This window comes from Pimephales promelas, chromosome 14, assembly GCF_988280905.1.
Source record: "Pimephales promelas chromosome 14, fPimPro1.hap1.1, whole genome shotgun sequence".
In the NCBI taxonomy this organism is placed as follows: domain Eukaryota; kingdom Metazoa; phylum Chordata; class Actinopteri; order Cypriniformes; family Leuciscidae; genus Pimephales; species Pimephales promelas.
In genome coordinates this window covers 3,617,104-3,739,305 of record NC_142782.1, presented here as the reverse complement: position 1 = coordinate 3,739,305, position 122,202 = coordinate 3,617,104, and the positions used below count along the sequence as shown (strand labels likewise).

At 37.6% G+C, this 122,202-nt stretch overlaps 2 protein-coding genes across 4 annotated transcripts; both read left to right on the top strand.

The window, feature by feature from the left end:
• The first annotated feature begins 3,413 nt into the window (after positions 1-3,413).
• Positions 3,414-6,904, top strand: LOC120481351 (uncharacterized). The gene is made up of 3 exons (XM_089119178.1): positions 3,414-5,079; positions 5,721-5,791; positions 6,309-6,904. Exon 1 carries the CDS (start codon positions 3,860-3,862, stop codon positions 4,838-4,840), a length of 981 nt encoding a protein of 326 aa, XP_088975304.1. The 5' UTR covers positions 3,414-3,859; the 3' UTR covers positions 4,841-5,079; positions 5,721-5,791; positions 6,309-6,904.
• A 33,518-nt stretch (positions 6,905-40,422) lies between these two features.
• LOC120481189 (fibroblast growth factor receptor 1-A) lies at positions 40,423-119,905 on the top strand. 3 transcript variants are annotated; one of them, XM_089119290.1, is made up of 18 exons: positions 40,423-41,087; positions 54,289-54,453; positions 70,397-70,654; positions 70,735-70,818; positions 71,226-71,398; positions 79,115-79,238; positions 83,221-83,411; positions 86,047-86,194; positions 100,050-100,240; positions 101,544-101,689; positions 107,757-107,878; positions 110,908-111,018; positions 111,249-111,439; positions 111,530-111,652; positions 115,277-115,347; positions 115,436-115,573; positions 115,649-115,754; positions 117,021-119,905. In XM_089119290.1, the coding sequence occupies exons 2-18, from the start codon at positions 54,357-54,359 to the stop codon at positions 117,198-117,200; spliced, it is 2,454 nt and encodes an 817-aa protein (XP_088975416.1). In that variant the 5' UTR covers positions 40,423-41,087; positions 54,289-54,356; the 3' UTR covers positions 117,201-119,905. The 3 variants fall into 3 exon arrangements, with proteins under 3 accessions (XP_088975416.1, XP_088975415.1, XP_088975417.1); XM_089119289.1 differs by having other exon boundaries at positions 100,050-100,247; positions 101,545-101,689; XM_089119291.1 differs by lacking the exon at positions 86,047-86,194 and adding an exon at positions 91,933-92,077 and having other exon boundaries at positions 40,425-41,087.
• Positions 119,906-122,202: the final 2,297 nt, after the last annotated feature.

Here is a 122,202-nt window from a genome sequence, read left to right as displayed (position 1 = left end):
TGTTGGTAGCTAGCCTACTACATAGGCTGCTTCACATTGAAATGCGATGATGATAAACCCAAAAAAGTTCTCAAAAAACATTTTTTTTTAATTTATATATTATTATAAATATCTTGAATAAAGCGTGAACCTACAAATCAATAACCTACCGGATAGATTGTACAAAATACTTAGATAAGCTCCAAAAACCTAATTTTAGATAAAATTGGAGAATTGGATTTAAATGTAACAAAATCATTAGATACAAATACAATCCTTAACGATCATCGACTTTACGAGGAGACAATAAAGCACCATTCGCGCTCATATTCATGCATATTTCATGCAGTTTGGTCCTTGTTTGATAGAATCAAAATTTAGGAGCATTTTTTGTAAATCAATCAACAGTTTAAAATTATATAATCCATAGCCTACTAATGTAGGCCTATACTTATCTTTCTTTTATCAAGAAATTGGTTACTTTCTGCATGCATATTTGAGGACTTTTAAACACAGAATTAGCGTTCACTAAACGTTTAGATTTCTATCCCACACTGCCCCCTGCAGGCCTCAGATGACTGTCCCATGGCGCAGATGGTCAGTCACTGTTGGCACATGGATGGAGATAGACAGATGAAGCAGGAAAGAAAAACCCCTTCATCTTTGGAGGCTATGGACAAAAAAAGACTGAGAGAGGGTGAAAGGATCAATGGTAAGTATTTTCCACTATACATTTAATTTTGATTGTTTTTGAGCTAAATTATGACCCATTTACCTCATCACAGCACACTTATAATCAGACAGTGTGATAAAGACATGGTAACAACCAGAGAGCCTGCATTCAATAATAATAATAATATTCATATGCAAGATATTTCAACTTTATTTTGTCGCGTCATAAATTACATTTCCACCACAGTCAGTTATTGCAATACATGCTGATGACAGCAGATGTTTTATAATGACATGCCAATTAGTAATTCAGCGTATTGTTCCCAAGTAGTCAATATTTTCAGAGAATAATCTGCATAGAAAAGCAAAGCCTTAACAGTCAAGCTCAACTGAGTGATGAAAATGTTATTTTCTTGGTAACACATTATATTCTAAAAGTACCTACAGACATTTTCGTGTTATGATGATCATGAATCAGGGAGTCATCCGTCTAAAAATATAATTTCACTTTTTTTATATATATATATGAAAGTGCTGAACAATGTACATCCTATTAGAGTAACATACAACATATTCATTGCAATGCATACGGTAAATGTTCATTTAGTTTTGAAGGCCCAAATGGGTAATCGGTAGTAGTAGTTTTTATTAGTAGTAGTGTATATTAACATGTTGTTTTTTTGTTGTTAAAGGGGTAGTTTACCCAAAAATGAAATTAGCCCATGATTTACTCACCCTCAAGGTGTATATGACTTTGCTCTTTCAGACGAATACAAACGGAGCTACATATATATTTATATAAAAAAAAGCTTTCTGCCAAACGGCCATATGCAGTCTAAAGTTTTGTTCCTAAAGCGCAAATTCGCAAATTGTGACGTCAGAAGTATTGCAGTGCATCATGGCGTAGCGTAAATATCGGCAGTTTTACTATTACTATATTACTAGCATAAGTTGCGCTTTAGACATGGTAGTGTCTAAGTGGAATCCGTATGTCCGGTTGGCAGCTAGAATTTGACTTTGTAACTTGTTAAATAAGACGTTTTTTTCTTAAACTCATTGCTTCACTTCCAAAGGCCTTTATTAACCCTCGGAGCCGTATGGAGCACTTTTATGATGGATGGATGCACTTTTATGGACTTCGAAACAGAAACAGCCATTCACTCCCGCTATAAAGTTTAGAAGAGCCAGGGCATTTTTTAATATAACTCTGATTATATACGCCTGAAAGAGGCATGACATGCCTCTTTCAGACGTATATAATCAGAGTTATATTAAAAAATGCCCTTGCTCTTCTAAACTTTATAGAGGGAGTGAATGGCTGTTGCTGTTTCTTTATAATTGCCATTATAAAGCTTTTTTTTATAAATATATATGTAACTCCGATTGTATTCGTCTGAAAGAGCAAAGTCATATACACCTTGAGGATGAGTAAATCATGGGCTAATTTTCATTTTTGGGTAAACTACCCTTTTAACAAAAAAAAACAACAACATGTTAATATACACTAATAAAAACTACTACTACCGATTACCCATTTGGGCCTTCAAAGCTAAATGAACATTTACCATATGCATTGCAATGAATATGTTGTATGTTCAGCACTTTCATATATATATATATATATATAAAAAGTGAAATTATATTTTTAGACGGATGACTCCCTGATCCATGATCATCATAACACGAAAATGTCTGTAGGTACTTTTAGAATATAATGTGTTACCAAGAAAAATAACATTTTCATCACTCAGTTGAGCTTGACTGTTAAGGCTTTGCTTTTCTATGCAGATTATTCTCTGAAAATATTGACTACTTGGGAACAATACGCTGAATTACTAATTGGCATGTCATTATAAAACATCTGCTGTCATCAGCATGTATTGCAATAACTGACTGTGGTGGAAATGTAATTTATGACGCGACAAAATAAAGTTGAAATATCTTGCATATGAATATTATTATTATTATTGAATGCAGGCTCTCTGGTTGTTACCATGTCTTTATCACACTGTCTGATTATAAGTGTGCTGTGATGAGGTAAATGGGTCATAATTTAGCTCAAAAACAATCAAAATTAAATGTATAGTGGAAAATACTTACCATTGATCCTTTCACCCTCTCTCAGTCTTTTTTTGTCCATAGCCTCCAAAGATGAAGGGGTTTTTCTTTCCTGCTTCATCTGTCTATCTCCATCCATGTGCCAACAGTGACTGACCATCTGCGCCATGGGACAGTCATCTGAGGCCTGCAGGGGGCAGTGTGGGATAGAAATCTAAACGTTTAGTGAACGCTAATTCTGTGTTTAAAAGTCCTCAAATATGCATGCAGAAAGTAACCAATTTCTTGATAAAAGAAAGATAAGTATAGGCCTAGATTAGTAGGCTATGGATTATATAATTTTAAACTGTTGATTGATTTACAAAAAATGCTCCTAAATTTTGATTCTATCAAACAAGGACCAAACTGCATGAAATATGCATGAATATGAGCGCGAATGGTGCTTTATTGTCTCCTCGTGAAGTTGATGATCGTTAAGGATTGTATTTGTATCTAATGATTTTGTTACATTTAAATCTAATTCTCCAATTTTATCTAAAATTAGGTTTTTGGAGCTTATCTAAGTATTTTGTACAATCTATCCGGTAGGTTGATTGATTTGTAGGTTCACGCTTTATTCAAGATATTTATAATAATATATAAATTTTAAAAAAAAAAATGTTTTTTGAGAACTTTTTTGGGTTTATCATCATCGCATTTCAATGTGCAGCCTATGTAGTAGGCTAGCTACCAACACGTCGATTTTGACAGCATCAGTAATCACATTATTTCTGTGTACTAACAGCAATAACAGTAGGCCTATCAGTATTATTAATACAATAAATAAAAATACATTTTAGACAACTTATTTGGCAGTTGAGAATGCCGATCCGGTCCGATATTCCGGCTTACAGAGTCTCAAAACAGGTTGCTCATTCGACGTTATGTATATCAAGTCATTTTAATATGGTATTGTGTGCTCAAAATTGTTATTTTGTTTTGAACGTGTTGTTTACTTTTAAAGATAGCTTACGCTCTTCAAACAAGCACGTGCCTGGAATGTTTGACGTCAGAGCGAAGACGTCAAAGGAGTAGGCAACAGGCATGTTCGGGCGATTCCTCACAGACTGTTTTACAGCGTGATTGTTCGTTTGTGGTCACTTTACTCACGATGCTACCAACCAAACTGGCGGATAAAATCGGTAAGCAGGGGAATCTCCCCGACCAAAAAATAATCTGGCCCATTGCTCCTGATGGTTATATCCCCAACTCTGTCGTCAGGAGTTTGGCGCCTTTTCCTAAATTCAGCAGATATTATTGTGCCGAAAGGGAGATCTATGTAAAGGCACAAGTAGAGGAAGACAGAACTCGGATCTTGGAAAAGTTCAAGAATTTTACTCTCGGCGAAACGAAGCAGAGTGTACCTGAGGAGACGACCGCTTCAACGAGCTTTGAACCATTTCAAAGTAAAAGGTCTTGGGAGACAAAGACAGGGGTCAAGGTTACACCACCTCGAAGAGCTGTAGCCCAGAGACAACAACATATGCTTCAGGATAGACAAAACTTCCTACAGGAAAATGGTTCTTCTAAAGAGACACTCCAGGCGAACGCTTCTTCTGTTGAGGAACTTCAGACAAATGTTTCCTCAGTAGATGAGCTAAAGAACGAAGAAGATGTTGACTTAACTCATCCTCCAGAAACTGTGCCTCAGAGCCTCAGTCCGGAGAGCAATGCTTTCCCCACAAAGCAGGCAAAGAAAGTGAAGAAAGGTCGAAAAGCCAGATTTAATCTCCCAGAAGGTTCGTCTCCAAGCCCAATGCTGCAGCGGGTGAACAAAGATGAGGTTCAGCGGGTGAAAGATGGGTTGAAGCAGGAGATAGCTTCTTCCATTAAGGAGCCAAAGAAAAGCCTTCAAGACAGTATGGAAAAAAGACATGTGGCAGAAATTGGAGATCTGATCCAAAACGTACGTCAGAAGACTAATAATTTCACCCTGAAGAAATTGAAGTCATTTGTGACACCCCATCTCCCGATGGGTGACAGAAGGCCTCCTTCACTCCTCATGTACATTTATAAAAAGTCAAAAGCAGAATCTTCGCCTTCTGATGGGGTGAAGAGTGGTCCAAAAGAGGCTTGGACCTCAAGAAACTAAAATGTGAATGTTATCACTCGACTGAATGGGCGTCATCAGTGGTTATCAGCCAGATATGCTGACTCAGAAGGTTATCATCCATCTCAGGGCTCTTTCTAGACATCAGGAGGCCCTAGGCCATCCATCGTTCGCGAGCTACAGGACCAGTGCCACCCCTCATAAACCCACTGACAAGAGTGGAAGACTGCAGGATGCACCGTCTTTGCTAATTGGCAAGTGCATTGTACAAGTATAATTTAGTAAGTAAAGTTACATTATAAAAGTAAACTGGTGTTGATGTCATGTTAGTCTGCTACATATACTAAAAATATGAGTTTATAAACGTTTGTACGACGTGTCAGATAAGCTGGTAGTATGCCGTATGTTCTTTTAAACATCCACAACTAATGTGAACATATAGGCTTTAAGGCTGAATTGGTGATATTTGCTTATTATTCACAAAAATTGCTGAATAACGTGACCAAATTGTGTTTTAGCTGCAAAATCGTATAACGTTAGCCATTGCGCTACCCACCAAAGTTACTAGCGGTGACCGCGGCTAGCTAGCTAGCTACTAAAACAATAACAAATGAATGTCTTACCAAATTCGTCCAAATACATTAAACTAGTTGGACGTCAGTACCATAGCAATTCTCTCAGTATTAAACCGGCTGTACAGTACGACATCAACATATATGATCTATTAGCTATCAAACTACCTGCCTCTTTTATTAATTTTTTAAACAAGCTGTTTGTGAAATTATGTTAGTTGGAGAAATAATTACAGAGCTATTTATGGATATCTACTTTTATTATCCTGTAAATCAGAATATACTGTCTATGAATATCTTGCTCATACCTTTGCTCATTTTCTTACTAATTTAGTGTTTTGTTTCCACAGGTTTGAATGCTGGCCTCCATTGGTGGAAGAGATACCAAAAACATTGTAACCAGCCAAAGGCCATTTTGGCTGTAAGTATTATATATAGATGCCTTTCACGTTACCTAATCACCACTCTCTCATTCATTCATTCATTCATTCATTCACTAGTCCATGAAGGTAAAATTAAAATCTAAAGTTGAATGTTAAAATTTGCACTCGCAGACAAAAGTCACTAACCTGTATTCAGAATTTGAAGCTGCAGACAAGTAGTCTAGTCACAAATGTGTAAAATGCCATTCACAGAAATACAATGACAGACACAAACTTGTAATATATAATTGCATTTTTTAACATTCAATTTTACAGGTTTGTGTAAATGTTCATGTACAAGTATGAATATTTATTGGGCAAATTCTCAAATTCACATCTACGTGCTCTCGAGTTTTGATACTCTTTTACCTTAATATTACTCACTCCACCCCACTTTAGTCACATGTATTATTATTTATTTGTGCTAGCATTTTACTAATGTCGTGTAATAAAGAATCTTTGAATATTGAATCTAATATTTAGTCTTTGTTTCTTTGCTTTGTGTGCTTTTTACAGGAGCAGTGAGGAAGAATCGCATGTCTGACAAAGCCACCGACACACACCGAGATAAACCATCAGGTGGTTTAATCTGGCGTGCGACCGCCGCCATGCCCGGTCACACCCAACTAATGAGCAATAAATGAGTTTAAAATAAAAAAAGTTTTTTGAAAATTACAAATTGTCTCATAGCCTAAATATGAATTACAGACCAGGGCCAGAATTTGACTATTAATAAAAAAAGATAAGCTAATATGCATTGTAAATGTCAGCATTTATCTTTTTTGACTCTTTTTTTTTTAAATTCTTTTAGTAGCTACAGAAATATGTGAGGTTTATCTTTTTATAAAACCTTTTTTTCTCAAAACTTTATGTTGCAAACACTCCTTTTAAATCTGGCCATCATTTTTAATGTTTATGTAAAATGTGCATATTGATGCTAATTTATTTGAACAGCATTCTGTGATAACCGTGATCATTTTGGTCACTATAATCATGAAATGGAATTTTCCAACTAAAATCAACTATAGTTATGTGTTTCTACAGTAAAATAGTACATTTTTCTGATTCTGTTCTTTTCTGTGACATTAAAGGATGACATATACAGGCCTACACAGACTCTTAGGTCTAAAACAGTTTTGGATGGTTGTTAATAGGATAGTTATGAGGCGTTATTTGAGAGATTTAAGTATTGTAGCTCTCGGGCACTTTACTTTTTTTAAAAGTAGCTCTCAAGTGAAAAAAGGTTGGAGACCCCTGCCCCAGGCAATATTCATGTTGGTAAACTAACCCAATAAAAAAAAAACTCTTGAAACAAATATGATTCCTAACCTTTTCATTTATACAACATTTCATTTTAAATGTTGTATATTTTTATTTACACACATTTGGACAGATGGAAACACTTTTTACGTGATCCTTCAGAAAACTTTATAATATTCTGAAGCACTTCTGGTTGCGAAAAGTGCTGTATCTCTGCCTCACGCGCTTCATTGGCGACTCGAAGATCCTGCGCTGGGACAACCAGCACTTCGTGGAGATCCAAACCCTGCCGTCACGCGGCTCGATGGCCTTCTGCTGAGGAGCGACTATTCCTTCTCTCGGATCTATCTGTGGGACGACCTCACTCAAGGTTCCTGCCCTTTCAGGAACTGAACATGCTGGCGCCTCGAGGGTTCAGTCTGGTGTCTATTGACAATAAGGATATTCTGTTAGCGGCCAGTTTTAAAGGAAAGACCATGGCGTACCAGCATCTCGTGGTGGACCTCAGTGCCAAATAGTAGACGTTTAACTGGGGCTTAAATGTCAAGAACTGCAACATTTCCACCCCTTTTCTCCATCTGCTTTCACACATGAATTGATTCTGTCATCATTGCTAAATACACTCACACATTAGTTACTATAAGAGGAAGCTATCCTAAAGTGATAGTTGATTTAACTCCCATGATTTACTCACCCTCAAGTCATCCTAGGTGTGTATTAGAGCCCGATCGATAAAGGATTTTGAAGGCAGATACTGATAGAAATATTTTTGGGTTTTAAAATCCGATATATCGGCCGATATTTTTTTTTTAAAATATTGTTGGATTTCACACACAAGCTAACTTTTCTGCACAAGATACGTTTGACACTTTTTCTCTATGTCTAAATGTTCACTCCTCGCAAGTATAATTTACATTTTACAATGCAGGCACTGTAACTAGAGATATGCGAGTTATAAATACAGTAATCATTACTTTATTTAGGCAGAAAAAGTTCGTTGTGGTTTCCAAGCTCATTAATGTTAACGTTAGCGGTCTTCCACTGATGATAGTGGCATTAGCTAGCTTTGTGGTTAGCTAGTCTATGATGAGCCATAATTTAGCAATAGATAACATCATACTGCAAATTGTAAAACATACATTTTCAATATAACAGGCCAAGGAGAGATGATTGAAGCGTGTTTCAATCGTCCGTTTTTATTTTATTTTTTAAATATTCATTTATCGGCCATTATAACTGCCGATACCGATATTTTGGAAAATGCCCAATATCGGCCGATAATATCGGTCTGACTCTACTGTATACATTGCATAGCGTTTCGTTTTAAATCTGCATCTTCTGTGCAGCGCGTGGCCTCACGCGTGTCAGAAAACACCGCGAGGCGTCAGTGACAGTTTGTGTTCCACCTCTAGAGGCCGCTCTCGTACTGTTTAAAGTCCCCATGATATCAAAATGGAAGTTTTCTGGCTTTAAGTATGAATATGTTAAGCCTTACTGTTATCTATAAGCTTGTGTGCTCCAAAATAATTACAATATTGGCATTTAAAAGATATAAGCCAAACCTACAGTCTCTCACTTCCACCAATTTGGATCCGTGATTGTGATGACATCACTCTGCAATTCAGCCTCTCGTCATGTTTTCTGTCCAATCAAATTCTCTCTAGAATCTGAAACTCCGCCCCCTACATTATAAACGGCCGCTGCCAGGTGTGCCTGAAAATCGATCATTTTCATACATGTATTACCTGGTAAATGATTCAGTGTGGGGTGAATGAAGTCTGATTAAAAAGTTTGTCGAGAAAGTTGTCTTGTGAAAGTTTGGACCAGAAAGTTTGAAGAAGTTTCAAATGAAATGGAGGTTTCAGGTCAGTGTCACACGAACCACGGCAGCTCTGGTCCAGAGACACGACACAGATCGGATCAAATGTGCAAAAATATGGATCAGACCCATTTGACGTCTGCACAGAATGCTGTATTTTACAACGATATGGAGAAGATTAGGAGGAGAAATGGTTAGAGATAAGGAGGAAACTACGGCTCTGGCCGAGCTGTGATATTGGCTAAAAAAGTCCTGTCTTCCTGTTTCAGTGGAAATTACAACAACACATTGAATATTGCTGTGCGTTTAAGGGCACTTTAGTGGGACTTTAAAGACAGAAGACCCTTCTCAGTCACTCCAGCAACTGACGCAATTAAGAAAAAACTATCGATATGGATTTTTGCATTGGTTTTTCGGTCAATCTCTAATTCAAATAACAAGAAATCACAATTGTGAGATATAAATTCGCAAACTTCGGGGTCAGTGCTTTGGGGCTTCTGTTAGCCTGTGGTGCCCTGACACTTGGAAACAAAATATGAAAAAAATGAAGAAAGTACCGCACCTGATGGTGTTCATTTTCGTAAATGTATGTCAATATTTCTCTTATTTGTGATAGAGCTTTATATCCAAAGAGGCTAATGCCCCGGGACCTCACAGGCCCCATAATCTGTCCTTGTTCGTAATACATAGCTTTGATGGCTATATTTTGTGGTACATTATTATCTCTTCTGCTAAGTGTTTAGAAGGCACTATTAATGCCCTGGGCCAGGAACAGATTACATTTCTTGTTTATTTCATATATTGTCCCAGCAGTCACTGACAGTTTCGCTTTCATGCACTGTTTGTCAATCTATAACAATTTTACAGCGGCCTTTCAGTTAGAGGCCCGGTCTATAATGTGAACTTAACACTTACACAACACCTTCATGTTATATTCCACAGTCCTCTTCCTCAGAATTGCTAGTTTGTATCTCACAGTTCTAAGAAGAAAATATCAGAATTGCGAAATAAAAAAGGAGCAATTATCTTTTTATTTATTTTTTTTTCTGTGGCAGAAACAAGCTTTCATACGTTCCATACAGATGACACATTCAAGTCATGTCGGAGAGATCGGATTTAGGAGTGATGGCGCACATGAACACCACCACAATGTCGTGGGAAGCCCGGGGGTTTATTTAAAGGAGAACTCCGGCGCAAAATGAACCTTTGGTCTAATTACACATTGTTACCTAGTCAACCGTTATCTGAGATTTGTTTTCATGATTGCCGAATTTAAATAGTTTTATCTCTAAAAACAGTTTAGCCTATAACGCTAGTATATAGGGCATAGAGTTGACAAATAAAAATCGCTTGTTATTACCAATAACAAGGCTCAAAATACCCCCACACTAACACGACAGCATAATAAGGGTCTCTACATTTAAACCGAAGCATTGAGAACTTTGTCAGTGTCTATACAGTTTAATAAGAAGATACTTTATACACACAGTCAACTTCGCGAATACAGGAAGAAGCCATCTTTGAAAAATAGTCTCTACCAGTCGATCTACGAACGCCGATCCATGTGCACCGGTGAGATGTGAATAAGGTGATAAAGTGAGCGCGAACAGTAGACTACATGTACATATTGAAGAGAAGAAAACGGTTTGTGTTTGTATTTCTTCCGAAAACAACGGACCATATGATATTCTGCACAGTTCAGCGCACTTTTGCGTTTTTACCCTTTACACGGGAATGTGATGGTTTAGCGTTTTTAAGATTTCCACTCTGGAGAGTGGTTTCACTTTTTTGCGTTTTTAAGCCCCCAAAACGCCGTCGCCGTGTAAACGAAAGGCACATCCGATAAAATATTTTTACGTTTTCACCCACTAGCGTTCTCGTGTAAACAGGGCCTTAGGCCCCGTCCACATTACAGCGTTTTCGTTTAAAAACGGAGACCTTTTGCTACATTTGCACCTCCCGTCCAGACTAAAACGGAAAAAATTAAGACCTAAAACGGAGAAGTTTAGAAACGCTGCAGCTCCGTTTTGCTTTTTGAATCTCCGGAGGGCGTTTTAGTGAAGACGGGGACTAAATTGAGGAGTTTAGAAGCGATGACGCAGAGGCTGACGCTCGGCTCTGTGATTTGGTGTCATCAGTCATGACGTGTCCTTCCCTGATTTGTCAGCCCCTGTTTACACCGGCACATTCACCAGTGTTGGTGAATGGTCGCGTGATCCACGTTTTCAGTCGTTTTAATGTGGACGGAGATCATTTCTAATATGCAGATAAAACGCTGGTGTGGACGGAGATCGTATTCGTTTTAATTCTCCGTTTTTAAACGAAAACGCAGTAGTGTGGACGGGGCCTATAAGGAGGACTTGTTTGCACTAAATGTGAATCCATTAGTGGTGGGGACTTTCCTGATTTGCTTCACCGTGCCAGTAGGTGGAGACAAATGTCCAGAGTGAGTCATGAATTATATTTGGCCAATACTTAACCGATTCAAAGGGATTCATTCAGAGTAAACTTTAGCTTCGTTTGGACCCGTTTTCGTTGGCGGAGACAAAAAGACAATATTGTGTCAAAAAATTGAGTTACTTAATATTAATTTTGATATTCAGTGCAGCACTCTTTCTCATGTAGCATGAAGTCCCCTGTAGTCAATAATTGTATCCCTTAAAAAAATCGTTTGAATGTAACTCTACACTCTTGCCTCATTTAGTTTAGTATACTGAATATGCAAATGAGCCCCGCCTCCACTCACTCACTCAGCTCAGAGATCCACTGGTTGACGATCTCACGTTGAAACCTACTTGGTTACAAGGTAGTTTGTGACGTCAGAAACACCAGCGATTTCAACCCGTGTTTTTGAGACTGTCTTTGGTTCACTGCAGTTTTAATTAGAAAATACTCAGCAATGCTGTCGACTTATGAATTTACACACCTTAAAGCACAATAAAAACAGCACATAGACATATAAACAGCATTAAAAACTTTATGGATATTTTCTTTGTATTCATATATTTACAGTTGTATTAGGGTTCCCTGTTGGCTGACTTCTTTCAGCGCTATTCTACTGGTTTGAATGTCAAGGTTTTTGTATGGATATTTCTTTTACATAATCTGTCGCTATTGTATCTTGTGTATATTTTGAAGCATATGTTGACTCAAATATTTTTTTCTTTGTATCTCGGGTTATTCACTCTTCAGTGTGACTGACCAGTTTTAATTATTTTTATTATGATTTATTATTTGTATTGTTATATAAAAAAAAAATTCACTGCTACTTTGTTTTTTTACTCAGTTGTCTTCGTCATTTTTTATGTTTAAATGATATCAAAATGACAATAAAAATGTGATTAAAAAAAAACTTGATTATCCCGAGTTATAACTTAATTATAGATGTGGTGCTTAGATGTGCTAAATTTGACCCAAAAAAATCCTTTTAAGTATAGGCTACTTCCTCTTTTATAAAAATTATATGAAGTTTAGCTAAGGTTAGGATTATTTATACCAAGCTGTGTAAAATCAATAGATGTCTATGGAATCTCCCCAATTAAATAGCTAAGTAAACGCGTATGTGTGTGCGCGAGACTCCAGAGGGGTCTGGTCTGGTTAGTCCACAGCTCCCGGCTGAATGAACACACACTGTTGGCCGATCTTCTGAAAGCAGAAGTTGGAAAGCAGAGATTCTGGCCATCGCATTTCGTAATAAGCAACAGGTTACGGGTTAATACATGTACACACATCTTAGCGTGATGTGTGTATCCTTCAAATGACACTTAGTCTTCTATTTCACAAGTAGAAGATTAATTAGAAGCCTCAACAGCCATATTAACGTGTAAAAAAAAAAAAAATAGGGGGAAAAAAACACATTGACATAGAATTTCTGGATCCAACTGTTTAATGGATGCAGGTTCTCTTTCAGGTTTGGACATATGTTATTGGTAAAACCATATGAATCACTCATATATGGGCTAAAAAAGGCTAAATAAAAGTGTCTTAAAATAGCATATTGTTAAAAGAGCAAAGCATTTCAGTGCAGACCACACTTACAACATTCAGAAGTGGTGTCACCACGAACCCAAAGCAGACGTCATCACCACGCATTAGGTTTGTTATTGGTCAATTACTGCCCTGGATTTGCAAAATAAGGATGTACTACATCTCTCTCTAACCGGTTCCACCCAAGACGGTGTTTATTTTAACACATAAACTAAAAATTCCAAGACAGCCCACAACACTGGTATTAAATTGCACTTTAAAATTAAACAGTGGGTGTTATGTCTATACAAAAGCCTAGAATTTTCTTTGCGCTTTGGCAGAAGTGTACATATAATCATTTTGGGTCATATGAGCTTTATGTATTTAAAGACCTTTATTGATGGACAAATGCAATTTTCCATTCTTTTTTGATTCTTCTCTTCTTATCCTATGGGAAAGAGGAGGATGAAGGCACACATTCCCTTCAGTTTTCCAGCACATTTCCTCCTTCTACTTCATTTGTTGAGTTAGATTAATAATATTTGTACACTGGGTCTGAATGTTGACACAGTGGCCGGAATCTCTTTGGAAATCATTGGACTGAACAGTACGTTCCCCCTTCTCTCTCAAGGCTTTCTGCCTGACGTATCAATTCAACCGGATCACACTAAATGCATCTCTATAGCACACAGTGTGTTTATCGTGCAATTTATACGCGAAAATGAGTTTTTACGTGCATTGTATATGCATGGGTTGGTTAGGATGGACAATAAAAAAGGTAATTACTGACTTAATATCTCGCAATTATCTCGCAATTCTGACTTTATATCTCGCAATTCAGACTTTAGCTATCTCGCAATTCTGACTTTATATCTCGCAAATTCAGACTATATCTCGCAATTCTGACTTTATATTTTGCAAATTCAGACTATATCTCGCAATTCTGACTTTATTTCTCAAAACTGTGAGATATAAAGTCAGAATTGAGTGATATAACGTCGCAATTGTGTGTTATAAAGTCAGAATTGTGAGATATAAAGTCAGAATTGTGAGATATAAAGTCAGAATTGCAAAATATAGTCTGAATTTGCGAGATATAAAGTCAGAATTGCAAGATATAAAGTCAGAATTGCAAGATATAAAGTCAGAATTGCGAGATATAAAGTCAGAATTGCGAGATATAAAGTCAGAATTGCGAGATATAAAGTCAGAATTGCGAGATATAGTCTGAATTGTGAGATATAAAGTCAGAATTGCGAGATATAAAGTCTGAATTGTGAGATATAAAGTCAGAATTGCGAGATATAGTCTGAATTGTGAGATATAAAGTCAGAATTGCGAGATATAAAGTCAGAATTGCGAGATATAAAGTCAGAATTGCGAGATATAAAGTCTGAATTGCGTAATATTGTCTGAATTTGCGAGATATAAAGTCTGAATTGCGAGATATAAAGTCAGAATTGCGAGATATAAAGTCAGAAATGAAAGATATAGTCTGAATTGCGAGATATTAAGTCAGAATTGCGAGATATAAAGTCAGAATTGCGAGATATAAAGTCAGAATTGAAAGATATAGTCTGAATTGCGAGATATTAAGTCAGAATTGCGAGATATAGTCTGAATTGTGAGATATAAAGTCAGAATTGCGAGATATAAAGTCAGAATTGCGAGATATAAAGTCAGAATTGCGAGATATAAAGTCTGAATTGCGAGATATTAAGTCAGAATTGCGAGATATAGTCTGAATTGCGAGATATAAAGTCGCAATTGCGTGTTATATAGTCTGAATTGTGAGATATAAAGTCAGAATTGCGAGATATAAAGTCAGAATTGCGAGATATAAAGTCAGAATTGCGAGATATAAAGTCAGAATTGCGAGATATAGTCAGAATTGCGAGATATAAAGTCAGAATTGCGAGATATAAAGTCAGAATTGCGAGATATAAAGTCAGAATTGCGAGATATAAAGTCAGAATTGCGAGATATAAAGTCAGAATTGCGAGATATAGTCTGAATTGCGAGATATAAAGTCAGAATTGCGAGATATAGTCTGAATTGTGAGATATAAAGTCAGAATTGCAAGATATAGTCTGAATTGTGAGATATAAAGTCAGAATTGCGTGATAAAAAGTCACAATTGCGAGATATAAAGTTAAAATTTTATATAATTTATATAGTATACATTTTTTTCCCCCTTAGAATTGGCCTGATAACTCGCCATTACGAGTTTATATCTCACAATTATGAGAAAAGATGCCAGAATTTCGATATAAACTCACAATTATGTGTTATACGTAAAGTAAGAATTGTGAAATAAAAAGTCTCAATTCTGTCTTTTTTCTCACAATTCTGACTTTATATCTTGTAATTGTGAGATAAAAAGTCACAATTTTTTTTTTTTATTCAGTGCTGGAAACAAGCTTCCATATGATAGTACACATCTCATTTTCATCTGTGATTATGTACAGTATGTGTAGGTTAGTGTGTGAACTTTGTGCGTTTCTTCATCACACCCCAGGTCTTGCCTGGACAAGGGCCAGCTTCCATCTGGAGCTTATTGCAGCAGACGCCACAGTTAAGAGCAGGGAAGTGCATTTATTGATGTGAATATTATTTTGTGTGTTCACTATGTATGTGTGTATTGCAGCTTAACCTTCCTCCAAGGAAAGTTAGCTACCTCTTATCCTAACAACGGCGATTAATACACCCTTAACCGGCTGATAATACATCTCCAAGGAACACACCTTTAACTAATGCTATTCAAGCTGGGTCATGGGAAAAGACAGAATCCAGACCTCCTTCACTAGAAAAGCCGCCTGTGCCTATGCATATGGCTGCAAACACTGCCATGGAAAATGCAGCCTAATGCACTACAGCAGTTGGACTGATTCATTGCAGATGGCAAGGGCAGCGCTAGAGCAGAAGCGCAGCCAAACGCCGGATTCAAGTCAATGCATGATACTGCGAGAATTGAAACAATCACTCTAAGAGGCTTTCCACTGGCCTGTGTTTGCCAAAGGCTTCTCGTAAAATAGAGAGAGAAAGAGAGTGAGGGAAAGCATGACCTTAAGGTGCAATAAGACAAGAACTAAGTTTTGCAGAACGTTTTGATGTGTGAAGTTGTGTGTGCGTATAAAGGAATATTTTAAACTTTGATGTGGTAAATAGTCTCTAAAGCCTGGAACTGATATCATCCATCTGAAGTCAAGAAGTCCTGGGGGTAAATTATTTGTAATTTTATCTTTGTACTCATGAATGCATGGATGAATGGATATATGAATATTTTAGACAGACAGAAAGACAGACAGATATAGATAGATAGATAGATAGATAGATAGATAGATAGATAGATAGATAGATAGATAGATAGATAGATAGATAGACTGTAAAAAATAAAACCGTAATTTTTACGGTAAAAAAACGGCAGCTGTGGTTGCCAGAACTTTACCGTCAATAATAAGGTAGGCAACGTTATTGGTTTTACAGACTTAATTTAAAATTTACAGTAATAAACTGTATTTCATTATCTGATACAATGTTAATTTATCTATTGAAGTATTGATATCTGTTTGGTACCATTACTGATAACCAACAATCATCACAATCAAACTATGAGGAACCATAGTTATTTCAACAAAAATACATAAAATGTTATCGGTGTCACATGCACAGGGAATTGTGGGAATGTCAATTTATGTTTTTTCACTGTAAATTACAATGAGTTGTTCTTTTCCACTTTCAAAAAAAGTAAATTTAACGGTATTCTACAGTAAAATTACATTAAATTTACCATGAGATCTATCACAGTTATTTACCGAATATATATGGAAACTTTGTGTTAACCAATTAACAGTTTTGCACTGTAGCACTTACAGTATTTTACCGTTAAAATCGTGATTTTTTTTTACAGTGAGATAGATAGATAGATAGATAGATAGATAGATAGATAGATAGATAGATAGATAGATAGATAGATAGATAGATAGATAGATAGATAGATAGACTGTAAAAAATAAAAACGTAATTTTTACGGTAAAACAACGACAGCTGTGGTTGCCAGAACTATACCGTCAAAAATACGGTAGTAACGTTATCGGTTTTACAGACTTAACTTAAAATTTACAGTAATAAACCATATTTCATTATCTGATATAATGTTAATTTATCTATTGAAGTATTGATATCTGTTTTGTACCATTATAATACTGACAACCAACAATCATCACAATCAAACTATGAGGAAACAGTTATTTCAACAAAAATACATAAAATGTGAAGTGTTACACAGGGAATTGTGAGAATGTCAATTTACGTTTTTTCACTGTGAATTACAATGAGTTGTTCTTTTTCACTTTCAAAAACTGCAAATTTACATTATTTTTTAATTTTTTAATTCTGTAATTACATTAAATTTATCATGAGATCTATTACAGTTATTTACCTTATATAGTACAGAAAATTTCTGTCAACCAATTAACAGTTTTGCACTGTAGCATTTTTACAGTCTTTTACCGTTAAAACCACTTTTTTTTTTACAGGATGGATGGATGGATAGATAGGGCCACATGAGATCTAATCTGTAGTCACTTTTTAAATAACATGTCAATTGCTTGATGAAACTGTGTTATGTTGATTTCAGGGTGAAACATCCACAGTTAAATGTACGGCATGAAGAGGCAACTGTATTTTACATAACAGCATTGGTTAAAGCTACACCATATTCCTTCTATTTTCTCTTCTTTCTTTTTTCAGGAAGCCAGAAGCAAATATAGAAAGACACCACAAAGGGAAAATCTGGATCCATTTGGGTTGAGTGAGATTTATTTGGAAAAGTAATGAAAGTTCCCGAAAATCCACTTCCTTCTGTTGCCACTCAGAAAGTACACTGCCAAAAAAAAAAAAAAAAAAAAAATTCATTCTCTCAAACGCATGAATGAATGGCTCTGGCTTTGGCATATTTGGCTCAACAAATATCCTGTTCTTTCTGTGGATTCTTTAAAGAAGATGTTTGCTTGGTCAAAAAGTGGATAAAATAGTTTCTTTCTTTTTTTCTTGGTCAGCATAATAAGAACATTTAAAAAAAAAAAAAGAAAAAAAAAGCATTCTGCTTCTCAAGTAACTGTATCTTGTTTAAAATATATATATACATTTTTCACAAAACAAATAAAGAAAATGCTGATTAAGGACATTTGTTTTAGTGTTGTGGACATTTTTATGGCAGGATGTTGATTTGTTTTTAGATGGGTTTGAATCATCTCTGATGTTCATTGAATCATCTCTGAGGTTCATGGGTGTTGGTAAGAAATCTTTATGGCTCTATATCACTGTTACACAATACAAAAAGACATGGCCCTGCATCTTAAACAATCCCATAAGGCAAAATAATACATATTCAAAGGGTTTCAAATCTAGCCACATGATTTAAAGTCATTAAATTTATCATATCATATCACAGATATGAAAATGGGGTGAGTTCTGCGTTTATGCTTAGGGTGGTTGTTCAAATCACTTCCCGTACATATGAGCAATATATGCATTAAAGCAACACCGAGTAACTTTTCCTCTGCGGTCGCCCTACAGGTTGGAAGCGGAATTGTCCATTACCGCTGTCGTAAATAATTTAGCCTTGCGCAGTTGTCTCGCATGCTCCCTGTTTATTCAGCACCGGCTTTGGAATCATGATGACAATTCAAAAGCTATCCGGTTGCAAGGTGTCTTTACATGTAGTTATAGTCTACTGTCGAGTACGCACCACCTGTCGGCAAATGTAACGCCAAATTTGTAGTTTTCTTATGTCTCATTCGGACTACAGGAACGCGACCAGGTCTGGAAATCTTACATAAGTATAGTGATGATCTTGCTCTGTTCTGATGTACGTTCGTGACTCTCCAACCCGATCTCACAACCAAGTCGTTCGAATTCGACGAATGATTAAAAAGTGGCTAATTCGTAACAATTCATACGACCTCACACGTACGAATTAATACGATTTTGCTAAATCGTACATATTTTACGAATTGGCCAATTCGTATGAATTCGTATGAATTACCTAAACCTAACCATCACGTGGGTTTAGACAAATCGTAGGAATTAGTACGAGTGAGGTCGTACGAATTAGTACGAATTAGACACTTTTTAATCATGCGTCAAATTCGTACGAATTGGTCGTGAGATAGTGTTGGACTCTCCTGTTCGAACTCGTTCATCAAAATGAACGAATCTTTTTCAGAGTCAATTCGTTCGTTTTGTTCGTTGAATGAACCAGATGACTCGGAAAAAGATTCATTCATTTTGATGAATGAGTTTGAACAGGAGAGTCACGAACGCACATCACAGAACAGAGCATGGCGAGCATTTGAGCTTATTAAACTTAAACTTTGTTATTTATTTATTTATTAAATGAGCGATCGTTTCGCTTGATAAGACCCTTATTCATCGTCTGGAATCGTTTAAAGCCCTTTGAACAGTTTGCAGTTTTTACTGAAAGTGTCTTTTTAGACCTTGAACCGTTTGGTTCCCAATCCCACTGAAGTCCATTATATGGAGAAAATCTTGGAATGTTTTCGTCAAAAACCTTAATTTCTTTTCAACTGAAAAAAGAAAGACATGGACATCTTGGATGACATGGGGGTGAGTAAATTATCAGCAAAAGATTTTTCAAAAGTGAACTACTCCTTTAAGCACCAGTAAATAACAATTATGCATTACATTGTTCTCTTTTTCCTCGTTTTCCATTTCTCTCTCACTCTCTCTCTCTGTATTCTTGGTAAAAGTGCATGTTATTCCTGCACTGGGTTTAATCAGGTAAGTGGCTGTGCATGGGCCGCCACTTCAAAGAGCGCCACATTTCCAGACAACACATCTCTACAGGTGGACAAGACCCACATTACCTAATGGAGCTGCGCTGAGGAGCCTGCGAGAGTGACAGTGGCTGGTAATCGAATCGATGGGCACAGAAAACTGGGTGGAGCGAGACGGAGGGAAAGGTAGAGTAATTGAATATCCTCAGCCTTCCTTGATTGAAAACATCTTGTCATTTGATGATTGTGCTCATTTACAGCCTCCAGCGGGGGAGGTGTCGGAGGGACAAGGTCAGGTCTAGGGGAGGGGTGTGTTAAACGGTCAGCGGGTGGAGCTGTGTTAAGTCATATTAAGAGGAAATACTGCCTCACCTTCTCGCTGACACACGGATCAGGGTCAAGACTCCTGGATATTTGTAGAGCAGTTGTAGTGCTGCACACTTAATCAGATTAGATATGAAAATATCCCGAATTCTGGGGGGGTTGTAGTTATGCATTAGGCAGCTAGCCTACATTAGCTATACACTTTTAATCAATGCATTCCCTGAGAACTGACCTTGTGAGCACTGTGATCTACCAGCAATGTTGCTAATTGAGCAGGATGATGTCTTAAACTTTATTTGCATGATGGGTAAATACCACATTCACAAAGCAAGATACCTTAAAGGGTTGGTTCACCCAAAAATGTAAATTCTGTCATCATTTACTCAGACCAAAGCCGTAAGACTTTTGTTCATTTTCAGACGTAGACGCTACGCAACTACCAATTTGACGCTTCAAAAGTTCATAAAGAGATCGTGAAACTAATCAATATGAATTGAGGGGTTTTCCAAATTGTCCAAAGAGACTCAATTGCTTTATATGATGAACAACAGATTGAATTTAGGCTTTTATTTACTTATAAACATCAGTTGTGTGAGTTTATTGTGCATAATATTAATAAATTGTGTAACTTGCATTGCAAAGTTACTTGGATAAAAGCATCTTGAAAATGCATAAATGTAAATGATCTTTGAAAGCTGTTGATCTGAGCTGATGTGAGAAGTCAACATATAGAGCTTCATAGCTGTGGGCCTGTTCTAACATGTGCGGTATGTATCTGAATGACATACATTCATTGACTGTAGACTACCCTGTTAACTAGACAAAACACTTCCTTTAGTCCTTTAACTTTGACGAATGAAGGAGGACAAAGAAAAGTGAGAAGTAAACAACAGATCATAATGTGTATGCTAATGCTTGTCTCATTCACATGCATTCCATTACCATTTTCTGTTGTTAACACACACACACACACAGCAAACTCTCACACATAAAGCATGTAGGCTAACAATCTCAACACAACCGTACTCGCGGGATCTTTACAGTATAGCCATTTTATTTAAAGGGATAGTTTCGCCCCCAAAAATGAAAATTGTGTTGTCATTTATTTATTCACTCGTTCCAAACCTGTATGAGTTTTTTCCTTCTGTTGAACACAAAAGAAGATTTTTGAACGAATTTTGCTAACCAAAATTGAGTGTAGCCTTTAGACTTCCATAGTATGCAAAATACTATGGAAGTCAAAGACTACCGTCAGCTGTCTAGTTACCAAAATTCGTTAAAAAAACTTCTTTTGTGTTCAACAGAAGGAAAAAACTCATACAGGTTTGGAACAACATGAGGGTGAGTAAATGATGACTGAACTATCCCTTTAACAATAATCCAAAACAATAAACATGCACAGGAGAAAAACTGGAACATAAGAGAAAAATAATCTACTAAAAAAAAATGACTCAAACTAAAGCCTTGTTCAGATTGTCAGTCCAAATCCAATATTTGAAGCATACCTGATTGGAATACGATAATTTTTTTAGCAAATGTGAACAGCCAACCCGATCTCACAGGAATTCGTACGAATTTTACGAGGTGGCTGATTCATAACAATTCGTATGACCTCACTCGTACGAATTAGTAAGATTTTTGCTAAATCGTACATATTTTACGAATTGGCGAATTCGTATGAATTCGTACGAATGACCTACCCCTCACCCCGCCCCTAAACCTACCCATCACGTGGGTTTAGACAAATCGTACGAATTCGTACAAGTGAGGTCGTATGAATTATACGAATTAGCCACTTTTTAATCACTCGTACGAATTCGTACGAATTGGTCGTGAGATAGCGTTAACAGCAAACAAACTTTTTTTAAAATGTGTTTTGAAATCCTATTCAAATCTAATTTCTGGAAATCCGTTTTATTCTGATCTCTCTAATCGGATTTTGCATGGTTTACATTGTTACAGGCAACATACAAAAAATGCTGCAGAAACAAAACTGCGTTGTTGCAAGAAAATTACAATAAATGGTGGGGCGGCTACAGATTGTAATGTTGTAAATAATACAAAAAATGTATTGCAAACCCCATCCACGTTACTTTTTGTTGTTGCTGTTGTTTTCGGTGTATGCCTATACTAACTCAACATCGTTGCCATAGAATCCAATGCAGATATTCCCAGAAACCCAAATCATAACAGTTTGGATAGTCAATCATTTAGATCAGACGCCAATCGGATACCCAGTCGGATTTGAACTGACAGTGTGAACATCACCTGAGGGCTATAAATACACAGAGAAACTAAAGGGTAAAAAAGAAACAGGTGAATCAAATCAATCAAACAATGAGTCGCTATGACAACACATGAGAACATTGTAAAAATCCTTTAAACCAAGGGGAAGTTTTTCCATTGCGTTTTCACATTCACTTCACAACGTTGTCAAGCCCCCATTAACACGGATCCGCAAATACAACTAAAAATGCTGTATTCTGCAACAAGGCCAGTAGTTGGCGATGTCACTTTGTAAAGAAACCCCATACTGAAAACATACTATGCATGCGCAAGATGATAATGGTATAATTTTAAAGACTTGCACTTTAAAACCTTCTATTGTTTTTAAAAGTTTCTATTTTCAGACCCCCTAAATGTTTTTTGCTGAAAACGGTGTTGTGTAAACGGCCCCTAAAAGTCCATGAAAACGAAAAAGAAACCAAACTGAAAGTTACAACCTTACAGTGAGTGATTTGAGGTGTGTTTAAGAGAGATCAAATGAGTCTGGAAAATGACAACACTTGAGTGTTTTTACAGTTGTACTATTTAAGAATCGGCATAAAGTTGCTACTACCACCCCGCCCTCGGTTGGTATTCTTTGTTAACAAAAGACAGTTGATCCTTTGGCACTAACAATTTACTGTCTGTTAAATATGAGCATAAATCTGTGCATATGTTCACACCCAGCGCCATATTGTTTGTTCAAATGTCAAAAGAAAAAGACAAGTGGGTCACAGAACAGAGAATTGCATTACAGAAGAGTAGAACGAGACAAAAGAAGAGACCAAACAACTTGACAATTTCCATTCATCCAGTCGTTGTCAGAACTTTAATGTTGAACACACTCCAATTCCAAAGACACAATCTCACATTAAGTAAAAATACAGTGCATATTGGCCTTTCTGGTAAATAAATAAATAATGCATTTTCTTTCTTTTTTTAAATCGTCACTTATAGGTAGGTTTCATTTGACAAAAGCAACATTTTGCACAAAATCTGAGATAATTTAGTTTTTGTCATAGACTCAACTGGATCAGGTGGATCCCTCAAAGCTTTATGGGTCAACATTTCATTCAGTAACATTAGGCAGTTTTGAAACTAAAGTCAGCGAATAAACACTGACACAATGATGAACAAGTAACAATAAAATTCGCAATAACACTTAATTTTACTGAATAATTAATGAACATAATTTCTTAATTTATCTTTATAAAAAGGAACCCCGATTAACGTGGGCATTAGCTATAAAAAGGTGATACACAAACACTCCAAAGGTTTTTGTTTTTATTTAAAAAAGCCGAATATCCGTTCATTCGTAAGCCACCGTTATTTATGTCTCAATGCATTCCGGGTAGTGATGTGTAAAGGTATTAGCCGGTACGTTGGAAAAATAATGAACGAAGTTGCGACTACAAAGGCTAGGCTACAACCGGCTACAACCTTTACACGTCACTACCCAGAATGCACATGTCACCTTGACCATCACCTTTCTATAGCTAATGCCCACGTTAATCTTATAAGGCCAACATGCCGCACTATCTGGGTTCCTTTTAAAGAAACCTCATTGCAAAACTGGTCATTCTCTGCTGTCTCAGACGATATTTTCCTGTCGGCCACTGTAACTTCTGTTGGTTGCAATCTACGCTATCTCATAATCGTACTAATTCTCAATGAGAGCTGTTTCAGTACTATAGTACGGTCTAAATCCTGAAAATAATCAAACAAATAACGAGTTGACAACAACACGATTCTATCTGGTCTAGAAACCATGTTTTGTCACGAAAAACCACGCATTAAAACGAACCAGAAATGACGCGAAACTGCAGAGAAGAACATAACACGCGAATATAGACGTCAGACAGAAACTAGTGCTGCACACTGTTTGCTCGACGATCTGCTCTGAGAAAAAAAATGCAAAAAAGAAAAAGTAAGATTTACCTGGTGTCCTCAACCCATGCGTTGCTATGATTGGCTGTACTCATGACATCACTGAGATTGAGTCGCGCGACTGCTCGAGATATCTAGCATGCTAGATATTTTTCTGAGCTCGGTGACCTGTCTGCGAGGTGTCTGCGAGCTGTCTTTGATGCGTTGTTGGCTCTTTCACACTATCGGATTGGCGAGCGTTAATCGTCCGCTAATCGCCCGCGATTTGCACGCGATAACACCCTGACTTGTCGGCGACTCAACGATTTGCAAATCGGGCTTAAATCGGGCTTAAAATCACGTAGTGTGAACTAGGCTTTAGCCACCTCGTAAAATTCGCACAAACTCCTGTGAGATCGGGTTGGTTGCAATTCGCAATCTCACCACTAGATGCTGCTAAAATGTACGCACTGCACCTTTAACATCAGCTTCTCTGAACTCATTTCAGATCACGAGAGGAGGGTCTCAGCAGAGGAAAACGTATACATGCCAGAGAAGATAACATCATTGCTTGGAGAGTAGAATTATAGCCTAGGCTAACATTGGGAAATCCCATCGGTACAGTTTTCATTTCTTGGTTCATGATATTGATGCATGTTTACTCCATATCTCCACCTCTTTGTTTGGAGAGCGAGGGAATAGTGTGCTTTTTGTCTGTATTTTTTTTTTTTGCGCATTTACTTATGTATGTTGTTTTTGATGAAAGTAATCTAATATGCATCTTAAAATGATTTGCATTACCCTGAGGAATTATTAAATGGGTCATAGGTAATGTGGACATTATAATCTGTTTTTTTTGTTTTGTTTTTTTTGTAAGACATTTTGTTTCTTAGCAAAAATGAAAAATCCATACACTGTATGTTTTACCGCCTCTGTTTTGTCAGACACTGCACTTTTTATCTAAACACTAGACATGCCACAGCACATTAAAGCCTATTCAACAGAAACTCACTGTTGCCAACTCTTTTATTCACACACACCGCACAACTGACTTTGCTGTATCCTGAGTGGTTCAGACATGGGTTGCTGCCAACTATGCTTGTTGAGAAACATCTAAAGCTTTTCATTTTTGTCATCCTCCCAGTTTTAAAAATATTCTGTTGGGGGAAATGGTGTAAAAGCTCCCCTGTCATTTTCCTCATGCTAAAACTGAAGCCAACAGCCCACACCCTGCATGCTAAAGTGTGATGTATATGGCCTGTCTAAAGTGTGAGATCACTGGTGTCATTACATCAAATTCTTGTGCGGTTATAAAAACTGCTTTCATTTGAAATAAACCAGTTTGTGTAAAATACATGATTTATGTTTTTCTTGTTCTATTTCACACAAAATCTTACTTAAAGGGTTAGTTCTCCCAAAAATGAAAATTAAGTCATTAATTACTCACCCCCATGCTGTACCAACCCCGTAAGACCTTCGTTCGTCTTCGGAACACAAATGAAGATATTTTTGATTAAATTTGAGAGCTGTATAACTACCACATTGGCTCCTAAAGGACTGCCTCTTGACGGCCCAGAAAGTCAATGAAGAAAATGTTTAAATATCCCAAGTGACTACCGTGGCTCAACTATATGTTTATCAAGCGACGCGAATACTTTTTGTGCGAAAAAACAAACAAAAATAACGAGTTTATTCGACTATTTCTTTTCTTCCTTGTAGGCCAGAACGAGACTTCCTTAGATTTCCACGACGCATGCGCGAGAATTGCGATCTGAAGTGGTGTAAGCTGATGTGAGCAGATCGCAAATCTCGCGCATGCGTCGTGGAAATCTAAGGAAGTCTCGTTCTGGCCTACAAGGAAGAAAAGAAATAGTCGAATAAACTCGTTATTTTTGTTTGTTTTTTCGCACAAAAAGTATTCGCGTCGCTTGATAAACATATAGTTGAGCCACGGTAGTCACTTGGGATATTTAAACATTTTCTTCATTGACTTTCTGGGCCGTCAAGAGGCAGTCCCTTAGGAGCCAATGTGGTAGTTATACAGCTCTCAAATTTAATCAAAAATATCTTTATTTGTGTTCCGAAGACGAACGAAGGTCTTACAGGGTTGGTACAGCATGGGGGTGAGTAATTAATGACTTAATTTTCATTTTTGGGTGAACTAACCCTTTAATGTGCACACACCATAAACATCTAATGTTGATTAATTAAAGGTAGGGTAGGTAATTTCAAAGAGGCTAGCAATAGCAAGCTAGTTTTGAAAGCATAAGATCCCACCCTCCCGCTGGTGTCATTACATCACATTCTTGTGCGGTTAGAAAGACTGTTTTCATTTGAAATCAATTTGTGTAAAATACATGATTTATGATGAGGCTAGAAATACCAAGCTAGTTTTGAAAGCATAAGATCCCACCCTCCCTTTATGGCTGTTTCAGATTACACGATTGGTTTTACTGTTGCGATAGTCACTGTGTCAGATTACGCGATTTTGACTCCGAAAAAATCTTGTCGTGTTGTGGACAAGACACAAATGTCAGACTACATGTTGCTTCCTGACCGGTCATCGCATGCCATCTTTAACAGCGCGCGTGATGTCATCGAGAAGGCGAAACTTAGTAGAGAGTGACTACCGGAAACGAACATGAACAAACAATGGATGAAGCGGTGAGTGTTGTATTGGCTGTCCTGTGTTCAGAAAAAAGTTTTAAAAAAAGAAAGAAAACCCAACAATGGACAAGTTCCTGGATTGCCCGAAGACGACAGGATGGGCTGGCAATCCTCCAAAGAGAACTTGAGGTAAAATATTGTTTTCTTATATATTTTTACTTTTAGTTTTAACGTTAGCACCATCGTCTCTCTTTCGTTTCGCCATTTTTGAAAGTTGTGTACGGAAAAGCTTCTGTACTCCTATTGGTCAACCTCATACATGTGACTGAACCGTCGTGGACGACCGTTAAAAAAATTAAACATGCTAAAAAATAAAAATGGGACCATTCGGGAACGTTAGGGGAACGTTGTGTGTTGGCTGCCCTTTAATCATAAATATCTCTTAACAAAACCTTAACCTTTGCCTTAAAGAACTTCATGCATTTTAGAATTTAAAATATCCAAATGATTACAATGCCAAAGATCCCCTTTGTAGCTCACTTTTGGTGACAAGTTTGTCCTCAAACATTAGCTGAAAGTAACCCCCAACACACACACACACACACACACACACACACACACATACTCACACTCATTGAGCTGCTTAATCTATCCCAAACAAAGACACAGACAAACATGCCGGAAAGACACAGAAAGGCTGACGGAATGCACAATGCGGCGTTGACAGGTGTGTGTGAGCTTTATCACAAGTGGAGGTGGTTCAATCCAACGTTACCTCATCCAAATCCCAACAACACCGCCCATGAACAAAACACATTTAACATTTATTATGTAACCCCCATTTTCTGTTCTTTATCCCTCTATCTATTGTATCATAAAATAATTATTATCTTTTAAAATATGTGATTTTCCAACAGTAAAATGTGGGGTCTCGCCCAAAGTCCATATGACTTTTGCACAATATGTGCCCAATACTGTATATCTTTTGAATTCACATGATAGCTTTGTGTGAAGAGCAGATTGAAACTGAAAGAATTGAATCCCATGAAAAGATTCACATCCCCTTGTGAAATAGTAGTTTAGAATACTAATAATAATTTCATAATTACATACTGTTGTCTTTGAAATGGTTGAATTGAATGACAAAAAATTACGGTAACTAATTTATTCAACCCTTTATTTCATTAATATTACATTATCTGCAAGTACAGTTTTTTAAATATACTTTTAAGATGTGAAGTACACTTTACAAGTGTACATTCAACACAATTAAGTGCACTTCTTTCTCTTTCGCTGTGCTTTTTATTATTTTGGACCACGCCTTTTTACGTTTATTAAATTGAAAAAAAAAACAGGATCTTCCTCAATAATTCACCGTTTGTATTCCACAGTCTTCTTTTTTATCATTTGACTATCTCTTCAAGCTTCAATTATGTTTTTTGAGATGTTGTTCAAGTCACCTTTATTTATATAGCGCTCGATACAATAGATATTGTTTCAAAACATCTTTACAATGATAACAGGAAAACAATGCAAGAAAATTTGTTGATCTGGAAGAAAATAGTGTCATAGTCCAGCTTAAGTAAATTCAGTGATGGTTCATTTGTGAAAAAGTTATTGATTTAGTTCATACACTCTAAAAATGCTGGGTTGTTTTAACCCAACTTTGGGTCAAATATGGAGAAACCCAAATGTTGGGTTAAAAATGTCATTAAAAAATGGAACCCAATGGCTGGGTTTGTCCATATTTGACCCAAAGTTGGGTTAAAACAACCCAGCAATTTTTAGAGCTCAGTTCAGATCAATCATATTGTTGAAAATTAAGTGGATAAACAGTGATATCCAGTATTTATATAATCCAGTATAATAGTGATATCCAGTATTTTCTCAGTTGTTCAGGAAAGGTGAGCGAGACCGTGGGAGCAGTTTGAGATTAAAAGCTAAGTATGAAAATCGGTATGCAAAGATGATCCCGCTGTCCCATTGTTCAGAGAGGGATCTTCTCCCTCTTAGCTCCGGCTTGTGACACTGTTTGGTTTTCTTTTTTTTCATCTCCACGGATGAGAGGTTTTCTGTCTTTACTGGTGCCTGCAGAATTTCCTTATGCTGATAAAGGAGGGAGTGGACGTATAGGCATGGAGCACGGAGGCTTTGTGAAGCAAAGCAGAAGTCAACAGCCTGTGTTTTAAAGGGAAATAAATGTATGGGTGTTTAGTGGCAGGTGTTTGTCCCTGAAGAGACAAAGACATCTGTCTTATTAGCCCTATGCAAAAATGTGTGATTGTCATCTGTCCATCATTGTGCGAGTGGGTGAGAGCTGTTACGTTGTGTTTCTAGTACTACCAGGATATGCTGAGAACGGTCAATCATTAAACGTCTGAGCAGAGTTTATATAAACCTCCAATAACACAAAGGCTTCTTTTTTTATTGCAGCTTTATGGGGGCTCGTGACTTGTGTGTGCTCGCTCTTTAAAGTTCCTTCTAGGGTGTGTGTTCAGCTCACTCCCCAGCTGTCTGTTCACCTATATGCCACACACACACACTGGACAGACCTCAACCACTCTGTTCCAAAACCCGTGAGCTCGCTATAGACATTTTTAAAGGGTTAGTTCACAATTAAGTCATTAATTACTCACCCCCATGCTGTTCCAACCCCGTAAGACCTTCGTTCATCTTCGGAACACAAATGAAGATATTTTTGATTAAATCTGAGAGCTGGATCAGTCCTACATAGACTTCCTAAGGGACTGGCACTTGACGGCCCAGAAAGTCATTAAAGAAAATGTTTAAATATTCCATGTGCCTACAGTTTATCAAGCGACGAGACTACTTTTTGTGCGAGAAAAAAAAATAACGACTTTATTCGACTATTCCATTACTTCCTGATGGGCCTTGAGACGAGAATTGAAAAGATTTCCAGAACGCATGCGCGAGAACTGAGACGAGGACGTTCTCATTCGTCTACTTCTTGTTACCGGCTGCTCACCGCTTAGGAGTATTACCGCCCCCTACCGTATAGACGCTTTCAGCAGTGACAACATAAACAAACGGTACTGCGCATGTGCATTAATCTGGCCCAAACTTAACTTCCGGCAGACTTGCGGAGACAATCCATAACAAGTAAATAACCTAGTAGCTGGTATTTCTTGCCAGTCAAAGAAAATAAATGTTACCTGGCCAAACTGAAATGTGACACTACCAGACCCGTTGAACAAAAATTGGAGACAAGATGTTTTTCTACCGACGTGTCTGATTTACCGCAGTGTTAAAAAAAACTGGGGAGCGCGACGGCGGGGTTTGATAAGGTTAATAACATAGAGCTAGGCTTCTTACATGCTTGCTAACCTTTTTGAAGGTGGGTCTCCACATTGACCACATGTTGGATGGATCTGTGCAGCGCTGTTTACGATACTAACCATTCAATACACAGACTGGTCCTCTGTCAATGTGTTTGCGAGAGAGAGAGAGAGAGAGAGAGAGAGAGAGAGAGAGCGTGCGAATATGCGCTGCACGCAACTGCAGTCAATTGCAACTTTTCCCATCTTAAATTGTTAAAAACACGGAAATCAATATGTGGCGGTCAGCGCTGATAATGTGATGGGCTGCCACTAATAAATGTATGGGAAACACTGTACCGGTTATCACTCAGATAAACATAGGCTATTTTAATACCGCCGTCTCCCTCATAGGAAACCTTGTCATTTTTGTTTTTAAAAATTGCGTTTGTTCCCTACTAGGTCAGGTTGCACCCCACAGCTCAACAACCTGCTCATCACCTTAACTTTCACTGCATTTGTAGTGAATGCCATATTATCCAGTAAACACTAATAAACGAACAGAACGGAAGTTAACTTTGGGCCAGCTCATCACCATGGCAACGCGTCTGATGAAAGCGTCTATAAGATGACGTGCTGATATAGCTGGAAGCGCAAAACTTTCTGTTTACAAGCAGAGGAAGATGCGCGCTGTACATACGCGTTTCAATTACCATATTTTCCGCACTATAAGGTGCACTTAAAAGCCTTTAATCTTCTCAAATACGACAGTGCTGTGCGCCTTACAATCCGGAGCGCCTTATATGGATCATCATCTTATACGGTAGGTGGCGGTAAAACTCCTAAGCGGTGAGCAGCCGGTAACAAGAAGAAGAACGTCCTCGTCTCAGTTCTCGCGCATGCGTTCTGGAAATCTCTTCAATTCTCGTCTCAAGGCCCACAAGGAAGTAATGGAATAGTCGAATAAAGTCGTTATTTATGTTTTTTTTCGCACAAAAAGTATTCTCGTCGCTTGATAAACTTATAATTGAGCTGCTGTAGGCACATGGAATATTTAAACATTTTCTTTAATGAAAATGACTTTATGGGCCGTCAAGTGTCATTCTCTTAGGAGCCAATGTGGTAGTTATACAGCTCTCAAATTTAACCAAAAATATCTTCATTTGTGTTTCGAAGATGAACAAAGGTCTTACGGGGTTGGTACAGCATGGGGGTGAGTAATTAATGACTTAATTTTCATTTTTGGGTGAACTAACACTTTAAGTGCTCATGTGTGTGTGTTTGAAATTGTTTTTCAAAGTAAACATGCTTTAGATGGACTGTTTTCTGGAGATTGGTGCAATGGCTATGGCAGCAAAGTCAACACATTCTCATCCCAAGATGTCATCTAACTGACGCTTTTGACCATACATCAACATCCGACGTTTTAGGGTACCCTTGACAATCCAAGGGCATCATCTAACTGACGCTTTACCTTTAGCGTCTGTTATATGACGCGGGTAGGTTTGGGTCTGGGGTAGGGTTAGGATTAGATTAGGATTAGCGTCATCTAACTGATGTTTGTCTCTGATTGATTGTAAGAGACTGATTGTCTCCACAATTGTCTCTTTCCGGCTAAGGCTCCATGTATACTCAAGTCCTCCAGATTTTTCTACATACAATGCCAGCTTATTGTACATGGCTACTTTCAGCCCCCACATAACACTGATACATCATTGTGTAGCTGTTAAAATGACAACCCTCCCAAAAAACCAACACAGTCTCATGAAGATGCGTATCTATACCACGAGTGTCATTTCTCGTGGCATTTATACGCCAAAAGTGTTTTTTTCGTGTATATGGTACGCACTAAAAAACCCTGGGTTAGGTTTAGGGGGGAGGGGGGTGGGGAGTTCGTGCGTATTATACGCAAAAAAGTGCGTATCATATGTACGCGAAAATCGCGTGCCAAATACACGCAAAAACTGTTTTTGGCGTATAAATGCCACGAGAAATGACATTCGTGCCATAGACACGAACTTTCATGAGATCGGGCTGCAAAAAACACTTGGAAGAGAGCAATTCATTTGAGGTGATTTTGACCAAAGAAGAACCATTGATGCATTTGAATTGGTGTTAAAGTTTTACCCTGTGGCCTCTTCACCTCTAAATCAAACCCAGGTCCTTACACAAAGGACAAATGATTGAGTTCAAAGACACTGAAACATCTCAGATGACAAACAGGCTAGTATGATTCACCCACACACTGCACTCAGATATGCATTGTATATTTCTTGAAGTTAACAAGACAAACCGTGTGTGAATGCTCAACTTAAGACCCGACCAGCAAATGTGTTCCATGTGCTTCTATAGAGTTCAACACATGCCGAATGGCGAGGATGTTCTGCGGTTTGGAAAAAAAATGTCTGTGGGCCGTTTGAAATGTTTTGTGGTGCTTGGCGCGTGATGATCCACTGCAGCTGCATGGTCACAGTATTTAGATTATGATTTTTTTAAATTATGTTTGCCAAGGCATGCTTCACTTTCATATTGTTCATACAGTACTTGGACAGCTTCAGCTCCATACCGACATGATGAATCCTTCATGCAAAAGGAACTGGATATTTGAACGCGACCGATCCCGACCTGAATTCTGACTTGTGATGCGGTCTGAATCATAATCACATCTCCGTTCGTTGGCCAGAGGAGAACTGTTCCCCCGACAGAGCCTGGATTCTCCCAAGGTTTTTTCTCCATTCCGTCACTGATGGAGTTTGGGTTCCTTGCCCCTGTCGCATCTGGCTTGTTTAGTTGGGGACATTTAATATTTGACAATATCATTGATCTCTGACTGTACTGACGCTGTTTTATGAGAACTGAACTGAGCTGGAAAATGACATTACTGACATTTTTTTTTTTTTTTTGCAGAGCTGCTTTATAAATTAAATGAACTTATTTACTAATTACATCAGAACTAAATCAACACTGGAAAATCATCTAAACTTTGTGTTTCATAAAATATGTGTGTGTATATTATTATATTTACACATATGAAGAGTTCAGATGCAAAAGCCTCTAAGTGCCATTTGAAATTCTCTTCTAGAACAATCATTTTTATCAAGCTTGTATATTTAAATTCAGTAATTTCACTTAAATGGTAATTCATAGGTAATCTTCATTGCCATTTAAGTGGAATTACTAAACTTATATATACAAGCTTGATAAAAATTAACATTCTTGAAGAAAATTTCAAATGGCATTTAGAGGCTTTTGCATCTGAACTCTTCATATTATACATGTGTGTGTGTGTGTGTGTGTGTGTATTAATTGACGTGTTTCCATTCGCCGTATTTTAAATTTGCGAAATTTGAAGGGTATGGAAACGCGGCTACTAACAGTGTCATTTTCAATTAGAATTACATCTTTATTTTCTACTATAAAGCAGCTCTCCATTGCATTCATGTTTATACTCACGGACATCTGACCTGAAGACCTGAAAAATGAACCGAAGAAGATTTCCACGACAAAGAAGACAGAGCCTCAAAGCCACACCTACCTATTACATCATTTCATCACCCATTACAAGTCTTTTTTTGTATCTTTGAGAATCTTTTAAATGGATTGTTTACATCTGTTTGACCAAAACCAATTGAGATTATTGATCACCAACAATTTAAACGTAAAACTTTATCGACTGAAATAACTCCGTTATAAACGGCCGTACACATCGATTTATGACGAAAGAGTGACTCTGACCTTGACACACAATGACGAACGCGGAAGTGCAGAGGATAGAGCAAAACACGAATTAGAAGTCTAAAAAGCTTGAGTCTAAGAGGCTAAGAAGCTTGAGTTTATTGCCCAGCCTTGTTTGTTTGAACCACGAATGGCGTCAAAGCTCACGATACTCCAACATCGTCAAGAGTCACTGTTTTGCCGTAGGTCGAATTGCGTACTAGTTATTTTAGTCGATAAAGTTTTAAACATGGATATTTTTCTAACACAAACACATCGCCTCTTTTCGGAAGGCCTTTATTAAAGGAGTAGTTCACCTTCAGTGCAGCTTCAAAGGCCTTTAACCCTTTATGACCTGCCATAGAACAGTTCCACCAAAGTATATCTTTCTATTTTTACATGCTGTGCTGTCATTCTTTTGAGCATTTTCACATGCCATACATCAAAATAATCCTTACTTTCTCTACTTGAAGGCTATGTTTGTAATAAATCAATAGTACCTAGATAAATATCTCAAAAATGCAATAAACAAAAAGAAAAACAATTTTTTTGAAAAAAAATCTCTATATTTTATTTAATACAAAAAAATGATAAATGTAAACCTCAAACTTGTCAATGAGAAAAATGTGCATAAAACAGTTTAAAACTATACAGAATTGATTTGAACTGTTTACATCAATTAGTTTTTAAGATACACTCATTTAAAAAGGGGGAGTAAAATGCCATATGTAAAATATTCAATTACATTTGTGGTCAAACAGATAACATTTTGCTTTTGAACATTGATTGAACATTGAATTGGTTAGAATATAAATTAAATAGACCCTGTCAGAACAATTAATAATAAAATAAATATAAAATAAATAAATAAAGGCGATGAGCAGAAGGAATTCGGTGCGTCCGTGTACTTTCATTTTGACATAACGTTGCGCGCATGCGCACACGTGTGTGTGTGTGTGTGTGGGGGGGGGGGGGTGCGTGTGTGTGTAAATGTGCTTGTATTTGCGAGTGTATAAACGAGAAAGAAATGATAGAATGAAGCAATGGTAAAAAGACAATAATGATAAGAAGGAACATATAGCAGATGGGAGTCAAGTGCGAGTCAAACCTATTATATATTCAGTCAAACGCATGGCCAAAAGACGCTGCTTCTGACGTCACTACATGCGACACAAGCTGGGGTCAAAGTGCACAGGAAGTGATGTCGTGATCAGTCCATGGATCCGTCATCGGAAGACGCAACTACCAATTGCGGATCTATAGCACATGTGTGCAAAGACGTGCAATGCATTTTTGTGTGTTTTTTTGGAAACGCGCATTATTACAGACTCATTAGAGGGTGGAAACCGCGCAACATGAGCATGTTGAGGCTTGATCTGCCATGTGCACCGAACGTGATACCTCAATGCGCCATCGGAAGGCGTTACTATCAATCGCAGATCTACAGATCATGTGTGCAAAGACGTGCAATGCATTTTTGTGATTTTTTTGAGAAACGCATTTTGCGCATTTTGTACAGACTCATTAGAGGGTGAAAACAACGCAACATGCGCATGTTGGAGGCTTGATCTGACAATTTTACATCTCTGGTTTTGTATGCAAAAAGAATGATTGAGCTAGCTACTTGGTTTCAGTTTCTATAGGCTGTTAAACAGACACACGCAAACCGGAGCGCCGACGCTCCCGTCGGTCTTAAAGGGTTAAACGACGCCAGATGATGAATAAGGGTCATATCTAGGATCCTTCGAGTCATGACTCGAAAAAAGATTCGTTCACTTTGATGAACGAGTTCAAACAGGAAAATCACGACCGCGAGCAAGGCGAGCATTTGTGCTTATAAAACTTCAACTTTTTTATTTTATTTTTTAAATGAGCGATCGTTTCGCTAGATAAGACCCTTATTCATCGTCTGGTGTCGTTTAAAGCCCTTTGAAGCTGCACTGAAAATGTCTTTTGGACGGTTTGGTTCCCATTGAAGTCCATTATATGGAGAAAAATCCTGGAATGTTTTCATCAAATACCTTAATTTCTTTTCGACTGAAGAAAGAAAGACATGGACATTTTTAAAAGTGAACTACTCCTTTAATCCCCTGCAGAGCCGTGAGGAGCACTTTTATCATGGATGGATGCGCTTTGATGGACTTATATGAAAATAAACATCCATTCACTGCCATTATAAAGCTTGGAAGAGTCAGGACATTTTTTCGTATTATTCGTCGAAAGAAGAATCTCATATACACCAAGGATGGCTTGAGGATGAGTAAATCATGGGCTAATTTTGATTTCTGCATGAGTTATCCCTTTAACACTCTCATTGACTTTGCTAAAACTCTTTGATTAAAAAGCATCAGTAATTATCACAGGGAAAAGCTGTGAGGTGAGGACAGACAAGCTTTTACTTTTAAATGGATTGCCTGGTGTTGGTGATCAATAATCTCAATTGGTTTTGGTCAAACAATCCATTTAAAAGGTTCTCAAAGATATATATACAAACACATTTTCTAAACAATGACTAGCTTCGTCTAGATGAAGAATTTACGCTGTAAAAACTGAACAATATGAGGGATCCCATTGTTCTTTACAGCATGTTTAGTTCAGAGAGAGGATTTGCATTCAAACACAGCATCTCTTTTTGACACTCAAGATGATTTGCAGACTCTATTGAAGAAACGCCAGCATAATTTAGCAGGCAAATGTTGAACACACATGCTTTATCAAAAGATGAAGCTGCACTTTGAGCATCAAAGACACACATGGGGGCATTATAAATAAATGACAGATATGAGAATTAGATCATTGTAATATGACTTCCAGATATATCTTCTGTCTTTGTGTGCGGCGTAAAAAGGTTCAACAGTTTTGAACCACTTGCTTTTGCCCTGTAAGTAAGATTTCTTTTACAACTAGAGTTTTGCATTTTTTTCTGAAGAAATTATGAATGTGGTTTCACTGTGGTCCGGGACACATTCAGGACAAATGAGCTTTTACACTGCACATGCAATATGTGTTCCTGAAAACCTTCACATGTGGTTTCATTGATCCAATCATAAAATGTTTAAGCATAGCCAGACCTTCAGACTGACAGTAGAAGGTCTGGACTCCATCACAGCCTCCATTGGCCAATGACTGCCCAAGAGGACATCTGAAAACATGTAAAGCAACCAATCACAGTTCGATTTGTTCCGCATCATGTTTAGGGGTGTAAAGTTGATGTCCCTGCAATAATAGACCAGCATCCGTCTAATACATTTTTCATTCAAGAACATTGTGCAAGCTTATGTGACAATGGCCCTGCAAACTTCACATAATTTTGAAAACCCAGCGTTATTTCTAGAAATAATAATAATTGTTGTGGATGCAATGCTTTTGAACACTTTTCCTCTGGCACGCTGTGTTTTAGTGTTTTAACTACAGAGATAACTGCTTTTTATAATAGAAAATTGTCTGAGAAAATTGTTTTGTGCAAATAATGAAAAACAAGGTCTATCTGGTTCCATTCAACATATAAATAAATTAGGGCTGTCAAATGCGTTGTAATATATGTGTGCACTGTGTAATTATTTTGTATATATATAAATACACACACACATGCATGTATATTTAAGAAAATAAATATAAAATATTTATATTTATATATAATATAAATTATATATAAATCTATGTACATGGAAATATTTCTTAAATATGTAAGCATGTATATGTATTTATATATATAAAATAATTATACACATATATTATGTAAACACAAACTTTTATTTTGGATGCGATTAATCACGATTAATCGTTTGACAGCCCTAAAATGAATTAAAAATACTATTTGGCCAGTGGAAAAAATTGAGAAAAACTTTCTCTGAAATGCATTTTACACTATTTGATTTATTTATTCAAAAACAATGCAAGGATAGGCTACTAAATTATATGTATTCATGTAATGTGACGGCACATCCTTATTTAATATTTTTCTGATGTCTTGTACCGTTAACGCGTTAACACGTGGATGAATAATCATATGCAAATGATATGCAGATGAGGATATGCATAGTAAAACAAGGCGTTGTAAGCTCCATATATGGTTATTTCGGGGGGGAGACGCACGTGCGCGAAATCTTCCGCTGACTGGGATTTATAAAGTGAATTCTGCGCAGGTTTGTCTGAATATTTTTTTTGCGGACGCCATGTTTGACTTTCAAACGCACGTACACTCTAAAAATGCTGGGTTGTTTTAACCCAAATTTGGGTCAAATATGGACAAACCCAAACGTTGGGTTAAAAATGTCATTAAAAAATGTAACCCAATGGCTGGGTTCGTCCATATTTGACCCAAAGTTGGGTTAAAACAACTAAGCAATTTTTAGAATGTATCTCATCCCAAGACGTCATATAACTGACGTCTTGGGGCGTCTTTTGACCATACGTCAACATGACGTTAGATGACGTTAGACCTAGACCCCAGACCTAAACCTACCCCGTCACCTAACTGACGTTGAAGGTAAAGCGTCAGTTGTATGACGGCCCGGGATCGTCACGTAACCGACGTTTTTGGGTACCCTAAAAAGGCGGATGTTGACGTATGGTCAAAAGACGTCCCAAGTTATATGACTTCTTGGGATGAGACTGAACGCACAGTTTTATAAATGGGGCCCCTGGTGAAAATCTGATCATTCAGAGTGCTAACATAGTTTTCCACACCAAGATGCATGATTGAAGGTGTCCTTCGTGTAGCCTACCACCAATGGGGCAGGACGAGTTATCCAAAGAAATAATATTACGTATGAGTGATTCTCGTATGAGGTTGTGCTTTTGACCACATTTCTCTCTCCATCTCTCTGTTTACGTCTGTCTTCACCCCTCCTCCACTCCTTTCCTGCAGTCTATCCCTCATTAGTCTCACTGAGACTGGTTCACACCTCATTGCCACCTCCATTCATTGCTGTATTTCGTGATAAGCCCCCTTTAGTAAGTCAATGGGACCCTTTCAGATTCAGCTGCCTGCTTGCTTGCCTGAAGAACGAGAGGGGGGCTAGCAGATTTATTCCTAGGCTTTGTGGACAATAACCTCTTCATTTCAGGAAATGTATCTTTTGGGTCTTACCAGCATCTGGTCTCATAAGTGAGGTTGTGGATGTCTAAACCACTTGATGGTCTAATGTAGAGTAGGCCTATACAGTCATTCCTCTGTCAGCAGGAAAACAATCATGTTAAAGTAACTAATGTTTCAATAAAACATTGCGTCAAAAGAAAAGAAAAACATCAGTCCCGAGGCCCTATTGGAACATGTGTTACACTCACACAGACGTCTGCTGTCTCTTTCTTGGACTTTGCTGTTATTTGGAGAGCAAATTGGGCCAATAAATGTTTTAGTAGAGAGAAAATTGTCACCTCAAGCCCTCTGGTGAAACCTTACAACTGAACAAAACACTGGCAAGCGAATAAACAATGTCTAAATTGAAATTTCAGTAGAAACCGTTTTGTTGTTTCTTAGAAAAGCAGATGTCACACTTGATCTCTATCTTTAGCTTTTAAAATGTTTACTTTTGTATTTTAATCATATCTTTTTAATACAGCTTGACAAATCTCTGCTAGCCAGGTCAATCACACACACACAAAAAAAACACACATCGATCCCCAACAATGGCTGCACTACTTAAGCAGATGCTTCCCCACGGATGTTTTCTATGCTAAAGTATCTTGAACTAATTGAAGTTTGAAATAAAAGAGGAGATGTTATCTGGGGCTTGATCGAACCTTTTCCTGCTGTTGAGATAATACGTTTACACACTCTTGACTTTGTTGTGGTCATCTTCACTATGCAAACACAAACCGTGTTAGGGGTGTGTGGACATTGTTGTCACACATGCATACACACATGAAGAATGAACGGAAAGCTTTATCTACGGAGGACAAAGAAAGGAGACTTATCAGTCACTTGTCTTTAAGCATTTAGAATATTATTGTATTCATTTCAATGGGTAGTTGATGCATAACATGGACATTATAAACCTTAAAGACCCACTAAAGTGCCTTGATATGCGCATCATTATTCAATAATGATAATTCAAATTGCCAATAGCATTTAGTTTACACCACAGTTCAGCCAGAGCCATTAAAGGCTGCAGTTTACTCCTAATCGCTAACCGTTTCTCCTCCTAATCTCCTTCATATCGTTTTAAAATACAAAATTCAAATCGGTTTCGATGCGTTTTCTGATCTGCGTTGACTCGATCATAAGATAAGCTCTGCGCTATCTGGACCGGAGCTAGTAGCCTATATTTATAATATAGCTAGGGGTGGTGCTTCAGATTCTAGAGAGCGTTTGATTGGTCAGAAAATCTGATGAGAAGCTGAAGTGCAGAGTGATGTCATCAAAATTATTGATCCATATTGACAAAAGTGAGAGACTGTAAGTTTTGAATGCGTATATCTTCTAAATGTGAATTTTGTCCTTGTTTTTGGAGCACACCAGCTTATAGACAACAGTATGGCTAACATATTCATACTAAAAGCCAAAAAACTTCCATTTTAATTGGGAATTTAACCAGTCTGTAACTTTGTGTCTCTATTTTTATAATGAACTGTATAATTTCAAAAGAAATGTAGCAATAATGTTATTGGGTTTTTTTTTCTATAACGCATTTTTTGAGGGGCTCAGTGTGACAGAAACTACAATCCCAGGATGCACTGGGCGAGCTGTTTGGTAGTCCTGAGGTGTTGGAGTGATGGAGGGGGAGTCAGGTCTTTCAGTGCTCACACACACACACACACACACTCCTCCATCCATGAGTGCGGAATCTCGCAGCTGTATCCTCTGTAGTGCTGGGGGAGGACGAAGATACGGACTATCTACAAACCAGTTCAAACATTCAAAAGTGAAGTTAGTTTCGAGAAGCTAGACCGCTTTATACAGAGGACTGCGACTCAAGTAAAAGCGCATTTGATCGTTTTGGTTAGTTTTGACTTTCGACCGAAGTAGCGACTGGGATAAAAGTTTTTCCCCTCTACCTCCTTGTCGCACGAGCGCAGACAAAACAAAATCCGCACGGGTGGGATTTTCAGAAGAAAAACGGGAGAACACGGTCAAAAATCAGTTTGTTGGTGTTATGAGCGAGTCTTAAACGTTATGATACTTGAGGAAATCATCTTCACGCGATCTTTAGCACGAGCACGCGCCTTGGCCGAATATTTTCACTGATTTCAAACGATTATCGCTCAGGCGAGTCGAACGAGTAGCTAGTTAACATCCGTGTGGTTTAATGAAAACTAAAAAAGGCTAAACTTACAACAGAGGAAGAAATGTGGAGTTTTGTCCATTGACTGTTTTTGGGAGCCTGTATTCTATAAACCTCTGAATCTGATCTGGGATCGACTCTTTTCAGAAAGGATTTGCTTCAGAAAGAAAAAGGTGAGTAACGCCTGTAAATGGACTCTAGCTAGTGTCTGTAATCAAATACACATGCTTTGCTGTTTTATTGATTTGAATAATACTAGAGTTTTGGAAGAGTTTGATGACAGTTGTTTCCAGAAAACCATTTTAGAAATAATTTTCAGGATCATTTTAATTTTTTTCGTCTGTCAGAAACCAAAAGTGGCCCTTATTTAAATCACTTTCAAATTTATTTTGACCGGGCAGTTTGTTTAAATGTTAATGTATTTTTATTCTAATTTATTTGTACAATTTGTTTTTCCTTACGATTTTCGAGTAGCCTACGCTAGCTTTCTTCATCAAATGGCCCCATATTCTGATGTTTTTATGAGAGCGAGTTGATGCGCGTGCCTGTAGCCTAGTGTCACGCGCGTTCTCGCACATCATCTCATATTTGAAGCCATCCAGAAGGACAGTACAACGAAGTAATGTTTGCAAAATCGTTAAATATTAAAATAGCTTAAGATATTGGACTTCTGTTTCACGTGGTTGCTTCTGGAAAAGGTGTTATTATGTTCAGTGTTACAACTCTAAGCTATTACGTTCCACCCTCGTTATTTGGGACCTTTAATTTTGCCCCTGCACTGTTTTAATTGTTATTATTATTTTGTAAATCAGTGTTTTCATACATTATTGGGCCTTCATCCTTGAGATAGCAGACTCCCTTTCTAAAAAAAAAAAGCCTGTTATCTTGATGTAAGGCAGGTTTATTCTTGCTGTTGTTTATCTTCCCACAGTAAAAAAAAAAGTGACAAACAACGTAACTATACTGAGGTATGAGCACTGTGGCAGAAGGATAATTCAGTAAAAAAAAAACACACACATTGTTAAAAGACACAAGACACAAGATTTCAAAGACAGAAATAACGTCTCTCTAGCTGAAAGTCACATTTATGTCTTTATTTGAGCAGACATGTATGTTTTCACAGAAGTTAAGTCACAAGTTTGAGTCGTGTTGTGCTCTAGGGCTTTTGGGCAGCTAAAGTAATGAATGTTTTTACAGAAATGAATTCAATAATCTTGAAACGTAGTTAAGTTGTGCTATAGGGCTTTTGTTCTGTTGCTTTGTACGTATAGCAAAATAATTCTGCTCCCACCTCACAGTGTCACTCCCTTTTTCTTCCTCATCACTCACTAGATAATTTCAGAGTAGTGCAAAATACATCCCACCCCTCCTTCAATCTTGGACTGTTCAGCAGTCTAGAACTTTCTAATCATTGAAGCTTTACATCAAAGTTGCATACACTTACGTCCTTTCTTCTAGTTGAGCTTTTAAATACTCTCCCTGCTGTTAAGTCACCATTGCAATTTCAAGTCAAGACGTTCACGGACAGTTTCCACCGGTGTGAAGAACATGATGGAAAGGCAGAGTGGTTTATGAATGGCGACGTGATGGCTGGCGACTGCATGCGCAGACTTGACCCAGAGTTGTTGCAAGTCGATGCAGAAATGTGAGCAAACTACAGTCAATTACATATGAACATATTCAGGCAGTTTGTACAAGAACCTTATTTAGATATATTTCTGGAATTTCAATTAAATTTCAATTAAATCAATTAAAAATATAGCTGCGAGCAGCGATGGCGGGCCCAAGCCGGTGGCACCGCAACCCCGGTTCCTTTAGTTACCTAAAGGCACCCGGGTAGCGGTGCCGAAGGCTTTGGCCCTTTTATGATTAAATGTTAAAACGGCTTGCCATACTCTGTCATTTCGACTAGTCACAATTATGTTACAGATGTCTTAAATGATAATACAAACTATCCAAAATGTAATTACGAATAGACAGAAAGACGTTGTTGATATCTACAATGTTAATTCCGGACAGGCAAACTTAGCTTTTAAATGTTAAAAGGGCTTGCCATACAGGGACGTAGGCTCAGAGAGAGGCTCACCATATTCAAACCAAAATATCTGACTTCCTCTTGGTCCGAGCTAATGACTATGTATTAGAAAGTTGTCCGGCTTGAGGAGTACAATGTATATACCGATTTTTGTAACTGTAGATAAAACTAACAACCCCACTTTTGTCAAAAGGTGGCGCTATTTAGTCCTTGCACATTGCCCGTTTCTGAAACTTTGCACGTCTACTGGCTAATAAATGTGATGTATCTGTTGAGTTTCAAGCAATTTCAATTTCAATTTGACTGTTGAAAAGAAGTGCGCCGATTAGATACTCAGGATCGGTATCGGCTCTGACACTGCCATCTTTGACGAGGCTGATTCAAATTCTATATTGTGCATATACTATTCTGTTAGGCACAAAGGCACAAAAACTTTCTAAAGTACCATAAAGTTTTTGTGTACTGTATTATTAGTGTTCTGAAGCTATTATGTGATATAGAAATTAATATTTAAGTCATTAAATTCAAGAACACAAACTTTTCCCTCTCTGCGCCTGTCAGTCATTCTCCATTCAGCATTCAAACAGCACGTCACATTCGGTTACAGTCAATGATGAAACGATCTTCAATGATTCAATGTTAATCCTATTATACTGGATCTTTAAGATAAAGGTCTAAAGGTCTATATTTTCGAATGAAGAAACTTTTTCTTGCTGGACTTTATTGCTGTAACTTAATCGTGTTACTTTCTACCGGGTGTCGGACGCTGTCGGTTAGATCACAACACTAGAGTCAGAGCACTATAATTGTTCTTCACGCACACAGTAACTGAAATTTAAAACCTTTAAAAGAAAAGGCTCAATAAACTATTGCATAGATAGATAATGTATAATACACTGTTCATAAATATGTATTTCCTTTGTGCTTTGAACTTTTCAATACGGACTCAATGCGCTGTAACTTCATGTGGCTTCAAGCACATCATTCTCCGCTCGGGATGCACATAAGTGCTTTGTGCTGCACCGTATTGGAGCCGTAATATCATAATGCAGTGACGTAATGACAGATTATTAATTGCCTTTCAATTATATGTTGCTTTATAGCAGCCATGGCTATATTTTTTTTTAATGATTTTTGTTATCTTGTTTTTCATGAATGTATTTTTCAAAAATAAGAGCAATGTGTATTATCTATTATTAATATGGTTTATAATAGCATTTTTGTCATAGATTATGACAAAGTAATCATATGATCCACCAGCGAGGAACCAGCAGAACAGAGTGAACATTCTTTCTGTTTAGTTCAATCCTACTTAATAGGAATTTATTTAAAATGCTCGCTCTACTCCACACCATTAATGTCTTGTGCGGACATCCGTATTTTGACTTTCGGTTTTAAGTAAGCGATTTAAAAGCTCCCAAGTCCCAGCGGAGTCACACGTTGATTAACCGGTGGGAATATACACAATAGGCCTACCTGATATTGAACACAAGAGGGCAGTATAGCACTACGTATGACTCAGATTATTATTTTTTTATGAATTTTACAACAATTCTGGCTGTTTTTGAACGTAAACACAATTCTTAAATGAAAAAAAAGGAAAAATTGGGGAAGTTATAATATTTGTATAATTTAATTTAGAAACAAATGATGTATAATTACATTTTTAGAAGATATGAGGCTTTTAGTGTTTACTTTTTTGACATTACTTTAATCTTTTGCCATAGTTGCACATGTCTATTGGCTAATAAATGTGATGTATCTGTTGAGTTTCAAGCAATTTCAAGCAAGCTAAGAGTCCCAAAAGCATCAAAAAATAATGTTAAAGTTTGTTTCGTTGCCACGGCATTTTGAAAGTGACACACTTCCTGCTGCCAGTTGGTGGCGCTATAACTTTGACTCACAATAGTCACATCCATGTGATCGGTCTCTTACAGCGAAAACACTGCTGAAGTTTCGTCAAGATCAGTTAATGTATGCTGAAGTTATAACACACATCCTGTTCCATGTTTCTCGCCATAATTTCGTTTCCTCGCCACGGCCAAACCGTTCGAGATATCAAAAATCCCGTGGCACTTTTTCATCCTTAATGTCTTGACTTCACGCTGATCGAGTTTCGTCGAATTTGGTTCAGTGCTCTAGGAGCAATAATTTAAATTACATTGCATGTGTTTTAAACACAACCCTAAATAGCCAACTTCCTGTTGGGCTGGGGTAAAAAGTAAGAGTGTGAAGTATATATGAAACGATGAGATCTATATGTGTACCAAGTTTCATATTATTACATGCAAGTGTGTTTGATTTATGGACCAAATTTTCAGACCAAGTTTATTGACCAAGTTAATCTGATTAATAAACTAATTATATAAAACTATTGTCAATTCACTACAATTAAACTAGTTATATGCCTTTACTTATAAAAAATAAAAATAAAAACTTATTTAAAAAATACCAGGCTTGAGAAATGTATTTTCTTTATGCAGGTCATACACACAGCAGTGAAATGGTTAAGCCCCCTCCCCCTGCACACACACACACACACAGACAGCCAGCCAGCCAGCCAAAGGCTCAGAGTGGCCATATTCAAACAAAAATATCTGAGTTTCTGTGGGTCCTAGCTAATAAGTGTCAATTAGAAAGTTGTCCGGCTCGAGGAGTACAATATACATACCAATTTTTGTAACTCTAGTTAAAACTAACCACCCCACTTTTGTCAAAAGGTGGCGCTACTGAGCCCTCACCACGCCCGTTTCTGCAACTTTGCACATGTCTACTGGCTAATAAATGTGATGTGTCTGTCGAGTTTCATGCAATTTGAAGCATGCTAAGGGTCTCAAAAGCATCCTAAAAGCATCCTAAAAGAAGGGCAAAGTTTGATGCGTCGCCACGGCAACAGTTTCAAAGATATCAAGAATCCATTCACAGGTCTACATCTGCCGTATGTTTACATTATACAGATGAAGTTTGAAGCAAATCGGGTAAAAATAAAAGGGTGATTTCAAAGCATTTTGAAAGTGACACACTTCCTGCTGCCAGTTGGTGGCGCTATAACTTTTACTCACAATAGTCACATCCATGTGATCGTCCTCTTACAGCGAGCACACTGCTGAAGTTTCATCAAGATCAGTTAATGTATGCTGAAGTTATAACACACTTCCTGTTTCACGTTTCTCGCCATGATTTCGTTTCCTCGCCACGGACAAACCGTTCGAGATATCAAAAATCCCCTCGCAAACTTTCATCCTCAATGTCTTGACTTCACGCTGACCGAGTTTCGTCGAATGTGGATCAAAGCTCTAGGAGGAGTATTTCAAATACCATTGCGAGCGTTTTACAAACAAACCTCAATAGCCGACTTCCTGTTGGGCTGGGGTAAAAAGTAAGAGCGCGAGGTATAGATGAAACGATGAGATCAACATGTGTACCGAGTTTCATATTATTACATGCAAGCGTGTTTGAGTTATGGACCGAGTGTTCGGACCCCGTTCCAGGGGGCGCTGACGAGCCCCCCTGCCACGCCCAGGTACCAGCTTCAGCCCGGCTCTGATGGCCGCGGGTTCTGACCCGTGTGCAAAGTTTCAAGAGTTTTCGAGCACGTTAAGGGCCCCAAAAGTGCCCAAAAGGTAGTAAAATAATAATTATTATAATAATAATAGAGAAGAAAAATAATCGCAAGGAAAACAATAGGGCCTTCGCCCTTTCAGGGCTTGGGCCCTAATAACATAAAGTTCACTGTCCTGTCCATGTATTTTAGTGCTTTCATTTGAAAGTTTTTTGTTGTTGTTGTTCTTAGTTTCCTTTCTAACTGTAACCGACCTTGTGAAAATGTAGTTGTTTAAGTCTATAATTACATTAATTACTTAAATTAGAGGGGAAATCATTATGGCTGCTCGTCCCTCAGGATCTGACCAGGGATTTTACTCTTAGCCGCTCCAGACAGGTCACTGGTTCATCTTGGTTGCAATGAGGAAAGAGTATTTTGCATCATCATTGGTATATGGCATTGACATATTGGTATATGAGAAAAGCATCATCATTGGTATATGGCATTGACAGATTTAGTTGCATTAATCCAAGTCAGAAAGCTAGTTTACTTTTTCATTTCTGGAAAATAATGGATGTATCTGAGTCAGAGTTTACAGAGCGCAATGATTTGAGCTAACCTTCGTGTTCTGCATACGGTCCTAAACACTCGTTTTGGTTTGTTGTGTTGATCTCGTAGTGACCGCTTTATAGTGAAACGAGAGGAAGCGAATGGATGAAGGAGAAAAGGCGCGCTGTGCTGTGGTTGTTCGTCCGGTGGAAGTATGCTGTTAAGAGTTTGGAGAGAAGAGGAATTCTTTGCCCTCTAATTTACTTGGCTGGCAGGGCTGGGCTGGCATAGTAAACCATCGCCCAGCACTTTTAAAAGGAAAGTTACTATTACATAACGGTCTGAGAAATTTAGCATGAAACTTTAGAAGGTCTCAAAATGGAGAGATGCGTTACAATGCCTTATTTTTGTTTACATCAACACATCTGTGACAAAGCAAAATGGCTGCCTTGGTTGTCTTAAATCAGATTTTTTTTTTTCCGTTAGGGTATAATACGATGTCCTTTTCAACACCAGATTCAGTTTCGTTGGGGGCTCGTCCGGGATCTAATTTTTTTCAAGAACAGTCCGGAAAGGAGACTGTGAGTTTAGAGGAGAGTTAGAGCTTTGGAAGAGAAGGGAACAGTAGGTGCGTTTCCACTACAGATTTGCACACAACTTTTGTGATATTTTCTAAATGTCGATAAAAAACTGTTGAAATGATGGCATTTCCATGAACCAATGTTATGTGACTAAAACAGGAGCCCAGATGACCAATAATTGTCTGATTCACAACTTCACCAGGCGTGAAAAAGCCTCAGAATCTGAATTGAAAACTATGTTTACAAGCAAACACATTTACAAAAACGAATGCCCATTACAGGTTCGAATATCATTATTTTTTTAATGGGCTATATGCACGCACAAGTTCCGCGTTTGACGCAAGGATGCTCGTCCATTTCCGGTTGTGGAGATTTAAGCGGAGGAGAACCGAGGAAAACGGGATTATGGCAGAGTTCAAAATTTACTGTCCTCCCGTCTTTGAAATAGGGCTGCACGATTATGACAAAAATCATAATTGTCGATTATTGCCTTGAAATTATAATTGCGATTATTAATTACGATTATCACAATTTACATTGAATGATGTTTTGAACTGCTTTATGCCATTGTTCGAAGTGACTGCATGCAAATTGTTATATCAAAATAAAACGGCTGAAAACTCCTGAAAAACTTTCAATACTTTTCTATGGTTTAAAGTAACACCAAGTAACTTTTCCTCTTCGGTCGCCCTACTGGTTGGAAACGAAATTGTCCATTACCGCTGTCGTAAATAATTAAGTCTTCCGTCGCACGCACGCTCGCTGTTTATCCAGCGCCGGCTTTAGAATGAACGATGTCCACAGACAAGGTATGAGTATGTTACATGATTTCATGAAAGGATGATGTATTGCGACATCAGAAATGAAAAAAAAAAACGACATAATGACTATTATAGCGCTTGATGTAAAGCAGTCGAATTTTGTAGTTCTTTTTGTGGTCGGCTTACTACTCGAACCCCGAAGTTACATAGTGCCAGTAAAAGAGATACAGACCCCGTCAGGCGATGGCAGAAGTGCCTTTCACCCTGTTACGACTTGATGAACCACTGATAAGATTTTGGAAACATTATTTTAAGTAAACAATGTTAGGTAGTGTTGCTTTAATGCTAATAGCATAGTTACACTAACTAAAATTAAAACAATGGGGGAAAACCCTTAAAATAAGCTGTAAATAAAAAACACATTTTAAGCACACAGAATAATATAAGTGGACTTTTTGTAATTGTGCCTTTGAACGATTACATAATTGTGGCATCCATAATTGTAATCGCGATTACAAATTCGATTAATTGTGCAGCCCTACTTTGAAACGAAATGAAGTTTTATTAACTAAGTTCGGGAGGAGCACGTTCCGATAATTGACACGAGTGGACAGCAATCAGCAGTCAATGATAAGAGGGTACAAATAGACTCAGCAGTCTTACCTCGATCCATTGACAGTTTGCAGCATCCCTCCTCCACACTCCTAGTTCTCCACACTCCTCTTTCTAAAAATCACTTGTATACGGGGGGAGTACTCTGGGTTCGGGCAGAATTCCGAGCTCGGAGCCCTCCCTCCGGACCGCACGCCAAATACGCATTGAATCTTACTCACTCAAAATTATATGTAAGTGTGAACTCGTGAAACGTACATACGTTTAGATGTAATTTTATATATAGTTATGTTTATTTAATATAATTTTAAAAAGAAGCATGAACACAACGAGGGGTGTCTGTTTTATCTGTTTTTGTGACTAACGTTTCTTTAGTATAACCATGGAGTATAAAATTCAATATAAATTCTCGGTATTGCATTGGACTCTACAATCGGCGCAAGTTATCGAGCATCCTTAATCCTTCACCGGAAATACCGCCGTGCATAGAGTCCATTCTATTCGACTAACGAAGTTCGAATTCGATGGGTATTGGAAATGCGGCTAGGAAAGAGTTTGCAGGTGAAGTTCACCAGCCTGGCCCTAATAGCCTCCCTATGGAGTGGCAGTCTGGTTTGGTGGGCCGGCTATGGGCCTGGCTCCCACCGGCACTGGAATGAGTGAGGTCAGGCGTCCCGTCTCCGACACAAACCAATGCTGTTCTCTGGAATGTTCCGCTCTAGTAGTAATGAGCTATACGCTCTCGCCATGTTCCCCTCCAATGATCAGAGAGAGAGAAACATGCCGGGGTTCATTAATTAGGGTACTAACTTCTCTTTCCACTTGACTTGGCCTATTTCGTTTTATTCCATGCTCTCTCTCTCTCTCTCTCTCTCTCTCTCTCTTGACTGTCTGTGAGTCTTTCCCTCTCAAAATGAACACCGTGGAAAAGACTTTAAATATAATCAGCTGAATGTTTGTTCTGCTGTTTGTTTTACTTAGGAATAGTTCACGTAAACAGAGGAACTTGTTTCAAAAAAAATGTTCAAACATTTACATCAGCGCAATCTCAGCCAAGTAATTTAGTCATAAACTAAGCCTTCTGGTTTGTGATTTTTCTTAAACTACCATTTTTCTTTCCTCAAAAGCATGTTAATTAAATGTGTTTAACAGTCAAAACTAGTTTAGTCAAAACTTGTAAACTTGACCTGTTGCGTCAGTAAAAAGACTAGACTGAGAAAACAAGATGCTAAAGAGATAAAATGAGCACAGATTTACTCAAATTTAGTACTTGCTGTATGTTTAGTAGTGTTTTTTTTCACACATGTATTGCAATATTGGAGAGGTTTTCATGTAGACAGCGGATAAGAAATTCAAACATGTTATCTCCGGTTATAAATCAAGAGCATGTGCACTATTCCATGCCTGAGAAAACTAGCTTGTGTCTTAAAGAGCGATCAACTAAGGATTAGCTAACTTCTGAAGGTTTAAAAATGTGCTTATTGCAAATCGTAGCCGTATCCACTTCCTCTTATAGCTCACCTGTCCTGATGGGAGTTTCCCATGGACTGTGTTTGACCTTTTGCCATTTTGAAAAAAACAAAAAAACTGTAGAGAACTTTAATAAATATATTAGAAATATATCAAATTTCCCTTGATATTGTAATACAATATTGAGTTTTGTGTGCAGCCAATATTCTACTACACATCTAAAACAAGCTGAGAACTGACTTCCATAAATAATCATAATTTACTGCAATAAGATGATGCCATGTCGACCTTGATTATAATGGAAGTTTCCTGGTTTTGTCATGTCTCGTTCGAACTATATATTGTTACACTTCAGTATATTACTGAAAGATTTACATTAGTAGGTCTTTGTTTTCTTGCTTCTCCTTGTAGTCTGATGTGTGGGAGCTTTTTAAAGGAGTAGTTCACTTTAAAAAAAACTTTTCATCCATGATGTCCGCGTCTTTCTTTCTTCAGTCGAGAAGAAATTAAGGTTTTTGATGAAAACATTCCAGGATTTTCTCCATATAATAGACTTCAGTGGGAACCAAACGGTTCAAGGTCCTACGCACGAAGGTTCAACGAACGAAATGAAAAGATTCGTTCATTTTGATGAACCAGAAACAGGAGAGTCACGGACGCGCATCACAAAACAGAGCAAGGGGAGCATTTGAGCTTATAAAACATTAACGTTTTTTATTTCTTTTTTAAATGAGTGATCGTTTCACTAGATAAGACCCTTATTCATCGTCTGGTGTCGTTTTAAGCTGCACTGAAACTCTTTTGGACCTTGAACCGTTTGGTGCCCATTGAAGTCCATTATATGGAGAAAATCCTGAAATGTTTTCATCAAAAATCTTAATTTCTTTTCGACTGAAGAAAGAAAGACATGGACTTACTAGAGCAGCTGTGGACATCTCATCACATTATTCTTTAAATATTCAAGTGCATTATGCACTAACGTTTTTGCATGAGTCCTAAAAAGAAATTATAGAGACACACTGGCAAATATCGGCGTGCGTCATTCGCCAGCGTTTTCAACGCATTTTTTGTGTTCACAGCTTCACACCCAAGCGATTTTCGCTAACGATGAGCCGAGTGAACATGCCAATTCATTCCCTGACATTAGATGGCGCTTAATGTAAAACAGAAATAGTCCTATTTTGAATTCGCAGTCTCGTTTGTCATTTATGTTCCGACACCAGCGAGACCAGCAGCTCTACATTTATCTTGCCTTGCATCTTCCTCATCTTATTTCTTCCCTGCAGTGTTGACGCTACTTGGCGTAGATCTTTTTCGCAGTTACGTATGTGTGCTCGGCAAGACCGTTTTGTGTTTGAGCGCCCCCAAGTTGTGTTTTACTGTAACTTTAGAAGCTCCACCACGTGAGCAAAAGCGCCAATCTCATTGGTCGGATAGTTTTTGGCACGGCGCGTCAAACCAAAAAAAACGCACCCGAGGCGTTTTAAAAAAAATTACGTTTTAACGCGTGGTGTTTTTCGTGTCGGTGTGCAGACTCACATTGGCACCCTTTGTTTAGTCACGAGACGTTAAACGTCGACAAATATCGCGTGCGAAATTCGTCCTGGTGTCATTCGAAAATGCACTTGGCTTAAAATCAAATGTGGCATGTGTCCAGTTTGAATAGGCATGGCGCTTCAAGGTAGGATTGCTCCAGCCGTTCGTAAGTTCTTTCAAGCATAAAGCCCACACTAATGAATGAATGAAAAGTTTTATTTCGAAACATGTAGAAAAACACAAAAAACAAAACAATTTTTAACTAACACATGTCCGAAAAGGAGTAGGAAGAAGCATAAGCTTATTCAATCCTACCCCATCTTCAACTAATTATAACTAATTAACCGGTCGACCGAACATTTTGATCTATGTCTCTACACACCAAAAAAAAAAAAACAACAACATACATATCCACCTATGTTTATATTAGGGCTGTGCAAAAGTTAATTGCGATTAATCGCATCCAAAATAAAAGTCTGTGTTTACATATATATTTGTGTGTGCTGTATATAATTATTTTGTATATATAAATACACACACATGCATGTATATGTTTAAGAAAATGTGTTATTCATATATAAAATATTTATATTTATATAATATAGATTATGTATTTATATATATATACAGAATTTAAGAGCAAATAATTCTTAAATATATGCATGCATGCATAGGTATTTATATATACAAAATAATTATATACAGCACACACACAAATATATTATGTAAAACAGACTTTTATTTTGGATGCGATTAATCGCAATTAACTTTTGCACAGCCCTAGTTTATATACATCTTCAATAAAAAATTACATTATAAAAAAAAAAATAATAATAAAAAGAGATTTTTTTTTTTTAAAAAATATAAATAAACTATCACCTAACTAAAAACCTTTTCATCCTCTCTATACCTTGCAAATATCATATTTTTACAATGCTTTTTAAACTGAGTCATACTTGGGCATTGTTTAAGTACTGAACTTAATCTGTTCCACAACTTCACTCCACATATCGAAACACAAAAACTTTTTAATGTTGTACGGACACATAATTGTTCACACTAGAGGCTTAGTAACTACTATCTTTGTACTTTATTCAGATCCACCATTTGTTTTGAGGCAGAACGTAGCTAGTAGGTCGTAAACCCTCTTTAAAGTAATGCGCTGTGCCATAATAAGACATTTCACGATTCACATCATCACTTGCCAGGATATTTCCTGAGGTCTTTCTTGAGTTAATAATGAATAGCCGCATATACGGTAAGTTGGGTATTCATGTAGTTAATTTAGAAAGTCTAGGGTTGATATTAACTTTAGCTTTGGCCATATTAAGAATTTTTTTCCCCAGTTTATTTACATTTATGAATTAGAAGCAAAATCCCGAATGCAAGCAGACACACACACATTACCACAGCTCAACATTCTGCCAGATGAATTGTGAAACGCTGCTTTTTCAGGCCAATGCCCTCGTAGTGCGGGGTGTGTGTTGAAATGTGTAAATGATGTTTGAAGGAGGAGTTCCGATAGCTATTAGGACAAACGGCGTGAAGGGGTCATGCTGGGGTCAAAACCAGCTCGGAGTTGACAGATATCTGTGAAGGGCTGGAAGAGTGTGTTTGTGTTTCTGTGCGTTTTACTGCGTGTGTTTGTAAGAGCAAACGGATGGAGTGATATCCCGCAGAACTGCGCAGTGAAATATGTATGGTTCATGCATTTAAATTTGTACATTTGTGTTGTCTTCGATACATATTAAGTCATTAAAATCAAAGAGTGCCACGTTAGCTGACTGTTCAAGGTGATTTTGTTGATGCAAACTCATTAAAGACACACTGATGTGGTGGAAAAGTCTGAGGTTAAAATCCTTGAGTTCTTAAAGGACGTGCTGTTCCAGTATTGACCTTATTCAGCAAAGATATGTTTTCGTCTGCTTCATGGTTACAGCTAAAATGGATGGAGAGTTTTATCAGGCTGTTTATAACAAACTTTGATGTGTGCTGCTCAAGCATGTATTATAGAGTTTTACTGGAATTAAGCCATAAGATTGATTTCGTCAGGAGTGTCCCTGATGTTCATTTGCACAATTCCTCAGTTCAAGTTACTCTAAAGCGAAGGTTATTATATGTTTAAACCATTTAGTATGGTTTTTGCTTCTGAAATGAATGCTGGCGTAAGAATTGTCTGGTGTGTGTGTGGAGAAATCAGCTAACATAAATGCCACATTACGAAAGGTTCATGTTGTTAATATGCTTAATAGTTTTGCTTTCTGTTTTTTTTCACCTCACACACAGTGTGGATGTCCTAGCTGTTTTAATGGAGAGCTGGGCTGGATGCAGATTTCAGATGTAGAGGATCCTTGATGATGATGACGATGATGAAGACCATGCTGCTGCTGATCTCAATACTCCTAACTCAGACTCTTCAGTCCCATTGCAGACCAGCCACCCAAGAAGAGCGTAAGTGTTTTTTTGTTAGTCCTCTTGTATCTCAGTTGAAGACGTGTTAACAATAAACCATGTCTCAGACACTTTGCAATTACGCTCTCTGAAATAGTTTTTAAATTGGCCATATCCTACGCGTTTATGGCAGCTTTTTTCACTTTAATGTTGCTTAAGCTTTTTTTAACAAAAACAGGTGTGAGTGTTTTCCACCCTCTGTCTGAGCCTGAATTAAACTGGCTGTTTTTGTCTTCTTTTGCAATAGTACCATTAAGATGTGTTTACATAAATGGACATCACTATGGTATCTCAATGGCCCATTTTTAAGCGTATATTCAGGAGACTTCACCTACACATTAAATATCATGTTGTTGTTATTCTGAAGAGCAAGTACAATACTGTTTTCCAAAATGTGTCCTCATTAAAATAAACTAGAGTTTGATATCTGTCAATATTGTACAAAATGATTGTATAGCTATGCCCAGTGTTGTGCCTGAACGTGTTCATATTTTGGGCGAACGTGAATGTATTTTGGTTCTGGTGTCTGTAAACGCACGCTCTCTCAGTTTAACTTTGTTCAATAGGGTGCCAGATTTCTATAGAGCCATCCAGTTGAAAACACACGTAAACAGGCCTTAATATGTAGCGGAAAAAAACACCCAATCTGGCAACACCAGACATGAGTGTCTCACCACGCTGCCGCATGCGTCATCAACACAAAAAGCAGCGAGGAGTTGTTGTATGATCATTTATAGGAACTTTTGCTGATAATTTACTCACCCCCGTGTCATCCAAGATGTCCACGTCATTCTTTCTTCAGGCGAAAAGAAATTAAGGTTTTTGATGCATTTTTCTCCATATAATGGACTTCAGTGGGAACCAAACGATTCAAGGTGCAAAAGACACTTTTAGTGCAAACTGCAAACTGTTCAAAGGACTTTAAACGATTCCAGACGACGAATAAGAGTCTTATCAAGCGAAACGATCGCTCATTTAAAAAAAAAAGAAAAAAAAGGTTAAGTTTTATAAGCTCAAATGCTCGCCTTGCTCTGTTCTGTGATGAGCGTTCGTGACTCTCCTGTTGGAACTCGTTCATCAAAATGAACAAATCTTTTTTCGAGTCAATTCGTTCGTTTCGTTCGTTGAATGAACCAAATGTCTCGGAAAAAGATTCGTTAATCTTGATAAACAAGTACAAACGCGAGTCACAGAACAGAGCAAGACGAGCATTTGAGCTTATAAAACTTAAACTTTGTTATTTATTTATTAAATGAGCGATCGTTTCGCTTGATAAGACCCTTATTCATCGTCTGGAATCGTTTAAAGCCCTTTGAACAGTTTCAGTTTGCACTGAAACTGTCTTTTGGACCTTGAACCGTTTGGTTCCCATTGAAGTCAATTATATGGAGAAAAATCCTGTAATGTTTTCATCAAAAACCTTAATTTCTTTTCGACTGAAGAAAGAAAGACGTGGACATCTTGGATGACATGGGGGTGAGGAAATTATCAGCGAAAGTTTTTTCAAAAGTGAACTACTCCTTTGAACGAGTTTTATGACAAGGGCGGTAAGGATGGGACAAATCTTACATTTCTGTGCAAACTTTGCCCACTGATAAAATAATTGCTGTCTGTGGTTGTATATGGGCAGTGGCCATAATTTAAAAAAAAGAAGCTCACATCAACATATGGAAAAACAAAACAAAACTATGAACTACTTAATTTTTTGAAGTATAAACTGAACTGGTTCATTTAAAAAATTGTGAACTGAACTTTGATGTAGTTCATGTAGAAAATGAACTTTTTCTCAACACTGGCTATCCCGTATCACTATGCACTTTCTCAAACCATATTAATGTCTGTGATGTGCTGTATGCCAGTCGTATGCCGTGGGGGAAAGCTGTGGAAGTTTACACTTGGATACCATTTGTTCTCCATTTCCACCTCATATTCAAAATAGCCATTTAAAACCCTAAGGACTTTCGAGCCCTCAAGTCATAGACGGAGAGTGAAAAAGGCAAACGGGTTGGAAAAAAAAAACACAGCAGCTGAAATAAAACCCTGAAAAATGTGTCCTTTGGCATCATTCCAGCGGAGCGAGTGCCTGTGGCTCTCACAGGCCCAAACGTGCTTCCCCACCGTCGTCCTCGTCTTTTGGATTTCGGAAATGCAGCGTTCCCGGGAGACTTCTGAACGTCCTGCGTTGCGTTATAAAATGAGCGGTCACTTCTGCTCTGGCCGACTGTGAAGGCTTTAAATAAACATGGTAGGTTTGAATTGACCCCAGAGCTGGAGGTGTGAAATAGCTGTCATCTGTATCCTCCGGCTACACAGAAATACCTCTTCCCCCCCCTCTCTCTCTCTCCCTCTCCGTTGTCTCATCATCCTCCTTTTGTAATGAAAAGGTGTTTGTTGTAAAGGGAAGAGTTGACTACCTGAGACGCTATAAATTACTGCTTTTAAAAGAAGACACAGAAAGTACTCCGCCCTGTGGAGCTGTTCCACGGTGGAGATCATGTTTCTGGGAACACGAAGCAGAGCTGTGAAGCGTAGCCCTGTGGGTACTGTAGTGCTCTTCATGAAAATCAAGGTGAAAATCCAGCTTTTAAAGGGATAGTTCACTTTGAAATACATTTTTGATATGTTTTATCTTACCTCAAGGGCATCCAACATGTAGGTGTCTTTGTTTCCGCAGTAGTTTCAATTTTGACATTTTTAGGTCAAACCGTTCTTGTCCGTCAGTCATATAATGGAGGTCTATGGTCACCACCTTAAAGAGCATGCACAGAGAAGTCCAAAGTAAACATGATTTAATGACTCATAAATGTAAGTACACATTGATGGCCTAAGACACGAAACGAGCGGTTTGTGTGAGAAAACGAACAGTATTTATATTGTTTTTACCTCTTGTTATCACAGTCAGGTCCAAGTGGTCTTGTGGCTGTGGTTATGGTTGGTGGCTGTGGTTAGAAGAGGTAAAAACGATATAAATACTGTTCGTTCCGGCCATCAATGTGTACTTACATTTACGAGTCATTAAATCATGTTTAATTTGGTCTTCTCTGTGCATGCTCTTTGAGGTGGTGACCATAGACCTCCATTATATGACTGACAGACAAGAACGGTTTGACCTAAAAATATAAAAATTGAAACTACTGTGGAAACAAAGACACCTACATCTTGGATGCCCTTGAGGTAAGATAAAACATACCAAAAATTAATTTCAAAGTGAACTATCCCTTTAATGTTGTTTATGTGCACATTCATAAGTTAACACCATTGACAGTGTCAGTGTTGCCAGATTGGAAATGTCCAAGTATCGTACCAGAATCTCAAAATTATCGTATTTAGAAGAAAATGATCGTACTGAATAGTGCTATATCTAGAGACCAACAACTTTTTGTCATAACCTGGAAATTACTCTAATGCTAAACTATCAACTTCAGCTTGGAAACAACCGACCGAAGCGCAGCGGCAGGAACGTTAGCTTGCCCGTGACGGAGAGTTATTCTCCACGATGATTGGCCAAGAAGGCGTAACGTCAGGTGAAATGGAAGAGATGCGTACATAATTATTTGTACATAATTATCGTACAAATACAAATAATTATCGTATTTGGCTGGTGTGAGTGGAGGCGGGGCTAATTTGCATATTCATAGAACCGCAAATACTAAATGAGGCAAGGGTGTCGAGTTACATTCGATCTATTTTAAGGCATGAAGAATATTTTTTTAAGGAAATTGTTTTAAATATGTCATTTTGGTCATCAAAAATGAGTTTTAAAGGATAAAATGATTGACTACAGGAGAACTTTAAACAATGTTTCAATATACATTTGGTTGTTTTTTTTATCCCTATGTCTGACTATTTTGATAATATATTTTAGTTTGTAGCCATTCATTTGAACACTTCCCTAAGAGACTTTATTGTGACTATAATGAAGGGAGGAAGTCCCTTGATGAATTACCTTTTACCCACTTGACAGCCAAATGGCCAAGCGTGTTGATACCCGGTAAGCATTTCCTCTACTCCTCCTCTCCCTTCTTCCTCCTGTCAGGACAGAGAGCACTTTTCCTTCTCTCCCCTCAGGCCTCCTGTGGCGTAAATGATAGTTTCAGCTGTTGATGAGTGACTGACACTCCAGCATTTGGTTACATTTGTTTTTTTCCCCTTAGGTGGAAATACAACCTGCACAAATAACAGACTTCCTTAAGTAGCATTTTAACTTTAAACCCTTTTAAATGTTTTGGGATCGGAGGACGATTTCAAAGGCCCAAGGTTTATTTAATTGAAAGTGGGGAAAAAAAATTGGAACAAATCATAACGTACCTATTTTTTTTTTTAATTGTTTTTTATTTAATTTTACCCTTGCATAATTTCATACTTAAAATAATCTTTAAAGGAGTAGTTCATTTAAAAAAAAAAAACTTTTGCTGATAATTTACTCACCCCCATGTCATCCTAGATGTCCATGTCTTTCTTTCTTCAGTCGAAAAGAAATGAATTTTTTTGATGAAAACATTCCAGGATTTTTCTCCATATAATGGACTTCAATGGGAACCAAACGGTTCAAGGTCCAAAAGACAGTTTCAGTGCAAACTGCAAACTGTTCAAAGGGCTTTAAACGAGTCCAGACGATGAATAAGGGTCTTATCTAGCGAAACGATCGCTCATTTTTAAAAAAAAATAACAAAGTTTAAGTTTTATAAGCTCAAATGCTCGCCTTGCTCTTTTCTGTGATGCGCGTTCGTGACTCTCCTGTTCGAACTCGTTTATCAAAATGAACAAATCTTTTTTCGTGTCATTTAGTTCATTCTACGAACGAAATGAACGAGTTGACTCGGGAAAAGATTTGTTCATTTTGATAAACGAGTTCGAACAGGAGAGTCACGAACGCGCATCACAGAAAAGAGCAAGGCGAGCATTTGAGCTTATAAAACTTAAACTTTGTTATTTTTTTTTTAAAATGAGCGATCGTTTCGCTTAATAAGACCTTTATCCATCGTCTGGAATCGATTAAAGCCCTTTGAAACTGTCATTTGGACCTTGGACCGTTTGGTTCCCACTGAAGTCCATTATATGGAGAAAATTCTGGAATGTTTTCATCAAAAACCTTCATTTCTTTTCGACTGAAGAAAGAAATCTATTGTTAATGTTTATGAACTGTAAGTGTTATTTTAGTATTTATATAATACATAGTATTTATAATATTTTTAAATGAGCTTTTATTTTTTAGATTTTAAGTTACATTTTAGTCTTTGTAATGTTGTTATGTGGTTTAGTCATTATTATTATTATCATCAATGTTATTTAATATTTCTATTTACTGTGTATTTTAGTCCTTCAAATTCGACTTATTTTATTTCACTTAGTCAAATTGTTTAAGTTTACCTTTAATATTTCAGATTTATTTTACTGCAGCTTTAGTTCAATTAACAAACTATTTTTTAATAGTTTTATTTTAGTCAAACAAGACTTGAGCTCATTGTTTTTGCCGTTTTGTTTAGCGACTACTAGTCTACGGCTATGACACTTCTGTGCATGCTCTGGTCACAGATACAATAGATGTAAAAATATTAAATAAAACATAATTAATAAATCATTTCCTGCTTCAAACCTTTATCAATGAACCAGTTTTGAATCAGTATATTGAAAAACACAATCTACTGATTTGCTTGTCACTCAATAGTGTTCCCAATATTCCCATTAAATTACTTGAAGGATATAGAAACATATGTGCGTTTCCATCCATCTTAATTCCTGTTGTTTATGATTAATGTCCACTGAGGCCGCTTTTTGTATTCTTGCCACATCATCCTCTCTTTCTCAATCTTGCTCTCTGTAAAACACGCTGACCATCTAAAAGGAGATGAATAAATACTTTGGGGGAAACAATGGCTGTGATTCAGCAGGGCACGCTGATCTCATTCCTGCCCCTGCGTGCACACGAGCACATTCACGCGTAGGCAAGCAGTGATTATGTTTGTACAACTGTGGCCATTGTGGACAAATGCCATTAGCATCCAAGTCCTGATGTGGTCTTTAATTGACGCAGGCTTGCATAAGGCAGGTTAATGGTAGGGGAGGTGTGGGTGTGTGTGTGTGTGTGTGTTCTTCTGTCACACTGTGCCCACACCTTCGTTAATCTTCGTTAAGTAATGAACTGATCGTCAGAGGAATAATCAAATTTGGTCACGAAATGAACTTACTAGGCACATTCCACATTCTTTGAATGTTATTCTTTGTGACGGTGCGCATTTCAATCTGTTATAAATTGAGACTAAACCTCCGATATACGGTGTATATATACAGGGCCTAAAACAGTTTTTTTTTGTCACACCTTCTTAAAGGAGTAGTTCACTTTTAACTTTGCTGATAATTTACTCACCCCCATGTCATCCAAGATGTCCATGTCTTTCTTTCTTCAGTCGAAAAGAAATTAAGGTTTTTGATGAAAACATTCCAGGATTTTTCTCCATATAACGGACTTCAATGGGAACCAAACGGTTCAAGGTCCAAAAGACAGTTTCAGTGCAGCTTCAAAGGGCTTTAAACGATTCCAGACGATGAATAAGGGTCTTATCTAGGACCCTTCGAGTCCGAACCAGAGAGTCACGAACGCACATCACAGAACAGAGCAAGGCGAGCATTTGTGCTTATAAACTTTTTTTATTTATTTTTTAAACGAGCTATCGTTTCGCTTGATAAGACCCTGATTCATCGTCTGGAGTCGTTTAAAGCTGCACTGAAACTGTCTTTTGGACCTTGAACCGTTTGGTTCCCATTGAAGTCCATTATATGGAGAAAATCCTGGAATGTTTTCATCAAAAACCTTAATTTCTTTTCGACTGAAGAAAGAAAGAAGTGGACATCTTGGATGACATGGGGGTGAGTAAATTATCAGCAAAATCTGTTTTTTAAAAAGTGAACTACTCCTTTAATAAAATGTACCAGTTATGACGCCAACATTTTAGATACCAGTGAAAATCCAATCCTCTCTTCCAATTTGATACCACAGCACAAACATTATTAAAGACAAGTAAACAGTCAGTTTACTTAACTTAACATGAACAGTGTTGTGCAAGTTACTTCCAAACTGTAATACATTAGGTATTACTTGTTACTGTTATTTAAAAGTAATCACTACCTTACAATATTACTGTCTCAGAATTGTAATGCGTTACATTACTCATGTATTACTTTTGAGTTACTTTCACCAAAATCACTAAGTAGTACTTAACTTTGGGGCTGTAACGATATGCAAAATGAAACCGAAATCGCGATTCGCCACATCCACGAACCTACAGAATCGCGACACACCTCTTCCAATTCCAGCGTTATTCTCCTTACCGTCCAGATCCAATGCTGCCTTATCTTAAAATTAGGCTATTAGTATTATTTGAAGTTAACATTATAAAATACGTAGACCTACACCACAAAACTAGTTGAGGATAAATTATTTAAAATTGGGGAAGTCCAGCATTATGGATATGACATTTGCAGTCAAAACTTGAAATAAAAATTCTCCGAAAATACATGTATTGAAACGTATATAGGCTACTTCCTTAAAGGACAGACATTAGACATTAGACAAATATCAGTCTATGTTTTATTTTTAATATTAGGGAAAAGACACACATTCATGCGTGACAAAAAAAAAAAAAGGAGGCAAAATATATTTTTTTGTAATTCTGTTAATTACACTGCGCAAATCGGATGAGGAGGGGTTGGAATTTTAGTTTTCGTGTTCACATTTATGAGGAAAAAACAATGTTACAGACGCGACCGCTCTGAACTGGCACTAAAAGACTGCTTTAAAACTTTCACATAGTCTGTTGCCTTTAAGAAGTAAAATACACTGTAATACAACTGTAATACAAGCCTGACTGAACATGTAACGAGTAAAATATTACTGAAAATTGATTAGTAATGCCTTACACTACTGTGTTACAGCAAAAAGTAATATGTTACTGTAATGTATTACTTTTGTAATGCGTTACTCCCAACACTGAACATGAATACAATACATACAAACAAAATGAACAGTGCTCTTCAGCATCCGAAATTTAATAAAGTTGGCTAATCAAATAAATAGTCTTCATATCCTTTTTAAAGTCCAAGAGCAGTGAGTGTCCTTTTCTTTGTCTTCTGTTTGGTTGGCATTAAAAACGCAGACAGTTGCAGGATTATTAGGATGCTGTCACTTTAAGAGCGAATGCATACACACATCATGCGTTTTGTGTTTGCGTTCACTTAACAGAGTGCCGAAGACGTCACATTGTAGGACAACTCGGAAGTTAGCGGCGCATGTGTTCCCTCGATCGAAAAGCAATGCATTTTCCCCATAGACTTTTGGAAAATCGCAGAAAATAAGATCTGTGTTCAACAAAGAGTTGTGACCCTTAAACGTTTTGTCTATCAAGATAATCTTTACAAGTTAATCCAAAATTTATACATTTTGAAGCCTATATAAAGTTTAAAAAACCACAAGCAGGTTATAACTGTGTGTTTTATGTCATAGATCAAAACGTGAAAATATTTAGAGGCTTTGTTCACCAGAGACCTTATTTCAGGCGATTAATTACAAACCCATTCAAAAATCCCATAGGCTTTAGAGTGAGCGAACCGCTAGTGCTAAAATGCTAACTCACTTCCACGTTTTGGCCTACAGAGTGACGTCGTAACTTCGGCACTCTATACGTAAACGGCCATGTTTACTAGGATACTCGCCGAGAAAGGTGTTTTGGACAATTTTGAGTGGATTTGTCCATTGAAGCGCAGGAAGGCATGAAAGAGAGCTCGACTTCACGTTCTCTGAGAGGAGATCACGCGCTTCAGATGTTAAACTTCCCACAGTAACAAATCCCCTTTCGCTTGTTTCAACGCTAGAATATTTACAGAGGAAAGGCTAAAACTTTTGTGAGGATGAAGCTTGTTATCACATTGCATTTGTTAGAATTTAAAAAATTGTTACTGACGCCGATTTTTCCTCGCATATACATATATACACACATACGCAGTAGTCAACATTTGAAGTGGATCAAAACCTTTTATCAAAGTTATACATGAATTTTGAACAATGCCTGTTCTTATCTTAGGACAACTTTGATTAACTTTTTTGATCCACTTTAAATGTTGACTACTGTAGATCAGATCTGAGATAAAGGGTTGGTCTTTTTCTGGCCTTTTTTCTATCTTCCTACTTCCATCTTTTCCTCTTCTCTACTTCACCATCGTTCTCTCATGAAAGGATATCCCTGTGGTCATTCTCTTCGTGTATTGCTTCCTCTCTTGCATCCTGAAAGGCCTCTCTGCCATATCCGAGTCTCACTCGCTCACCTCTCATTTTGTCCTTCTCCCCCCAAAAAAATCCCTTTCACGATTTACCATAATTAACTAGATTTTCAGGCACGTCAATCATTTTTTTCCGAATGGCTTACAGCAGGGAAGAAAAAATGCAATGGCCGTTCCAGCTGGGTTGCTTTTCCAAAAATATGGCCTTAAATCCAACCTAATCTGGTCAGAGAATCTGGAAGATTAACAGTCTTGAGATTTCATTGGGAGTGACTCAACTTTAAAGTTAGTTATACTGTTATAAGGTGACTACTAAATGTGTGGTCTGCAAATTGTTCACATTTTACACACAGACACCACTGTATGGGCAAGATGATACGCAAACTACGTTTCTTGGCTGGAGAAAGCTAGTTTTTTGGGGGTTTTGTAGGTGTTTTGGTGTGCAGAAACTCATTTAGTTATTAGTTTCCTTTTGGAGTCTCCAAGTTTCCTTTTGTGGAAAGACCTCTAAATTTTCCTGGGAAAAAATGTTTGCAGGAAGTGTTTTTTTTTTTTTTTTTTTGAGAATCAATCTGGTGGTTTACTTCGCTTAGCAAATGATCACAAAAAAAAGTGAAACGAGATAAACTGCAAATGCTTATTTTCACGATACATATGCGATTAATCAAATTTTTCAAAAATGTTATCCAAATCGAAATTTTTGTATCTCTTGACAGCCATAATATACTTTTTACTTTTTATATAACTTAATTTTTCAGTAGTTTGGCAGTAGCTCAGTTGTTTTTTAAACAATGTAGCTTTTCCAGTAGCTAACTACTTTTTGCAGCAAGTAGCAGTGTAACGCGAGCAAAAGCTACGTACATTGCGTTTGTCGAGTCTGCGCGAATCAGCGCGATACAAGGATATTCTTCTTGTTGGATTACAAACTCATTTTTTGCCATTACCGCCACCTGTTGTTTAATCGCGTATTTTGCGGCTAACGGTTCACTGACGTACAGAAGTGGGTTGACACACCCATATTATGAGTATAGCAAGAGGTGACGGCAGATTTGGGGGATGGAGAAACAACTAACGTTAATTACCCATTGCCTTATTTGTCCAAGTTCAATCGGTATTTTTGAGAAAATGTTCTACATGCAATTCACGTTGGATGTATATTTTGTTTGCGATGTTGTAGGGTAGGCTATTTGTTGCAATTTTGAGATATTTGAGTGTTGTGTGGTTAATAACAATATTTTTTGAAATCATAATTGTATTGCATTGTTTTAAACACTAAATATTTTACTTAAAACATTCCTCAGACACTTATTCAGTTATTTATAATACACGTTGTTCAAAAAGCAAAAATAGTTGCCATGTAGCCAGCTACTTTTTGATAGTAACGTGTAGTGTAGCTAACTACTTTTCCAAACGGGTAGCTTGAGCGTAGTTTAACTACTTTAACTTACGAGTGGCTTGTAGCTTGTCAAACTACAGTTTCAGAGTAGCTTCCCCAACACACCAAATTTGTTTCCCCATCGTAAGTTATTGTTTTCTTCAAATTAATGCTCTTATTTCCAGTGAAGTGGTTGTGCCAGACAACATCTGGACTCGCACACCGGTGCATGTCCTCAGCTTGTATTGCATGGTGTTTTGTGCTTTGAAGTGACCGATGGCTTGGTAACATGCCACTATTTAATATCCTGGAAAGGAAGCATGTCGATTAATGACTATAAATCATAAAGCAGCTGTATAGTTTTCTCCCTGTGTGATTATTGTGGAGTACTCTCACTCGATTCCTCGCAGTAAACAGCTTCTCTGGTGACTGGTGCAAAATGTTTTCGGCATCTGTTCTGCTCAATTCAAAATGCCAAGAGGAAATTGGAACCTCATTGTCACGAACTTATGGTCAGTTGTGTATCTGTAACATGAATTCATCAATTATAATGTGAAGTATTTCTGGCTCACTGTCACTGAGGTCAAGTGAGGCTGTGCTTATTTAGGGTAGAAGTTAGTTTCTTTGAATGCTGTCATATTGGTTGAAAATATAAAGGTTGAAACTGTTTTCTATTTTTCGTACATGTCAGGTTGGGTTACCTAAGTACTGGTAATTAAATGAGTTGAGTTTAGGGGTAGTACCTAATTATTACCCATTTTTGCAATTATTATTATTATTAAGTGCATATAGTATGTTCATATGCAACAGGACTGTAAAATATAGTGCTACCAAACTATATAGTGCTTTTGCTGATAATTTACTCACCCCCATGTCATCCAAGATGTCCATGTCTTTCTTTCTTCAGTCGAAAAGAAATTAAGGTTTTTGATGAAAACATTCCAGGATTTTCTCCATATAATGGACTTCAGTGGGAACCAAACGGTTCAAGGTCCAAAAGACACTTTCAGTACAAACTGTTCAAAGGGCTTTAAACGATTCCAGACGATGAATAAGGGTCTTATCAAGCGAAACAATCGCTCATTTAATAAATAAATAACAAAGTTTAAGTTTTATAAGCACAAATGCTCGCCTTGTTCTGTTCTGTGATGCGCGTTCGTGACTCTCCTGTTCGAGCTCGTTCATCAAAATGAACGAATCTTTTTCCGAGTCAATTTGTTCGTTGAATGAACCGTTCGTTGAATTGGTTCTCAGAGAAGTCCATTATATGGAGAAAAATCCTGGAATGTTTTCCATCAAAAACCTTAATTTTTTTTCGACTGAAGAAAGAGGTGGACATCTTGGATGACATGGGGGTGTGTAAATTACCAGCAAAAGTTTTTTCAAAAGTGAACTATTCCCTTAACATGGAGTTTTGTATGTATGAATCGCTGGATTTCATTGACTTTTTACCCCATATTATGGCTGCTATTGAGGCATGTTGATACAAAAGGCGATAAGCAATGTGGGTGCAAATGTATAATAGCGTTTTGCTATTCCAGGTGGTATATAATTGACTGATAAAAGCAATCCAACCTTGAAAAGTGTTTACTTATTTAAACTAAGGTTACTCGCCCTCTTTTTAAGCTTCTATTTGTGTCTAAATTAGACCCAGACTAGCTCATCTTCTTGTCTCTTCCTTCATTCTTTTCTGCAGTGTTTTGGTGGGGAAAGTTGATCCCTCCCTGGCCCCTGTTCCTGTCAGGATTAAGAGCCTGTTAGACACATGCGAAGCAGGAAATACCTTAACTAGACCCTACTGAGGTCACCATGGATACCATCCCAAAAACCTGCCGCTACAGGCCTCTCGCTTGCTCTCCTTTATTAGCAGAGTTAATGGTAGTGATGGGCGGAGTTACTGCAGCAGAACTAGTCAAGAGGAAACCTGGGTTGCGTGTATTATTAAAAACGTGCCGGGGGGAAAAAGCATACCAGTTTCATGAACGCTTTTTCACAACCGCACTCCTTTGGCAGACTTTTCAGAACTTTTCTAACTTGTACTTTGCAATTACGTGTTGTTTTTTAGGTCTTTTTTACCAAAAGTGGCTCAATGGGATGTAGGCCACGCATTGTTTCTTTAGATTGACTCGCATTTCAAAACAATAGTGGAAATGCCGTCTACTGCAAGGTGGCAGGATTTCATGGTAATTTGACCATGGAAAGGAAGCATGTCGATTAATGACTATAAATCATAAAGCAGCTGTATAGTTTTCTCCCTGTGTGATTATTGTGGAGTACTCTCACTCGATTCCTCGCAGTAAACAGCTTCTCTGGTGACTGGTGCAAAAATGTTTTCGGCATCTGTTCTGCTCAATTCAAAATGCCAAGAGGAAATTGGAACCTCATTGTCACGAACTTATGGTCAGTTGTGTATCTGTAACATGAATTCATCAATTATAATGTGAAGTATTTCTGGCTCACTGTCACTGAGGTCAAGTGAGGCTGTGCTTATTTAGGGTAGAAGTTAGTTTCTTTGAATGCTGTCATATTGGTTGAAAATATAAAGGTTGAAACTGTTTTCTATTTTTCGTACATGTCAGGTTGGGTTACCTAAGTACTGGTAATTAAATTAGTTGAGTTTAGGGGTAGTACCTAATTATTACCCATTTTTGCAATTATTATTATTATTAAGTGCATATAGTATGTTCATATGCAACAGGACTGTAAAATATAGTGCTACCAAACTATATAGTGCTTTTGCTGATAATTTACTCACCCCCATGTCATCCAAGATGTCCATGTCTTTCTTTCTTCAGTCGAAAAGAAATTAAGGTTTTTGATGAAAACATTCCAGGATTTTCTCCATATAATGGACTTATAAAAACGTGCCGGGGGGAAAAAGCATACCAGTTTCATGAACGCTTTTTCACAACCGCACTCCTTTGGCAGACTTTTCAGAACTTTTCTAACTTGTACTTTGCAATTACGTGTTGTTTTTTAGGTCTTTTTTTACCAAAAGTGGCTCAATGGGATGTAGGCCACGCATTGTTTCTTTAGATTGACTCGCATTTCAAAACAATAGTGGAAATGCCGTCTACTGCAAGGTGGCAGGATTTCATGGTAATTTGACCTTTTTTTGAACAATCATCAAGTCCTGGTGCATCTTTTACAGGAAACCAGTTGGTGTCATTCAAATCCCTCAGCGCAAGTCAAATGCATTGTGATTGAACGGAAATTAATCCAATTAGCTTTTGAATACGAAGCGGTCACCATTTGTTTTGTAAATGTGAAAATCTCACCTCATCTCACTGTTGGTATAGAGTCAGAATTAGCATATGGTGTCTCTTTGACAACATCAGTCTATTCTTTTGAAGAGGAACCCCAGCAGGGATAATCCCCAAGATCCACAAGAAGCACTTCCCCTTTAAGAGTGCACAGCCAATTGCTTGAAAGGTGCAGATGAATTGAATGACATGTTGATGGACAATGAATCTGCGTAATTATATTTAGACCCCCCCCCCCCACTGGTCGCCTGGAGCAACGGGTGGGCTCAGGTGGCGGTATCCGAGGCGATGCCCCCGACCTTGCATGCCATAATCAAATTTGAGCTCTATCTCAGAATTGGCCTGACAATTGGCTCTTGACTAATTCAAACTCATATTTGATTTAGCAGTGACTGAGCTGGGATCTTTGATCGACGTTAGAAGGTGTTTCTGCTCAACTGTAGGATGCCAATTGCAACAATGTTGACGAGGGTTTGACTCACAAAAATCTTTTTAAGAAAGGAGTTTCTTTGGATCAATTTTGAGACATTCGTTAAAATTCTTAGTAGTCGATAATTGTATCCCTTATCTCATCTTTGATCACCAAGCAAACTTATGAATTTGACTTAAAGCATATTAAAAACACCACATGAAGAGTGAAGATGCAAAAGCCTCTAAGTGCCATTGGAAGTTTTCTTCTAGAATGATCATTTTTATCAAGCTTGTATATTTAAGTTCATTAATTTGACTTAAATGGGAATGAAGATTACGTATGAATTGTCATTTAAGTGAAATTACTGAACTTAAATATACAAGCTTGATAAAAATGGCCATTCTAGAAGATAATTTCAAATGGCACTTAGAGGCTTTTGCATCTGAACTCTTCACATATACATATAAACAACATTTAAAAGCTTGATTTTCACCACAGGGGGACTTTAATTTCTCAAGTGTCCCTTTAACTCCTTCCCCACCATTGACGGAAAGTTACTGCTTTCCTTGTTAAGAGCTGAGGAAACACAGTAAGTTGTAAGAAGTGCGCGAGTTGAGGTCGAAAAACTGCTCTCCTGACGTCATTAAAGAAGGAAGTAGAGGGATGTAGTCCAAACGGGCCGTTCGACGTAAGCTGCTTCTGTTAAATAAAATATCTCGCTTGGCATTGAACTTTGAGCTTTATAATTTTACAGATATTATTCTCTAACAACAACATTACACACTAACTAAAGTTTGAAACATGGGATCACGAAGAATGGCACCTTTAAACACACGACATGCAAATTCTGTGCATTTTGGGCGCTTTTAAATCCTTTATTTTTATTTAAAAAAAACAATTTCATCAAAAGTGTGCTTCCACTTTAATTGAGCGTGAGCAGGGCAGCATGCGCCGTTCACGCTTGCGGTGTAAAACGGCCGTAATTCACAAGGTTTCCTACATGTGCGTTCTGTGTGCACGTGTGATACTGATGTTGCGTGACGTTAATCATTCAGCGCCCGAGCGCATGTGACAGACTGACCAGCTGGTCACGTGAGAATCGGGGCGGTTCCGGTCACGCGCCGGTCAATCGGTGCATCTCTAATTATTTTTAAGAAAATTCTTTTAAACTTAAAGCTACACTGTGTGATTTTTACCCCCATCTAGCGGTGAAAAGGTATATGACCATCCAGGGAATGTCAGTTTCTGTTCTTCTCAATTCCGATTTCGTTTTAACTCCTACGGTGGCCAATGTAGTCCAAAATTAACATGGCTTCCAGTTCGACCTCGTCCATGAGTGTTAACTCGAACGTAAACGCGAAAGGCGAGCTTGAATTAACGTGTATGTCCCTCTTTGGCTAATGTACATTCAAGACGGAGGGGCAACATGGCGACCAACATTAGAACCCCTCACCCGTATGTATTTTCAATGGCATATTATACACTCACGAGAATACTTTATTAATTGAACGAATTCAATATACATTAATGAGCGCATATTTTTGAAAGAACTAAGTGTTTTAGCTAAGAATAAACTAAAAGAGTGGCTTTAACATAACTCATTTTTCGTCTTGTTCTTAGTGGTAGCCCCGGTTGATCCCACGCCCTACACTCTGTATGCGGGGGATAAACTGGAGCTGAGCTGTAAAGGCAAAGAGGAGACACAGGTGGTGACCTGGACTAAGGACCATGTTCCACTGGTTGACGGAGAGCACACGCGCCTGCGCAGCGACCAGTTGGAGATCGAAACAGCAGAGCCGGCCGACTCCGGTCTGTACGCTTGCTTTGCTCAGGGACCCAACAGCAACCATACAGATTACTTCAATGTCAACGTTACAGGTGAGAAACTAGTTGAATACGAAATAGGTTGACCTTTATATCGTTCAAAAACATAACCTGATTTTCTGTTCTTTGGTCAGATGGATCAATATTCTCAGAAGATGATGATGAAGATGAGTCTTCCTCAGAGGAGGCCAAGCTATCAAGTGACCAGAAGCTGCTTCGTGAGTCACCATTGCTAAACTCTCTGTTCTCCAAACTCTGACTCAAAGATATGCAAATGTCAATGCGAATCAATGTTGTTAGGATTGTCGTTTCAAAGCAGGAAATGGTGCACATTTTTGTTTTATGAACCACAGCCGTCTTGTGGAATGTGCCAAGCTTTAGTTTATTAGACTGAAAGTCTTCATGTCTTTTGATGGATTAGTCTTTAAATCCCAAGGGCACTATCAAGCCAGTCAAAAGGAACGAAACCATCAACCAACACCCAAATCTTGCACACTTTAATCTGCGGTCACCTTAGTACAATCACTCTCCTGGAACGTACTCTTACCCTTGCTTGAGATGGTCATCCTCCTGATACTGTTCACATTGTAGTTTCATTCAGTCTTGTGTTTTATCTGTTCCTCAGCAATGGCTCCTGTTTGGGCTCAACCTGATAAGATGGAGAAGAAGCTCCACGCGGTTCCCGCCAGCAAAACTGTCAAGTTCCGTTGCCAGGTCAACGGTAACCCCACGCCAACTCTCAAGTGGCTCAAGAACGGCAAAGAGTTTAAGAAAGACCAGCGAATAGGAGGCTTCAAGGTGAGGGCAACTACACAACATCCCAATTATATCCCAGAGATGCTTTCAAAACATCCCCCTGTGGTGAAAATTAAGCTTTTAATGTTGTTTTATATGTCTTTATGGTGTTTTTAATATGCTTTAAGACAGCATTTCTGAGTATTTTCTCCTTAAAAGGAGGTGCTCCTCTTTTTTTGGAAATAGGCTCATTTTACAACTCCCCCAGAGTTAAACTGAGTTTTACCGTTTTTGAATCTATTCAGCTGATCTCCGGTTCTGGCTGTACCACTTTTAGCATAGCTTAGCACACATCATTGAAGTGGACAAGACCATTAGCATTTCTCCAAATAAAAATGACCAAAGAGTTTAAATATTTTTCCTATTTAAAACTTGACTCTTCTATAGTTACATCGTGCACTAACACCGACGGAAAATGTAAAGTTGTGATTTTCTAGGCTGATATGACTAGGAACTATACTCTCATTCCTGCGTAATAATCAGGAAACTTCACTGTCGTACCATGAGTGCAGCACGTGTACCTAGTCATATCAGTACGGTGGCCGAGAGGTGCAAAACAAATCACAATTATGAAAACAAAAAAAACAAGTCAGAAAACACAACGACAATTCAGAAAACAAAATAACAATTCAGAAAACACAACAACAAATCTGAAAACAAATTACAAATCAGAAAACACAAAAACAAATCTGAAAACAAATTAACAAGTCAGAAAACACAACGACAAGTCAGACAAAACGGAAAAGGTAGGTATATGTGGCGAGTGGAATACTGATCGCTGATTGGACGAGACATCTGTCAATCAAGACATACAGAAAGTACAGCAGACTGCGCCTGCGGCAGAAGAAAGATTGATTCGCATGTGTATGTGTATATATTAGCTGTCTATTTAGCCGGCTAATTTAGTGATGTTATGGAGAACAAAACTTTTCAAATTAAAATCTTCCTACCAGTACCACTATTAGTAAACGCAACTCCTTTAAGCTTGCGTTCGGTTATCCACTGGACCGCGCTGCCTAGTTCAAAGTAAACTAGTGAAACAACTGAAACCAGCGCTATTTTGTTCTCTATTTGTTCTTACTGACCGAGAAACCGCTTCAGATGATTCAGTGACAGAACGGTCCGAACGAATCCGAATCGTTTCCGACTGTTATGCACGCGCGTTTGGCCAATTCGTGAAAAGGAGATAGGAATCGAACCAACGAATGATTAATATATCTGGTTCAGTCGACAGAAATACGGGACACACATATTAACTACTGAAATATTCGGACTGAAAACGTTTTTCTCAGGTCAGTCGGAGCGCTCGTGGTACACACACAGTGCGTATACAGCTGCACACGCCACTGCGGCCACGCGCATATCAAACCAAATTTAGCCGCACCACCAGAAAATAGGAGGGGGAGGTTGGAGTGCTCTCGGGCCGCATGGAGATGATTGGCGGGCCGCACTTGGCCCGCGGGCCGCCAATTGAATAGCCCTAGCCTAGACGATACAGCTAATATTTACACATGCACACGCGAATCGATCTTTCTTCTGCCTGTATGTCTTGATTGACAGATGTCTCGTCCAATCAGCGATCAGTATTCCATTCGCCACATATACCTACCTTTTCCGTTTTGTCTGACTTGTCGTTGTGTTTTCTGACTTGTTAATTTGTTTTCAGATTTGTTTTTGTGTTTTCTGATTTGTTAATTTGTTTTCAGATTTGTCGTTGTGTTTTCTGACTTGTTTTTTTGTTTTTTTAATAATTGTGATTTGTTTTGCACCTCTCGGCCACCGTATATCAGCCTAGAAAATCAACTTGTACATTTTCCGCCGGTCTTAGTGCATGATGTAACTACAGAAGAGTCAAGTTTTAAATAGGAAAAATATTGAAACTCTTTGGTCATTTTTTTTGTTTTTTGTTTTTTTGGAGAAATGCTAATGGTCTTGTGCTCTTCAAAGATGTATGCTAAAAGTGGTACCGCCAGGACTGGAGATCGACTGAATAGATTCAAAAACAGTAAAACTCAACAGTTCAGTTAAAATTAGCCTATTTCCAAAAAAAAAGTGGAGTATCCCTTTAAAACGGCAGTGAACCAAAGACACGGTTTGAAATCGCTGGTGTTTCTGGCGTCACACACTACCTTGTAACCAATCAGATCAACGTGTGATTGTCAACGAGTGGATCTCTGAGCTAAGGGAGTGAGTGAGTGGAGGCGGGGCTCATTTGCATATTCATAGAACAGCATATACTAAATGAGGCAAGGGTGTCGAGTTACATTCAAGCAATTTTAAGGCATGAATACATTTTTTGAAGTTGAAATGTTTTTTTTGACGATCAAAGACGAGTTTTAAGGGATAAAATGATCCCTTAAAACTTTAACATAATCGCAGGTAAAGCTGGTGTGAAATGAATCCACCGATAAACTTGTATGATAAATTGGTTCCTAAACTTCATTTTTGCGAGCCAACTGCTGTGATTTGGAGGTTGAAAGGCCACCTTCTCAACAGATTTGTCTTCCAGACACCTCACTGTTGCATGACAGAGGTTGAATAACCATGCCTGGAAGGCAGACATTGGAGCCGTGGGTTTCTGGTGGAGGCGGCCTACTATTGGTTGGCTGTCCTTATTTTACACGACTCGTTGTGCTCAGACAGACGAGAATAAACTCCAGGATAAACCAGCTCTGTCCTTGTACTCATTTAACCATGTTGATCAGGAATGTCAACAAACCCAAAGTAACGTTTAAAGTGATTTCTTAGCAACGCGTTTGAGGGAGTTTTGGCCACAGCTTATTGGTTAGAAAATCCAAATGAGAATGAGATAATGACAGGTATAAATTTAAATATTTCTCTAGAAAATACTACTTTTTTATACTATTCCTCTCCCGTCTACATGACATTACAGTGGTATTCTCCGCAGTTCTCTGCTTGTGTCATTGTGGACCTGTAGCCGTCTGTGTTTCTCATCAAGGTGTTTTCCAGCTGGGAGACATTAGTCCTCTTCCTCTCCCTCACCGCATACACACTTTACCATCTGGAGTGTGTTTGAGGCCACTGCAATGCATACACACATGCACGCACACACGGTAACATGTGCATCGCCTTTTTTTTTACATGCATTTGAGTATGCTAAGAAATATGCTGTGTGTGTGTGTCGAGACGGACTCTGTACAATATCATAGCGATAGTAATGCGTGCATAAATGCATCCAAACGTGTCTGTGAGCTCCAGGAGTGTGAAGGACTTCCGTCGAGGGGCCCGGCTGCAGTTTTTGGTGGTAACCTCCCCCCTGCACTCTTCCCAGTCTCTCGTGGTTTCTTTTGTTTAACAAGAGTCTGGCACAATTGTTCATTTACATTAAGTGTTTGTGAAGAGGAAGTCAGACAGACTGAGTGTAGTAGCTCACATCTGGGGTTCTGTAGCTATAACCGCTTATTAATTTTGCCCAACCTAAAGCTCATTTCATCAAGCTGTTGAACACATGCTCTGTTTGCTGGATCTTTATAGGTTTAGTTCACCCTAAAATAATTTGCTCACCTTTATGCCGTTCCAATCCTGTAATGACATTCATATTTCAATGTGGAACACAAAAGGAGAGGACAAAATATCAATATAGGACCGTAATGTTATACTTGTGCACCTCTGATGATAACTTTGTGTCAAACAGACAAATTATACATAATTTACAAATAGAAAAAATTTTGTCAATCTCTGCTATATGCTGATGTAATATAATATACACATATATTTTAAAGGAGTAGTTCACTTTTACTAAAACTTTTGCTGATAATTTACTCACCCCAATGTCTTCCAAGATGTCCATGTCTTTCTTTCTTTAGTCGAAAAGAAATTAAGGTTTTTGATGAAAACATTCCAGGATTTTTCTCCACATAATGGACTTCAATGGGGTCCAAACGGTTCAAGGTCCAAAAGAAAAGTTCAGGGCAAACTGTTCAAAGGGCTTTAAACGATTCCAGACGATGAATAAGGGTCTTATCAAGTGAAAAGATCGCTCATTAAAAAAAAAAAGGAAAAAAAAAGTTTAAGTTTTATAAGCTCAAATGCTCGTCTTGCTCTGTTCTGTGATGCACATTCGTGACTCTCCTGTTCAAACTCTTTCATCAAAATGAACAAATCTTTTCCAGAGTCAACTCGTTCATTTTGTTCATTGAATGAACCAAATGACACGAAAAAAGATTTGTTCATTTTGATGAACGTGTTCGAACAGGAGAGTCACGAACGCGCATCACAGAACAGAGCAAGGCGACCATTTGAGCTTATAAAACGTAAACTTTGTTATTTTATTTATTAAATGGACGATCGTTTCGTTTGATAAGACCCTTATTCATTGTCTGGAATCGTTTAAAGCCCTTTGAACAGTTTGCAGTTTGCACTGAAAGTGTCTTTTGAACCTTGAACCATTTGGACCCCATTGAAGTCCATTATATGGAGAAAATGCTGGAATGTTTTCATCAAAAACCTTAATTTCTTTTCGACTGAAGAAAGAAAGACATGGACATCTTGGATGACATGGGGGTGAGTAAATTATCAGCAAAAGTTTTTTCACAAGTGAACGTCTCCTTTAAGAAGTTTAATAAAACATATGTATTTATTAAAATGTCCACTGATCTGTAGAGGTCCATGTTGCTTGGCAATAATAGACTGAAGTTTTATGTTCGCTGGCGGTTTATAGAGCTCTTGGCTTGAGAAGAGCTGTGTGTTCGTGGACTGGATCGGCTTGTTTCCCGCTCTCCACCGTGGAACAAGCTGTTCTCCATGGCTATGTTCTTGTGCCTGACTGATGTTAAACCGACCTGACGGGGATTTGCTGCCAACTCGCTCTGTTAAACGTCCTCAGCCTTTCATAGAAATGATCTTAAAAGACAATCAGTCCTCTAATGCATTTAGCAGTTTTCTGCTTTTATATGTTGGGCTGCAAGAAGATTTAGTCTATAGAAGTCTTTAAGAGTTTTGGATCAGATTCACTTCTGTTCCTTCATAAAGGCAATTTTGCGACGGCAGCAGCGGCTATTTACATCAAGTGAAAATGGCAGTGAGTGTAAATTGTAGTTAAATACTATTTGCACTTCAGTATTTAGTACTGTATTATAAAACAGTTTGTAATCACGATTGATCACATCCAAAATTAAAGTTTGTGTTTGTTTACATAATGTATGTGTCTACTGTGTATAATTATTTTGTATTAATATATGCATGTATATATTTAAGAAACATTTGTTTTTATTTATATGTAAAATATTAATACTAAATATTTATAAATATTGATATTTACAAAATATGTATAAATTATATATACATGCAAATATTTCTTAAATATATTCTGTACATGCATATGCATTTATATATACAAAATAATTATACACAGTACACACATATATTATGTAAACTGAACTCAAACTTTTATTTTGGATGTGATCAATCGTTGTACAGCCCTAAAATGCGCCTTATTGGGACAGTAAAGCCCTCCTTACACCTACCCCTTGCCATAACGATTAGGCACTTTAATTCCACTTTTCATATATTTTCTACATATTTATTGAAAATAAATGCCTTACCAATCTGATATGCGATGAAAAAAAACAAAAAAACTCGGTTTGATCACGTCAAGTTTCTATAACACGCCTCACTCCCTACGCCGGTCTCAGGCGTTTTGTGTTTAGCTGTCCTGTACCTTGAACAACAGTAGATCTATGGGATTGAATGGGTTCGATTCCCAGCGAAAGCCAGAATTGTTAAAGGGGTCATGAACTGGCTTTTTAAGTTTTATTATATTGTTGTCTGAGGTCAACTTATGACATTCGCTTGGTTTTTGCATTCAAAAACATCAAAATGAATTAGTAATAGGTTATTTTGTACCCTAGTTTTTATCGCCGTCTCGCACTGAAGACTTGGAAGTAAACGCCCACTGCTGTGAGTGGATAACAGTTTTGCATATTATAATGAGTTTCAACTCACCCGTCGATGCAATGTTTTGAAAACGTCCAATGTTGTAAAATGGCAACCGGAATGATTCGCCCATACATGTTCGACCCAGAGTCCGTGTGTTGCACAATTCCTGTCAGATCCAATATAGACGGCACAGCACCGTTCTTTACTCTTAATCGGTCTGCAAATCCAGTCTTGTTTACAAAACAATCCTCAGTGAAATGAAGCGAACAGACGGACGATGTTTTACCCTCATCAGCTGGAACGTCATTAAAAATAAAGTTTATCCATGCAATCCTGCACAATATTCTGTATTACTCGGTAGATCGATCCGGTTTTGTCATTTGTGTGTAATGCGGGAATCGGTGGGCGGGGCTAAACTGGCCATGTTGAAGCAGGCGTTGATCTTCTTCTGCGGGGGTGGTGTTTTATCCTCTTTGACGTCATAGTTCCACTTTGAAAAACGAGTTGTTTGCTGAGCCTGGTGTCAATAAAAGTTTTTATTGGACGAACAAGGACGTTTTCAGTTCTGAAACTTACAGGATATTCTTATAATATGATGACCTCTTAGATGTCAAAAGCTCCAGGAAAATTTGATTTCTCAGTTCATCACCCCTTTAAGAATGTGAATGTGTGAGCCTTGAAATGCAATGTAAGTCGCTTTGGATAAAAGCCTTTGCCAAATGCGTTAATGTAAATGTATTTTTGTCTTGCCCAACCAGACGTTGGTGGGCGGAGTTAGTGTAAATAGCCTCTGCCAACAAGGTGGACTATTTGCACTTAGTTTAAATAGATGCTATTTATCTAAATAGTAGGGCTGTCAAATGATTAATCACGATTAGTCACATCCAAAATACAAGTTTTTGTTTACATAATATATGTGGGTGCACTGTGTATAATTATTTTGTATATATATAAATACACACACATGTACATATATATTTAACCCTCTGGTGTTCTTCGTTTAACAGTCACACTCGGGGCCTTCGGGTCAAAATTGACCCGAAGGGCGGGATACATATTTAAAAAAGAAAATCATAATTTTTTGTTTTTACTTGTTTTTTATAATATTTTTTTGTTTTCTTTTTTGGTGTTTTGAGAATTTCAAAAAAAAAAAAAAATTAGAATTAGTATTAATGCAATAATTATGACCAAATTTTCCCCCATTGAATATACTCAGTATTTTCACATTTTTGCCAATTTCCCATTCATTTCCTATGCGGGTCATTTTCGACCAGAAGGTTCTGAGTGTGACTATTTTTTTTTTACGACCACTTAGACTTTTCAAATCCTGTCCCCAATTTTTTGGGGTGTTCATATACCAAGTACCATTAAAGTCACCAAGTTTCGGACCATTCTGATGAAGCTACGATTTTTAACTTTTTTTTATTTAAACGCTAATATAAATAATAAATAATAAAAATGTCAATGACCCGAAGAACCCCAGAGGGTTAAGAAAAAAATATTATTTATATATAAAATATTTATATTCATATATAATATAAATCTATATACATGAAAATATCTCTTCAATATATACAACCATGTGTGTGTGATTATTTATATATATATATATATATATATATATATATATATATAAAATAATCATTCACAGTGCACCCACATATATTATGTTAACAAAAACTTTTATTTTGGATGTGATTAATCGTGATTAATCATTTGACAGCCCTACTAAATAGATTACATTATGTGTTCAATTTAATTTCCTTTAGGTGCACACAGAATCTGCACACTTTATTTTACACTTTTCATTTCTCTGCACAGATTCGGGAGCGCATGTGTACCATCATAATGGAGTCGGTGGTGCCGTCAGACAAAGGCAACTACACCTGCCTGGTGGAAAACAAATACGGCAGCATCAATCACACCTACCAGCTGGACGTAGTCGGTCAGTCTTATTTCTGGTCTTACCTATGTTGATGTAAATATCATCTATACCCAAGCATGTCTTTCCTTCCCCACCAGCTCAGCTGCAGTGATTTATTGCAAACCCTTTTGATTTAAATCTATTTACGTTTTTATCTAGCACGGGCAAATGATCCCCCATGTAATGCAATGTTTACTTGAGTCAATCAGATGCAAATGGGTGTTGTTCACCATGCAGCTAATGCTTTGGCGCAGCACCACTAATGGTTACCATTACTTCGCTGAAATGAACCGAAGTAACGGCTCGCTTTACATTTTCCGTGCGAGCGCTAAGGACAGGCACGCTACTCTGTTGGTGGTGAGTGTTAAATGATCCATTGCAAATATAAAGTGTTTACGTGATGCAGTGGATGAGTTAGAGACGTGGTTGGCGGCTCAAGATGAGATCAGTGTATGTGGAATAAAGTAATTCAAACACTGATTGGCTGACATGGACTTGATTGATGCCTTCATTAAGTAGCAAATAAATCAGTGCTGCTGTGACATCATTTGCACCCTACATACACATTCATGAGAAGACGCCATTTTAATTTGTCACTCGCACACAACATTTGCACATCTACGGCATCAAGTCCACTTGGGATGTTCCTACTTCTGAGTTCAGAGGATGCGAGTTTGTGTGCGATTTGTATCAAAATAAAATAGACGCGTACATTTTTCTCTCTTTTTTATGTTTGTTTGTAGATTTATAGACTTGCCGCCTTTTTTTCTGAAGTTCTGAGAGATGGGCTGTGGCTTTCAAAATAAGCCATTAAAATAAAAAACTTAGGCCTATTTATTGTTTTTGTTTTTTTGGTTTTGACAACCTTAATAAATAATTTTGTGACACCAAAAACTGCTAACTCTTATTGCTAACCTATATCTTTCATGCATCAACATCTACAGTGTATATATATATATTAAATATATATCAATATATATATATATATATATAATCTATATAATCTTATATAATATATTATACTATATTATACACTCTCCGGCCACTTTATTAGGTACACCTGTCCAACTGCTCGTTAACACTTAATTTCTAAGCTGCCAATCACATGGCGGCAACTCAGTGCATTTAGGCATGTAGACATGGTCAAGACAATCTCCTGCAGTTCAAACCGAGCATCAGTGTGGGGAAGAAAGGTGATTTGAGTGACTTTGAACGTGGCATGATTGTTGGTGCCAGAAGGGCTGGTCTGAGTATTTCAGAAACTGCTAATCTACTGGGATTTTCACGCACAACCATCTCTAGGGTTTACAGAGAATGGTCCGAAAAAGAAAAAACATCCAGTGAGCGGCAGTTCTGTGGGCGGAAATGCCTTGTTGATGCCAGAGGTCAGAGGAGAATGGCCAGACTGGTTCGAGCTGATAGAAGGGCAACAGTGACTCAAATAACCACCCGTTACAACCAAGGTGGGCAGAAGAGCATCTCTGAACGCACAGTACGTCGAACTTTGAGGCAGATGGGCTACAGCAGCAGAAGACCACACCGGGTGCCACTCCTTTCAGCTAAGAACAGGAAACTGTGGCTACAATTTGCACAAGCTCATCGAAATTGGACAATAGAAGATTGGAAAAACGTTGCCTGGTCTGATGAGTCTTGATTTCTGCTGCGACATTCGGATGGTAGGGTCAGAATTTGGTGTCTACAACATGAAAGCATGGATCCATTCTGCCTTGTATCAACGGTTCAGGCTGGTGGTGGTGGTGTAATGGTGTGGGGAATATTTTCTTGGCACTCTTTGGGCCCCTTGGTACCAATTGAGCATCGTTGCAACGCCACAGCCTACCTGAGTATTGTTGCTGACCATGTCCATCCCTTTATGACCACAATGTACCCAACTTCTGATGGCTACTTTCAGCAGGATAATGCGCCATGTCATAAAGCTGGAATCATCTCAGACTGGTTTCTTGAACATGACAATGAGTTCGATGTACTCAAATGGCCTCCACAGTCACCAGATCTCAATCCAATAGAGCATCTTTGGGATGTGGTGGAAAGGGAGATTCGCATCATGGATGTGCAGCCGACAAATCTGCGGCAACTGTGTGATGCCATCATGTCAATATGGACCAAACTCCCTGAGGAATGCTTCCAGCACCTTGTTGAATCTATGCCACGAAGAATTGAGGCAGTTCTGAAGGCAAAAGGGGGTCCAACCCGTTACTAGCATGGGGTACCTAATAAAGTGGCCGGTGAGTGTATATTATATAATCAATATATATATATATATATATATATATATATATATATATATATATATAAGAACAAATCAAATTACGAGCAATATCTCAGATACAATAGAACGAACATACAAATTAAATAAACACTGCTTTTTATGATTTTTAGGTAAGTCTAACAGTAATTTTCAGGTAGAAAAAATAAATAATCAAATGTAAAATAGAATACTCTTCTCTGTATAAATTAAATATAGAAAATTTACAACAGTTTGGTGCAATGAGTGATTATTTTTAACTGTCCTTGTTTGATTAACATTAAAACGAAAACCTGCACGGATCCAATATACTTACGCACATTTTATTTCTCAACTGTTTATGGCACTTAAGATATAACAGACTATGGTTACTGGGATACTCGTTGAGACTGGTCTTTCTGATGTAATTGTGTGTGTATGTGTCGTTTGAGCGCAAGATGACGTGAACGAGAGCCCGATTCAGCATTCGCGCGGCTGTCTGAGAAGCGGCTTTCTGGGCGTGCGCTTCAGATGTGTGCGCAAACAAAACTTCACACTATTGAATTTAGATCTCTTTCGGGTCATCTTGCACTTGAATATTTAAATTGACAATGTTTAAAAACACATGCAAGTGATAAACTTTCGGACATGTGCCAGTTGTGTCGCCTTTCCTGAGTGACGTCTGAGCAGTCCTTATTGTCGAGCCCTGTTGAAGATCCCATTTGCTGTAATACAGATTCACATTTTGATTTCTTTAAGAGGGGAAAAGAATTGTTAAAGGATTAGTTCACTTTTGAAAAAACTTTTGCTGATAATTTACTCACCCCCATGTCATCCAAGATGTCCATGTCTTTCTTTCCTCAGTCGAAAAGAAATTTAGGTTTTTGATGAAAACATTCCAGGATTTTTCTCCATATAATGGACTTCAATGGGAACCAAACGGTTCAAGGTCCAAAAGACAGTTAATAACAGTTACAGATGCAGCTTCAAATGTCTTTAAACGACATCAGACGATGAATAAGGGTCTTATCATGCGAAACGATCGGTTATTTCAAAACTTATTCCAAAAATGTAACTTTTCTAAGGACAAATGCTAGCCTTGCTCTATTCTGTGAGGCGCGTTTGCAACGTCACGTAGTACGTAATTACGTTCAAAAGGTCACGGGCGACGTAGCCGGAAGTACAGAATCGGTGTTTACAAGTTGAACGCATAGGTTGAACGTGCAAACTAACTCAAACGCCGTTTACAAAGAAAGGAATTAAAAGGAAAAACAACGATGTCGGACGATTTTGATTCTGTACTTCCGGCTACGTCACCCGTGACCTTTTGAACGTAATTACGTATTATGTGACGTTACAAACGTGCCTCAGAGAATATAGCAAGGCTAGCATTTGTCCTTAGAAAAGTCACATTTTTGGAATAAGTTTTGAAACAACCGATCGTTTCGCATGATAAGACCCTTATTCATCGTCTGATATCGTTTAAAGACATTTGAAGCTGCATCTGAAACTGTTATTAACACTATCTTTTGGACCTTGAACCATCCGGTTCCCGTTGAAGTCCATTATAAGGAGAAAAATCCTGGAATGTTTTCATCAAAAACCTAAATTTCTTTTCGACTGAGGAAAGAAAGACATGGACATCTTGGATGACATGGGGGTGAGTAAATTATCAGCAAAAGTTTTTTCAAAAGTGAACTAATCCTTTAATCAGGCTTATTTCAACCTCACTGACATAAATGTGTGTGTGTGATACAGAGCGTTCACCGCACAGGCCGATCCTCCAGGCCGGTTTGCCTGCTAACCGCACCGCAGTGGTGGGAAGTGACGTGGAGTTTGAGTGTAAAGTCTTCAGTGATCCTCAGCCACACATCCAGTGGCTGAAGCACATCGAGGTGAACGGCAGCAGAGTCGGCCCTGACGGACTGCCGTACGTTCGAATCTTGAAGGTAAAATCCATTTCCTCTTACTAGTCAAGCTGCTAATGTTGTTAAGGTATTTTGTCTATTTGACAAAACTTATTGTCTTATTGTCTATATTAATAATGTGGTGACGCCTCAAAGTTTACAATATTTAATCAAGAGTCAAATAATTTAACTCTTGCCCTGCCAGTGTTTTTTTTTTCTTTCTAAGTTGCCAGCCAGCGCCAGCTTTATTGATCATTTTCACAAAACTTTAATGACCACTGGAATATTGTGTTGTATGGATATCTAATCATGCAATATATTAAAAGAAATAACAGATTTTTTTTTTTTAATTCTACATATAAATGCAGTCTTTTTTTATTAACACTTGTTGGTTAAGTTGGTTAAGTAATTAAAAACAACAACATTTTGAACGAAACGCTTATAGCTGATAATACCATACCATGGTATTGCCATACCGGTATTCGTATTGTTTACTTCAAACGCTACAACGCACATAAGCAATGGTTTTATCGCTTGTTTCTGCTCCTTTTTTGCATGTGTTTTGATCAGGAGGATTCGGTACTTTTTCAGAATTTAATAATTAGTCTAATAATTATTCATCTAATATTTGTTTTTAATTTAATTTGAGCTATTTTTTGGTTTAAGTTAACACTACATTTTGTAAAAATAAATAAATAACAAAAAGTGTTGTTAGAAGCTGACAGTTTAAGTCAATGGAATAAACAAACCAAATTCCTCAAACTTACACGGTGTGTGTATATGTATGTATATATATATATATATATATATATATATATATGTGAAGAGTTCAGATGCAAAAGCCTCTAAATGCCATTTGAAATTTTCTTCTTTAATGATGATTTTTATCAAACTTGTATATTTAAGTTCAGTAATTTCACTTAAATAACAATTAATAGATAATTATCATTGCCATTTAAGGGAAATTACTGAACTTAAATATACAAGTTTGATAAAAATCATCATTAAAGAAGAAAATTTCAAATGGCATTTAGAGGCTTTTGCATCTGAACTCTTCATATATATATGTATTAGGGGTGTAACGGTTCACAAAATTCACGGTTCGGTTCGATACGATACACTTGTGTCACGGCTTGGTTCGGTACGTTTCCGATAGAGCAAAAAGAAAGAAATGGCTGAGAAATTTCCTTGATTTAATTTTTTAAAATATATTTTTATTATATGATTTTTTTTTTTTAACTTTGAGCAATGATGGAGCGATACTTGACTTTTCTTTGGAGCATATAAAACAAAACAGCTCCTTGGACAGAATGAAATGTAATACTGTAGTAGTTATAAACAAAGGTTTATTTGAGTTCAGATTAACATTTGAGGGCAGCAATTATATTCATAATGTCAAAATAAAACCGACGTGATTCCTGCCAAACGTACAGTTAGTAGTGTTATACAGTAAATCCATGGTGAATGTTGCTGATCTGTGGACAGCGTGGTTTGATCCGTTAATCACAGAGAAATGTGAATGTTTCTCACTATGTTATTACTTCAGTGGCGAAATAATTTTTTTTCTTTCTGATTTGGCTGTGTAGTAACTGTGCTGATGATCAAGAGCGGCTCGCGCTGCATTGGTCCAAACTGATAAACGGTCCGTCAACCACACAATAACGTGTAGCTCAGTTTCGTTCCGCTTACATTACATTTGCTATTTGATGTTGGGCAATGTTGTGGTCACGCCAGCGTCTCTTACGTTATGAGCGCTCTTGCCACGTGCACGTGCCACCTACATTTGAAATAACGAAATTTTGGTCGGAGTGAAAAAATGGTCCAATGAACCGTTTGGTTCAAAAATGCATTCCGAAAACCGAACCGAAAGCCTCGTACCGAACGGTTCAATACGAATACGTGTATCGTTACACCCCTAATATATATATATATTAGGGCTGTGCAAAAATTAATTGCGATTAATCGCATCCAAAATAAAAGTCTGTGTTTACACAATATATTTGTGTGTGCTGTATATAATTATTTTGTATATATATAAATAGACACACATGCATGTATATATTTAAGAAAATATGTTATTCATATATACAATATTTATATTTATATAATATAGATTATGTACTTGTATATATTTACAGAATTTAAGCACAAATAATTCTTAAATATATACATGCATGCATAGGTATTTATATATACAAAATAATTATATACAGCACACACAAATATATTATGTAAGCACAGACTTTTATTTTGGATGCGATTAATCGCAATAAATTTTTGCACAGCCCTAATATATATATATATATATATATATATATATATATATATATATATTATGTGTTAATAGATGCTGTCACTGATACAGTTGATAGCACTTTAGTTGTAACCTGGAACTTCCCTTTAAATATCAGAAATCAGTCTTGTCTAAAGTTCTTGACTTTTTCTGTTGCTGTTAAAAGTGTGTGTCTTTCACCATATTACTTCACCTCAATGGACAGAGCACCTCAGCAAATTGGAGCAGGACTAACAGCTTTTGGGAAAAATACGAGCCACGTTCTTGGCAGGCTGTCATAATCCATTTCACAAGAGCTGCAATGGCAGGTGTTGTCCTTCAGTGAGCGCTGGGATCAATGTTTGACTTTGTGCTTGACCTCTGACATATGTTTGACCTCCGCAGCACTCTGGGGTCAACAGCTCGAACACACAGGTCTTGACGCTGTACAACGTGACAGAAGAAGAAAGTGGGGAGTATATATGTAAAGTGGCCAATTATATAGGCCAGGCCAACCAATCAGCGTGGCTCACCGTCGTTAAACACTCGCAAGGTAACACACGCCCCCTGCTACAGAGATACATCAGTGCAGAAAGAGGCAGAAGTAGATGTTAGACGGAGGTAGACACAGCGGTTGGGTGACCGTAACACATCTTCCCACTTCGTCGCTCTTTTTTGTTTTCTGTGGTGCCGTAAATGACGCCATGGAAAATCCCAGCAGAGCGACTGGAAGTGTTTTGGCTTGTGTTTACACTGGACGTTTCCTTCTCTCCATCTCTGTGCAGCGTTTTGCCCTCCTAATAAGGGTGTTTTTCATGCCCTCTGAAGATTACTTGCACTTCAAAAGCATTTCAGTGGCACCTTGAGAATGTGCCCGTCTAAATTCCTTCACCTCGCTCGAGGGCTTTTTCTTTACCTGCTGTTTTTCTCTTCTGGATTGCTTTGTTTCCATGACTATTCAATTCTGCAGTCTCTCTTTCTTCCTCATAAATACCACAAATACCTCTGGCATTTCACAGTTTTTGATGTCACAGCTAAAAATAAAATATTTAAAGGTACAATATGCGGGATTTTTGCAGTAAAATATCCAAAAAGCACTGGGCCAATGTTATATATTTGTTTAGTTGATTACTTACAATATCCCAAATGTTTCCAACTATTTGTAAATCATGAGAAAATTGTGATTTTTAACCGAGGAAACGGGGCGTGTGACGTCATATCCGCGTTATCCCCGGTTTCCGCCTGGTTTGACCTCGTACTGCAATAGTTACCATGGCGACAGACGTGGACAACTGGGTCGGTTATGCTCGTTATGCGTGCTCAACAGCGTGAGTGTCCCTAGCAAGTTTTGTTCAAACATTATGGACCATGGCAGGCAGACTTTGAGACAAAAAGAAGACTAAAACGAAGATCAACATGCCGAGAGCGACTAACTTCGACTTGACAGAGACGCGAGTGTTGCGTGTGCTTTATTAGACAGGTGAGCAAATGTACATAAAGCTAATCAATGTTATATAGTTCAACATGATGAAAAGTTAGAATATGATCTGTATGTTATTCTCTAATGTTAATCTAGCTTAGCCTCATACAGCCAACAAACAACCTAACTAACAACATTCAACACACTCAAATGCCGTTTAGTGTGATAGTGAAACTGTTAGAGCAAGTGAAGCAGCGCTGCGTTAGCTCAAGTTTAATTCCTCTAATAATCTGACCTGTGTGAGTAATTCAACGTGTAGTTCGGTAGAATTAAATATCTTTATTCCTTAATATCCGCGGGACTCGCGTCGCGTGTGGTGCTGGTATACGTCTAGCAATCGCGCACTGCTTCATACTACAGTAATGTTAAAAACATCACTGTTTTCACTCATCCATAAAAGATCCATCAGCTTAACAACAAGATCCATAATTCAGCTTAATGCGGAATATACGTCATCAATACACGCCTTTGTTATTGTAATGGTGCGTTCACACCGGACACGAATAGCGCGTCAGGCGCAAATGATTTCAATGTTAAGTCAATGCAAAGACGCGTTATGCGCGTAAAAAAAATCCTGCGGCGCGAATGAGGCGTGGAGCGCGGCACGGAAGACGCGAATACGCCTCATTCGCGCGAATTGAGCGTCTGCCGCGTTAAGCGCGAATTATTTACTTAGTGCCATTTGTGCATTCACGCGTTTGACGCGAATTTGCGTCTGCCGCCTGAGTTAAAAAATCTGAACTTTGGAGTGAATTCGCGCCTCGTTAACCAATCAGGAGCCTAGCTGCTTGCTCACTGCTTGTCTGGATGCTTCAATAAATTATTTTGTAATATGATTAAATGTGTGATGGGATTATGCACAACAAAGCAAATATTTGATCACTTAAAACATTATTTCTATAAACGAGACATGTTTGTTTTGTATTGAATGTTATTCATTCCATAGCTAGATTATATGAAATAGTATTATGATGTAAAGACAATCAACATATGTAAGTTCGTGTCTGGACGTGAGAGAGAAAACAAATCACAGGACAGGTTAATAACTTTTGAAGGCTGGCTCTATTTATCATCAAAACAAAAATAAATGACAGCTAGATTAGGTGGATGAGGGCGAGGGTGATCGTCGCTCCGATGCGGGACAACAGGTTATCAAACCCGGCACGGGACAGGCGGAAGTACCGCTGACAGCGGCCGTCATCCAGCGCAGCTCCTGGAGCGAGCAAATGGTGAAACTAGCCAAACGGTTCACCTCCGAAGGGTCCGGAGGACACAGATATACGGTGGCGATGATCCCCACGCCCCTGTTCTGCTCTTCAGAGTAAATACAGAGCGGTGACTCTCTCGACGAATGCTCGGTCGACATAAAAACAATGGCCGCCAACGGATTTCGATTCTGACGCGCGTAAATTTCGCTTCAAACTTTTGTTTTTACGTGTGTCAGTTTCACTCTTGACACGCGAATTACCACAAAGTGGTCAAGCGTCAAACTAGACGTGTCAGGGGCGAATTTGACGCGCTATTCGCATCCGGTGTGAACACAGCATTAGAGGTTAGCGACCCCTGGTGGCGAAACAATCTTGCATTTTGTACCTTTAACAGGCTCTCCTTTATTTTAAACTGTACATGTAAATATAAGTCTCATAATTAAATATAAAGCATATATGTATTTATAAGGCCTTGACGTATTTATACTTGAAAAGCTTAAGGTAATTACTCTGTGACTGAAACTTTTGTTTGCATACGCTAATAAATGAGTAGTTCACTAACAGCTTGTGTTTTCATCAAGAATAACAATGACATTAGTAATTTTAATTATTGTATTAATAGTAATTGTAATTAATAATGAATAATTATAACATTTCCAGTACAATATCAAAAACAAATTTGAGAAATTGTACTAGTAACTTGCATTTTTTTGCGATTAATTGTGATTAATCGCGATTAATCATCTTAGGTACGATTAATTTTAAAAACACATGTAAATCAAGAATAACAATGACATTAGTCATTTTAATTATTGTAATTAATAATAAATAATTATAACAATTGCAGTACAATATAAAAATCAATTTGAGAAATTGTACTAGTAACTTGCATGTTTTTTTGCGATTAATCATCTTAGGTACGATTAATTTCAAAAACGCATGTAAATCAAGAATAACAATGACATTAGTCATTTTAATTATTGAATAACAAGAATCAAGAATAACAATGACATTAGTCATTTTAATTATTGTATTAATAGTAAATGTAATTAATAATGAATAATTATAACAATTCCAGTACAATATCAAAAACAAATTTGAGAAATTGTACTAGTAACTTGCATTTTTTTTTTTGCGATTAATTGTGATTAATCGCGATTAATCATCTTAGGTACGATTAATTTCAAAAACACATGTAAATCAAGAATAACAATGATATTAGTCATTTTAATTATTGTATTAATAATAATTGTCATTAATAATGAATAATTATAACAATTGCAGTACAATATCAACATCAATTTGAGAAATTGTACTAGTAACTTGCATGTTTTTTTGCGATTAATTGTGATTAATCGCGATTAATCATCTTAGGTACGATTAATTTCAAAAACACATGTAAATCAAGAATAACAATGACATTAGTCATTTTAATTATTGTATTAATAATAATTGTAATTAATAATAAATAATTATAACATTGCAGTACAATATCAAAATCAATTTGAGAAATTGTACTAGTAACTTGCATTTTTTTGCGATTAATTGTGATTAATCGCGATTAATCATCTTAGGTACGATTAATTTCAAAAACGCATGTAAATCAAGAATAACAATGACATTAGTCATTTTAATTATTGAATAACAAGAATCAAGAATAACAATGACATTAGTCATTTTAATTATTGTATTAATAGTAAATGTAATTAATAATGAATAATTATAACAATTCCAGTACAATATCAAAAACAAATTTGAGAAATTCTACTAGTAACTTGCATTTTTTTGCGATTAATTGTGATTAATCGCGATTAATCATCTTAGGTACGATTAATTTCAAAAACACATGTAAATCAAGAATAACAATGACATTAGTCATTTTAATTATTGTATTAATAATAATTGTAATTAATAATGAATAATTATAACAATTGCAGTACAATATCAACATCAATTTGAGAAATTGTACTAGTAACTTGCATGTTTTTTGGCGATTAATTGTGATTAATCGCGATTAATCATCTTGGGTACGATTAATTTCAAAAACACATGTAAATCAAGAATAACAATGACATTAGTCATTTTAATTATTGTATTAATAATAATTGTAATTAATAATAAATAATTATAACATTGCAGTACAATATCAAAATCAATTTGAGAAATTGTACTAGTAACTTGCATTTTTTTGCGATTAATTGTGATTAATCGCGATTAATCATCTTAGGTACGATTAATTTCAAAAACGCATGTAAATCAAGAATAACAATGACATTAGTCATTTCAATTATTGAATAACAAGAATCAAGAATAACAATGACATTAGTCATTTTAATTATTGTATTAATAGTAAATGTAATTAATAATGAATAATTATAACAATTCCAGTACAATGTCAAAAACAAATTTGAGAAATTGTACTAGTAACTTGCATTTTTTTTGCGATTAATTGTGATTAATCGCGATTAATCATCTTAGGTACGATTAATTTCAAAAACACATGTAAATCAAGAATAACAATGACATTAGTCATTTTAATTATTGTATTAATAATAATTGTAATTAATAATAAATAATTATAACATTGCAGTACAATATCAAAATCAATTTGAGAAATTGTACTAGTAACTTGCATGTTTTTTTGCGATTAATTGTGATTAATCGCGATTAATCATCTTAGGTACGATTAATTTCAAAAACGCATGTAAATCAAGAATAACAATGACATTAGTCATTTTAATTATTGTATTAATAGTAATTGTAATTACTAATGAATAATTATAACAATTGCAGTACAATATCAAAATCAATTTGAGAAATTGTACTAGTAACTTGCATGTTTTTTTTGCGATTAATTGTGATTAATCGCGATTAATCATCTTAGGTACGATTAATTTCAAAAACACATGTAAATCAAGAATAACAATGACATTAGTCATTTTAATTATTGTAATAATAATAATTGTAATTAATAATGAATAATTATAACAATTGCAGTACAATATCAACATCAATTTGAGAAATTGTACTAGTAACTTGCATGTTTTTTGGCGATTAATTGTGATTAATCACGATTAATCATCTTAGGTACGATTAATTTCAAAAACAGTTTTAAACAGTCCCCATTTTTCCCAGCTTTTCCAGTCTACATAACACACTAGCTAAATGTTCGTAATAGTGCTGCTCAATGGGTATCATAGCATCGCCTGAAGCAAAGTGCCAGGACCTTTGCCATCCTTACTCGCTTTGACTATTCTTTCTAATCTCCCAGTCCAAATATGTGAGAGCGATTGTGTTCAGTCTCTGCTGGGTAATGTTCCATGTGGCCCATCTTGCCCTCGTCTTCAGGTGTTGGGTCTGTAGCCGCGTGCTCCGTTCTCCAGCTAACCACCAATCTGTCAGCAGGGTCATCGAAGGATCCACTTCCGACCATGGAGCTGTCCTGCTTTCCTTAAGGACGGTGAAGGGTGTTTCTCCAGCACCCTTCTCTCACTCCATGATGTCAAATCTTTACCGTTCTTCATCCGAAAACACTCTCTGTCTCTCTCATCTGGTGGGTTTTCCTGGAGCTCTCCGGCTTCATCCTGTGGTTCTTTTCTCTAGACGGCAGGCGTCAACACTACGGATAAGGAGATGGAGGTACTGCAGATCAGGAATGTGTCTTTAGAGGATTCTGGAGAGTACACCTGCTTGGCTGGGAACTCTATCGGCCACTCCCATCACTCTGCATGGTTGACTGTCTATAAAGGTATCTGTGGTTCTTGCGGTGCTCTTTTTGGTTGATGTTTCTCCCTGTCTAAAGCCCAAAGTATATTTTGTTGGTTATACACGTAGACTGGAGTATGCGTTCTGTGCGTGTCGTGCAAATTTATTCGTCAGCATAGTGCCGGCGGTACTGTATGTGTGGACTTGGGTTATTCTAACCGCACATACAATGTAAGTTCAGCTCGAACATGTGCATTGAGGATTTTTGCACTAGTTAGTTTGTCCACAACACTCGGCCTGTTTGACCGCTAAGGTGGAACAACAGCAAACTACTGGAGATGCAACAATGTTCGAATTCACAGTTCACTGAACGAGGATAGCACTTTCTATTGCACACGCTATTTACATACGCAAGCGTTTGCGTCAAGACTGAAGTATACTTTGGGCTTAACAGTGGCAGTTCACACTGTGGGTTGAATTTGGTCACATCATTGCTGTAGTTTCCATAAAAATCTGTTCAAAATGTTCTGTTGAAATTGACTTGCTTTTATTTTTGAGGTCCACGAAACCTCAAAATACCACCACGTTTTTCACTCAAAGTGGACATTCACTTTTTATTAATATGACTATATAGTGCAGACACTTCTAATACAGATGGTATGAGTGTCTAATATAGTGCAGTTAATAAGATTTGGGTGCAATTTGACAAATTAATTAAAGACCAAAAAAAAAAAAAAAAATCGGTATTTTGAGAGAATTTTAACGTGAATGTCATCAATATTTCTCTAAGCTATTAAAATAGCCTCAATGTCTCTCAACAGAACATGAGGGTTAAAGGATTAGTTCACTTTTGAAAAAAACTTTTGCTGATAATTTACACACCCCCATGTCATCCAAGATGTCCATGTCTTTCTTTCCTCAGTCGAAAAGAAAATAAGGTTTTTGATGAAAACATTCCAGGATTTTTCTCCATATAATGGACTTCAATGGGAACCAAACGTTTCAAGGTCCAAAAGACACTTTCAGTGCAAACTATAAACTGTTCAAAGGGCTTTAAACGATTCCAGACAATGAATAAGGGTCTTATCTAGCGAAATGATCGCTCATTTAAAAAAATAAAAAAGTTTAAGTTTTATAAGCTCGTCTTGCTCTGTTCTATGATGAGCGTTCGTGACTCTCCTGTTCAAACTCGTTCATCAAAATGAACAAATCTTTTTCCGAGTCATTTGGTTCATTCAACGAAGGAAACTAACGAATTGAATAGATTCGTTCATTTTAATGAACGAGTTCGAACAGGAGAGTCACAAACGTGTTCAAACAGAAGGCTACAGAACAGAGCATGGTGAGCATTTGAGCTTATAAAACTTAAAGCTACACTGTGTGATTTTTACCCTCATCTAGCGGTGAAAAGGTATATGACCATCCAGGGAATGTTAGTTTCTGTTCCTCTCAATTCCGATTTCGTTTTAACTCCTACGGGGGCCAATGTAGTCCAAGATTAGCATGGCTTCCAGTTCGACCTCGTCCACGAGTGTTAACTCAAACGTAAACGTGAAAGGCGAAGCTTGAATTAACGGGTATGTCCCTCTTTGGCTAATGTACTTTCAAGATGGAGGGGCAACATGGCGATCGACATTAGAACCCCTTGCCCGTATGTGTTTTCAATGGCATATTATACACTCACAAGAATACTTTATTACTTGAACGAACTAAATATACAATAATGCGCACATATATTTTTGAAAGAACTAAGTGTTTTTAGCTAAGAATAAACTAAGAGAGTTACACAGTGTAGCTTTAAACTTTGTTATTTATTATTAAATGAGCGATCGTTTCGCTTGATAAGACCCTTATTCATCGTCTGGAATCGTTTCAAGCCCTTTGAACAGTTTGTACTGAAAGTGTCTTTTGGACCTTGAACCGTTTGGTTCCCATTGAAGTCCATTATATGGAGAAAATCCTGGAATGTTTTCATCAAAAACCTTAATTTCTTTTCGACTGAAGAAAGAAAGACATGGACATCTTGGATGACATGGGGGTGAGTAATTTATCAGCAAAAGTTTTTTTTAAAAGTGAACGACTCCTTTAAGGCATTGTCAGTGCTAGTAAACACTAGCTCTTTCATTTACTCCCATTACAAGCAATACAGAGGTTTTATAGCAAATAACAATTCTTTGTGAACCGCACCATTCTTCAACCCCTGTGTGTCTGCTTTGTGGTTTTGTTATTCATCTGGGTGTTGACTGACACTTGCAATGTCAGTTGAAGCATGTCAAAATGACATGTTTGTTGTTCTTCTTTACAAAAGTGGAATCAAGCCAAGCCAAACCTCTGTCTCTCTGACCACAACTGAATTTAAAGATGCACATAAGTATATATTTACTCGAAGACAGGAACATAATTTTAGAAAAATCTTTTACACTAATTATTAGTTGAAGAGTCATAATAGTGGCCTTATGTAAGCTGATTTATTGTCCTGGGTCGGCTCGTGGGGGCGTCATGTTGTGTTCACATGACCAGCCAAATACTACTCACTTTTTCTCAGGAACCCCATGTTTTTATTTATTCACTGTAATTATTTGTGGCTGACTGCAATATAAATAATGGCATTGCATTTGCAGTACCGACTCGAGTAATACAAAAAGTTAACAACTTAAAAGTTTAGGTTCAGTGTAACAGGAATGTAAAATAAAATACGACACAGGAGTGTGCGATCTTCCCAAAATGTCATACCACGATCTTACAACAATCAGTCATGATCCATGATCTATATCACAATCTTCCCAATTTTGAGATGTACTGATTCGAGAATATCCAGAATATGGACTTTTTCAGACACAATTTAAATCACAATATTGCAGTTGTCAAATTAGTCACTAAACCCTGAGTTAAACTCTAAAACACTGCATCATCTTCACTGTATGAATTAAATGTACATCGATTCTTATTTAAAGGGTAACTAAACCCCTCAGAGCCTGACTCCACCCACTGGCAATATTTAAAAATGCTGAAAAAGTGGGCTGATCCCAGCGGAGATAGAGGGGACGAAATAGATGCTAAAACACTCTATCCTGATCATTTTCAATACTCACGATTCCTGACTCCCTAGTATGGTTTTGACGACACAAGATGGTTTTTATATTGCCAAGAGCGTAGCTCGCGTGGTGAGCTGAAACCTGCGTACGGAACATCCAATAGGAAAATTCAACTGCAGCAGCCACCGTTCAACCTGAAGAGGGCAGCACTAAGACGCTTTTACACCATATATTGTAGAAATAGAACACTTTATAAACAAATGTCAAAAAAGTTACTCGAATCAATGACTGGGATTAATAAAGATCCATTCTTACAGATCATTAACTAAAAAAAGTTGGTTAAGTGTTTAGTTACTCTTTAAGCCTCTAGTTATTCAGTGAGTAATTTAGTCTGTCTTTAGTTTAACATTAATGACAGACCGCAGCAGTTATTTGCATTAGGTTTTAAGACTGAATGCATGGATCTAATATAATTTCCCAACTGTTTGTTCACTTAAGACGTAACTGACTGTCTTTATGTAAATACTCGCCAATATGGATATTTTGACACATTTTGTGGATATATTTGGGCGCACACCTGATACCACAAGTATACTTTGCTCGTCCGTGTTCTGCTCGCAGCGCACAAAGCGTGTGGGTTCGCAATTTAATACTCTTTTAATAACTCTTAAAGGAGTAGTTCACTTTAAAAAAAACTTTTGCTGATAATTTACTCGCCCGCATGTCATCCAAGATGTTCATGTCTTTCTTTATTCAGTTGAAAAGAAATTAAGGTTTTTGATAAACATTCCAGCATTTTCTCCATATAATGGACTTCAATGGGAACCAAACGGTTCAAGGTCCAAATGAGAGTTTCAGTGCAGCTTCAAAGGGCTTTAAACCGGCACAATGATAATTTGGTCTTGATTATTATGTTTGGAAGCCAAAATCGAAACTAAAACCGTGCTCATCGCACAGCCCTACTGCTGTTGAATTGTTTTTTCAAATGCGTCACCACACATGAGACGCATGATATAATTTGTCCAGTCTGCAGTCATGTAATCGGAAGTCATTGCTGTATTGTTACATTATTATGAGAACATTAAAGATCACAATCTCTGCGATTCACTTGAAAAGTAGATCATGGATGTCTTCAACATCCATCACGATTTAAAGATCGTCGGATCGCCCGCCCCACCACAAAGAAAACGATTGATTTTGCACACAATGTCGCATCCCTGCTACTATTACTGCAAAATTACTGAGTGCGCCATGGATGTTTTGCGAAACAAGAGCTGTAGTTTAACTGCAAAATAAATGATGTAATGTATAACAAATACCAACGGCGAGTGGTTTGGCGAAGCTTTGTTTCCACTTGACTTTTTTTATATAAAATCCTTTTCCTAGTTTTTCAAGATTAACCTGTTTCCAATTAACATTTCTGTTTGCCTGAACACTAGACAAGCATCCCAAAGAGCATGATTTTACGCATAAGCACTATGCTGACATCATTTCCTCTTTGGCTCGGGTTTGATAAATACCTCACCTAGAAGGTGAATCTATTCTTTTATTAAATAGATTCCATTTATCAAGATGCTTGTCAGTCAAAGTCTTTTCACATTCAACATGAAGAATAAGATTTCATTCTGGATGTTGAATGTTGATCTTCTTGCATTTGCATGTTGCAGTGAGCAAACTGTGGGCCTTACTCTTATCATAAACCATTATGTAAATATAATAACTCAAGAGCATTTGAGCTTCATGTTCACGCTACAACATATTTGATTGTTCATTAAGTTATTAAAAGAGAAGGCAAAGAGAAGTGATCTTTCAATGAGGTGCATTTGCATGTGCATTGTTGTGTGAAATGTATATACATGATACAATAACATCTTTTGTGTGCATGAACTGTGTGAAAGAAACTCTGCATAAAGAACCAGAGCCTTGGGGCGGACAAACGCCAACCAAATAGCATAGGAAATATCTATATCAGCCAGACTTCTCATGTAATATTACCCCAAAACCTAGCTCTCCATTTATGCTTTGCTGAAATGCATACCCGCACAGATTTCGTCTACCCACCCAGATAAGCCATTCCTCTCAATTTACATTTGTATTTGTGTTGCAAATTTAATGTCTCATATGAGTTTACATAAGGCCATTTTTTGGGCTAATCTCGTAGCGAGGGCTGCCAAGTATCATGAGCAGTGGTTTCCTTCTTCTGCTAGTCACATAAGCAGAAGAATGTTTCCATGAAACCTGATCCATGAAAGAAGTAATTCTGATGCTACAATAGGAGTTTGTGTTCACTGCAATTCACCATTCACGTGAACAACGACATCTCCATTTAGAGGATTTTTGTTTTATGCATGTGCATGTGTGTGTGTGTGTGCATCAGTGTGTTTGTGGTTTTATAAATGGACATAAAAAATGTCTCCTGCTAATATATGAAGAGTTCAGATGCAAAAGCCTCTAAATGCCATTTGAAATTTTCTTCTAAAATGACCATTTTTATCAAGCTTGTATATTTAAGTTCAGTAATTTCACTTAAATTACAATTAATAGGTAATCTTCATTGGCATTTAAGTGAAATTACTGAACTTAAATATACAAGCTTGATAAAAATTTCAAATGGCATTTAGAGGCTTTTGCATCTGAACTCTTCATATGTCAACCTTCTTAAACAGGCAGATATTCTAACTTTGGCTGGAATGTATACAACATTGAGGCATTGTTCAAAATATTCTCTCCCACTGACTTTTTGCTAAGCCCCACTCCAGCTTACGTAATGTTGCTGTATTTAAAATAAAAACACATGTAATAAACACACACATTTTGAGAAAATATTTACGCTCGGAATTGTGAGAAATTAAGTCAGAATAAACTCTCAATTTAGAGAAAAGAGGCAGAGTTGCAAGATATCAACTTGCAATTTGAGAAAGTCAGAATTACAAAATGATATAGAAGTCCGAATTAACTGAGTTCTGAGAAAAACGGCAGAATTACGAGATATTAAGTTGGGAGAAAGATGTTTACTCAAAATAGTGAGGTGTAATCTATGAAAGCTTGTTTCCGCCACAAAATGAAAAATAAAAAAGGTAATTGCGACTTTTTATCTCTCAATTCTGACTTTTCTTTCCTCACAATTGCGAGTTTCACATTTATTTCTCAGAATTGCGCGATATAAAGTTGCAATTGCAAGATATAAAGTCAGAATTGATTGATATAAAGTTGCAATTGCGTGTTATAAAGTCAGAATTGCAAGATTTAAAGTCAGAATTGCGAGATATAAATTCTCAATTGTGTGTTATAAAGTCAGAAATGCAAGATATAAAGTCGAAATTGCGTGTTGTAAAGTCAGAATTGTGAGATATAAACTACTCTGAGGGGGTCTCTGTTTTCCCCTTAGAATTAGCCTGATAACTCTCAATTGCGAGTTTATAACTCACAATTCTGAGAAAAGATGGCAGAATTTCGAGACATAAACTAGCAATTATGTGTTATAAAGTCAGAATTGTGAGATGTAAACTTGCAATTGTGAGATAAAAAGTCGCAATTCTGTTTTTTTTCTCGCAATTGCGCATTTATTTCTCAGAATTGCGACTTTCTATCTCGCAATTGTGAGATAAAAATTCGCAATTATTATTTCTTTTTTTATTCAGTGGCAGAAACAAGCTTCCTTAATAATCTTTCTCTGATTCATGAGATTTAAAAAGTCCCTGTTTTAAATCTGTGATGGAAATGATCTTCCATAAACATTTAATGAATTTACTAAATAATATTAATTTACTTTTGAGCAAATGTAGGTGTTTTACTGATGGGTTACATGCTCATTTGGGAATACAATAATAAAAACCTTGTATCTATTATAAGAGCGGCAGCAACAACATTTTACGAGATTTGATCTAAAATTCAATTTTAAGCTTTTCGAACACATGGTTTCCAAAAGCTAACATGGCGGATGGCAACATTAAAGGGATAGTTCACTTTGAAATTAATTTTTGATATGTTTTATCTTACCTCAAGGGCATCCAAGATGTAGGTGTCTTTGTTTTCCGCAGTATTTTCAATTTTTATATTTGTAGGTCAAACCGTTCGTGTCGGTCAGTCATATAGCCCTCATATAGACCATAGACCTGCATATAGATGCAGGTCTATGGTCACCACCTCAAAGAGCAGGACAGAGAAGTCCAAATTAAACATGATTTAATGGCTCTTAAATGTAAGGACACATCGATGGCCTAAGACACATATGTAAGCACAGCCACGTCCAAGTGATCTGAAGACGCGGGCGATTCGGTCTGCGCAAGCGCCGGAAGTGATCTCTCGCGCAGTTGCGGAAAAAAATTCAACGTTGTCTGTTGATATATTGCGATTTCCTGTATATCTAAATATGTTTAGATCTTCATAGTGAAAGGTAACGCTTCCGAAATCTGTGTAAATAATGAGTGACGTACACGCGCGAGACATCACTTCGCAGACCGAAGCGTCCGCGCCCTCAGATCACTTTGACATGGCTGTGGTTACAAGAGGTAAAAACGATATAAATACTGTTCGTTTTCTCACACAAACCGCTCGTTTCGTGTCTTAGGCCATCAGTGTGTACTTACATTAACGAGTCATTAAATCATGTTTAATCTGGATGTGTCTGTGCATGCTCTTTGAGGTGGTGACCATAGACCTCCATTATATGACTGACAGACAAGAACGGTTTGACCTAAAAATACCAAAATTGAAAATACTGTGGAAACAAAGACACCTACATCTTGGATGCCCTTGAGGTAAGATAAAATATACCAAAAATTAATTTCAAAGTGAACTATCGCTTTAAGGCCGGACTTAGCAAAGGGTCAGTTGCAGTGATTGTCAAACATTCAAGCTCTGCTGGTACAGGCTGATTTGTCATTCTCAGGTAAATAAACACATCATCCCTTTAGCGTTCAGCAAGCTCATTCCCTTCCCTTCTGCCACCTTGCATCGCTCCCTTCTTTCACAATCTAGCCATTCCCCCGACTCAACTGCCAAACCAGACCTACCTGGAGGTGCTGATCTACTGCGTGGGCTTCTTTCTTATCTGTGTGATGGTGGTGACCGCCGTGCTGGCCAAAATGCACAGCTCCACCAAGAAAAGTGACTTCAACAGCCAGCTGGCGGTTCACAAGCTGGCCAAGAGCATCCCTCTGCGCAGACAGGTAACAGAAAGTAGATAGGGGGTTTGATCTCTTTACCACTAAACATAGAAACATCAAATTTCAACAGTTTCTTGTGTTAATGTCGGGGTGTTGTATTTAACTTGATTGTGGGTGTTTGGGGGGGGGGGGGGGGGGGCGGGTTAACTATAATATTGTTAGAGACGACCTGTTATGCTTTTTTCCATGTTCATCTTTGTTTAGTGTGTAATGTTGCTGTTTGAGCATGAAAAAATCTGCAAAATCCCTCCAGCGGGAGTTATTCTCTATATCAGTGTCACTGTTTCTGAACTTCCTGAAAAGTCTTGAGTTTGTTCCGGGAATGAACACGTCACTATATTCCTCATTTAAATAATTAATCGCCCAAAAATGAATTATTTACACACTCGAAGCGCTCGACCAATCACAACGCACGGATTCAGACAACCAATCACAGCACAGTGTGCTTTTCAGGCTTCATAGAGACAGGAACTAAACAGAGCGTTACTGACAGACTGGGATGAGAGGAGCCGCAACAATGGAGAATATGTGAAAAATAATGTTTTTTTGAACATTCAAGCATGAAAACCTGTTCTAGCAGAGTCCTAAGGAAAATCCAAACTTTGGAAACGGGTATAATTTTGCCTTTTTCATTTAAAGCATTCGTTTTCATGAAAAAACAAGATTACTTTGTAAATCGATTTCTCTGTGCAGTTGAAATTTCATGGGCAAAAAAGGTGTCAATAGTCTAGCGACGTCTGAAGCGCTTTCAAACCAAGCAGCGCTCAACTTGATCCCGTTGAGAAAACTGCATAGGAAATCTTTCACCCTCATGAAATTCCTGATCATGTGGATTTCTTTTAAAATGAATTCGCCTGCAGCGATGTTTCAAACCAAGCATCTGTGAATCTACTCGACCAGCATGGGGAAATTGTTTGCTCTCATTTAAAATTTTGGATTGTGTTGATTGCTATTGAAATGACTTTATTTGGTCCACAAAAATCACCAAATATGACCACAACTTCACGAAGATATCATATTGTTATTGTAAAATAATATAATTCCTAATTTAAACTCAAGGTTTCGTGCAGGATACCAATGTAAAACCTCTTTTCTAATTTCTCAACTATTGTGGAGCTCATTTTTGATTTCTGTTTTGGTTGATGATTGTTGTATAATATCAAATATCATATGCATCTGTGTCCATAGATGCCCCCTGACCAAGTAACTCGCATACACCCATATGAGCGCACAAGACCACAGTCTTTATAGGTGTGTTTGTGCTGCTGTGTTGTGTGGGGAGTAATTTGTAAGTATTTCCGTGCAGGTGTCGGTGGACTCCAGCTCATCTATGCACTCTGGTGGGATGCTGGTCCGGCCCTCGCGTTTATCCTCCAGTGGCTCTCCGATGCTCTCAGGGGTCTCCGAGTACGAACTGCCCCAGGACCCTCGCTGGGAGGTACAACGAGACAGGTAACACACACATTGTACTCATCATTCCCTAACTAAAGATCAGTGGCGGTTGGTGAAAAATATTTGAGGGGGGGCTGAATAAGAGGGGGGTCAGGGGGTCCACCCCCAGAAAATTTTGAATTTAGTAGATGTGATTTCCTGCATTCTGGTGCATTTTAGGCCTTAGGCCATGCCCTTACCTATACCAATAAAATAACTTAAACCAGTCAATACCAATGGTCAAATAATACAATAATAATAATAACAGTTTGACAGTTAATGATAATGAACAAGTTGAATGTTTATTATGCTCTGTGTGCTGACAGAAAAAGTGCAAACGCATAATATTGATAAATTATAATATAGGTAATAGGGGTGTAACGGTACATGTATTCGTATTGAACCGTTTCGGTTCGAGGCTTCCGGTTCGGTACGCATACAAACCGAACGATTGCTTGGACCATTTTCCTGCCGGCAAAATTCGTGCTGACGCGGCCAACACAACGTTGCGAAACATCAAATGGCAAGCGTAATGAAAGCAGAACGAAACTGCGCTACTCGTTATGTGCTTCACGGATCGTTTATCAGTTCGGACCAGCAACATCTGTGCAGCGCGAGCCGATCTCGATCAAGCAACACTGTTACCACACCGCGCTAAGAGATCCGGTAAAGAAAACATTTGAATTCGCCACTGAGGTAATAACATCGCTGCGAGATCTAGTGAGAAGCATCCACATTTCTCCGTTATTAACCGTAGATCTCTATTAGATCAAACAGCGCTGTCATGGAAACCAGGAGAAACATTGTGCCGTGAATGAACTAGTACTTTACGTCCACAGACCAGCAACATTCACCATGGATTTAATATAGTAGCTAACACTAACTGGAACCAGTTTGGCTGGAATGGTGAAATGCTTTCAAGTACTTCACACATCTTTTTCCAGCACTTCAAAATTCAAATATTATATAAATAAATATATATTTAAATTTATTTTATATATATATATATATATATATATATATATATTTTTTTTTTTTTTTTTTTTAATGTGATGACCAAAACATTATTTGTTCATCCTTCAAAGATGACCCCCATTTATAAACCTGAAAGTTTCAAGATCTAGGAAAACTCACACTTATTTAAAAATATTTTTTTCTTTAAACAAATAGGAAATTTCTCTGGCATTTCTTTCTTTTTGCTGTATCGAAAACGTACCGAACCGTGACTTTAAAACCGAGGTACGTACCGAACCGTGATTTTTGTGTACCGTTACACCCCTAATAGGTAATACAAAAAATAATAGGTAATACAACAATCTAGTTTAATCAATCCCCAGCTGTAGACTACATATTTTTGACAAATTGACAATTGGATAATGGATAACAATGTGTTGATACTAGAGAAAGAGAGAGAGAAAAGGCTCTGAAAGAGAGGGTGGGACAACATTCTTGAGGGTAACACCCAAGTATGAGAAGAAAGTTGATTTTAACTAGTATGAAACACAGTAATCTAGCTCAGAACTTAAAAACATCAAAAAACAAAGCAAACACACAGGTATTAATATTCCTATAACTATTTTAATATCAAACGTGTGTGAAACAGTGTTTATGTGTGTGTGTGTGTGTGAGTGAGTGAGTGACAGAGACAGACAGGTCAATTCCCACGACTAACTTTACATTATTTCCACTCGACGTCACTGGCGCTGCCATTCTGCTCTCATCTGAGGTAAAAAAATGTCCCGTGGTGCGCGTGCACGGTGCACTCCCCTAATCTGATACTGTGGGCGATATTTTCAGCGCCCCCAAACCATAAAATTTGACGACGCTGATTGGCGAAATATAAACTTTTTTGCATAGCAACCGGGGAACCATTGGCTTAAATTCCAGCACTGTGGGGCTGAGCGAACTGGCGCCCTGAGAAGACAGCCTATTGGCTATACTACTACACCAACATGATAAAAGCAACGAAAGTGAATGCAAATATCATTCTGGTGAGTTCAAAACACTTTTCAAAGTAAAACCATTATTAGCATATAATTAACACAGATTATTTTTCAAAATTATAAATTATAATATATATTAAAAAAACAGACAGACAGGTCGGAGGGAGGGCGGCGCCCCAGCGCCCTCTATGGGCGAGCCGCCCCTGCTAAAGATGCATATATGCTAGGGCTGCATGATTAATCGCAATGAAACTGTTCTATCTGAACAGCAGAGGGTGTCACACACGCCACATATCCATCTGAACACCAGGTAGGGCTGAACAATTAATTGCATTTGCGATAAAATGGCGATATGATGAAACGCGATTTTGTAATCGCAAGAGCTGCGATTATACTGGTCACGTGACACGCGAGAGAAAAGCAGTCTGCAAGATAAAGCATCAACTTGCCACGCTATGCGGTCTGGCGTCCAGAAAAGAACAGTTTATTGTGTTATTTATTCTCTCCTCAACAATCCTGGATCGATTCAGAGAATTTCAGAATCGAGTATGAGCTTAGTTTTTAAACACAGATGCGTGCTTTAGAAACGAACCGTGTTCTGAATCTGCTTGCTTCTATTTTCTCGCTCTCTCTCTTCCTCACTCACACACACGACACCGCTCGAACCTTCCAAAACATAGTAACGTTATTTCATAAAGTTCGGGATTGAACCGAATTACAAGGACATTCGCGGGCTTCATTGAACAGGTTTTGCCGCTTTGCTTGATGTCATAACGTTACACTTGCAGTGCGCGTTCTCTCCCGCGGGAATTTTCTTTACTTCACAGAGGCATTATTTATGTCTTTTGGAATGCAGTTGGCTTATATATTAAAACCATGAAAATCACTAAGAAGGCTGCTTTCATTTTAAAATGTGAAGAGCGCTCGTGCATGCGGCCGTGAGCGACTCATTGGTAAATGTACTTGCATGTCAAAATGCTTTTATGACGCGAAATTAATGTAAACACGGTCAGTTATATCTTAAACCAACAGGACAAACCACATTTACAATTTGAAAAGAGATATATGCATTAGTGTGAATGCAGCTTATCGTATCTAAACTGAGGGGAAATCACTCCAGCTCTTGAATGAAAAACATTCAGACTACTTTTAAATACTGAGACCACTCTTTCTTTATTGCTTGTAATGTTTTTTTTTTGTTTGTTTCTCTTTATTTACTAGCTTTTATATTTTGAAGCTATATTATTTTATATAGCCTATTTAAAATTCTTAACATGTAATTGCTTTAATTAAATGTTTTTTTATATTTATTTTTTTAAAGTATGTGTTTTTACACATGTAATTAAATACATATTTTAAGAGTTATTAAGATTAATTAATAAGAAAAAAAGTAGATCGGATCATGAGCTATCTAAAGATTCCCATCCCTACTGTACAATGATTTATTGCTTGTCTTTGTCGACTAATACAGAAGGTAAATAACTTTTTTTTAAATCGCATATTAAATCGCAATCGCAATATTGGTTAAAAAAATCGCAATTCGATTATTTTCCAAAATCGTTCAGCCCTAACACCAGGGGGCGTCTCACATACACACACGCCACATATCCATCTGAACGCCAGGGGGCGTCTCACATACACATACGCGACATATCCATCTGAACACCAGGGGGCGTCTCTCTCTCACATGCCACATATCCATCTGAACACCAGGGGGCGTCTCACACACACGCCACATATCCATCTGTACACCAGGGGGCGTCTCTCTCTCACATGCCACATATCCATCTGAACGCCAGGGGGCGTCTCACATACACACGCCACATATCCATCTGAACGCCAGGGGGCGTCTCACATACACACACGCCACATATCCATCTGAACACCAGGGGGCGTCTCACACACACGCCACATATCCATCTGAACACCAGGGGGCGTCTCACATACACACATGCCACATATCCATCTGAACACCAGGGGGCGTCTCACACACACGCCACATATCCATCTGAACGCCAGGGGGCGTCTCACACACACGCCACATATCCATCTGAACGCCAGGGGGCGTCTCACATACACACATGCCACATATCCATCTGAACACCAGGGGGCGTCTCACATACACACGCCACATATCCATCTGAACGCCAGGGGGCGTCTCACATACACACGCCACATATCCATCTGAACACCAGGGGGCGTCTCACATACACACGCCACATATCCATCTGTACACCAGGGGGCGTCTCTCTCTCACATGCCACATATCCATCTGAACACCAGGGGGCGTCTCACACACACGCCACATATCCATCTGTACACCAGGGGGCGTCTCACATACACACGCCACATATCCATCTGTACACCAGGGGGCGTCTCTCTCTCACATGCCACATATCCATCTGAACACCAGGGGGCGTCTCACACACACGCCACATATCCATCTGAACGCCAGGGGGCGTCTCACATACACACGCCACATATCCATCTGAACACCAGGGGGCGTCTCACATACACACGCCACATATCCATCTGAACGCCAGGGGGCGTCTCACATACACACGCCACATATCCATCTGAACACCAGGGGGCGTCTCTCTCTCACATGCCACATATCCATCTGAACACCAGGGGGCGTCTCACACACACGCCACATATCCATCTGTACACCAGGGGGCGTCTCTCACACACACACGCCACATATCTATCTGAACACCAGGGGGCATCTCACACACATGCCAAATATGGCCCGCCGCAGAAGTACAATAACACACGTCATTCCAGGAAATCCCTATCGGGCATCACACTATCTGAATTAACAGAAAATTGAAACACTTTGATTGATTAAGTTTGACTAATAAACACACGACTGTCTTATTCTCTGTAAGAAGCCACATCCTCTCACAGAAGGATGCTAAACTGTCGTTATGAAGTGATTTTGGTGTAAAAGCATGTTATTAAATTTTGTCTTTTTGTTGGACAAGGTTCCTAACTGCTTCTCATGTTTGGCGTGTGTTGCTTTTTCAAACACACGTTATAATCGACTCAAACTCAGTGCTTTCAGATGGAGCAGCGTTCACAGAGCCGTACATCAACGACAAGCTGCGCATAACAAATAATCGCAGCCTTTGGAATTTCAGAATCGCGATAAGCCAAATCGGTTTCATGTAAATTGCGATTAATCGCTCAGCCCTAATATCAGAGGCAGACAGAGTACACAGCTTTATTACTTGAGTAAAAGTACATTTTACTCAAGTACAAGTAAAAGTACTACAGTCAGATGTCTACTCAAGTAAAAGTACTGAAGTACTTGTTTTTAAAAGTACTTGAGTATCAAGAGTACAAGATTACATTTTCTAAATATTGCATTACCTGCCACAGTGCTTACATTTAGAAACGTCCACATGGAGTTTTGAAAAATGTTAATGTTCAGATCTTGGAGAATGTAAAAGGAATTTAAAGTAAAATCAAGTCATATTCATTATTTTACCATGTTGCTTTATTTAACATTTAACCCTCCTATTATCCTTGGGGTCAATTTGACCCCATTCAATGTTTGACGTCTGTAAATACATCATTTTATTTAGTTATGAAAAATGTTAATGTAAAATCAAGTCATTTAAGAATATTTCAGAAAATTCCGAAAATTGAAATAGTGTGGCGAGGTGGGATCACAGGTTGGCACATTCCCCGGGATGGACCTGCTTCGTCTCCATCCATTGTTTTGTGGTTTCGTCTCTTATCTAAATCTGACCATGGAGTTGACTTTGGTGGAAAGCTGAAGGTGATTTCTGATAGGCTGTCTCAATCAACAATCCAATCACGTTTGAGAGAGAAACAACAATTTGAGGGTTTCCGAGATTTTTCTTATTTCCTTTTTTTTAATTCTATAATACTTTTTACTCACGGTTATGGATGGAAATGTAGTAGTGGAGTAAGGAGTACAATATTTCCCTCTCAAATGTACTTGAGTAAAGTCATGAGTACTCCCCAAAAATGATGCTTGAGTAAAGTACAGTTCCCTCAAAATTGTACTTAAGTACTGTACTCAAGTAAATGTACTCCGATACTGTCCAATATATACACAAAAATGGCCTGGCGAACTGTGCAGTGATTGATATTGTGTGTGTGTGTGTGTGTGTCAGGCTGGTTCTCGGGAAGCCGCTTGGAGAGGGCTGCTTTGGGCAGGTGATGATGGCCGAGGCTATGGGGATGGATAAAGACAAACCCAGTCGCGTCACCAAAGTGGCTGTCAAGATGCTCAAATGTAAGTGTTTTCTGCCACCGTTGTCAGCTGACGTGTGTGTGTTTGTGTGTGGGGAAATATTCCAGCAAACTCTGTCTGGAATTCAGCATCGCATGAGGAATCTGATGGTCCACTGAGCTCTGGTCTGTATCCCACCTTCACCCTGAAGCATGTTATTTGAGCTCTGGTGTCACATACCGTACCACAGCAGTTTGTTTATTCTGATTCAGAGTCTGTCTGTTTCCTGTCCTCTCCTCGCGAGTCAGTGCCCGGAAACATTAGCAAACATCGGCAACACGAGAGTAGTTATTTATGTACTATTATAGTATTTAGGGGTGGAACGGTACACAGAAGTCACGGTTCGGTTCAGACATCACGGTTCGGTACAATTTTGGTACAATGGAGGGAAAAGCAAAACAAAAATACAGAAGGCGTTGTATTTTTTAAATAAGTTTTATTAATAAAGGCATAGAACCAGGTTATTTGTAGTGCACTGACAATCGTTTTATATAATTAGCTTATTAATTAAATGAATAAAAAGACCTTGCAAAATGTTTGGTAATTGTTCCTGAATTAATTGAAAATTATTTTGATATATTTCAGATCAATATATTTGTTTCCTTAATTTTAATTAACATTATTAATTAACAATGTAACATTATTCTAATCTGAATTATAACTAATTTATTTCTGTATAAAATAATACTACACATTCGATTTTCTTTTTTTAATCATGTGTAAGATTAGTGCTCCGAGGACAAGAAATTAAAACCAATGCAATATGACGAATGTCCAAAAAATGGGACCCACTGACTAAATTTAAATGTACTAATTAAATTAATTGTACAAATTAACAGTGTAACAGGTTATAATTTCTGAGAACGTTTGATACCACAGTGTTTTAACATATTACTCATTACTGAGGGTCATTGTTCTCTCTCTCTCTCTCTCTCTCTCTCTCTCTCTCTCTCTCTCACACACACACACACACACACACACTCCAGCATTGCAATCTTGACATTGCAGCCTGTATATTATGCGGTCACACCAAACGTGAATAGAGCGTCAAATTCGCGTCTATCGCGTCTAGTTCGACGCTAGTCCAAAGCAAATAGGACGCGCGTATAAAGCAAACGTTTGAAATGAACGCATAGACTTTCAGAGCTAGCCGATGGTATAGATTATGTGTCCCTAAAGAACCTGCGTATCTAACAGTAGTTCCACATTACATTAATTAATTTGCACACGTGTTTTATTTAATTTTATACCGTGTAAATTTGTGCACTGAACCGTGATGCCCATACCGTTTCGGTTCAATACGAATATATGTACCCGTACCGTTCCATCCCTAGTATTTATTAATATTTTGAAGTAATTTTTTTTTATATATATATATATTTTCAGTTTTCATTGTAGTTGTCATTTCAGTTCTACTTTCTGGGAAGGAATTAACATAGACAGCAAAAGACAACAATATACAAGCACTGTAAAATGTTTGGCCACAAACTCGGCTGACTGGCTTCTCTCCTGAATGAAACATTGTAAATAAAAACGAATAACAGTTTTCTCTTAGTCTTAAGTCCAAAGTAACTGGGAGCCTCAGCAAACATTGAGCTTGACCACTGTACAGTAGGCTAATTCACAAATGAATGACTCTTATGAACCGATTGCTGAAACTAACTCTCGTGATCCATTTGATTTATTCAATGCGTTCACATTTGACTCACTCACTGAACTCTAATGTATCATACATAGATAGTATTATTCTCAACCGCATTATTAATTTAAAAAAAAAAACAGTGATTGAATTAACCTGCTGAACAAAAATAATAAATGTGTCTGAACCTGTACACAGTTCATCAATACACATTATTCTATAGAAAATCCTAGTAGTGGCTTAGCCTGATTTCAAATTGTCATGCTACATTATTTTCCACCGAGAACTGGGAAATGCATCCGATTATGTTCTGAATGCTTTTTCATGTCATTGTCTTGAATATTAAGTTGATTTCAAGTTCCATGGTCTGTCATACTAAGATATATGGGTAACACTTTACAATACGGGTGCAGTAATTTGCATTAATTCATGCTTAACTAATAAAAAGATTACATATCAAAGGCTGACATATTTCAATTGTTTTTAAAGCCTTGGTACACGAGTTAGAGATAATCCCAAAGTAATGTTGTACTTGCAAGTGTTTCTATCTAAGACGTATGGCGACGTAAACAGTGACGTAACGACGTCGTTCACTGGGCGCTCGAGTCAGTGGAAAAACAAACAGGTTCAAAAAAGATTCGCAAGGCAAGTTGAACCAGCATCAGTTCCGAACCAGTTCTTTTTGGGTGTAAAAGGGGTAACATTGTGTCAAATTAAATGACATAAAATTATATGTATAAGTCTATATGATTAATAGATCAAGTATTACATGAATTGCTATTAATTCAATGTGTCATTGTGTATTAATTCCTTAATAACATATTTCATGAACTAATAGTGTAAATTAATGTGTTAATTACCACAGTTAGTCAAAGCTATGCACTTCAACTTCCACTTGTCTGCTTTAATTAATGATTAGCTAATGATTTGCAAAGGTATCATTTTGTTATGACTTTACTTGTTGGGGCACATCGTTATTAGCTAGTCATTTAGTAATTGTAGTAATTTGCACATGAATTTTCAGTAACAATGAAGTAATTAATCATGTATTAATGCATATTAGTGTACCTGTCATATTATCTGGAAGTTAAAATACAAGGCTTTTGCTCATTCTGGTAATTAACATATTAATTGACACTATTAGTTAAAAAAATGAGTTATTATGGAATTAATCCACAATTACATATTTAATTAAAAACAATTCATGTATGAACTAATATATTAACCTTACATACTCTTAATTAGTTCCTAATGTGGTAATGATTAATGAATAGCTTAAATAATCATTAGTTACACATTAATTCAGTATTATCTGTGCATTAGTTAAGCATGAATTAATGCTTATTAGTGCACCCGTATTGTAAAGTGTTACCGATATATGTGTGTTTTACAGCCGACGCCACAGAGAAGGACCTGTCAGATCTCATCTCCGAGATGGAAATGATGAAGATCATTGGCAAACACAAGAACATCATCAACTTGCTGGGGGCCTGCACTCAAGATGGTGAGTAAAGGGTGAATTAAGAAGGCGAGTGGGCGGAGGGAAGCGTTTAGAGATAATGCAGTACGGGCGTAAATCACATTTCAAAATCACTCTGCTTCAAAAGGTTGTCATCAGTCCAGCTGTTGGCTAGATTAATCCAACCGAACTTCCTTATTGAATCACACATTAGTGTATCAAAAACCGTGGCCTCTCCAGTAAAGACTGATCATGTTTCATATGGCCTTTGTCAGGTCCGCTGTACGTCCTTGTGGAGTTTGCTGCAAAGGGGAATCTGAGAGAGTATCTGCGAGTGCGCCGTCCACCTGGGATGGAGTATTGCTACAACCCGGACCAGGTGCCCGTGGAGAACATGTCGATCAAAGACCTGATCTCCTGCGCCTACCAGGTGGCTCGTGGCATGGAGTACCTCTCATCCAAGAAGGTCGCCATCTCTTCTGTTCTCATAGCAGTCAAATGGCCGGTTTATAATTGTTCCCTCGATTAATGTGCATGTGTGTTTTCACTGTTGTAGTGTATTCATAGAGACTTGGCTGCCCGTAATGTCCTGGTAACTGAAGATAACGTGATGAAGATAGCCGACTTCGGCCTGGCCAGGGACATCCATCATATTGATTACTACAAGAAAACCACCAATGTAAGATCACTTTATTAAACGGCATTTTTTAAGTCTTCCATTGCTTTTAGTTCTCACATATCCCTTTTCCACCAAAGCATTTTGAGAGCCGGTTCGGAGCTGGTGCCTGTGCGCTAGGGCTGTCAATCTTCCTCTATAATACTATTCGAATTCCATTCCTTATTTTATGTAATATTCGAATAATATTTGAATATTAAATGCTCAAATGTATCCTATTATTAATATTTATGATATTACACATTCTTATGGATCGTCAATGGCACTATAGCCTGTGGTTGTTGTTACACGTTCGGCCCACTAGAGGGACATCTAACATTACTACAATAAACATTTAGGGGGTGTTTACACCTGGCCACTTCATGTTTTCTCAGATCGGATAGCTCTGATTTATCAAAACGATTCCATTTACACCTGCTCACGTAAATGTGTTTTTGCAAAACGGATATAAATCCGATCTTCAATTCCCGCGCTATATACAGATGTAATGAAGTGCACGTCACCGAAAGCAACAGATTTGAGCTGCATTTTATTGATCATCGGCTAATTTCAAAATCAGCAAAGACAGCAATAACGGAGAGCGGCAACAGAACTGGTAAGATCATTTCGTTTTTTACTTTTAATGAAGATGGTAGTGTTAAGCGTCTGCGACTTACTTTCACTTTGATTTGCGATAGATTGTGGCGCGCTGGCTTGATGAATAGGGGCTCAGATCTGAGGTGACGTGATCGTCATATCGCGTCGGAAGTTCCGGGAGTCTCCCGCATATTGATAGCGTCTCCCTGATGGCCGCAAATTAGTTAAAATCTCCAGGAATCCGCGCATAACATAAATAGTGCGCGGTTAGGGTGACCACCTGCTAATAAGCCCAAGGGGGGACAAGGGGTATGTTTCTGAGGGACAATGTGGGACACTGCTTGGCGCGGCGGTGCCCCCATCCCACGGGCAGACTCTGATAGTGGTTTACCCCTATCTAGAATTGTTACTATTGCCTTACTGTTTGTACATGAATAATTGTTAAAAAAAAAAGCACATACCTTAGCACATGCATTAATAATGCCCTATTCCCTAAACGTGTAATTGCTGATATATGCTCATGAATAGGCCAACCAATGTGTATTTTTTTTTCTAAATAAAATGAATATTTTGAACATTCAATGAATTGACAGATGCACTTCCACTTACGATTTACTTTAGCTATTTAATTTGATTTATTTTTCATTACAATTAATTTACTTTAAATAAATAAAAATATAAAATTATAGGATTAACAGGAATTATAGTTCCTCAACACCACAGGAACAGTTTTAAAAAAAGTCGAAAAAAAAGTCTAAACTCACAACTCCAGAGGTTCACGGAACGACAAGGTGCGCTGTCATGACAACAATGAAAAATGAAAAAGTTGACATCAACCTAGTCAGCAGGTCACGTGGGAGTGGCAACCAGTCTTGGGGAAGTTCTCACTTTCTGAACTAGTTCAAAGTTCAGTTCACACATTTTAAAATGAACTAGTTCAGTTCAAAGTTTGCACAGAAATGTAAGATTTTTCCCATCTTCACCGACCTCGTTATAAAATCCGTTTAAATTATCATATGACGCCTTTGTCGACGGCGGCCGCGGTGCGCCACTGGTGGCTTGTGTTGCCAGATTGGGTGTTTTTTTTCCCCGCTACATATTAAGCCCTGGTTACGTTGAGTTTTAGCCAGGCTTTCGCCTGGAAGGCTCTATAGAAATCTGGCACCCCATTGAACGAAGTTAAACTGAGAGAGCGTGCGTGCACAGACACCAGAGTGAACGAGTTCACACGTTATTCAGGACAGGCAGTAAAACAATACGTTCAGTTCACCCACAATATGAACGAGTTCATGAACGTGAACGAGTTCAGGCACAACGTTTAGCTGCCTGGGTCTCGAGGATATAGATCTTTTTTTTGAGCAAGCATTGATTATGCGTGACACGGTCTCAATTTGCGGGACGCATGAATTGGGCTTCAAACGCTGTGCGCACACGCGCTACGGGTGGTCACCCTACGCGCGGTGCGTGCATGGCAGAGAGGGAGTGAACGAGACCTTGCTAATGTGCCACGCGAAAGCTAGTCCCGCGCTCTCCTATTGTTAATAAGAATGCGATAAGGGGCCGTTTACACCTGGTCACTTCGGAAGTATTTATTTATTTTTAAATATATATAAAAGCAATATTCGAATAGTAAATTTAGCGTTCGAATAGTATTGATTTTTTTTTTTTTTTTTAAATATTCGAATTATATTCGAATTTCGGAATTCGTTCCAACAGCCCTACTGCAAGCGAACTAGTTCTTTGTGTTTCAACAGCCAAAGAACCGGTTCTCGGCCAAGAAAACTGGTTCCAAAGCGGCACCAACTCTTTGCTGGACTAGAACCGTTCTTTTACCGCGTCATGCTTACGTCGGGGGCTGGGGGGCGGGTCTAGATGTGTTTTAAACATCTTTTCTGACCATCGCAAAGCCAGGAGAAACATTTGCTGAAACATTTTGCAGATGGAGTCCGCCTTTGTAATTGTTATTGAAAACATTATAAGCAAAGAAGAAAACAGTCACAATATAGAACAAATAAATGGAAAGAAAAAAAGACACAAGACAGGGGTATATAACTAATCAGAAAAGATTACATATCAAAGGCTGACATATTTCAATTGTTTTTAAAGCCTTCTTGGTACACGAGTTAGAGATAATCCCAAAGTAATGTTGTACTTGCAAGTGTTTCTAGCTAAGACGTATGGCGACGTAAACAGTGACGTAACGACGTCGTTCACTGGGCGCTCGAGTCAGTGGAAAAACAAACAGGTTCAAAAAAGATTCGCAAGGCAAGTTGAACCAGCATCAGTTCCGAACCAGTTCTTTTTGGGTGTAAAAGGGGTAACATTGTGTCAAATTAAATGACATAAAATTATATGTATAAGCAAAAACAATGGGATATCACCAATACATTTTGGGGTTTCAGGATTTTTTTAAACCAAAATTTGTATAAAGACGATTGTCAACTATGTTATGAAAGATATAACGGATTTAATTGTTACACCATTTATATGTGGGTAAAAGGGGCATAAAGTAATATTCCCATTTAATGCATCTAATTTGCACATTAATGTGTTCCTGGAGCAACATTTAATGAAAAAAACATTTTTAATAATAATAATATCTAATATTTCATAATATAGGAATATTGATGTATAATTTATTTACATATTCACTTGTTGTGTCTCCCAAAAGTCAAGTCAAGTCAAACTTTATTAAGATCCCTTTTGGGCAATTTGGATGCAGCACAGATAGACAGACACAGACACATGGAGTACATCATAACAGTAATAATAGCAATACATATTACAAATTTCAAAATAGCATAAATATATAAAATATAGAATAAAAAATATAAATACATTTAAGGCATTCAAAAAAAACAAACACGTTTAAATATGTCATTTTGGTGATCAAAGGTGAGTTTTAAGAATTAAAGTTGACTACGGGGGGACTTGTATGATTCTCGTCGTCTTGATTTTCTTTGAATCCTCTCTGCGGGATTGTCACAAGTGCTGGTCTATGATCTGGAACAGGTGATGAGTCGGTGAATAAAGTGGTTGTGTTTTTCACAGGGTCGTTTACCGGTGAAATGGATGGCGCCTGAAGCTCTGTTCGACCGCATTTACACCCATCAGAGCGACGTGTACGTCTGAACATATTCACTCAAACGCTGATACACAATGCCTTTGTCTGTTAATAGTGCTCATTGTGACGGTGTGTTTGTGTGTTAGGTGGTCTTTTGGGGTGTTGCTGTGGGAGATCTTTACTCTGGGCGGCTCACCATACCCAGGTGTCCCGGTCGAGGAACTCTTTAAACTGCTAAAGGAAGGCCACCGCATGGACCGGCCCTCCACATGCACCCATGAACTGTAAGACTCGTGATTTAACTTGTGTCATGATGGTGTTAGAGATCTTCTGATGATCTTCTGACGTTCCTCCTGCAGGTATATGATGATGAGGGATTGTTGGCACGCCGTCCCGTCTCAGAGACCCACTTTCAAACAGCTGGTGGAGGATCTGGACCGCACACTCTCCATGTCGTCCTGTCAGGTGAGCAGGAGCGTTTCCCGAACTTCTGAGCTCAGTGGAACTGGCGAGCGGCGTTTTGGGAACAGCTTTATAATCTACAAATCAGCTTTTAATATATTACACGACATTTCAGCTGTGCTTAATGAATGAATCAATTGGACAATAATAATTATTTGAATTAATTATTAAAATTATTCCCGATAATTGTGACTATTTAATAATAATAATAAGTAATTAACTAATGATTATTGTCATTGTTATTGTCATTCAATCATTAATAATCAAGTAATAAAACATAAATGATTATTATTCAACCATTAATAATAATAATAATATAATTATCACCATTAATAACATCAATAATAATGAATTGACTAATAATTGATATTGTTGGTTTTGTTATTCAGTAATTAATATCAATATATCAGTATATAATAATAATAATAATAACATTATTATTGTAATTGATCAGTAAATAAATAATAACAATGAACTAGAACAACATTATTACTGATGATGATGATGATTATTCAGATTATTACTAATAATAAACCGATAATACATTACCTAATAATTATATTACTATTATTATTCAATCATTATTATGAATTACCATGATTCAATAATAATATAAGTCATAACACATTAACAAATAAAAATATTTTTTATTTATTTACTATTATTATAATTATTATTATTCAATAGTTATTTAACATACCTAGAGCTATGCTGTCGCAATCAAAACGCGTTATCCAACAATTCATTAATATCAATAAAAATACATTAACAAATAATAATAACATAATAATTATTACTATATTATACAGTAATAATGAATAAAAATAATAATTTTTATCATCAATATCAATAACTTTAACAAATAATAATAACAATAAACAAGGATGTTATTATTTGCTTTTTATGATTATTATTATTCTGCCATTAATAATAAATCAACAAGAATCATAATTATTATTCAGTCATTAAAAATACCAATAATAATGCATTAACAAGATAAAATAATATAATATTTATTATTTACATTTTCATTTAGCAGACGCTAACGGTAGAAGCAGTGAAGCTAACAGTAGAACGACAATATTTAATCTAAAGCAGTCCATGATTTTTTTTTTAATTGTTGTTATTATTGGTCGTTAATTAATAATAATTAATCTAAATAGATTATTATTATTAGTAGTAGTATTATTATTTAATAATAATAATTGTGGTTGTTATGTTAAAAAAAAAAGAAAAATGCTCAATTTTGTGTATGTTTTCCATGTTCAGGAGTATCTGGACCTGTCTATGTCTCTGGACCAGTTTTCTCCAAATTTCCCGGACACCCGCAGCTCCACCTGCTCTTCCGGTGAAGACTCGGTGTTCTCTCACGACCCCGGCGCCGATGAGCCCTGCCTGCCCAAATTCCCCCCGCACCCCAACCGCGGGGTGGCGTTCAAGAAGCGCTGAGCTCCCTCACCCCGCAGTGTGTGACCTGTCTGGATGAACTCACGGAGGACACGCTTTGCCACAGAGCACACACACTTCCGAGATGAAGCGCTCGGGATGGACATCACGTTATGATCCGGCTGGAGGAGAACACACTGGCCGTCCACTGTTCACCGACCCCTTCACCTGTCCTAGGGCACTTGAGCAGACAGTGGTGCGTCATCTGTAGTAGAGAAACCCTTGCCGTCATTGAACGAGGGACGTTGGGAGTGTTTATATTTTCTATTGGTGTTAAAACAAGGACCTTTATTTTGCCTCCGAGACCAAATTCTTAAGAAAATGTATTCCACTAAAACGGCCTGCCCGAATGTATTTTAACAACGGGCAACTCGCAGCCTTTCTTGTAAATACATCTAGAAATGTATAAATATGAATATATATTTACACTCTACCCTTATTTTTTACTACACGATTTGAATTTTGTTGCATTTTTGTACCAGGATGCGTTTATCTAGAACTTTTTGAAGTGTAGTTTTTTTGTGAAAGTGACCATGAGAATTGTAGATGAACTGATATAATTAAGAGCTGATCGGCGGCCAGTTTTGTTTGGTAATGTTGTTGTGTATCAGTGATGCAGCTCGGCAGAAGTGTCTCAGAACTGCTGCTACTTAAGCTAGAGAAATATACGTATTAAAAAGCCTCGTAAGGTTTTCCTCTTCATGTCTTAAAATTATGAATTCGATATGGGCCAAAAATAAGAGATGCCATAAATGTTTCGCTTCGTACGGTAAAACCAACAGTGTAAAGATCTGCAGATCACTAAAAGTTACTCTACAAGGATTACATCCAATAAATGCTGTTCACGAACCCCTTCATGACGCATAAAGAAGCTTGTAAACATCACTCTTGCTGACGAGTTTACAACATAAATTGTGTTTACAGTGAAATTGACTGCAGGTTAGTAGGGGTGATTAAATATTAAAATGCATAGCTCGCGGTGTACATGCCGTCTCCTGCTGAAAGCCGTGTGTAGCTCCTTATTTATAGCGGTGTGGATGACCCATCTTAGCGAGGTGCTATGGCTGTTAGCATTAGCATTAGCAGCGACTGGCTCGCCTCCAGCGCCTGATGAATCCACACACCGAGTCCCAGCCAACGCAAAACACAAGCCTTGATTTATACGCTTGGAGAATACGGTTGAAGGTTGCAGAGTATAGAGCCGTTTAAATTGAACATGGTTTGTGATGTTTATGAGGCGGCTGTAGTAAATTTTAATTTGTGGAACATTGCTTTGTTCTGAGAGAGACAACGCGGGTCAACAGATATGGACTTTTGAAACACTGGTTTGCGAGTCTGTTTTCTCCAAACGCTTGCATTACGACTGGGACTGTTCTGTTGCTTTACGGTTTAATCGACGCCATGTTTATAGCGCAAATGCATCAATACATGTATCAGCTTGTGTTTGATATGCAACGGCTTGCGTTGAATTCTTATTCGGAGTTGAAACTGAGTGACATTCATCATTTACACAGAAGGAGCTGTTTGGTGACCGGAGAAATGGAAAGAGAAAGTTCTCTATCAGTAACTTAAAGGGGCTAAAGTCACGCACTATTAAATATTTTTACCCTTAATTGAAACGTAACCCTAAATATTTACAGAAGCCGTCGAGCTGGAGTAATGGCTGGACTTGGGATAAAAACACAGATTGATTCCCTGACAAGTTCTTTGACGTGGTGTTGTTGACATTTACTTTTACACGAACCCGATCTAAACGGAGAACTTTTGTGTGCGTCCTCCATGTGCTTGCCAAATAAAATCAATCAATCATAAATGCCATATTTCTTGTTTTTTTTTTTTTTTTTCAGTAGCCTATTTATTTATTGCTATTCATTTCAAATACCGATTGGTATGGAAGCTCGTTTTCGCCACAAAATAAAACAATTTGAAAGATAGATGTGCCTTTTAATCTCACAATTCGCCATTTTCCTCTCAATTGCAAGTTTACATCTTTTTTTTTTCTCTCACAATTGCGAGATACTTCCAACCCAGACAGCAACATAATGTCGGCCCAGATCCGGCCCACATCTGGGGCCTCATGTACAAAGACTTGTGTTGAATTCATTCTAAAACATTGTGTACGAACAAAGCTTTAAATGTGCGTACGCACACAAAAAAACACATGTATGAATGTCTGTGTACGAAGGATCCCACGCATATTCTCTTTGTGCATCCCAATTAACGTAAAATTGAGCGAGCACAACGCCCCACCCAGTCTCCTCCCTCAATTCAATTAATTTAAATGTGTTAATTAGTCCAATTTAGCAAAAGAAACCTGCAAGAACATGGCTAAAGCCAGAAAGAAACGAAATTTCACTGAAAATGTCTTCTATGTGAATATATGTGAAAGTGTCATTTGTTCCTGTGATCAAAGCTGAATTTTCAGCATCATTACTCGTCTTCAGTGTCACATGATCCTTCAGAAATCACTCTAATATGATGATCAAGAAACATTTCTGATTATTATCAGTGTTGAAAACAGCTGTGCTTCTGCTTCATATTTTCATTGAAACCGTGATATAGCATTTTCAGGATTCTTTAATTAATAAAAACTTAAATCAAACGGATAGAAATCTTATAATCTTTTGTAACATTATATATGCATTTACTGCCACTTTTAAACAAATTCAATGTGTCCTTGCTGAATAAAAATATTACTTTTTATATTATATTTCTTTATATATTTATATTTCTTTTTTTTTACCTTTACTGACCGAATTAATGAAGTTTATTTTTTTTATTCCTAGCCAACACTGCCATTGCTAGACGGGTTTGCACATGCTTTATGTTCTCACTTAATTGCATAATGAATATTTTAATAAGACGGCAACTAATGTGGACTTTTACGTTCCGATTTAAGTAAAACACGTAAACGCCTGTTGCAACACTACACCAACAAAGAGTATAATCACAACAGTATTTCACACGACTCCTGCGCTATATTCCAAATATTCTGAATCCACGATATCTTTGTGTGTGGAACACCACTTTATTGGTGCTTTGTCATTTTTGTAGCCTGACAGCTTCTGGTCGCCATTCACTTTCATTGTATGGAAAAGAGCAGCAAGAACATTCTACTAAATTTCTCCGTTTGTGTTCCACGAAAGAAAGTAACTCATAACAGAACAACATGAGTAAATGACGACAGGCATCTGTCTCTTCCATCAAGAAACCCATGCGGCATCAGTGAGAGCGGGAGTGTTAATAGCGGAGGTGGAAGTGTATTGCATTATCTCACACTGGGCGGATGGTCCAGGACAGCTGCGCTCGAGCCTGGAAGTGTGAACTCAACAACGTCAGCACAATTTCAGCCTTCAGCACAAAAGTTGAAGGAAATCCAATGTAAGCTGTGTACTTCCAAACATTAAGTGTCACACAGAGGGCGAACATTACCCCGAGTGGCCAAGAAAATCAGAGTATCCTATTAGTTTTAATGTAGTAATCGTGTTATGTGTATTTGTTGATTTATTAATGGATAGACCATGTTTTTAAGTTATTCAGGGATTATGAAGTCAAAACACAGAGGGAGAGTGTTAAAATAAAGGGTTTCTGGGGGTTTCAGTTGGCGTTAGTATCCGGACAACGTGCACTACTCAGTTTAGCCAATCACAGCACACCGGCCCAAACTAACCAATCTGAGCCCACTGCTTGTTTCTGAGGGAGTGGTTTCATAGACTCAGGATGTAAACCGGTCGTTTACATCTACACTACACGACTACACTACCCTACACTACACTACTACACTACACTACCCTACACTACAATACACTACCCTACACTACACTACACGACCCTACCCTACACTACCCTACAATACACTACACTACCCTACCCTACACTACACTACATTACACTACCCTACACTACACTACACGACCCTACCCTACACTACCCTACAATACACTACACTACCCTACCCTACACTACACTACATTACACTACCCTACACTACACTACATTACACTACCCTACAATACACTACTACACTACACTACACTACCCTACACAACAATACACTACCCTACTACACTACACTACACTATACTACACTACTACACTACCCTACTACACTATACTACTACACTACACTACCCTACTACATTACACTACACTACAATACACTACCCTACACTACACTACCCTACACTACTACATTACACTACACTACCCTACACAACAATACACTACCCTACTACACTACACTACTACACTACAATACACTACACTACCCTACTACACTATACTACTACACTACACTACACTACTACATTACACTACACTACACTACACTACACTACAATACACTACCCTACACTACACTACAATACACTACCCTACACTACACTACCCTACACTACTACATTACACTACACTACCCTACACTACTACATTACACTACACTACCCTACACAACAATACACTACCCTACTACACTACACTACTACACTACAATACACTACACTACCCTACTACACTATACTACTACACTACACTACACTACTACATTACACTACACTACCCTACACTACACTACAATACACTACCCTACACTACTACATTACACTACACTACACGACCCTACTACCTTACACAACAATACACTACCCTACTACACTACACTACTACACTACTGTACTCTATAAGTACAACTCTATAAGTACGCTATAAGTACAACTCGTGTGCCATTATCAAGTAAAATCTAAAGTATTGAACGAAACGCTCTTGAAGAAATTATGTAAAAATTAATTACCCATTTAATTTAGAAGCTATATTTATTTAAAGTAGGCCTAATTAAGTAGCGTATTTGTTGTTTTACAATTAGGAAGCTTGCTTTTATGAAATTTTAAAGTAAATCTTACCATTTAATGAAGTAAAATAAGTAGATTTTATTCAAGTTTTTTTTTTTTTTTTTTTTTTTTTTGAGATATGACTTCCCGGGCTCCGTAGGCCTACCTGAGGAAATACA

Bases quoted from the DNA above. Each gene is read 5' to 3' on its own strand.
- LOC120481351 (XM_089119178.1), top strand. From the start codon at position 3,860: ATGCTACCAACCAAACTGGCGGATAAAATCGGTAAGCAGGGGAATCTC.
- LOC120481189 (XM_089119289.1), top strand. From the start codon at position 54,357: ATGATGATGACGATGATGAAGACCATGCTGCTGCTGATCTCAATACTC. The intron at 70,819-71,225 runs GTGAGTCACCAT...TCTGTTCCTCAG, and splicing joins AAGTGACCAGAAGCTGCTTC to CAATGGCTCCTGTTTGGGCT. The intron at 115,755-117,020 runs GTGAGCAGGAGC...TTCCATGTTCAG, and splicing joins TCTCCATGTCGTCCTGTCAG to GAGTATCTGGACCTGTCTAT.